Here is a 141,732-nt window from a genome sequence, read left to right on the forward strand (position 1 = left end):
CATACCTGTCTTCATTTACTTTACGTAAACGCACTACGTAACGTCACATTAACAGCGCACACTATCAGCTGTTACGTTCCACAACGAAGAAAACAACAGCAACAGCGCATCAAGAAGCAAAACAAAAGCAAAAAAAATCACACACCCACTTTTATAAAATCGTTTTGACATTGTCTCACGCCTTATTATTGCCGGCTCAAGTTTTGCGCATGTGCCAAATAAATAATCAAATAAAAGCGCACAAATCCCAATGCAACAAGGGAACACGAAAATACACTTTTGACAGCACTGCCATGGAGACCACTCCACCACAGTACACAAGCACACGAACACTCAGTCGTACAAATATGCACTAATGCCAGCACACTTGCCGGCACACTCATTTGTTTTGCCGGCATTTTTACTTTATTTACTTTGTGCTATTTTTTCGTTGCTTTTCACCGCTTCCGTTGTTATCCTTTCACTCTTACCGCAGTCGAATGCCGACGGAAGTGTTGCTGCTTAATTGTATGCCGGCTGATTTGCTGGTTGCGCTTTTGTGTCTGGCCGGCCAAGCCATTGTGGGCATTGCAGAAGCTGTTGGCTGGCTTTCTCTTGATTATTTTTGTCGAAATATATATCTACACGTACACACATACACTATAGTTATAAATATTGATTATGAATTGGTTGAACGGGGAGCAGACAGTTGAAATGTATTACATGTCCATTCCGGCACTCACAGCGGCGGAAGATGGCTTAGCCAAAATCACTTTTGTTATTTAAAATTGTAGACAAACGCACACTTTAACTTAAAATACTGAAATTTCTGCTTTAGAACTTTATTATCACTTTGCAATTGCATTTATAACACCAATTTGCTTGCTTAGCTAAAAATGTTCACCGAAACTATGAAATGTCAAATAAAACCGCGTGTTTAATGGCGTCGCCTTGAAACAACAGTTACATTTGTAATGACAGTTTCTTTTGCTTTGCTTTTCGTTTTTTTTTACGTTACTGAGCCACGTAAATTTAAACGTTAACAGATTTTCTAAACCTTTTGAAATGCATTTCCGTGTGTGTACATACATATACAATTTGTTGTTATTGCATGTTACAGTGGTGTACGTTTGCTGTCAACTATTGTAAGCAATGAATGAAATGACGTTAGATGAATATTAAATGAATATTAATTATGTATATAAATATATACTTATATATTTACTTGAATAGTGTCACAACTCAAAAAAGTCGATTTTTCAGGAGAGCGGTTTAAAGTTTTTAATTGTCTCTTATTTAGCAAATATAAAAAAATGTCATAAGTGTATTAAATAAACTAGTGGCATGTAATATATTTAATGAAATTCATGAGCATAAGTGGACTAAAAGAGTGTAATGAAGCTTTGCCGTAGGCATAAACGTGACAAATTTGGAATTATGTCGTTATTTGTGAAAAATATTGATCAATTTTGCTGTCATAAGTTAAATGTGTCGTTATTGCTGAATAGGCAACATGAAAAATTTAATTACTGTTTCCCCAATATCGTTCTAACAAAACATAAGTCGCTGTTTCTGAAAAGAATATGAAGAAATATGTGTTGTAACCCAAAACATGTCATTCTTTCTGAAAAAAAAAACCATGCTTAATTCAAGCACAACCGAAATGTGTCGTTGTTGTGTGTTTTTTGAGTTATGACACTATTCATGTAAATGAGCGATATGTTGTTGTTATATCAAATATTTTATTTATTTATTGGGGCATATTGAAGGTCTATCCTGATTTCATATACTTTTGGAATTAAAAAAATATAATGACGAAAATATGTCTACTAAATTTGATTAAGAAATCTCACATTAACCGCTGTATTAAGCAAACAAACTGCATTAATAATAAAAACTAATATATTTAATACAAAGACTTGATTGCTATGGAATACACATCCACAGACCGCTCTTAACTTGACCTTACGTAAGCCTGAATTTGACCGCAACTAGCAGCTTGACTTGCAAGTTTGACCCTTTGCATCTTGCCAAAATATAAACAAAACCCTAACATGTAAGCTAACTCCGGCCAAAGGTCATTAACTCCAGCCAAAATGTACACAAACCCCGCCCAAATGTCATTGACCCCAGTCAAAACGTAAACAAGCCCGGCCAAATGTCATTGACCCCAACCAAAATGTAAACAAACGCCGGCCAGAGGACAGTGACTCTTTCCAGAGTTTTTTTTTTACATTTTTTAGGGTCACGTGAATTTAGGGTTTTTTACAGTTTGAGAAGTCACATGAATTCCGGTGTGTTTCAGTTTTAAGGGGTCACGTAAGGTCGAGTTTTTTTACAGTTTGAAGGATCACATATAATTAGGTTTTATTTACATTTCAATAAGTTACCTCAGAACAAATTAATGGTCATAAGAGGTCTTGCCGATGTTCAAAGAGTGAGATGATTTCAATCACGGGTCGAGCAAGGGGTTAAGGTTCCAGAATTACTAAACTGAAATTCGAAGGCTGTCGTAATATGTTATAACGGTTTTAAGATGAAAATGAATGTGAATATAAAAAGGCTGACATTATCGAACTTGGTTGGGAAGTTATCAATGTATATAGTTATATATCAAAAATGTGCCTTACCTTGAATGTGGGAAGTAGGTGTGGTTGAAATCTTTTAACATTTAATTTTCATAACTGTCATAAAGGCAGTAGTCTGCTTTAGAAGCCGAAAAAAATCATTTTTTAGCAATTTTTTTTTTAAAGGAGAGAAAATGATTGCGGTAAACGGAATTTTAACACCATAGTGTACTATATTTAAGGCTTAAAAAACAATATTAATTATTAAAAAATATTGAAATTTTTTCAAAGTTGTAAGTATTATTCTTGAGCGCCTGGAGTCTGCACTTGTAAATCGGTGCCGGTGATGGATGTCGATGCATCTGAAACAGTCGAACCAATTTTTTTTTTAATTTTTATAAGTTTCTTTTCTTTATGAACTAAAAAAAAATACCGAAGAAGTTATAAAATTCCAAATTTTTGACTTTAAGTTGCAAAACAAGCAGTTTAAATAATACTTTTGTCCAACTTTTTTAGTTCAAATAGAATATAATTTAATACTGAAGCTAAATCACTTTGTTTTTTTTCGATCGGACATATATTCTTTTTGCTATCGCCGGCACCGTTTGCTAACATTTGTGAAAATGAAAACTCGAGAAAACGCGCTTTAAAGTTCTGCCTGAACATTCGCACCTGCTCGACGCTCGGCCACTAAAACTGCTCTAGCTTCAAAAATATGTCGAATTGGCTTCTGGAATTTTAAAGGCATATTCTTGGATAGTTTTGGAAGAGATTTAAAACAAAACAAAAAAATCGATTTTTTGAAGCCTGTAAAGCAGATTATACATGTTTGTGAGTACATCTGTAAATATTTCAATGTGTTTATGTATCATACGTAGATTTTAATTTATTTAGACGCAAAATGTCTAGCAACATATGAACATTTACCTGTCATTGCGCCAATCCATAAATGCCTTTAGCAACTCTATAGGAATATATGTACGTATGTATATATGTGAAGAGGTGCTATATATGCTTTCATGCTTATATTATAAAAACATACATTCCTATTTGCATAAAAATAGTTATACCCTTTATACTATTTAAACTTTTTGTTCTTTTCAATGCCCAGTTTACCACGTTAGTGTAAAGATGAATTTACTTATAAAGGGTGCCTCGTTATAATTAAATTTGAATAGCATTTGAAAAGTCAAACCTTTCTTTTTAGTTGGATTAAAATCCCTCAGACCTCAGACACCCTTTATATGCATATAAAAAGGTGTCAACGGTGTTGTTGCCCTACAACAATGCCACTTTGCATTTTAACTCTTTCATTTATTTTCGTTTACTTTATTTACTTTCCATAGACATTTAACATTCATTGTCAGTCTTCATTAAAATTGCAAAGCGTCCAACTGTTGACAACAACAACAGCAACACCAACATACCGACAACAATGACAGCAACTACGAGCCAGCGGCGTTGGTTACGACAAATGCCTGCAATGTTTACTCAACAATTGGCGCTCGGTGGGCGACGACGGGTTCTACACCGTTGCTGCAGATCGGCGAGTTGAAGTTGGAATGCAGAACTATTGCGCTTAAGGTGCAGCAAAATCTTAATTTTATTTTAAACTCATATATTCCAGGGGGTCTATGTAAAAAAAACTTTAGTAAACAAAGCAGACAAAGTTTTGAAAAACATTCGCAGGATGTTGTTAATGAAGTGTGTGAAATTGTTGTGCAGCGCAAATGTGTGATTTGCATGCAGAAACGACGGAGTAATTTCTTGGGTACAGCTTAAAGGCAGCAATTTGCAAGTCTAATGCGAACGTTTTCAAGGACTCTGAGGTTGAACTCAGAAGACGAGAGTTGCAAATACAGAAATTATATATTACTGGCTAAATATGCGGATAATTGTATTCAGTAAAGAACTGCGTAGTTATAGTCTAGTAATTATTGAAAGTAAACAATACACATGCCTTTTGTTTTATAATCCCCTTAAACGGCTGTGTAGCCAGCGCCTCGGTTTCGAACGCATTTGGAGTACTCTTCAACAGCCAACAACAACATTGGTTACTTTCGAAATTACCGAGTCCAAATATTTCGGGTAATTCCATAAGACTACTCTAGTCTTTGAGGCAAGCAAGTGTGGTTAGGTTCCCGGTACCGACTGTCATAGGAACGAGTCGTAGTCTGAAACAAAGAATATATTATAAACCTCAATCTTTATGAGACATATACATATGTATATGTAAGTATGTTTGTACAAATTATGTGACTAAAGTCCAGACAAAATTAATTAAAAGTTTGCCTTTCTCATATTCAAAGTTAACATTTGCCTGCCACAGTAGTTGCAACTCTAATAACACAGCACAATAACAAAAATGGCTTGCAATTATAAAATTTTAACTTAAAACCCATAAATAAACAAGTAAGGAAGGGCTAAGTTCGGGTGTAACCGAACATTTTATACTCTCGCAATTTATTTATTTAACTTTATTTATATTATATAATACACAATTTGACCCACTTATTCGTCATATATATTGTATAAAGTCCACTGAAAGTTGGAAACCATAATATTAGGTTAAAAGCACCGAGGTCCTCGTGTTCGATAAATGGGGCCTTGAAAACCTATGGTCCGATTTCGGCGATTTTTAGAATGGGGCTGCCACACTATTAACATAGTGTTTGTGCAAAGTTCTGCATCGATATCTTCACTAGTACTTACTTTATATGTATATTGTAAAGTAAACGATTCAGATTGTCTTCAAAGTTCTGGTATATAGGAAGTAGGCGTGGTTGTGAAGCGATTTGGCCTATTTTCACAACATATCATTGGGATGTAAGGAAACTATTATAAACCAAGTTTCATTGAAATCGGTCGAGTAGTTCCTGAGATATGGTTTTTGACCCATAAGTGGGCGACGCCACGCCCATTTTCCATTTTGTAAAAAAAATCTGAGTGCAGCTTTCATCTGCCATTTCTTATGTGAAATTTAGTGTTTCTGACGTTTTTCGTTAATGAGTTAACCCACTTTTAGTAATTTTCAACCTAACTTTTGTATGGACGGTGGGCGTGGTTATGATCCGATTTCTTTCATTTTTGGACTGTATTAGGAAGTGGCTAAAAAAAAAAACGACTGCAGAAAGTTTGGTTTATATAGCTTTATTGGTTTGCGAGATATGTACAAAAAACTTAGTAGGGGGCGGAGCCACGCCCACTTCCCCAAAAAACTTACATCCAAATATGCCCCTTCATAGTGCGATCCTTCATACCAAATTTTATTTCTATAGCTTTATTTATGGCTTAGTTATGGCACTTTATGTGTTTTCGGTTTTAGCCATTTTGTGGGCGTGGCAGTGGTCCGGTTTTGCTCATTTTCGAAAGCAACCTTCCTATGGTGCCAAGAAATAAGTGTGCCAAGTTTCATCAAGAATCTTAATTTTTACTCAAGTTACAGCTTGCACAGACGGACGGACGGACGGACGGAGTTTTGGGTGTTACAAACAACCGTTATGTGAACAAAACTATAATACTCTCTTTAGCAACATTTGTTGCGAGAGTATAAAAATGTATGAGAAAATAATAAAAAATATCAAAAAAATAGCGTAGGTCTGCAATAAGCAGGAGGTACTACATGCGGAAATTCAATTAAATGAGTCACTTCTTCATGCACATTGTTGTTCTCGTTTGCAATGAGAGCAGCGAGGATTTCCAAATGTTATTGACACTTCGCCAACAAAATAGTTGACATATCGCTAACTAACACACCCACACATACACACAGAAAAACAAGTTGCAAATGGCAAGGGACTGTGGAAAGGCCGCGCGGGTCCATGACAAACAAACGTCTCGCGATAAATGAATAAAATGCTGCAGGATAAACAGCCAAATAGATGGGCAGACAGACAGCTCATATAGTGTGTGTGTGTGTACGCGATGCATACAAAAGACGTGGCATATAAAAGGCTAAGAGGATGAAACTTGCCACAAACACTTCCTTGTTTGTAACAAATAGAGAAATTCATGTCAAAACATGTTTACATACTACATGCATTAGGGTGGTACTTTACTTTTCAAATGTAATTTTTTATTAAAAATTAAACTTTTTATGTATCCATGGTAATAAATAAAAAATATATGTAAATAATAGCAAGATTCGGCTAAGAAATTTAGTTTCAAGTCCATCCTTCTACCTATATTTGCCTATATTAACATCTTTTTAGTCTTTCGAAAGATGAAACTACATACTATGAATCCTTTACTACTGTCAACCATATCAATATATGTACATATGTACATATTTACAATCGTACATATGTATAACCGGGGGTAGCTACATTTGTATATACACTTTTGTATATCATGGCGTGCACTATCCAAATGCACAACGGAAAGCTTGCACACTCTCGACATGGCAATTGACAGCGATGTGACATATCGATTTCTCTTGAAATAGCCAATTTTATCAGTCATATAAAATGTAACTGATTTTCAAGCATCCGCACTCAATAGACACTTGTGATATTTCAGTCTGCTGCTCATTTAGCTATATGTGATATACATATTTACTCATATATGTATATAAAAGGTTGTGCTATATATTATATGTATATAAAAGGTTGTGCTTTTGGAAGCGTTGGTTATTTTTCTACAATACATATTTATATATAAGCACATGTGTATGTTAAATACTTCAAAACTGTTTCAATGCATACCTCGGTTATTTTGAAAGAATTAATTGGTGCATATCTGAAGCGACTTTTGACAACTCACTCTCCTCCATCGAGCGGACGTTCATAATAATTGGTATCATATAGGCCGGAAACTGACTGGTTGAATGCATGCATGTGGCACGTCATATACAATTCTCCTAACATAACCTAAAATTAAACAAAGCTCGAATATATTTTATATTATATTATTATATATCATCGATATTATTATCTCGCCTTTATTTGTACATTCTACTTACGTTTTCTTTTCATAATATACCTTTTAAGTATCTATTAAACTATAATATTTAAATAAAAACTAACAATTACTTAAGTTGCTGTCAAGAACCACCAACTGTTTCCGCCACTTCCGTTATTCATATGCGCACACGTTCCACTTCTATCCATATTTTCTTAATGTTAACCTGCTGTTAATGCTACGTAACGTAAGATAACCTCTAGCTTACGTCAAAAACAGCTGTTCCTCTCGTCAGCGAATGTCAAACGTAGCAACAATAAATTAACGCGAGCATATTTGCGAATTTAATATTTTTTAAAGTAGAAACTTATTCAGTAATAAAATACAACAAAATGGTTAAGAAAATACTTATGATTTGCTTAGGCAAGTGTTTATTTGTACAACAACTTCTTCAGTGTTAAAATAATAGTAGCATAATTTATTTCAGGTAATATTTGCCGGTCACCTATTGCCGAGGGTGTTATGATTGAGACAATCGAGCAAGCCGGTGCTTCCGCGGAATGGAAAGTGGATTCAGCAGCTATAGGTGGTTGGCATGTTGGCAATTCACCGGACCATCGTGCAATGAAAATAATGAAGAATCATAATATTGATTACAAGAATAAAGCTCGTCAAATTAAAAAAGATGATTTTCTACAATTCGACTACATTTTCGGTATGGATGACGAAAATATGGACGACCTAAACCGTTTGGCACCAGCGAATTCTAAGGCTAAATTATTATTATTGGGAGACTTCGGTTTGGAGAAAAGTGAACGCATTATTGAGGATCCATACTATGTGAGTAGAAACAGCAACAAAATGTACAAATGTATGTAATTTACTTGCGTTCAATTTCTAGCAACGAGGTGATGCTGGCTTTGAGAAGGCTTATCAGCAGTGTGTTGTTGCCTGTGCGGCGTTTTTGAAAGATGCTACTGCGGGAAAGGTTTAAGGTAAACAAAGCACCCTACCCAAAGTTACTTGTTAAATTAGTGAAATTAAAATATACTATATACTCAAGTTGTGAAACAAAAAATCAGCTGATATAAATAATATATTTAAAGAGCCACGAATACAAGCACAAATGTGAAATAAAATGCATAAATTTTATTTCAAACAAAAATATCAGCGAATATTGCTTTTCTGACAACTTTATATACTGTAAAGGCTGCAATGTGAAACAAAATTTTACAAGGTAAGGCAGCGTGCTTAGTAAAAAAAATATTCCAATTGCACTCTTCGCTTCAGTTTATTTCCATTTCATTCATAATTTTTTTAACATTTCATCATGCTTCATTAACTTAAAAAACAATTAGTACTAAATTTACTTTTTTCGAAAAAATTTAAATATATTTTGTGGCCAAATACCCACTGTATCAACGAAATTTTCTATTTTTATATGTCAAATTTAAGTAAAAAAAAAAACAAACAACGAAAAGCAAAAGTCGCAAAATTTCTTATGTAAGCATTTGTATTCCAATACAAATTAAATAACGTAAATATGCTAGTTAATGTTATATTAAACATTAAAAATTCGCAATCATAGTAGTTTCAATTCAAATTTTATTGAGTTCTACCAAATATGAAGCCTTTAAAGATACTATTCGTTTGCATTGGTAAGTGGAAAGTGAACAAATTTAGAGAATTAATAAACAAATAGATATATATATGTAGGCAATACGTGTCGCTCACCAATGGCGGAGAGCGTCATGAAGCACTGGGTTGAGGAGTATGATCTCAGCTGGAAGATAGATAGTGCTGGCTTGAGAACGTGGAACGTTGGACGTAAACCAGATGAACGCTGCATAAAAGTGCTAGAGGAGAATGGTTTAGCAACGGATCATGTAGGAAGAAAGGTACGGTTGCTTTCCATTACTTCTTATGGTTTTTTTTTTGGTATTTTGTTTTGTTTGATTTTCGTTGCACAGATTTCAATAATGGACTTTTACAATTATGACTACATACTTGCCATGGATGAGCATAATTTGCGCGAACTACAAACGCTCGCTAAAGATCCAAGTCAAGAGAGATGCGCCAAAATCGAGCTGCTCGGAAAGTACATTGAACGCACGGAAGACCAAATCATACGCGATCCATATTTTGTGAGTTCAAAAGCGTTAAATGAATTTTATTAAATATTCAACGCAATAATAATAAAAATAACAATGACATTTACAGTGCAACTCAATCGGTGGTTTCCGTTGCGCTTTTCTGCAAATAACCGAAAGCTGTCAAAATTTCATAGCGGAACACATGTATACGGATTAGCAGTATTGCGAATACTAAAAAAAATAATTGTAAAATTTACTTTAAGGTGTGTGAAAAATGAGATACTCATAAATTTCATGTAAAAAATTGTAAAATGCATGTGCTATAATTTATTCCAGTAAACAAAATGTGTATATATAAATATATTATGTTTATAACTATTTCACACAATTTCACCACGTATAACACGCTCCAAGAAGACATTCCAATCATACTGCAACTGTGCATACGCCGCCTCTTTCTCTGCATCACTCATCGCTGAATATTTTATCGAGTTCCATACCAAACTTTTCAATGTCTTCAAACCCGCATTGCTCGGCGCAAAACTCATAATCGCATAGTAGAAGTCATAGCTCAAACCTTTTGCATGCCAAAAGCCTGGATCATCATTTGAGATCACCATTGGTATATTATCGGACATAAAGTAACCACCAGGATGATTGCGTAAATCCCAAACTAAATTCAAAACCTGATTCGACAGCGGACTAACTTCCAGCGCAATATCACGCTCTTTAACAGCCTTACTGAGTAGCGGATGCTTCATGAGTGAGTAACCATGTCCGATGCGTGTGGTGTTGAGCAGTATGGCATCGACCAAATTCAAATCCACCGATGTGCCGAACCAATCTGTTGGTGAAATATTACGTTTAGTTATATAATTGAGCGTCTGTTTCATGTGCGCATGCTTACTTGTCTCGCCCGCATGAAAGAAATACTTCGCGCTTTGCGGTAGTTCCTGTAGCACAGACACAAATGTTTGCAAGGAATTACCCTGATCCTCCTGTCCTATCAGATCGAAACCAATAATGAAATTTGGATAACGTGCACTGTAAGCAGATTTGGATAACTTTTGATTAAAATGCTGTTCGCAGATAGTTTTATGCGCCACTCACTGGAAGTCTTTGAATGTTTGGAAGGCTTTGAATATTTTAACTTCGTCTGCACCGCGATGCGCCGAATAAATTATTTTCAAACCCAAGAAACCAGGATGTGATTGTTTAAATTCTTCTATTAATGACATAAGCAACTCGACTGCTTCATACTCATTTGCTACCGTGGCGCCGTCGACGCCATAGAGCTGGAATAGTAAAAGTTAAGAAACACCGTTAGTCAAGCTTTATGGAAATATTGATTTTAGCTATATCTGGGCTAGTAGTACAGCTCACCTCCTTAAATTTCATACGCAACTCTGCGTACATTATATTATCCTCGTACATTTCCTCCATCAACTGCCAGTGGAATGTACGAAAAACTGGCTCATACCCGATGGTATCACTCACAGTGTCGAATATCTTTTCGAAACGTCGCCACACCTTATTCTGTTCACTGTACTCAACTGTAAAATGAACAACAACATAAAGTTACAATAAAGTTTCAGCTTTTGAATGACTTACGTTCCGGCAGTCGTGAATACATGCTTAACTTGGACTGCAGAAATTTATCATAGCGCGCCTTGGACAATGTACGATCACGCTCCCCCATTACATCATAATAATTCGTACGACATTCGTGCTTCTTAGCATTCTCACGAAAACTGAGCACAATATTACCACTCGCCGTGTGACATTTCAGCAGACCGGGTGTGTAAGTGAGATTCTTCACCAGCCAATCGATGGAGACCGCCGGTGTGCGATGTACATGCAAAATGGCACCTTTCGGCATGGCCTGTATGAATTTGAATACGTTACTCTGTTCGATGAGCGGTTTGGCTTTGAAGAAGTGCAATGCTGGCGCATGTTCCTGCGGATTTTTCATGCCATGGGTGAGTTCCATCAATTTGTGACGCATGAATATCTGATGCACCTGTAACTCGTTTTCATCGAGTTGCAAATGACCACCGGTGAGTAGCAATTGCTCGGCTTCGATCATTTTTTCACGTTGCTGTGCGTATTCTGTTTAAAGGTTGGAAATATTTAATATTCAAACAACAGTGGCGCTCAAACTGTGAGCAGTTAATATTGATTGAATGAATTTCCGTTTTAATTTTTGGAAATTTAAAGGTATGAGTATTGTATGTATGTGTGCGTACTTACTTAATATGTTCGGCTCGTCGTACAGACGATCTGCTGGCATAGTCTTCTCATACAAAATACCACTCACTTCCGGCTGTGGCGCCATTATCTCTTGTGGTGGTGTGGCAACGCGTGCATCTAAATTTTAAATTTCTCTATAAGAAGTATTTTATATTGGAAATATTTGTATTTAAATTACCGCAAAGCTGAGGAATATGTAACAGTAGTGGTAAACAGAAGAGAACAGCTGGAATTTGTGTTCTCATTTTGGGTTTAGACTAAAGTTGGAGAGCTGTTGAAATTATATATAATAGAAAAGACGAAAAAAGATAAAATAAAAAAAAATAATTAATAATATATATATTTTAATAAAATATAAATTATAATCATATTGCAAAATTATACATCCTATAAATTGTATCAGATAATATATCTCTAAACAGCGTTAAGTCGAATAAATAACAACAACAACTAGAGACTAAACAAAATCCCAATGAAACGTGTAAATGTCAATAAAAAGAAGCTTACGAGCATAAACAATGTTCGATGACCTTTCTGTGTAAAAATCGCCAGAGATAATTACGCTCAAGGCTAAAACAATGAAACAGTTACAATTTTGCAATTCTGGAATTCATTTAAAAATTAAAAAAAAAAAAAACTTAAATGTAATTGCATTTGTATATAGAAATGTTCAGCTGTAATATCTAACCTTGACTAATAGCGAACTCATGTAAAATGTTAACCTTGTGTCCTAAACACTCACACTCAATTAAGAAACTGGTTAATGCACAATATTAAAACCTAAAAAATAGGTTATCAAAAATATTAATTGCCCATACTACAGGCGAGTAATCATTTGCATAAATATTTTTTTTATAAATTCGGAATTTTACCGCAATTGATTGAGTTTCGTTTGGGTGTCGTGCACTCATTAGATGCTCATAACGTCTAAACAACAAGTCAAGACACTCCTCGTCACTCGATACCAATAAATAGAAGCTTGTATTATTACCTTCTATATTTTTTAATGTAGTACGTGTGTTTGAAATGGTTAAGTTGGAAGTAATGAATTAATTTAACGTAAGCGTAAACATTTTTTTTTTTTGAAACAGGTCTGCAAAATCAATAAACATTTAAAATAGATAAGTGTGACAATAGATGTTGTTTTGCTATTAATAGAAGAAGAATTTTACGTCAAGCGATAATAACAATTCGTATGAATTATTATGAATTAAAATTTGTTTTTTTTATTATGTTTGGTGAAGCGCGTTGAAGCTATTTACAAATATATATAAATATATGTTTGTGCTTGAATGAATGACTTAAGAGACATTATTGATATGTTTTATTTATAATAACATAAACAACTTATTTACATATTCTCTTTTGTGTTATTTCCGTTTACAGCATACCATATGACATTACATCATATCGCGTATACGAATATCAAATAGTAGTTGTGATATCGCTGTATTTTTCTATACCCAAAATCATACAAAATCGGCTTTTAAATAAATGCAGATCACATCACATCTTCTTATGTGACATCACATCAAGTATTATACAGTCAAATCACTTAACATCACATCGCGTGAAGTGGTTGTCAATCGACGCACCTAGGCATTTGGGACAATAATATACTATTACTATTACTCTGCGATTAATTTTACATCGCATCATCGCTAAGAAACGTCAAGTTTAAGTATATCACATCGTTCATTACCGAGATCACAAGATATTTGCAAGAAAAGTGCGTTCTCTGACACCACTCCATTTATTAATAGCACCACTTAAATAAAAACGAATCACATTACATCACATCATGCCAATCTACATCACATCGCTTATATCATATTTACAATTCAATGATTTTACATCACATCGCATCATGATAAATCACATCACATCTTAACATGCACATCTATTATGTCAAATAATATCACAACGCATAATAGAATCACACCACATTGTAACAGATTTACAATTTGGACATTTTACATCACATCACAGCTTTGAGAGTCACGTCACCTCACATCATAATACTCAAATGTCATATAATATCAAACCAGATCGCAGCGCTAGGTAAGTTTTCACAACTTTCATTAACTCGAAACATAAAATATGACATCACATTATCTTATGAAATATATCACGTCATATTCAAATTATAGTATAAAAACAACAAATCACATCCTCTTAACTTTTATCACATATTTTCTTTTCAAGCACATCAAATTTATGTAATAACACTTTTACTCTGAAAATCGAACTTAATAAATTACGTCATATGATTATCCTAAAATCAACTGATTTAACATCATATTATTCTTAATGCTCTCTCTCTCTCTCTTGTCATTAATGAATGCTATAACTGTTCTTTTTTTTTCTCTAAAATAATGATTTGTTTTTGTCTTGCTAAGTATACATAGAAAGATGAGGTTTTAGTCTATTTTTTTTTTTGGAGATTTGCATATTATTTGGGGGTATTGTGCTTATTTTTTAGCAAAAGTTCAAGTACAAATGTTTGTGGCGAATAGAATAATACATGTATCTGCATATATTAACGACTAATTGGGTGCTTAAGAGAATCTTATTTATGTATTTACGCAATAAAATACCTACATTACTTGAGGTATTTTTTATTTTTTGAATTACAGTTGAACTTCCCTAACTCGAATCACCATCACAAAATCTTCGAATTTGAGAGACTTCGAGTTATGGAAGATAATTTATGTGAAATTTGACTTCTATTGCCAATTCAAGAGTTCGAATTATGGAGAGCTTTGAATTATAGAAGTTCGAATTATGGAAGTTCAACTGTATTTTATATTTTCATATGTTGAGTTAGTACTTGAGTAAGCTAAAAATCTGTATAAAAATTAAAAAAAAAAATAAAAAGTTAAATATTTTGCGTAATTTAAAAAAAAATCATAATAATGAAATTAAATATTTGTATAACAGCATATTGGTGGTGGTAGCAGAATTGTTGAATAATTTATTATATTAGCACGCGCTTTTATTCAATTTGTTTTACGGTTTAATTATTTTACAGCGTAAAATTACATTTAATGGCAACGAAATGAGGATTTACAAGATGAAAATTATTTTTTTATATGTATAAAGTAGTATACAAATAAATTATGCAATAATTAAAAAAAAATTGTGGATTCACAATAACTTTGGCAGACTTTTTGAGAAAAAATAAATAAAAAAAAACTTTTTGAAAAACAAAGTAAAAATATTTAACTTGTATTTTATGTAAAAATAAAATTAATAATATTTACAAATAACTCTATCTAATAACGTAAATGAAGAAAACTCAATTTACATTTTTTTTCAATTTCAATATTTGTACCTATTTAATTGATGCTATAACATTTTTTAAAGAAATATACAATTGAATAACATAGTATTTTTTTTAAAGAAATACAATATTTTAGCCAGATATTGCTAAAAAAATAAAAAAAAAATATTATTTTTTAAATTTATTTTATTTATTTATTTTTTTTAATTTATTTTTTATTTTTTAATTTTTTTTTATATATTTTTTAATTTTTTTTTATTTTATATTTATATTTTTATATTTATTATTTATTTTATATTTTTTAAGTTTCTTTATTAATTTATTTTATTTTTTAAATTTTATTTTTTAGTATTTCAGTTATGTAAAGCATTTTAAACTATTTTTAGAATCACATTAAGATCTACAATTTTTTTTTTAATTTTATATAAAAGTACTAAAAATATTAATATTTATTTTCAAAGAAAGAAAAATAACTATTATCACCCTTCGGTTCGGTCTCTCGAAATGTATAATCAAGAATAAATTTAGTCGTTTTCTACTTCTTTTCCCCAATTTCTATTTATATTCGATTTTAAACGAAGTCAATGTGAATTCATTCAATAACTTAGAAATTTTACTCAATCAAATACATGTCGCTGCTCTAATCTCGTCTACTACAATTAGAGTATACTTTTAATTCCGGTAAAAAAACAACAACGCTTACACACGTGTTTACAACTGTAATGTGTAATTCCGTGCACGCAATACTCCAATTATTTAATTTATTGTTTTTTTATTAGTTTTTCAAATTTTGTAATACAAATTACACAATTATCAAATAAAATGTAAATGCATTTAAATGCCAATGTTTAACACCCACTAAACGGCGGTTATTTTCGCTGTGTTTGTTGTTGTTGCAATTGCTCGACATTTTCAACGCAGCAACGCACGTTTTTTGTTATTTGTTGCATTTTAATATATAATTAATTTTATTTTTAGTTTTCTGCTTGTTGTTGGTTTTGTTTTTTTATTTTTTTTTTTTTTGTTTCAATTACCAAATAGTAAAAATATTTCTCACCTGTTGCACTACTTACATAAATTAATTAACTAATTACTGGCGGCTGTGCGCGTTGTGTCGCAACTTTCTACACAAAATATAGGTCTGCTGTCGGCGAGGGCCGTTTTTAAACTGAAAGGAAGCACCAGAGGTCTCATTGTTTCGTTTCAATTTAAATCGTTCAGTGGCATACAATACATTAGCAATATTTTGCGCGCTATTCCATAGAATCGATTTGTTGTATATATTTACAAAAACACAATATATATAACATTTGCTGGTGTTTTATTCTTGAATTGTGTTTTTTGCTTTTTCGTTCTGTTCGTAGATCCGCACACTGACAGTAAGACAGACGCACAGAGCCTGTTTACATTTACATATCAACATTGTCGAATTCATGTTCATTCATATGTTAATGTATTTGTATACCTGTGTGTGTGTGTGTGTGTCTCTCTCTGTGTGAACTTGTATAAATGTATGAATGTATAGATTTGTCAAAGCCTTGAGTGCAATATAAATCTTGTTTTTATCAAAACATGCTCCACGCAATAAAAGCTAACAGTAAAATTGTAATTTAAATTCGCTCAAAAAATGTTGACCTCATGTTGCCCTGAAGATTCACTGCGAACATGTGTATAATATAGATATTGGTATACATAATTAAGTTATACTCTATAGATATATGTATAAAAGTTACCGGCCGGCATTTCTGGTAAAGTGATAATTCCCGCTTTTACCAACAGATTTTCGTATCATCATTTCAAAATAGGGATATGAATAGAGTTTCTTCATTATAAATATAAGCTTCCCATATATATTTGGCGCAGGAACCGCTTAGGCGATAATAGGCAGCCATGTGACTTTCCACCTGGTCCTTCCAACGGAGTGGGAGACTTCCTCTGCTTCCACCGCCCAGTACTGCATCGAACACTTTCAAAGCTGGTGTGTTTTCGTCCATTCGAACAACAAGCGTAGCCGCTGTCTTTTTATTCGATGAACTATGTCTATGTCGTCGTATAACACGTATAGCTCATCGTTCCATCGTCTGCGGTATTCGCCGTTACCAATATTCAAAGGACCGTAAGTCTTCCGCAAAACCTTTCTCTCGAAAACCCCAAGTGTCGTCTCATCGGATGTTGTCATCGTCCACGCTTCTTCACCAGATATCAGGACGGGAATAATGAGCGACTTGTAGAGTTTGGTTTTGGTTCGTCGAGAGATGACTTTACTTTTCAATTGCCTACTCAGTCCAAAGTAGCACCTGTTGGCAGGAGTGATTCTGCGTTGGATTTCCCATATGTAATATATAGTATAAATACCGTTATAAACGGAGTATAGATTGTACAACGAATAATTTGTTGTAGTTACACAGAACTTAAATTTTAATATGCTGAGCTGTATTCCATAGTTTCAGTAAAATATACTACTTATTATATCCGAAATATTATTCTAAGATTTTTTTAAATCAACGGTATTAACAAAATCAATTTATGGGGTCCCAATGCATGTATGAACCTTTATGACCCATTTCGGCTCGGGATCCTTTTACTTCAAGCCAAGTATTTCCATCTAATCCATTGAGATAACTCGCTATCCGATGAGTAATCCGTATAAAGTCAATCAGAAAGACGGGGATCATTATATTCCATATGTGCTAGGGGAGAGAAAGAATCTATCCACGTAGATCAACTGCATTTCACATCAATCCACATTATACAAAGTTTCAGATTTTTCATCGCACATTTTTAACCGAATATCCACATAGTGGATGATTTCGTTCCCACTGGTTCGTTTCCAGCTCTGGTAACAAATATATGTATAGGTAAGTAAGAGTGTATGAAAAAATATGTATATAACTGCAATATTTAATTAATTCCAGAGAAATGACCAGCTGGTTTAAACAGCTAATTAAATCAACCAGAGGTTGTATTGCATAGTGTAGCTCTAATAGTTGACCCCTTAGGTACGAAAACTACACCGAATTTACTTAATATTAATGAATTTATTTTTTAAGAAATTCTTATGTTTTCGACTCTATTTAACATTCCACAATAAATTGTTGTATCATACAATCCCTTGTAACACATCGCTGATAAACTGATCCCACGCACGTTCCAAAGTCGCAAATGCATATTCCCTTTCACGTGCTGTCAACACTGAGAAACGAATCGAATTCCACACAAGACCCTTTAGCGTTTTCAAACCCATATGATTTGGCGCCAAACTCATAATGGCATAGTAGAAATCATAGCTCAGTCCCTTGGTGCCCCAAAAGCCGGGATCATCATTACAAATAACCATCGGCAGATCCTGCGAAATGTAAAAGCTACCCGGATGATTACGCAAATCGGCCACCAAATGCAGTATCTGATTCGAAAGTGGGCTCACTTCGATTGCCACATTGCGTTTCTTCACGGCATTCCACAATAGCGGGTGTTTCATTAGCGCAAAGCCGTGACCGATGCGTGTGGTGTTCAATAAGAGCGCATCCAGGAGATTGAAATCAGTGGAGGCGCCATACCAATCTAAATATTTGTTGGAATTAAAGTATGATGTAGAGTTGTAGGTAATGAAATGAGATGAACTCACTTGTTTCGCCTGCATGGAAGAAGAACTTCGCGCTTCTTGGCAGTTCCGCCAACTCTGCGACGAAATTATGCAATGGTTTACCACGATCCTCCTGTCCGACCAAATCGAAACCGATAACAAAATTGGGGTTGTCTTTGCTGAAATATATACGATTAGTAGATGAAATAAATATGATAAAGAATTCGTTTCAAAACTCACTGCAAACTTTTGAACATTTCGAAATTCTCAAATACACGCGTTCGTTCGACATTACGATGCGTTGAAAAGATCGCCTTTATACCCATAAAGTTGGGATGTGCACGACGAAAGTCCTCCACGATGGACAATACCTCACGAAGGGAACGCTCTGGTGAAAAGAGGCGTCCACTGTAGTCATACAGCTGTCACAGAAGAGAGAGAGCGAGAGTGAGAGGAATCACAATGAACTGTTCAGTATGCACATAAGTATTCACCTCCTTGAAATCCATGCGCACCTCCGCATACATTACATTGTCCTCGTACATCTCTTCCAGCATACGCCAGGTGTAGGCACGAAAAGCCGGCAAATAACGCAACACATCGTTTATCGTGCTAAACATATTCTGAAACTTATTCCAGACATGCTTAATTGTTGGATAATCAACTGCGAAATATTAATAGTTCAACTTTATTTCCACAACTATGCGTCGAATGACTAAAACTACAAGGAGACAAGTTCCCACTCACTTTCCGGCGTCGGTGTGTACAAGTTGATCAACTTCTCAAAGCTGCGATCATACGCGGCCGGATTAACTGAACGAACGCGTTCGTCACTCACACGCACATACTGTGTCACACAGCCGTGATCACGTGCCGTCCTACGGAAGCTCAATATACTGACGCCAAAAATGTTGGTACACCGCAGCATACCCGGCATGTAGGAAATATTGCGCACCATCCATTCGGACGAAACGCTTGCCGTGTTGTGCAAATGTAAGATGGCGCCTTTCGGCATGCGCTTGAGGAACTTCAGCACTTTGCTCTTCTCCACGAGCTTTTTGCCCTTGAAGAAATGCAAGCTCGCTGCATTGACATCCGAGTCGTAAAAACCCGCACCCAACTCGTCCATTTTATACCTCATGAATATGTCATTCGCTCGATCCTCCTTGTCATTGAGGTGTATGCGACCGCCGGTGATGAGCAAATCCTCGGCTTGTATGACAGCATTGCGTGCTTCCTCAAAAGCTAGGAAATATATTAAATTGTGAAAAGTTCAAACCGCTAATGAGGGTATATGGATGAAAATAGCTTTAACTTACATACGAAACCGGAATCTGCGTAACTCAATATTTGCAATATGCATGTCAGAACCAACAGGTACGTTGCTGTCATCGTTCAAATGTGTGATGGAGTATCTGAAAAAAAAAACATAAGATTCGATAATTAACGGATATCAACAAACTGGCCTTGGAAAATTAAATTGTATGAAAGCTTAACTGTACTTGAAGGGAGTTCGCCTTTTACCGAATATGATATCGTAATAATCGATAACCGCAATTTGCAAATTAATATGAAAAAAGTCTGTCTTCAAAATTTTAGATATTTTAATTTATTTTTAAGTTTATTTGGACTGTTCCATTACTTATCCATTTCCATTAATTTCAAAGCGAATCAACCCCTCTCCCTTGTACTCTTTACACTTTGCTTTTCAAATAAATCCACGGTTAGAGTGGTCTAAACTGTAGATTTTGGTGGATGATGTTTCACCTTCCCGACGTATTGTCTTCCGATGTTCGTTTCGTTCTAAATTGTTATTATTATTTTAACTATTTGAATTCCAGTTTCCGTTCTTCCATAAAAAATCGATATACTAAGGTTTGATTAAATTACTTGGCCCGTCACAGAATTCAATTACAACAGTCACATCCACAGTACTGAACATTCAATCTATATAATTGTTAAAAATTATATTACAAACAAGTAAGTAAGGGCTAAGTGTGAGTGTAACCGAACATTTCATACTCTCACAATTTATTAATTTAATTATATTAAGAGAACATACATAGAAAACAAAAATCATTATATAATATATAGTAATGGAAACTGCCCATTTTCCTAAATTTCGTTAGAATATTTGACAGATTTACCGATATTTTCAATAAAAAATTAGCCTCAAATTTCGAGTTCCTTATGTTCGATATCTGGAGCCTATATTGTAAAGTAAACGAATCAGTTGGACTTCAAGATTGTGGTAAATGGGAAGTGGGCGTGGTTGTTAACCGATTTTCCCAACTTCAAAGTGCAATATTTGGATGCCCAGGAAATGGGTTGAACCGAAATTTCGTTAAAATCGGTCTAGGAGTTTCATATCTCAGAAATATGTATATATTTGTATAGAAATTTACATAAGTGCAGTCCTTCTCTACCATCCTTACCATGAAATTTAAAGTTTCTGGTTTTCCTTACTTAATTACAAAATTTTTTGTAGTTTTCAACATAAACTTTGTATGGGAGGTAGGCGTGGTTATGCGTTATGGTTATGGGGCGGGACCATGCGAATTTCAACTCTACTCGTCATCCCTATAATTTTGATATATGTATATAACTCCATATCTAACTCTTATAGTTCTAAGGGATACAAACAATCCTTATAAACCATATTACTCTCTTTGCAACATGTTGCGAGAGTATAAAAAAGATAAATTACAAACAAATATTTATAAAAGCATATACCCGGGCAATAATTAACTGAATTATTATTACACTATGATATATACATTACCGATCGTTTTTCATATTTATGGCACTAGTTTAAAACCATTTCCGGATAGTTTATTGATTTCATAAGTTCAAATATACTCTGATATTTGTCAAAGTTTTACTAAAAACTTACTCGAAAGCATTTCCTCGTCTTAAGTTTTGTTGAATCATATTATTTCAATATTTTTAAGTTGTTGGCATAGAGACCACAAGATCACCAGACCAATTTTGCTAATGATGTACTATAGGCCTTCTATAAGGTTACACAAAATTTTTCTTCAGATGAGACACACTATAACTTTATTGGTTCTGTGCACAGATAATAGAATTTTGATTGAAGCTTGAAAACCTCCTACATTATAAAGCACAGTCTATTTTTTACTGTTCTCTAGCAGTACTTTTAATGGTTATAAGTAGCGATCGTAATTTTGATCACACTTTCACGAACTAGTTCACGAAATTTTTGTTTAAGAAGACATATTCAAAAGAATGAATTAACCAGCAACCTTGTAACCCAGTCCTCGAAAGTTTCTCGAAAGAATATTTTTCCCTGGAGATTCCTTAAACTTTAAATATTGTAATGATATTTTCCAGACAAATTATTTAAGATATAATCAAGGGAACATAATCGCGAAGAAAATTAAGGACATTTCATGAAACACTTGTACTCCCATCTCTGTTAATTTCCATTTCAAATCAAAGCATTATCGAAATGATCATAGATCACACATGAAGGATGTATTTTTTTTTATTTTTAATGAAATACAATAGGGTTTTCCAGATTTAATAAAATTGCTTAAAATTATAATATGAATTTAAACGTCACTTCCATCAATAATTGCATACAATTTTCGAGGTTATTTACACATTTAATATTTATTTATTTTTCATATATTATTAAAAATCCGCAATGTTAGAGCAGGAACTTTAGTATTTCTTTTTTATTTTATTTTATTTTATTTTATTTTAAAAATTAAGATATCTTGATGAAACTTGGCACACTTATTTCTTGGCACCATAGGAAGGTTGCTTTCGAAAATGAGCAAAATCGGACCACTTGCACGCCCACAAAATGGCGAAAACCGAAAACACATAAAGTGCCATAACTAAGCCATAAATAAAGCTATGGAAATAAAATTTGGTATGAAGGGGCATATTTGGATATAATTTTTTTGGGGAAGTGGGCGCGGCCCCGTCCCCTACTAAGTTTTTTGTACATATCTCGCAAACCAATTGAGCTATATAAACCAAACTTTCTGCAGTCGTTTTTTTTAACCACTTCCTAATACGGTCCAAAAATGAAATAAATCGGATAATAACCACGCCCACCTCCCATACAAAAGTTAGGTTGAAAATTACTAAAAGTGGGTTAACTCACTAACGAAAAACGTCAGAAACACTAAATTTCCCATAAGAAATGGCAGATGGAAGCTGCACTCAGATTTTTTTACAAAATGGAAAATGGGCGTGGCGTCGCCCACTTATGGGTCAAAAACCATATCTCAGGAACTACTCGACCGATTTCAATGAAACTTGGTTTGTAATAGTTTCCTTGCATCCCAATGATATGTTGTGAAAATAGGCCAAATCGTTTCACAACCACGCCTACTTCCTATATACCAGAGCTTTGAAGACGATCTGAATCGTTTACTTTACAATATATAAAGTAAGCACTAGTGAAAATATCGGTGCACTTCGCCGAAATCGGACCATAGCTTTTTAAGGCCCCATATATCGAACACGAGGACCTCGGTGCTTCTAACCTAATATTATGGTTTCCAACTTTCAATGGACTTTATACAATATATATGCCGAATATGTGGGTCAAATTGTGTTTTATATAATATAAATAAAGTTAAATAAATAAAATGCGAGAGTATAAAATGTTCGGTTACACCCGAACTTAGCCCTTCCTTACTTGTTTTGTTTTGTTTTTTTTTTTATTTTATATTATTTTCTTCGAAAAATATATTCACAAACACATGTAATTGTATATACCGCAAATTATTTCACTTATTTAATGACTAATCATCACTCATTCATACAATAGTTATTACTACACGTCCTTGTCACATTCATTTCAGTTTATTTAATAGCACAAAAAACGTAATTGTCGTTGAAGTAAACAATTATATATCTGATAACTACATTATTAATGATTTGTTATACTATTTTTTCTGCACAAATAATAATAGCTTTGTGGGAGTCACTGTTATGTAGATTAACACTTCGTAAGTCCTTCCAAGTCCTTAAAGTAAAATTTAACACATTCACATGTCTACAAATATCAAGCCAATTGTAAGTAAGCAATTGTGTGCTAACAGTAAACACGAACAGTTGTATAAATATGGTGTGAAAGCACACAAAAGTTGCCAAAACACTCATTAGCAGCGAAAATGCAACAGCACAAATTGACATGATTCTTTTGAAGCACGTTTCGAACACAGAGCCGCGATGACGTACTTATGTTTGAAATCAATTGAAAACGAAATTTTTTTTGAATTTTTTTTTTCTAACAAGCTTTAGTCCTTTGTAAAATTCAAGCACACACCTTTTAAGCCAGCTATGCGAAAGAGGCTTGTGGAGTATTTTCAAAATTTTTTAAATAAAATATTTTTTTTTTTTTAATTAAATAAATCGGAATTCACCAAAAACTACTTTTGCGAAAAAAATCTCCGCCTCTCAACGCGCACAACCGGCAACAACCGTGGATTTTTGGTGTCTATTATATCTGATGTCTAAAACTCCGTGCGAGCCAACATTGACTGAGTTATGTGGCTTGTGGCTGTTGCTCACCCACACTACTACTCCAAAGCAAATACTACACAAAGACACATATGAAAGCCAACTACTTTTTTGCGGCAAACACAAATTCACAGGTGACAGCTCGTCAATTAGTTTACTTAACAGTAACAGCTCGCAATGTTGTTGATGACGCCTCTGTTACTATTATAGTTGTTGTTAAGTATATGTATGTGATTACAACAACAACAGTAGTGACACACGCGCATACGCAGCACCGCAGCCAATGATTACCAAAAATTAGCCGCTTGGTATGGTCAACAGCGCAGGTATGTGAGATGACATGGCGTATGCTGGCAGCACAAGTGAAGAAAGAAAAAAGTAAAAAAAAACAATAATTAACAATAAATGCTGCTGCTCACGTTTTTACGAAAAGGCACACGATTTTGGCAGTTAAAAAAATATTTTTTATTTTTTTTTGTGTTTTAATTTTTTTTTTTTTTTTTTTTTTTTTTATTTACTTATTATTTTTGTTGTAAACCGATCATCGCGAAATTCTTAACTCTCCTCATAATCACTATATTAACACAAAATTTCTATGTCTGTGTGTGTGTTTGCAATAATTGTTCACCAACACCATTCGGCGCCAACACATCAGTAACACATCAAGCATGCGTACACTCACCTCTCTTGCTCAAGCTTTCTCACAATTTTAAATTATTAGAATTTTAAGTGTTTTTTGTTGTTATTGTTTTGTTTGCTACTTTTTTTTTGCTGTACCGTTGCCTTTTTTGCATGCCATTAAAAATAGCGTACAAATGTATTGTAATCATATATCAAAATTATTATTCACACACCCACAAGTATGCTTGCTTTATAAAATCATTCTTATTCAACACTTGTCCACGGTTTGTTGACTCCTCTCATGAGCATTTTGTGCTTGAAATTAGTAACAAATTCATTTGCCCAGCTAATGTGCGAATCTTTTAATTGGATTTTTCTTTCGTCTGTAGTTTGCTGAAGTTTGAAATTGTTGTTTTGTTTATTACATAGTTAACTTTTTGTTTTAAATAAGCATTAGATGTTGATTAAGTGTTTTGTACTTGAGGAAAATTGATTTAAAATGATTTATAATCACTTGGCAATTTTGGAAATTTTTTTGTATTTATTTTTTGAAGAACAATAATGAAGAACCAATTAGGTCTTAGTTATGCTGTGTGTGATATTGTTTCAAAGAAACCTCATTTCTGTAGCGATCTTTCAACTTTTAGCAACGATTTTTATAGTATGATTCATCTTTTGTATCAAATTAACTCAGTTTCGGTGATTTCTTGGCAGCGATCGTTCTAATGAAGTCTGAGAACAGGAGACGATCACTGGCGTCAGATCATGGCAAATTCTTGAAACAGCAATTTCTTTTTATTCTTCAAATAGTAGCTTATTTTTTTTCAGTATACATTTATTTACTGAATCTGCTCTTTAAAGCCTAACAATAAGTTATAAAAATCTTAAAACTAATTAAAACTAGACAAGCTCAACCAGGTGATAGAGTTGTTTTGGTGAAACGTTGCTCTTTAGTATGCAGGCATATCTCTTCTTTTTAGACGTGATTGATAACAGGATTGTACGAAAGCATTAGCCAATGGGTTTGAGTGATCACGGAGTTTAGATATATATTTCAATCTGCTGTCCTCTACTTCTTTCTTTACCATAGGGATACCAAGATCTTTATGGATATTATCATTGCGCATGTACCATGGTGAGCACGTGATTGTTCTAAGCATTTTCGATTGGAACCTTTGTATTATATCGATATTAGTTGCACAGGTCGTACCCCACAGTTGAATGCCGTACATCCAAATCGGCTTTATGACCACATTGTATAAAAGCACTTTGTTGTCTAGGCTAAGTTTAAAGTTTTTATTTATAAGCCAATTTAAATTTGCAGCTCTTATCTTCATGCTAGTTATTTTACTAGATATATGTTTTCTCCACGTAAGCCTTCTATCTAGGTGAATACCAAGATAGGTAACTTCATTCGCTTGGGACACCAAAATATTGTTCATTTTTACTGCCGGACACATTTTTGGTCTTAGAGAAAATGTAACGTGCTTACACTTTTGTTCATTCACATTTATACGACTTATTTAAATGGATTTTGTTTTTCGAACAATCCAACAACATAATTTATGTTTTTATATTCGTTTCGCAGAAAGTAGATGGAGGGTAGCTACAAAAGTAGACCGATAGGGGCAGCAAACGACGCACATTTTTCCCTCTCTTTTGAGATTTCTTTTGAGTAAAGTTTGCCATTTCATCGTGGAAAGATATACGATCCTACAACAAGTCGATGTTATTAAAATTTACTACCGAAATTCGGAGTCAGTCTTATTTATGGTCGGCTCATTTCTGGCTGAATGACTTCATCAATAAGCAAAATATGCGTCATTGGTCAGGCAGCAATCCACACATACTCTATGAGTCACCATTTCATTCCGAAAAAAATACGGTTTAGTAAGGTTTATGGGCCGTCGGCGTCGTTGTTCCGTACTTCTTCTGTGATGATCAAGACGTTACTGTGAATGGGAATCTCTACCGCTCAATGATAACCGAATATTTTTGGCCCGAATTATATGATAAGGACTTGGACAATAGGTGGTTCCACAAGCCACACAGCGAATGTCACAATCGATTTATTGAAAACCAAGTTTGGTGAGCGTGAATGGCCCAGTCAATTGGCGGCCTCGGTCGTGCGATTTTACGCCGTTAGACTATTTCCTGTGAGGCTACGTCAAGTCTATGGTCAATGCCAACAAGCCAGTGACAGTGGATGAACTTCATACGAATATCAAATGTTAAATTATAGCAGTATCGGCCGATTTATGCATGAAAATAATCGAAAATTGAGTTCAGCGTCTAGACTTCTGCAAGCATGCCCATGGTGGCCATACAAAAGTTAAACACAGGAATAAACAATTAAAAAAAAACTTTAGCGCTCTTGTTGAAAACCCCTTTATTTCCATTTCTTCACATTTTCTCTAAGAATTATTATTACCGTTTGTTAGCCTTACTTCTATGGTTTTAACTATAGAACTTAACTTACTTCTATGGTTTACTAATGTGTTTTAATAGTTTTCAAGAGTTCATATTTAGAGGATGAACCCCTAAAAATTGCCTAAGTCAAAATCCAAAGTGTAATATTTTGGTCTTTTTTTCAATCCAAATATATTTTTTTCAGTGTAACAAATAACTGTCCAATTACATTTTTTTTTGACGTCACAAACAGTTTTTGTTTACAAACAAAAAAGCCCTGGAAAAACTAAAAATAAAAACCCCTTTAAAACAGTGTTTTTATTTCGACATACATACATACGTTTGTACCAACGATCACAAAACATAATCAAAATAAAAAAAACAACGCACAAGCAATAAAAATAGTTAATACGAGCTACAAATTGCTCAGCTGAACTTGACTTCGCAATTACGAAATTGATAACGAATGATTGCCGAATATGTGGAAGAACGTGCCTTCCCACAGATTATGTGGCGGACAGTTTTTACTCCCACGCGATATCGTCGAATGCACACATTAGATGTACAGTGCGGTTCAGACGAATGTTACCTAAACATACATTATACTATAGGGCAGCGAATTGACTTTTTCAGTTATTCAAATAATTAAAACAATTTGAATGTTGAAAAAATTTAATTTGATTTTTCACTAATAATTTTCAAATGGGCTTAGTTTGGAATTTTATCTATGTAGATAGAGTGTCTAATTTTGGAATGGTTTCTCCTATTAGTCTAAAATCTCGGTTAACTTAGGTTGCAAATTAGGCCTTAGTGAAACCATATTACTGAAATTCGGTCTCAACCTTCAAGACAGAGTGTTCGACAGACTAGTCAATTAGGAGACAACCCAATTATTAGATACCTTAGTATTTTGACATGGTCCTCCGAAGGACTGTCAGTGTTAGCAAAATGGATCGACTTTCAACGACAGACCTCAACAAATCAGTAGGTGCCAACTACTGTTCTCCAGTATTTATGAGCACATCATCTCTACATATAGAGGGGTTATCTGTCCACCGTTTATTGCTACTATCATTCAGTGAAATTTCATTCATTCATTGCCTCCTTTACTGGGTGACGGTCAATGGGCTGTGATGCATGTTGAAAGTGCGCATGAAGCATAAGAGCCAACCGATCCGCATAGCTTTCGAAGACAGCTCAGCTGTTGCTCATGCTGATTAGTCTATGTTGTTGCAATTGTTGGTGTTGTTGTTGACACTGAACTGACACTTAATCGCTATGCTATGTATGAGTATTTGCATACTTTATAGGCAACAATTTGGACTACAACAATAGCAAAAACACTCCCACTGAGTGAGCAACATATGTGGGTGTCGAGGTGGATGATACTTTTACTCTTGAATTGCCAATCGCGGATTATCACTGTCACTGCTGGAGAGGGTGAATTTAAAGCTGGATTAGCGTGCATAAATATTCGCAATGTTGGGGAAATTTCGTAGACGCTTTGAATTATCCGCGTCAGTTGCATTTGTGAAACGGTTCGGAACGGTTCGAAAACGAAAATAAAAACGCTCGCATTACTTGTGTTCATACACTATTTTATATAGAGAAATAACTAAAATTTTTGGATTTACTTCGAAAAATAATTTAAAAAATTCTGATTCAAAAATAGATCGATTTTAAAAAGAAGAAAGTTACTTGAAATGCGTAAAATTGCATTGCTATGGCTCGTAATCGGGTTGTCCATGCTTTTAATCTTCGAATGTGCCGAAATATGTAAGAAGAAAAGTAAATTAACCAAACAATATATTAAATAGTAGAGAATTTAGAGTGTTCTAGAGTAAAAATTCATATTTTGTACACAAAGGTATGAAAAAGGGCCATACAAATTACATAAGCTCGTAAGCAGAAAAAAATCAACAGAAATCATATTCATACTCTCACACAAAGTTCTCTTACGTTCAACTAATAAAGTTCAAGAATTATATAATATAATCCCATAGTCCTCCCAGTGATATATACTTATATACCTATATATGAAATAAATGTGATTTACATCCGTCTGTGAATTAAGTTGAGTGAAAGTGAAATTTTTCGTCTGGAAAAGTGTACATATTTTATTACAAAAAATAATGCAGACACAATAATGACATCGCATGCGAAAAAAATAGTGTTGATTACAGCAAGCTTTGCCAATTGAGCTCAGCTTTTATTATAGAATAAATTGTGTGATAAATCCAGTGCTCCTATTGTACCTTGTATGTGCAAATGTCTGTGTCTGTGTTTATATAGGTCAAGTTCTGTGAGTGGATGATATTTTATTTCCAAAGGTCATTGAAATCTATTAAACATTTAATTCTATAATGAGTCTAGACCGCCGTAAACGGAAGACGGACATTTGTATCACAAATATTATAAAATTGCAAACACTTACAATTATAGAAATAATCCTTCAGTAAAAAAACTAAATATAAAGGTTATAATATAGTATTTCCTCCGATTCATTATTGGGCATAAAACGACATAAAATTACCTTCTTTATTCAACTTATCCAAAAGGCTTTGATCTAAGCGTTTTTGGCTTGATCTTATGAAGATCATCTATACGATTATATAGACAGGAATTTGTTAAGAAAGTTCAAGGTGCGCTGGAAGGATCTACCGGGATGCAAAACCGCAAAAGTTATGTGTAAAGAAGTAGATCAGAAATACATGAAGTGCTTATTGACGCTCGATAGAGGGAAATATAGGAACATGGTCGCGGCATACTCACTGTTCACTGTCTGGTGGTGGCGCACGCCAACAAGATGGCGCTGACAGAAAGCCTGGAATGCAGAAAATGTCAAGAGGAAGGTACCAGAGAAACAATGGAACATCACTTGTGTGCTTGACATACATCGTTAATGAAACTTTTGAAATTCGAATCCTAAAGGATGACTACTTCTCATTGACTACGTGACGGCACTCCATCTGGTATCGCAAACGTAAAATATGAAGAGCGTGATGTGCAAACTATGTCAGCTCCGGCTGCAACTGTTAACCTTGACTCATTACCGAATTATTATATAATTATAATTGGAACTTTTTCATTTTCCTAATTGGCGTAAACTCCTCTAATTCGTCTGGAAAATAAAATCTAAGGTTAAAAGAAAATCTAAGGTTAAGGCTATACCAGTGGAACCCATGAATAATTAGGCGATGTTAATGATTTTTTTTAAGTACTCGATCGTATGTTTTGAAGTTTTTTGGATATAATAAACTATATTTTAAAAAAATTTTACAAAAATATTGAAAAATAACGGAGTTATGTGCTGTCTTCGGAGGTGCCGAAATAAAACAAGTTCCCCAACTGCAGACTTGTTCCCGTCCGAATGAGTAGCTGAATCAAAAACATTAAAATTTTAAGTTAGTTCCTATACAACGGATTTTTGAAAAATATCAAAAATTAACAAATTACCGTAGTTCCGAAAAAAATCGGCTTTTTTAAGGTTAAAAAAAATGGTAGTTTTTTAATGCCAAATTGACAATTTTCAACCAATCTAAAAGATCGTAGGTCATTGTATAGTAAATATATTCAAGAATACTCTGTTTCAATTTCAGTCAATCGGTCAATTTCTCGTTGAGTTATGATGTCAGCAATATTGAAAAATATCGTTTCTCAAAAAAGAGCCCCTTAAATCTAGACTAAGGTATTCTATTTATCCCGGCAGTCTTACTAACGATCTTTGATTGAAGAAGTGAAAAGAGAAGGGAATGTAGTAAATAAAGAGAGAAATATATGAATATCAGTTTACTCTATAAATACAATGATCTTTATTAATATTTAACAATATTTAACTTAAAGCTTATGACACACTACGTAACAAAATTATCGACGCCGAACGATCGGCTGCAGTCGGTGGCAATATTTGGCTGACATCGGCGGAGGATAAAGCGAACAGCATATTAATGAATGCGAAACGAGCCGAGGTCAGTGCCCAAAAAATATTAAACATTAAAATAAGAAAAAACAATAATTTAAATTCAACAGCTGGCGGAAGGCGTTAAGACACCAGAGAAATTTCCACCCGCCATGCATTTCTTTCAAGGCAAACAGTATCTGCGACAAAGTGAGGTCTTTCGTATTATACAAAAACTGCCCAAGGGTGCGCTACTGCATGGTCACAATACGGGTATGGTCAGTTCACGCTGGATTATAAGCAATCTGACCACGCTCTATAATTTGTATACCTGTCGGGATGTGAATGGTCTACTGATGTTCACCTACGAGCAGAGCAAATGTCACAGTGAAGTGCAGAATGTTTGCTTAGAGCGGATTAATGCTGAGGATCGACGACTTTACGAGCGCCAGCTGGAGAAGCATATCAATATGTATACTGTACATCCGGAATGTAGGTTAATAAGAGTATATGGGTTATTCATAATTCGAATTACTTTAGTCAATGATTATAATTGTTAATCAATTTCACAGCCATGATTACTGATAAACGCAAGATATGGCAACGCTTCTACAATATTTTCAAAAGTGTGGAAAATTTTTACAGTTATCAACCTGCATTCTGTAATTATCACAAACGCTTGCTGGAGGAGTTATGTGAAGATAACATATTCTATGCTGAACTGAGATCACCACTAACGCCGGTAAGTTCCATATTTGAAAGAGCTTAGTACAAATATACATATGGACCTCGAATTAGAATAACTGAAGCTTGTTTATTATATTATTAATAGAAACCGTAATCTGTCCAGCATATAACTCTTATACTTTTAGCTTTACGGCGATAATAATCGTACAATGAACGCCCTAGAAGTGGCCAACGAACTGGAAGCTATCGTTGAGGGTTTCAAAGCTAGACATCCTGACTTCGTTGGTCTCAAGGTCATCTATACCAAGCCAAATCAAGGCACTGTGGATGAAATGGCTCAGCATATGATAACCTTTAAGCAATTACAGTTAGTAAATATTGATCGTACATTTTTATTTGGAAATATTAAAATATTATTTTCCATTTTCTTATTCTATATAATTAGTGATGCAAAGCCAAATTTCATTATTGGCTTTGATTTAGTTGGACAAGAAAATACCGGTGATCCGCTGCATAAATTTGTAAATGAGTTGACTGACATGCCACCCACTGCCAATTTTTTCTTTCATGCTGGCGAAACAAGTGAGTAGTAAAAGAAAGTCGTAATAGCAAAGAAATTTGTATCAACCCAATCATTGGACCTATTATACTCTAGGTGATAAGTTCGAAAATACGAAACCACAAAATCTAAAATCTTTATTAGTTGTCGTTTCCGATAGACAGTATCAAGCCTTTCAATTATGAATAGATTTTTCAAGGTTCTCTATTCTCTTTCTTGCTATTAGATTGGTTTGGCAAAACCGATTGGAATCTCATGGACGCACTGCTGCTCAACACAAAACGCATCGGTCACGGTTATGCACTGCCGAAACATCCGAATATTTGGTCCACTGTAAAGAAACGTAACATTGCCATCGAAGTTAGTCCGATTTCTAATCAAGTAATGGGTCTCGTATGGGATTTACGCAATCATCCCGCTACATTTCTTATAGCCGAAAACTTTCCGATTGTCATAACTGCCGATTATCCGGGTATTTGGAATTCGAAGGGATTGAGCTATGATTTCTATTATGCATTCATGGCGCTGGCGCCAGCTGAGGCGGATTTGCGGTTTCTCAAGCAACTCGCTTTGAATTCGATAAAGTATGACACATTACATTTGCTATAATTTATTTGTGATGAAATAAAGTTTATATATTTTATAGATACTCCATTTTAACATCGGAGGAACGTCGTAAAATAAATCGAGTGTTCCAGAAGAAATGGGAGGAGTTCATTTATAATGTGATCAATTTGAGATTCTAAAAGTAACGTGTTTATTAATTAAGTCATATTTATCAAATCAGTATTACTATTATGATTAATGCTTTACGATGTAATAAATTTCTAGCGATTTTATTAAAATACTAAGCACTGGGTATTGCTTTCAATGAGGCAACTTTGGTTACACAACGCCGGGCGCAAACCAGCCATGCAAGCACTTCGGCACCGGTCCATTCGTATGAAAGTCGCAACGGCCCAACTCAGTCCAGGTTTTGGCGCACAGCACCAGCAGTCCAACGCGGTTGTCATTGAGGCCACCCCAGACCATGGAGGCCAACACCACACCATCATCTTCGGCGGTGGCATCCGGCGCGGGTACGAAGACGGGTTCGCTGGGATAACAATTCGGTTCGCACCATTTCTGTACTGTTTTTGTCAGCACATCCACTTTTACGAGCTGTAAATAATTTGATTGTGAGTTAATAACTCGAAAATGTGAGCTCTCCGACAATATTACTCACTGTGCCGGGGTTCTCTGCATCAACGTCTGAGCTAATCGCGTAAAAGTAACGATATTTTTTGGCTGTAAGCAAACGAAGCAACAGATCAGTATATATTAATCGCAAGCACATTCCAAATTTACCTAAAAACTTATCGTAATGGATGCGTGGCGTCTCACAGCCCCAGTCGCACAGCAACTCGGGGCGCAACATTATGCTGCGATTTTGCAGCTGATACGCTTGCGCTGTGCTGTACTCCAAGGTGACCAAATTCTCCATGGTTTCACTGTCTACATTCGTCTTCGTTTCATCCGTTTCACCCGCAAATGTACTGTACTCGAGCATCTCTTCTTCTTGCAATTTATTAAGCGCCATATTTGTTATATTCTCATAATTCGACTCGGAATGTTTCATTTTGGTCGGTTGCAGATGCGTACTAATGCCGGACATTGTGAAGGATTTCACCACACGCCGCTGATTGGTGGGACGATCTTTGAACGTCACGGTGTCTGCGTTCTCAACTCCTAGAGGCAGCACAAAACGCAAGGGACGTCCACGAAAATGTGAGGCATAATTCGGATTCGATTGCATATTCATAATGGACTCCAAATACATGCAGTTGATCATTTCGGGATCCTTATAGCAACAAATGTCGATCACCACATGATTGTCCTCTTCATATTGATTGATTATGTGTAGATAGAAGAATGCCTCAGATTGGAAGGTGTAGCGTAATTTACCGGTCTCGCGATCTAGCAGATGGAACAGTGTGGGCTTGTCCTCGAACCATTTGAGGCAGGCGGCAAGCTGTTGATTGGATAAACTGGCTTTGACAAATTCTGTCAGCGAAACGGAGAGTGGCTGCTCAACAATTACGAAAAAACGCTCGGTAATGCCTATAACGGGAAAGTATTTAGTACGCATTTTAATCATATTTTCTATTGAGAGCCTACCGAATGTATGCATGTAGCCAGGGTGTAGTTTCCAACGACAAGAAACCGAACCCACAATGTAGGCATCTTCAAACATTTGCTCGCCATGTGGAAAACAAATAATATTGTAGACTGGTCCGGATTTGGTAGCGGCCGTACCGAGATTGTATACAGTTCCGTTGGGTAGTACGTGGGGATGTGACGTGTGGTTTACGATACCAACAAAGTCGGTCACACAGATGCGCCCCTCCGTGGCCAGGGTGCGTGGATTAATTCTGCCAATTATATATATAATGTGTAGGTGCACATACCATAATTTTTAATTAGTTGTTGTTGGTTTACCTGTGCATCATCGGAGTCTCAGCAAATGTGTAGTACTCATCCCCGAAAGGGTAAATTGATATCATTGAGTTGTCGGAACCGCTATCTGGTCGAAATATTGCGGAGACTCTATGGAAATAGAAAAATAATATTAAAAATGATTCTTCCTACAGTTTTTTTGTCGCGTTCGTGTTTCGAACTCAGCCCTAAAAAATTTAACTCACCTATCGAATATCGAATGACATGGATCCGGTACCGATGCCGTACCAAACTCTGTTACCACTATACGTTGCGCAGCGCGATTTTTATTCAATGTTTCAGTCTCCACAAAACGATTTTGATATGTCACACGTCCATTTTTTATAGCGAACCGATGCACCAAAGCCGAACAATCGAATAAATGCTGAAACATCATTTCACCCACCTTCCAGTTGCCGGGTCCATTCCGCAATAAACTACCATTCAACCATGTGGGAATATGTCCGCTGGTATGACCTTCAATGGGCTCGATGATTTCCTGTTCACACGAGCGCAGCCACACATCTGAAGCACAATTTGGATAACAGCGTCCGCCGCCATCGATGCGTACCGATTCAGGATCGTGTTGCTTTGGATTATATCTGATCTGTGGGCGGGAAAGGAGGCATTATTTTTTTATGGATAACGGTTTGTTGATGTAAATAATTAGATCTGGGATAATTGTGTTAACAGTGACCAAAATAAAATTCAAGAACTTTTTTAAAGTTTACTGAAAACCATCTACAGATATTGCTTAAGATTGTAGAATCCTCAATAACTAGGATAGCATAAATCTATATACCATAACTTAGATGAACAATACGCGAAGAATTGTGGGGTAGGATCCCTTACTTCGTGGTAAACAAGGTCGCCAAAGTTCTGTTTTATTCCTTCTTAGGATTGTAAAAATGAATTTATCCTCTTAGAACCAAGGACCAGCAAGAACTTCTTGCTTAAGTATAAAACTATGTTTTAATAGCTGACGGAACTCACGGGACCATATTCAGACAATTGAAACACAGAAATTGTGATACCGATTGTGTGAAAATTCCTACTTGTAGTTCTTCATTCGTCATCAAATCCTTTGTGTATATCACATATCTGTTGACGGGGTTAACTTAGATTCCACATTACATATACTTATCAACCTTGTAAACTTGTCAGTATTGAGGTTCTCTATGGAACTAATCTATGAACTTTCCCTTGTCGAAGCTCTTCCGAGAAAGACTAAATATTTATTTTTGATCTGCAGAACTAGCGACGCAAATATGGAAAGATGTATTTCACCAAATCATTTAAATAGTCAAAACCGTTGCTTTGATCCTGTTTGATATATAGACCCAAACACTATGTTCATGAAGGTCCTCAATGTGTTGTCTATTGATGGTGACAGAGAAGGAGGAAAACTACGATGTCAGTAAGAAAAGAGCAAGTGGCAAAGACCTTAACCTCACTTAATGTTTCGGATGAGCGTGATTTTGTGGACTCAAGTAAAATTACACATCTTTCTGCTAAGTATTTGAATCGTTCCATTCGTAGAATATAAGGAGCTTGAAATTCTTTAATAAATACAATATGAATTATCACTCCATCACCTTTGGCAAAAACCAGGCGTGTATACGCAGGCAAATATATTTCACAAGACAAACAATGGCAAACAAATACATTTGATATTCGTTGACTTCGGAGACAATTCAACACAAAATTTATCACAAAACATTGAACAAAACAAAACAAAGCACACAACTGTCTCCGAAAATGGCAAATAAAGCACTGCCAATGGGCTAAAGACTAACACACTAATCCACTATTGGTTTGTACAAGTAAATATAATCAATATCTCTTGAGCGCGTAAAATCATGGCAAAGCCGGATAACTTACGCTTGGCTAGTTGAGCAGTCAAGCGATTTAAGCCACGGCTAAGACAAATTGTATATATAAACATATGTTTTGTTGCTGAACCGTTAATTCTTTAAGCTCTTAAGGCAAAAAAAGCCAAAAGTGTGCGATAAGCAGCCTATATTAGTATCAGCTGGTATATATGAATACATGTGTATGTGTGTTTATATGTAAAATGAGCTTTCAAGTGCACATGTTTTGGTGGTGGAAAAAGCTTTTACAAGTTTTGCTTTCAAGGACAACACAACATAAACATTACTTGCCCGGCAAGGATGTAGTAGATATATACATATATAATGTATGAAGGTTTCTTTGTATTCTTGTGACTTTTACGAGTGTTTGTTGGAAAACATCACTGGCGCAAGTGTATTGATCGTCCTTGCTCTTGACAGTGCGCGAACTTGGCATTCACGAGAAAGCTGCGAGGTTTTTGTTTATGAGCAAGCAAGAGTAGTTTTGTTTGTATTTACATATATACATATATGCACATATATACAACTGCCAATTAGAGTGGTACTATACTGACAAAAATAGTTGTTGCTCAGCGAAGCAAATTATTTTTAGGACTATAAATATTTTGATTATATTATGAGTATATTTGACTTCCAATCATATGGTCTACTAATTAGTAGTATAGATAATCTTTTCATAATATTATTGGAAAATATTTAATGAAGGGTTTTAGTATCAACCATAATAATAATGATTATTAAGCACATTTAAATAAATGATTTGAAAACAAATTATAATTTAAGGGGGTCTTCTCATGTGACTGCCTGTCTTTCAAAGAATTTTTAGAATTTTGTTTCTATGACCAGTAAACAGATAGAGCTTTATATAAAAAATCGAATTTGTGAATTTGATTAATAATAGAGCGTTCCATGCGTTTACATGTGCTGAGTGCACTCAACAAATTTCAAGCCATTCGGTCAAGCCATTTTTGATATACGATGGAGGAAAATTTGAAAAACAAAGTTTTGAGAAAAACGCGTTCAAAGTTTTCAGCTGACAACTGAGCGTTTCGGACAGCTCAATCCAACGTTAATATAAACAACATATGAATGGAATGAAGACATCATCCCGTAACCGTTTGAATAAAAATATCGTGCTAAGGCGGAGAGGTTGATTTGGAAAAAGCGAAAAATATTACATTTCTAATTCAAAAAAGTTTAAAAGTATGTTGTATAATTAATTTAAAATTCCAAATTAAATGCCTGATATGAATCAAGCATACTTATACCATTTGACGTACTATGTGTATTACAAAGGGCAGGGCGTATGAGTAATATTCTGTATGCCAAAAGCGGGGACAACTATTTATTATTCAATAAAATGTTTTGATTGGTTTTTTATATATTTTCACTATTATTTTAAACGTTATTGAATAAATCATTAGAATTTTTAAATAAAATGTCCAAAAAAATGTCTTGCGGTGTACATCATAAGTCATGATTGGATCATTTAAAAACAATAAACCAAAAATATTTCGGTAATAATGGATAAATCTAGTTACTGAACGAAGAAAGATATTGAAATTTGAATTTTTAACATAATTTTAAACAAAAAAACTCACTTTCCCATATATTGATTCGAAAAAAATAGTTATAATAAAAATATAAAAAAACCTTAGTTCATTAACTAGTAATGTCATTCCAAAGATGTGTGCAAAATTTGGACAAAATCGCTTTATAAATTTTTGAGATATCGCGTTCACCGTCTTGAAAAAATTATTTTTGAGATAATCGCGTATAAAGTTCTACATTCGTACTGACGTGGCCCGATGGGCGGAACTTCCGAAGGAAAGTTTTGATAATTTTTGATTTAAGACAATATTTTTTTTTGGAAATTTTGAAAACCACCGAACCGATTAATGTTTATAATATATGTTAATCAAAGTTAAGCATATTTAAAATTTATTCCAGATTTGTTTATGTTAAACAGTGATTCATATCATTAAACAACAAAAGTCGAATCAGGCAACCCCCTTTGAAGCCTTTGACCCTACATAGTCTATATATCAGATTCTCCACAGCAATAACCTTAAGCTAAGATTCAGCTATATTTCTCTTAATTGAACGGGACTTTGAAACATTGAAATATATAATAGTATTATAGATTAGAGTTCCATTTACCGTAGAGGAGTCAGACATTTTTATCGGCCTTTGGTACCGATCTTAAACAAAAGTTTTCATTCTACAGACAGTTATGCACGTTTCGAAAAACACGTGCATATATGTATATGTAGGTTAAGTTGTTGTCTGCCAACGCACCTAGGCACGCTTATTAAGGGAGGGGTCTGGGTTTCAGCGCAAAAAAAAACACTTTTTTTGTGATTTTTTATCTCGATTAAGGCATTTTATTCAAACCTTCTATACATTATTGAGCATAGTTTTGACTATGTTCTGTAAATTTTTCATGCAAAAATATTAAACCATTAGCCCGTGACAGAGCTTCCCCTAGGATGTCTTTAAAAAAAAAACAATTTGCGGTGTTCACTGTAACTCGGCCGGAAATTATCCGAAAATGAAAAACCATAATAATTTAGTTAAATTTTAAACAAATCTTCCTCCCAACGTTCTCTGATTATTTGTTTTTTTTTTTATTTAAAAATTTTTGGCGGCCATCTAAAGTGTGAACCGTTATTTTCGACTAAAATTTCCGCCATTTTCAGGGTGGGAAACACACTTAATGTTAAAAAAAATGTACTAAACGTAGGGGGGAGGTATTTTATATGAAGAAAATGTGTACCAAGTTTGAAATGAATCGGTCGAGCAGTTTTCAAATGGCAGTGAACACGGACTTCAAAAAAGTAGTTTTGAGAAAAACGCGTTTAAAGCTGCACTGCAATCCCAACCGCCCGTAGCTGTTAGAGTTAGAGCGTTAAAGGCCCCGAGACTAATTAAACAATAACTTCAAGAATATTGCTTAGATCGGAAAAAAAAAAATTTTGTGGACATATTCTTAAAATGTTAAACAATAAGATAAAACAAAAAAAATCGATTTTTCGAAAGTGAAAACCCAGACCCCTCCCTTAAATTCTGGGAAATGCTTTGCTTTTACTATCGGCTACATATTACTAATAACGAACATTTTTTTTTTTAAACTGAACCTTAATAGAATTTCTGCTATGAATATTGATTTGAAGCCATACAAGTGCACAGAATTAGTATTTTCGCATAATTTCCATATCTTCTATAAGTGGCTTCTAGTTTTTTTAGAGTCAACGAGTAGTCCACACTTAAACATATGATGTTAAAATATAAAATTTCACATTAAAATATATTTACAGAATTTTAGCAAAGATCACTTTCTCAAATTAAGTTCTTCAAGCCACTATATTATAGTAATTATTTCACGCCCCTTCTCAAGTCCACACAATTGAAGATAACACTTTCTACAAATGAACAATAAATTCACTTTCAACTTCACCAAAACACATTTTATTTTCAATATGATCCACAGGAACTTCAAAACCAACGACATTTTGAAAATATTTAGAAAACAAAATTTTCGACAAAACTCATTTGCTTGGAAAAATTTCGGTCTCACGCGCTCTAAATTACTAAATTGTATGCAATATTCTATTCTGAAAAAATTCACAAAATTCAAAAAATATTGCGCAATTTGGCAATAAAAATTCAAAATTAAAACAAAACTGCAACAAACCGCAAAAAAGTCGCGTATAAAGGACTTTATAACGCCTTCGGCCATAATAGTAGTGCTGCACTATTGATTGACGTAAAGTAACAGCAACAACACAGCAAGGACAAACGTAGTACAGCTAACGCGACGGTCCGCAAGCAAAGCAAACAGTACGCCTTCAGGTAATTATGAATTATAAATGTTGGAAAAGCGCTCGCTCGCGTTTGCAAGTCAATTCCTAGACGAAGCGTTACGCTCGAAATAAAAGCGACAACTAATAGAATTGTAACTACTTTCCGACTCGAATGGTCATAAATAACAGACATTAAGTATCGGCAGTACACTTGCTGAGCAGAGAAGCCGGTCAGTGACGGAGTGCATATTTGTAGACTCGTATATGTGCGCATATAATACCTTAAGTACATACTACTAATACTACTAATACACACAAACATGCATACAAATGTAAATAAAGCTATAGGTATGTGTGTGTAATAGCAAGCGATAGTATTTGTATAGAGGCAGCATTTGCCGTGCGGCATAAACAAAAATGTACAGCTGCGACCGCAAACAACCGCAAGGTACCCCTGACGGCTTCAAACACCCACACACACACACACACACCAACAAAGCTAAAGTAGTATTATTCCACCGTTAGCTATTTATTTTGTAATTTATGAATGATGCAAATGGTCGTCGGGTCTGGTGAATGCCCGTATTATTTCCGAAATTTCACTCTAAAGCTCTTAATCAGCCATAATAGTGGCTACAATTTGTGTCAATCAAAGCATGTAGGAAGCACATTGACCGTGATTACTTGCTAAATGTATGCAAGTCAATTGTGACAAAAGGCACACTTCGCTTGATTGTGTGGTTTGTAGTCGGCCGCCCAAGGTCGTAATTTCTTTGAGCGGTGCGAAAAGTTTTCAGTGCTATGCTAACCGCTAATCCTTTATTAATACAGAGGAGCGCCTAAAAAAGATGCTACTATCTCAGTTTGATAGTTAAAGATTGAGTGGTAGTTTGTTGAATTCATAAATTAACAATAATATAGAGATATTTGTACATACATATGTAGTATATAGTAGGAAGGTAGCTCAGTGGTTTTAGTATGAAGGAAAAGGTTTCGAAAGCAGCTTAAAGGGTTTCTTTGTCAGTTGTATATATGTATGTATGTATAGACATACAAGTATAAATATATATAAGCTTAAAGGTATTAAAAATACGCCAGCCTCAAAATAATAGTAGTAGTGGCAATTTTTTGTTTTTTAAATCAAGTTAAAGTATTTAAGGGGCACACCTAGTGTAATGGCCTAAAAAAGGTGATTTTTGGGAATTTTTATTAAAAAAAATACTTTATCAATTATTCCAAAATTTTAAGAATATATTTATACATGTTTCAACAATATACAGTGAAAATTTTGAAAAAAAAAATTAAATATTTTTTAAGTTATAGTCGATCTCCAACGGCGCGAAAAAAAAGGTCCTTCACTGTCGCAGTGATTTCGGCCTTCTCCGTGGATGAAATCTAAAAAAAAAAAATCTCCTTAAACTAGATAATATTGTCTGTACAATGACCTACGATAAAAAAAATCAAAAATTAATTTTACACAAAATTTTGGTTGTTTTTGGCCTGCCAAAATTCGATTTTTTTATCAGATCAAAAATCGATAGGTCATTGTACGGAGAATTATATATAGAACATGTAAAAAAAAATCGATGGTGATCGGATCATTTGTTTTTGAGTAATCACTGCAGCAAATTCGGAAAATGCTGTTTCGAGAAAAACGCGTTTAAAGATAAAATGATCGTATTCACTGTTACCGAGCGGCTGCTCTTTAAATTGCTATAACTCAAAAACTATTTGAGATATCGATTTGAAATTTTAATATGTTATTTTTAAAGGTGTAATCTACCGAAGTATGAAACAAAAAAATTGATTTTTTTGAAATTTCACACTAGGTGTGTCCCTTAAGGGATTAGGGGTAGTCAAAGACATGAAAATATGACACTTTTCAGTGATTTTTCTTTTGCTATTAAATCATGTTATTTTACAAAAGTAATAATATGGCATTATTACACAATATGTGAACTTGTTATAGTTGTTTGTTTTGATCCAGTTCCAAAAAAGTTCCTTGCAGTGAAAATCATAAGTCCTTGGTGATTCATCTAAAATTAATCGGATAGGAAAAATTTGTTTTATAAATAGGTAATCCTGGGCCTGATCGAAGCTTTTTTGTTGTTTTTTTTCCAAAAATTAACAAAATGCCGACCTCGGGAATTTTTTTCTATATTTTCGGCAAATAATCAATAGTTAATTGATCTTAAAAATTGAAATTTTTGAAAAACAAAAAAGCTTCGATCATGCTCAGAATTATTATGTATTCTAAAAGCTGTATGAATTTCATTAAAATCTACTAAGCGGTTATCGAGTTACAGTTGTCACCAGTTCAAAAAACATAGTTTTGAGATAAAGGCATTTAAAGTTGCTCCCGAGCGTTTTGGAGCGCCCGAGTGATCTTTGTTATTTGTCGAATAACTCGAAAAGTTATTATCGGATCAACTTCAAATTTTCAGAGAATATTTATTTTAAGATATTACACTTAACGAAAGTGCACTAGCTCTAACACCTTAAGGGGTTACATGGGTTTCGTGGTTTCAAAAAATCAATTTTTGGTTTTTTGGCTTATTAATTTCTACAACATTTCAAGAATATTGTCCTAAATTTTCAAGTCGATCCGAATATTAGTTTCGGCGATACAGCCTTTGGAAGGTGTGTGCTCCAATTTAATTAAAAAATAATAATAAGAAAAAAATATATAAAAGTAAAATAATGGCGGCAAGTGAAGAAGGTTAGAAGATCGTCAAAGAGATTTTCAAGTCGATCCGAATAATAATTTCGGCGTTACAGTCTTTGGAAGGTGTGCGCTCCAAGTCAGGTATTATTGTTACTCAAAACTTTAAACGCGTTTTTCTCGGAGCCGTGTTTCAAAGTCGGTTGTCAAATTTTTGCGAAAACTACTCAACCGATCTTCATGAAATTTTGCACAGGTGTTCGAGATACAATTTACTCGTGCTTGAACGAAGGATTTTATTTTTTTCAATTACAACTATTTAAAAAAAACAAAATGTCAAGCGAATTTGATCAAAATTTTTATTTTTTTGTAACCTCTTTATGCAACCCTTAGAATATACTAAGATAACTCTAATATGTTGCCTACATTTAGGATGTTGCTCTATAAACCATAGTAAAAGATTCCTTGGGTGAGTGTATTATACAACGAATTATATTTAATGTAGACACCACATTAAATGTATAGATATTTATTAAGTTATTTACCAAAATAGTAACAATTATTGTACATTTTGAGAAATAAACTTGAAAAGCGCCAAATGTATGCTTCATTGTTGGAAATTATTCAAAGTATTTATTTTTCACAACTTTTATATGCAAAATTATAATTGAATAGTACACACATGGTACTTGGAAAACTAAAAAAAAATTATTATGAATATTTCACTTAATTATTTTCAAAATTTCAAAGCAAACTAACATTTTTCCACATGTGCACATATGCGCAGCAATTACAAAGCGTAAATATTGCAAAGCAAAGAAATGCTATACCTTCAATTAGCTGACGACCAAAGTGACGGCGTAGCTAGTAGTGTCTTACCTTTATGACCTTGACACTATTCTAAAGTTCTTAAGTCTTAATGTGTTTCTAAGTGAGCACAGGCTTTGCTGTGATTGTAATTTGATATTTTATATGCATATATACATGCAAATGTATATAGTATGTTAAAAATTCTAACTATTCGTCATTTTGTATAATTTTTTCCACCAACTTACCTATTCCACGTGCTGCAACCGCTGTGGTTTTCTCAACAAACCGCGCCGTCAAGTCAACAACCGCTAAGCAGTGCAATCAACTATTGGCAATTAACAGAAAAATGAGGTAAGTGGAAATAGTTAAATTTTTAGTTAAACAAAATAAATCGTTATTTTTCTATTAATAACTCCATTCAAATGAAGTGAAAATAGTTACTCATACGCCACAGCGCACGGCAATGCGTAAGTGATACATAACTGCAGGTGTAACTACGTTGTTGTTGTTATAATTTACGCATGCTTAATTCATTTATTTTAAGTTCATTATCTGCTAACCAAATTGAACTATACAAACAACAACACATACGCGTATACATGCCGAACACAGCGCACTAGGTCAATAACTCGTGTGACTACAGAAGTTATGTATGTATGTATACTTACGTACATTTTTACAATGCAGATATGATTTATGTAGAGCAAAAGCTTGTCAATTGATTTGAATTGATCACAATTTGTGATAGATCAGTCTTAAATCCTGTTATAAATTGATAAATTTGCACTTTTTAGGGAGGTTCGAAAATTAGTAATATTAAAATTAAATAAATATATAAAATTGATAACTTATAAGTAAATAACTGATTATAATTATAAAAGAAAGTTGTAAAAAATTTTTTTATACTTATATATTTTTTAATAAAAATATTTATTTATATATTTATAAAGTATGAAAATTTTTAAGGGAAATAAATGAGTCCAACTTAATTTAAAAAAAATAATTGCCCCAACCTTCAGCTAATCTAATCGCTCGTGCTGTTATCGGACCAGGCTAATATGTGTATATATAAATAGTTTTCTTTTATTATTATGAATAGAAAAAATATGAGTTAACATGTTGTCTGATAAATCAAAGAGCAGCCGATTGCAATGTCACACGTGCAGCATGTCATGTGCGTGAATATGTATGCAAGGTTTTGCATGTTGCAATATTGATTGCACGTGCAGCTCGCGTTACTAAATAATTTACTAAAAATAAATATGAGGACAGTGGAATATTATGAACAATTATGTATTCGTATCGATGTACAATTTATATAATCGTTTTCATAGAGCAAAATAATTGAAAAAGAATAAGAAGAAAAAATAAATAAAAGAAAAATAATGGCGGCTAGGGTAGAAGCTTAGGAAAAAAAAGAAAAAAAATGTATTTCATTAAGGATTTGCTTAATAAAAATATATATTTAAAGTCCTAAAAATATCTTCACAAATCCAATTTTATTTAATGTCTATATCAAATTAAATAAATAGTATATTTTTTAATAATTTTTAAGCGCTCCTTTTCTAACTTAAAACCTTAAAAATACGCGTTTAATTCAACTTTTTAAAATATTACATACTCACCACTCACAATTTTCCCCTGAATATGGTGAAATTCTTCTTTGTTGTGTTTTGACAGCTTAACCTCTCCACCAATTACAAACGTTCTACAATTTTCGTAAACAAATACCTGAGAGCGTAAAATTTACGATATTTAATTGTATACGTGCTCTCTGCGCTGTCAGCTGCAACGTCAGCTGTGCACTTTCGACATTCAACTTCATAAATAAAAACAAAACGAAAAAGTCCGATTTGAAGATGTGAAATTGTGATAAATCGGCACATTAAAACAATACACAAAAATAAAAACAAAAGGGCACAACAAACAAAAATCAATACAAAAGAAATAATAACAAAACGTAGCAGTCGGAGTGGAGCTGTGTAAATTATAACAACGCTGCGGGAGACATTCGAGTATGCTCGGACAGCGCAATTCCGATACACTGATTTAAAACCAAACTCATTATACATTTTTGTTGTGTTATTGTGTTTATTGTTGCAATTTGTGTTATTGTTTATAATTAAAAAGCACCCTCTGAACACATTGCTATATTCGTTTAGCCACACCAGCTGCTACAATTATCCATCTTATTATCGCTGTCTCAGCCAGGAAAACTATTTTAATTTCGGTAACTTGGACACTGAAAGCTGTGCACATCGTCAAAGTAACTGTTCTACGTTTAAAATAATGTTAATAATCAACTATTTAATGCTTACAAAAATTTAGATAACGACTCCAACGATCTATCTGGCAGTAATAATTTGAATTACAATAATTTATTACAATTTCCTACAACGTCCTGGCGCTCGTTAGAAGCAAATATTGACACAGCACCTACAAGTAGTTGTTATAGCTCTACACCGTTTGCTAACACAATGAACGGTAATAGAGTTAATAGTGAGGGTGGCATCGACGCTACCACATCCACCACTAACTCGGTGCACTCTATTAATAATTCCGCATCGCGTACTTGCCGCGTACGCTCAAGGCTGGGTGAATTGAATCCATTATTCCATAAAAGAAATAAAACCGAAGATGAAAAATCATTTCCACCACATCTAATTAAACAGGCACGCAAAACAGGCGCATTACAGCTGAGCGGCAGAGGCTTAACGTCAGGTTAGTAGCAGAACAGTGCATAAAAACAACACTATTTCTTCGTATTGTCGTGTAACACTTTTAGCCTGCTTGAAAATCAATAACTCATCCTTAACTACAATACTGTATGCGTCACGTTGTTTCAAAGACAGAATTGAATTAATTCCCTCGTCAGTTGATAGTTATTTTTACATTCATGCAGTATTCACTTAAGTGTTGAGACAATTGCCTCCAGCTGTTTGTTGTGCGTATTTCCTGGTAGTTCGTTATAAAGGAAGTGTCGGTTTAATATTAAGTGTTTGGTATTACGACAAATTATCGTTTATTGTAGTGTAAAAATAGTGAACAAGTGAGTTCAAAAAAAAACATTTAAACAAACTTAATTTACAACATCACGTTATTTCGCAGTTTACCGTTAAAAGTGAGTGTTAAAAGTGCTACACATATAACTATATTATGATATATAGTTTTAAAAACAAGGAAAAATAAATTGACAGCTTCTAAATCAAGCATTGTGGGAATATAGTTCACTTTTTAATCATAACTTCTACAACACCTATCATAAAACCAGGCAGTGCAAATAGATCACTATTACTATACTAACATATTTAATTAATTAATTTAATGTTTATGCTAAATATATTATATTTAGAACTAATATTTACATTTATTTAAATTTTAAATATAAATATAAATTTTAGTAATAAAAAATCAAAAACTATAATAAAATAACAAACAATCTTAACCTATCTCAATCAGTCAAACATCTATAACAATTTTATAAATTATATAATATACATCAATTGTTTACGGTGTCTTCATTTTCCGTCCCACATTTATCACCTAGCGTACTTGGAGCTGCATCGAAACCACACCCAACACATCCAAAACCATAAAATGCATATTTCCTGCCTCAGCCACACCAATGACCTTTTAATATGTAGTCATGTGCATAAACCTATCCACAATGGCAAAACTAACCGTTAGGGAGTTGTGTTTATCGCTTTTTATGTCAACTGTCTGTCTAGCACGCTAATGTCAGTAACTAACCAAATCGGGCAACCAAGTGCATTTATGTGTATGTGTCTTTACGAAATTATTTATGAACGCATTTCCACTGATTGAACTTGACAGTGAATTTCTAAAGTTTTTTTTATTTTTTATTTTTATTTTTTTACACATAAGTACGCCATACTTTAATAGTATTTGTTTGCATTTAACAATTTTATTCTCTCCAATAAGCAGCTATATTATTATGTAATTTTGTGCAACATAGTTTTCATTTTATTCTACTTATTATTTAATTGCTGTCAAGTATCGTATTACATCACCTAAAGCTGCAACGTAATTTAGCTAACCCAATTATGGCTAAACCAAATTTCATGCTCGGTTAACCATCACGAGCGTTTCGTTCAACACAGTACAACTGAAATTGAATTTCATTGCATAAAATTAACATTAATGCAAAAGTTAGAGTGCATCAACGTAGTTGAATACTGTCGCTCAGCGTTAAAGGTTGCAGCTTCAGATAAGAAAATACTAAATATAAAAGAATAACTTTTTGTTAGAGAAAAAACATTCAAAATTGCGTCCTTAAAGCAAACACGCAAAAAGCTCACATCCTTCTGCATGTGTGGTCCGGCGCATAGGCGTTTATTCTATCACATACGGGAATATCAAATGGCCTCCTCGACCAGTGAGCAGGAGACTGAGGATGAAATCGAACCGAAAAGCCAACGGCAACCGTTGGCAATTGAACGTAAATTACAAATGTTTTAAAAATTCTCAAACTGAATTCTAAAAAAAAAACTGTATATTCTGTGTTATACGACAATGCATGCATAAATTTATAAAAAACTATAGTTATATGCAAATCTGCAGTGATTTTTTTGTGTATTTGTCTAATATCAAGTTTAACTTTTTAGTGCCCGATAAAATTTACCAAATAAACCAGTCAGACAAAGATTTACCAACTTCATTGGAGGAGCTCACCGTGCGAGAGGAAGATGCTTGGTGGAATCAAATGCCTTTAACGAATTTGGATTTAAGTTCAAATGCTTTAACGCATTTGTCGCCAAAAATTGAAAATCTCGAAACTTTGACTACATTGACGGTGAGTAAGGCCTCTTTGAGGCATCTTATGTGAGAACATGATAAATTAATATTACATTTTACCTTGTTTTATCGCCTTATTTCCTCTCCACAGCTGCACGACAATTTACTAACCAGCCTACCCAGGTCCATATGCAGGTTAGAGAAATTAGTGCGTGTCAATCTGAGTCGCAACAAGTTGCGAGAGTTGCCTGTTGATTTCTATTCGTTACCTGAACTGCGTTACTTGAATATATCCTACAATGAATTTGAGGAATTACACCCCGCTGTCAGCGATTTACACATGCTGGAATATTTGGTATGTAAACTAAATTTTATTTTCATGTTTTTTAGCAGCTAGTTTCATGTAAGTTCGATTTCATGTTATTTCATAATTAATTTTCATAAAAGATTTACACACTGCTTTTAAGGGATAACCTCTCAAAGCAAGTATTAGCTTATAACATTGATATTTAAAAATAAAATTTAAAATTTCCATACTGAAGGACATAAAAAATTACAAAAAAAAATGGTTAGAAAACGAAAAAAATGTACTAAAAATGTTGGAAGAATATGAAATTAACAAAGTATTATTGATTTTTCAAATATTATTATTTTCCATATAAAAAGCTTAAATTAATTCAATTGTTAATCATAACAGCGGCTTCAGACACACATTCTAATTAAACTAACAGATTCAATAACTACTAACTCCGACAAAATATATAATGGAGACAGTTTTGTAAATTATTAAAAACCTCTTAAAAATTTAACATTTTGAAATCAGTTAAAAAGAGAGAGAGAGAGGGATATTATAGTTTAAGGGGTTAGACGGGTTTCAGAGGCTAAAATTAAGGGTATTTTTACAATTTTATTAATATAAATTTTTATATGTACAATCATATATTTCATTTAAACAATTCAGCGTTTCGAAGACAAATGTTCAAACAGTATTGTGTGAAATTTTTGACAAAAAATTCCTAAAACTCAACCGTTTGCACCACATCTCCAATGACGTGTCCAAAAATAAGGTCATGGGGTGGACATCATAACTCACGATTGGTTCATCTAAAAACAATAAACCAAAAATATTTCGATATTATTATATATGGGTACATCTAGGTAATGAACGAAGGAAAAAAGAAAATATTGATATTTGAATTTTTGACAGAATTTAAACCAAAAATCTCACTTTTGTGGTAATATTTTCGGCATATATTGACTCCAAAAAAAGTTATACTAACAATATAAAAAATCCTCCGTTCATTAACTAGATAATGTTATTCCGAAGATGTGTTCAAAAAAGAAAAAAACATTTCATAACCTTTTGAGATATCGCATCCTCCGACTTGAAAAAAATTAGTTTAGAGATAAATCCGTTTAAAGGTTTACATTCGTTCTGACGTGGTCTGATGGTCGGAACTTCCAAAGGGTATTCCTCTTAGAATATTACTCGGATTGCTTGATATTTTTGAATACTATTTTAAAAATATTGCACTATTTAATAAGACAATAAATTTTTTGTTCAAATTTCGAAATATTGAATCCCACCTAACCCCTTAAAGCAATACAACTATGTATAAATGTAGTATTAGAAGAAAGAATCAGTAGCAATATTAAATTGATAAAATATTTAATTTAATAATTGAAAAACATATTACAAAATTATTTAATAAACATTAGAAAAAAATAATAAACACAAATTAACAAAAGCAAATATTATATAAATAATACTAATTTGAGAGCTTAAAATTACTAGCAGTAAATTAACATAGCTAAATTATTATAGCAATTAATTTATTAATATTTAAAATTTAAAATATTTTTATATAGACAAGTTTTTATTTTTTTTTTACCTAATCTAAAATTTAATTATCGATAATATTTTTTTTAATTAAAGTATTAGTAAAATCTCACATAAGAGCTTTTATTAAAATGCAATATTTATACATAGTCGGTTTAATAATAAACATATTTTAACACTATTAGTAACTATTAATGTATTGTGGCTTCTGGTTTATGGTATAAAATTATTATCTTACTAAAAGGATGCTTCACATAATTCACTTACGGGGCTACCCAATGGTATTGGCTTTCTGGTGCGCGTATCTGAGCTTTTACTCTCACATAACCACATAAAAGAACTGCCCTCCGATCTGGTGAATATGCGTTGTAAGTTGATGAAATAACCAAATTAAATTAATTATACCTTTAAAATACAAATATAATACTTGTATATATACTATTGCAATTTAATGAAATATATTTTTTGTATTACAATTAAAGCTTTACAGAAATTGGATTTGAATCATAATGACTTGATAGCCTTGCCCGAGGATATGGGCAGTCTGCGCAAATTGGTATGTTTATATCTGCAGCATAATGACATCACACAATTGCCCGATTTCGAAGGCTGTCAGAATTTGCAGGATTTATACATTGCCAATAACTTAGTTGGGGTAAGCTCTTAAATTTTTGTCAATAAAATTATGAATTTAGCCTAAATGTATGCTACAAACTATTAATTAAGTGTTTTTGAGAAAATATTATTTCTTTCTACTTGCATAAATATTCATATTTCAATTTTTCACCTACTGTTCTTTTTTTTGTAGAAATTACCCGAGAGTTTTTGCTCAAACTTGCCACATTTGAAAATTCTCGATTTGCGCGATAACAAAATTACGAAAATTCCGGACGAAATTTCGCTACTGAAAAATCTTATTCGGCTCGATCTTACCAATAATTCCATAAGCAATCTGCCCCTATCGTTGGGCTCCTTAGCGCATTTGGTTAGTCTGCAAATCGACGGTAATCCCATCAAGTCCATACGTCGTGATATACTACAGTGCGGTACAAATCGGATACTACGTACATTGCGTGAACGTGCGCGTGCTTCTAACGAAAATCAACAACAACCACAACTTAAACAAGGCGATACCGTTTCCCTCAACTCTGCATCAACGTCGTCCGGCACATTTGTACAAAATAATTCCGATAAAATGGGTGCGGATGGTTTGAATAGTCCACGTCGTCCGGCTGGTGGTTGTGATGAAGACACAACATTTCCCGATAAGTGAGTGTTTTAATTAGTGTTGTGTTGTTGTTGTTGTTTGGTTTTGGTTTTATTCTATAGTGTATATGTGTATATGTAACAATTTGTGTGTGCGTGTGTGATTGAGTGTGGCCAACCCCTCCTTCTCCAATATAGACATAACTCCAATACATATATGAATGTGAATATGGATCAGCCGAGCGGAACAACAGCAGCAGCAGCACAAACCCAATCGATGCATTCAATGCAACAATTTGCATTTAATTATAATTGCTATGAATATATGAAAATGGATGTGTCCAAATTTGTAAATCCATATTTTCCTTATAATAACTGCTACGGTACATTAACATCAACCTATGATCCGCACTATCCAATCTATCAACAACCAATACCATATCAAAATAACAATGGCCATGGCGGCTGCAGTATTTATTCGCAGAATATTTTCTAATTGCCACACGAGTGATTAGTAATCGAAACGTGCTTGAAATTTCAGATACAAAATGAGAAACACACACACCCTAAATGTCACCATGCAGTACTTGTCCACAGTGCCAGACGAAGTGTTCCAAACAGCGGCGGAAGAGCATGTCAGCTGCGTGGATTTCTCCAAGAATCGTTTGGAAAAATTGCCAGATTCGTAAGTGTGACAAGTAGTTGTAGAAAGTATTTATTTTTTCAATATTTTGTGGTTAATAAGTAACATAAAATTTTGACATGATTATTGCAGTAATATGACTACCATTTAGCGAAAATAAAACAAATTATACCAGTTTTTTACCATTTTTTCAGAATTATTTATATTTATGTGTCTATTATTAAATAATGAGATATAACGGCTTTTATGCAAATAATTTATTTTTATACCAGTTTTTAATGCTCCATAATACACATAATTTTTAATAACAATTTAGCCATTTATATATTATTTTCTTTTTGCTTATATTCATGAATTATTATTTAAATAATTTCATAATGTTCTTAGACCACTTTTTATTTGAAGAAAATATCATTCAAAGTAGTTTTTCGATTCGCTTAATGTTTTAATTCTCTCACTACCCTTTATTATGGATGGTTAGTTAAATAATTGAAGAAATTAAAAACATAGTGTACCAGTTTTCAAACATGGTACATAATATTCTGGTATAATAATAATTTTTTTTATTTCTTCCATTTATTTAACTAAAGACACATATTTAAATCGCTGAATTTTATTTCTCTTTTATATTTTTTACTTGAAAAAAATATTCATACTTTCTATTATACCAGTTTTACTGTTTTTATTATATTAGCAAATAAATACGTTTTCTTTATTAAAATATTAAATATTTTCATCGTCATTTATTGTTTTTTAATTTATTTTTTACTTAAATTTTTATACTAACGAAAATAATTATACCATTTTATACCAATTTGTATGTCAAATTATTCTGATGAACTAATTGAATATTAAATGCTTGGCATACTCTAGTACGTAGTGTAAATATATTTGGTTGGACTGAAATTGGTTACTAACTTTTACACAATTCTTGAGAACGAACCCTCTTCCAAAATATCCACCTTAAATGCCATCCAATACATATCAAAGACGAATTTTTCCTATTCCCTTTGTCGACTCTTCCTTTAATTACTATCGATTTGCAACGTCAAAAATATTATTATTACGAATTACAGCAATTAATATATCTCTCACCACCCTTATTTCGCCTCCAGACTTCATCTTCTTAAGGGCAGTGCCAGTGAGTTGGTGTTTTCCAACAACCAATTAACCAAAGTGCCAACATTTTTGTCGCAATTCACACGTCTTACATTACTCAATTTGTCATGCAATCAACTGACCGATCTGCCGAAAGAGATGGGTGTGCTGAACACCTTACGAGAATTGAATATTTGCAATAATCGGTAAGTTGGTGTCTATATACGCACCCTAATCAATATATGTACAGTTTCTTATATGATTTCCACTTCATCTCAGCTACTGTTTATCATATTTAAATATTATCCATTATATTATAATTCTTTTCCAGCTTGGACCACATACCGACCTGCCTTTATCACATGCAAAATCTGGAAATTCTATTGGCCAGCGACAATCGTATCAAGCATATCGATGCGACACCAGAGGGATTAGGCGCCTTAAAGCGACTAACTATTTTAGATTTGCGCAACAACAACATTGAGCAAGTGCCACCCGTACTTGGCAATCTAACACATATTGCGTAAGTCCAGCTGAGATCCAAACTACCACATAACCTCTGCTAATATTTGTAATCATACAATCCACAGCACATTGGAACTGATCGGGAATCCGTTCCGACAGCCACGCCATCAAATACTTGCCAAGGGCACAGATGCCATCATGTCGTACTTGCGTGATCGTATACCAGCTTAGGGCTAAGCCAGCGAGCTGGATTCTTTTCTTTTAGTGTACATTATATTTGATTATTTGGAAACGAAATGGAATGTGTTTGTTGATGGTGCGAAAAAATTTTCAAATTACCGCTTATTTTATAACAAAAATGCCTAAGCTACTAAGCTGTTAACTCATGCGAGCTTTTTGGTAGCACGTAGCTTAAATAGCGGTTGGGTTGATTTAGTTTTGGAATTTTATCTGTGAGAACAAGATACGCAATATTTTCATACTATATTTATATATATATATATGATGTACGCTTAACTAAAAAAGGAAAAATATATTTTTAACGATATTGCAAATTTGTTGCCATCTCTTTAGCCAGAGTTATGGAAGCAGCTGCATTTTTTATGCTTTAATATTTTACTAACTACATTACACTAGTCATTATGTACAACATACAAACGTAAATTCATATATAAATTTATACAGATTTTTTATTTATTTAAAAGAAAATTCTAAAATTAGAGACACCAACCAACATGCAATAAACGAATTTCAAAATCGCTATAAATCAAAATAATAGATTAAAATGAGAGAGAGAATATTTACTTTATAAAGCGCTCTTAAAAAACTTGTTGTAAACTCTGTAGTACCGTACACTGATAACAATAGAAAATCTTAATAAAAAGCTTTTAAAAAATGTTTAATTTAAATGAAAAAACTACGAATGTCTTTATATTGACTTATGCCATTTTTATGTTTATCTATTTTGCATTAGAATATGAAAAAAGTACAAGTGTTCTTCTGTGTTGCATATATTCAATTACAAATCTACTGTTGTTCCACGACTTCGGCACGCAAGCGTTTGGCTAAAGTCTTACGTAACTGCAAAGCTGAGTTCTGTGACTCACCGACTGCTTCTTCTGCAGACGCTTTATCCAGCAGCTCCGTAGTTTTGCCACCATTCTCCAGCAACCTTTGTGCCACTTGTGCCGATGATGGACGTCCGGTTGGCATGGGCTCTGAGGCACTTCTACGTGCCACCGTTTCCAGCAGCTGTTTGGCGCGTGTCTTCTTTTTGATCTCAACAATTTTATCACGTTGCTGACGTAAATATTCCTGACGCGACACAACATCTTCGGGGTTGACCTATGTAAGGTGTAAAATAGTGTTTATAAGTCTATGTGAAAAGTGTTTTAAAAGAGTTATGCACCTTTTGGTTATCGAAGAACAAATTGAGACGTTCAAACTTATCACTCACGCTGGCTTCAGCACTCTCCGGCTCAGGCGTGACAGCCGCCTCGGGACTTCCAAGTTCTTTCTCAACAGATTTTGCTATTAAATCCTCGACCTCGTCATACTTCTCGCTGTAATTTCCAATATTGGTGTTGACAAAATGAAATTGAGTTTAAATAGTCTTCCTTTCAAATAACATACCAATGTGAACTGCTGCTTTCAGTGGGACTAGCATTGTCAACCGCCTCGCTTTCCTGCAGCAGCGCCAATTGATTTTTCTCTATCAGATCCAAAGCTTGCAGCTGCAACTCTACATTGCGTTGGGTCATCATGCGTATGAACATCTTTATATCATTGGCCGCCCATATCTAAATGTACGTGATGCTTAAAAGTCGGACCTGAAAGGATTTGCATTTATATACCCACCTGCTGAAAGAGTCCCTGGTGAAAGTGCAAATGATTGTCCGGGTTTCGACCTTCCATGCAGGCAGTCTCAAATTGTTCCGGCGTAATTTGCATTTCCTCCATGAAACTGCCCAACATGTAGTCCACCAGATTCTTATACTCATTGTGAATCACCACAATATCCGGACTATCCTCACTGATTTGCATATTGGGATCGAAGACTGCAGGCAGAGAAGTTTCATTAAATGAAAAATGTTTCATTAAATTCTTCAATTAACAGTGTGTAGTGCTATTCACCTAACGATTTTTCCTCTATGAAAGTCTGTAGTGGCGCATTCCAAACGGGTCCATGCAAGAAGCACACCAACGAATCCAAGACCCATGAATCCTCGGTAGACATTTTGACAATGTGAAAAATTTACTTGTTATTGGTTCGACGATTGAAATCGAGTGACTGTGATTTCTCACTGTAGCACCTTTGGGAACCTCAATGGCACTACTAACATTTGTTTTGACCATAAATGGTTGCCTTGACGACCAAATTCTGATGTGTGGTATACATTTTCATTTGTTTAAATGTGTGTCGTAGTGAAATGGGCAGCATGGTATAATTCTTTTTAAGTCGTATCATATTTCAAGTTCTCAGACACAAAATTAACACTTTCCTGTTACCGGTATATTTATATACATACTCACCTATGAGGAAGTGGTTGGCGTATTGCGAATGTGTGTTTTGGCCAAAATTTTGCGCATACCATTCTCACCCCAAATTATATGGTTTTCAAAGGAAATGACTTTGGACTATTCTAGAAATATTCAAAAAAGAATATACATACTTCGACTAATTTCTTAACCAGAAAGCTTCATTTTAATGACGCATCGACATTTTTCTATGAAATTTTTTTCGATTCGTGTCGGGTGGGCGCTTTTCTAATTGACGGAATATCTACAAATCCAGAATAAATTACTAATTTACCTCAATACTTATTGGATCCATACCATTCCCTATTAGTTTAGACTTTGTAATCGAAATGAATGAATTTACACACATATACCCGATGAACGACTGCAACCACTTTGTTGCTATTATTTGGCTGTCTGAGTTTACTTTTATGGATTGAGTTCAAAAACACTGGCTAGTTGACCATATAGAACAACTTCAACCGTTACAACAGGTCTAGTTGTCGTCGAGTTCGAGGTCATCTAACGGAAGGCCCAGGAATCGTGCTGTTTCGATGGGGTCGGACCAAAGGGAAAGGGGTGTTAGATGAGTTGGGTTCGTTGGGTATGCAAAGAGGTGATTAGTGTCATGCGGAACTCACTGCTTGCACGACATTGATTCTGTAGGTCGGAGTTCAGTCTGGATAAGTAGGAGATCTCTGGTTTCATGTGGCAACTCGAACTGTTTGTCTGTTATGGGTGGTGATTTGACTCCAAGGACAACATTCACTGGGAGGGAGGCAAGAAAGAGATCCAGTCTCCAGTGTCTGCATTCAAGGGATGAAAGTCTTATAGTTATTAATTGGAATTCAATTAAGTAAATCCTAGTCCACTTCTAGTAAGCATAATAATCGCCATTGTTACGTTCCTATGCCGTAGATGACTATAGTTAAACGAAGGCACTTTACTGTCAACGATACAAAGTTTACTATATCCAACTGCATGCTATAGGCTGTAAAAATCGTTATGACAGGTCAGACAAAGAAAGGGCTTTCATTTTAGGAAAGACTACACTTTAGATCTCCGCTGCAGAGTTTTTTGAAATATAAAACACTTTTGTTTTTTGTTTAAAAACTATTAAAAACTATTATTTAATTTATTACTTTTTCTTCTTTCCACTTTATAAATTTACTTTTATATATATATATTTATTTATTTATTTATATATGGAGACGTAAATAAAACTTTAAAATACAAAGTTCTTCTCTTGCTTCTGATGTGTTGATTTTTTTTTTCTATTATCTTTGCTTTCGCAAATTTCGTTTTTATTATAATTTCGTTATTTGAAACGCTGCTGCTGGCTGCTAATAAACAATGTGGAAAAAGTATTAGCTGAGAAAAAAAAATTAACGAAGAACAAAAAAATATTTTTTTTTTTCATATTTTTTTACAAAACTTTCGCTTGCAATTGGAACTTGCTAAGTGTGAAAGTGTAACAGAAGAACTAATTGTTGAACTGAAGAGAGGATGAAACAAAATTAGAATTCTATGTTGCTGGAGCTTTAACAAGAAGTGTGTTTATGAAATGCTGGAAAGGAGTTTGATTTTGCTGCAACGACGACACAGACACATACATATATACATACAAGTGCATATAGGCATGTGTGCATATAATATACACATAATTAAATAAATTTAACTGCATAATTAATCATAATAGCGTTAATGATAATTGTTATATTATAGTAGTCCATATAATTATAGTAAGTATAAACTATAAAAAACTATATATTCATCCATTCATCCATATTTATGTTTAAGTGTAACTAACATACCACATTTCGTCTATGTTTTTTTGTTTTTTTCTTCATATTTTTGTTTCTTTTCATTTCATTTTTTGTTTCTTTGATGCACTGCAACAACAACTTTGCACAGATATCTCGGCGATATATATATATATACTTTTAATTTTGTTGTTTTCCCTTTGAATTGCAAAGCAAAAATGTATGCCGTTTCTGTGAAAATGTACATTTGTATGTGTGTGTGGGTGTGTAAGAGTTTTTGAGAGTGCATTAAGCGTTATTACGCGTATTTTATTTATATGCGGTTGCTTGTTAAGCGTTGAGCGCTCATGTGGAAGGAAACAAGTGGCAGGACACTACTTAAAGCGTAGAGTCAAAGCGAGGTGTGTGTGGATGCGACAGGGGTTTCTAACAAATATTTTTGTATGTACAAGTACAAAAACAAATATATAAAAAAAATAAAAATATAAAAATAAAATTAAATTTAAAAAAATAATACAAATAAAAATAAAAAAAAATTAAAAAAATAAAAATTAAAAAAAAATAAAAATTAAAAAAAATAAAAATTAAAAAAAAAATAAAAATTAAAAAAAAAATAAAAATTAAAAAATAATACAAATAAAAATAAAAAAAAATATAAAGAAAATTAAAAAAAATACAAATAAAAATAAAAAAAATTTAAAAAAAAATTAAAAAATAATACAAATAAAAATAAAAAAAAAATATAAAAAAAAAATTAAAAAATAATACAAATAAAAATAAAAAAAAATAAAAACAAAATTTAAAAAATAAAAATAAAAAAATAAAATAAATTAAAAATAAATAAATAACTAAAAAAAAATTAAAAAAGAAAAATAATAATAGTAAATAACTAAAAAAATAGCAAATAAATACAAAAGAAAAATAAAAAAAATTAAAAAACAATAAATAAATAAAGTTAAAAACAAATAAAATTAAAAAAATTATATAAATAAACAAAATATATATATATTATATTATTAAAAAATAATAAAAAAATAGTAAAAAAAATAATAATAAAAAATAATTTAAGAATGTATAATAAAATAAAATAAAAATAATAAACATTCAAAAAAAGTTAACAATAAAAAATATTAAAATTAAAATATAGTTCAAAAAATTAATTTAAAAAATATTAAAAAAAAAAATATTAAAAAGAAAAACATTTTTAAGTAAAAAAAGTGAAGAAAATATTTTATAAAATTAAAACGATAATTATAACATAATTAAAATATAAAATATAACAACAAAGTAGAAAGTAAAATTTAAATAAACTAAAACTGAGAAAAAATTTTCACTGCAGCGTGGGGTTTGCAAAATTTGAACATACAACATCCAGACATTAGAACTGGGAAAGTAGTGAACAAAAGCGACAGACAAACCATATAATTGAGTGAAATAATAAATGTATGTATGTATTATACAAATTAAGCAATTTGAAGTGTGCTCGCTTTGGAAACAATTTTTCGTTATACTAAAGCCTGCAAAGTCTACAGAATAGCCATGTGCATATATTGTACGTAAACTATAAAGATGTATGTAACTAGGTATGTATGTGTGTGTGTTTATGCCTATGGAGCCGGGTTTACGTTATTATCATTGTTCTTGTGTGTGTGTGTGTGTTTATTTTTGTGTTTTTGTATATGAATATATACGTTTATTAATGATATATTGTACATATCATTTATTATTTTGTTCTTTACTTTCTTTTTTTTTCACTTAACTAATATAATACATAATATATATTTATGTATGGATCTAAACGTAATCAATTGTGTATACTAAAGTATATGTATTTGTTTATATTACAATAAAAACTAATGAAAACATACATACAATTCGAATTTATTTTAGGTTTTTCAATTTTTGTATTAAGATTTTTTGTGTGTTTTGTGAAAGTGCAAATTTAAATTCAATTTTGTTTTTTTTTTTTTTTGTTAAATTATCTGGTCAGAAGTTGAATTCGGTTGGAAGTGTTTGAAACAAAGTTTTTTTTTTTTTTTTTGGAAAAAAAAATTGCACCACAAATTTGAGTGGAAAGGTGGTACAAAGGAAATGAGTTGAAATTTAGTGGTTTTAGAAAGCTCTGTGTGTCATAAAAATAACTTAAAAAAATATTAAATAAGAAATTAAAATTAAAATTCAATAAATTGAGAAAATAAATAATTTATAAAAAATATTTTATTAGTAACACCTCTACAACCCTCTATAAATAATTATTATCAAGAACGAGTTATGGAACTTAACTTATTATTTTACAATCAGCGTATAGTGGACACATATTCACAATGCAGCAAGTTTTGTAATTAGGAACCGTATAGAATTATATTTTTTAGAAAAAAAATTTAAAAATATTATTTTTTAGATAAAAAAAATTGGAAATTATATTTTTAGATAAAAAAAAACAAATTGGAAATCATTTTTCAGATAAAAAAAAATTGGAAATTATTAGTGTTAGATAAAAAAATATTATTTTTTAGTTAAAAAAATTTTAAAATAAATTATTTACACTATATACGCTGCGAATGGTATTCAATGACTTTTATAATTGATTTTTAATAAAAAGAAAACAGAAAATTATAATAATTAATTTAAAAAAATTATTATAAAATAAATGCAATGTACCAAAAACAAATGGAAATACACACAATCATTGGTTTTAACAATATGAGTGTATATTACATGGTTTTTGAGTATAAAAAATAAAAAATAAAAATTTTTTTTAATAAAATATTTTAAGAAAAAATTTATATAAAGCATATATAGTGCAATTACAAGCTTTTCTATAAAACATGTTATGACAGCGCATAAATTTAACGTTAGCTCTTATTTTACATATGCAAAAATATTTTTATATAATTTATTACAAAATCGTTGCTTTCAAAAATTGATTTTAGTTGAAAAATACTAGGTTAGTCTCGTTATGTTTTAATATATACTAAAACTTGGTTCAATGTGAATAAGTGATTGGACTTTTGCGTCTGATTGTGTGTGAATGTTCGGTTAGATTTGTTGTTGTACGAAGCAATTATCGCGACAGCTTAACCTGAATAATTTAGGAAAACTGTAAACTATTTTTAATAATTTTTAATAAATGATGGTCACTCTGCGGAGCACTACGCTTCTTTAAAAGTTTTGAAGTTGAAAAAGCAATAAAATTATATTACAAAAATTATAAAGTTTATATAAAATTAAAAAATGTTCCTTTTTAATTTACAACTCATTTCCTTTTCCGCCTTCAATTTCATCAATTTATTTGTATTCACACGACAACGCGCACTGCAATGTGATATCGCAAGTAACTGTTGTTAAGCGCGTTCAACTTCAAAATAAGCGCAACTGAAAATATGAAAAATTAAACTCTGCCGGCAGCTTAACAACTGCACTTTTGACCGCACACTGCAGGCTTTTTTGCATCGTTTTAATATATAGTAGAAATGTTGTTACCATTAATTTAAGTATACTTATTATTATCCTTCAAATTAATTTAGCGGTCCCCATTAAATTAGATTTAACATTGCGACGACGACAATGACGATGACGACTATTACATTGTGTTAATTTCGTTAAAGTAAATGTATGAAGCATGTGGTTCAACTTTCATCATCCTTCACACTGCACTTGCTTTCTGGCAATTTGTAATCTTTGATGTGTTTTATGTTTTTTTTTTCTCTCATTTTTTTTTTGCTTTTAAATTTTGTTTGACTTCCAACATATGTACTCTCATCAACTCAGCTCTTCCATTTAAATATATATATATATATATTTATTATATTATGTATGAATGTATTTATAGTTCGACAAAATTTATTTAATTAGTATTTTGCGAATTTAATTTCATTTTATTTTATTTATTATTTATTCTCTAGTAGATTACGCGTTATATACTTGTATGTAGTATGTATTTATGTATCTATGTATAATTATGTATGTACGTTTCTTTCATTTTATTTTATATTAATTTTGTCTGCCGTCCCATCCATCTGCAGTGTCCGTATAAACAATACAATCAACACTTAAACACGTTTCTTTCCTTCGGAGTTTCTTATGTTCGCATTAATTCTGCTTCTTCTTATTTAGTTTGTTGGCTATACTAGTTGTTGCGGTTGTTGCTGTTGTTGTTGTTGTGGTTGTTCTGTCACATTCATCCAACTGGCTGTTGTTGTTATTATTATTTTATTAACGCTAATTATCTGCTCTATGTTTATTGTATTTCTGTTACATCTATTGTTGTAATTGTTGTTGTTGTTGTTGCAGCTGTTGGCATGTACTTTTGCGTACGGCACTGGTTACTACTGCAAGCGTTGCTGTTGCTGTTGCTGTTTTCTTTATATGGCTATTGCTTTTACAAATTGTTGCAGTTGTTGTTGTAATGTGTTGAAGACATTGTTGCGAATGTTTTAATAATTGATTCTGCAGCTGCCGCTGCCGCTGCTGCTGCTGCCGCCGCTGCTGCGGCCGCTGCATTAGTAGCGTAATTTTGCTATGCCATACGTGGCTTCTTTTGATGCGGCGACTCCTCTTCATCCTCCTCCTCGTAGTCATCATCATCGCCCGAATCGCTCTCATAGTCGACGAGACCCTGCAAGTCAACAACGATATATTCAGTGAGGTTATGTTAATCATTTGAATTGCAAAATTTTACTGTTATTTTTTGCAGTTATGCTTAACTCACCTTCTTCAAAATACTCTCCCCAGTCACAATGGACGAAATAGCTGCATCTTTGCCATTGCCCAAGGTTTCGACACTGTCGTTGTGCTTGCCAACATTGAGCGCCAGCGTGTCCGCAGCATTTGCAGCCGCTGCCAAATTCGCCGCAGTTACCACCCCACCTCCGCCGCCACCACCCATATTGGGCGTTACGCCAGTCACTGTGGCTGCGACGGCGGCTGCGGCAGCCGCTCTCACCGCGGCTACAGCATCACTCGATGCAATCGATGTTAGCAGTTGTGAGGCTGCTGCTGCAGCGGCGACCGCCGACTCGGACAGCGCACTCGAAGTGGATGGTGTCGCTGCTATCGATGTTGCTGATAAGGACTGCGATTGCAGCGCAGCTACCGCCGATGCTGATGGGGGCACTGATGCGGCAGTGGCGGATGACGTGGCGGAAGCGCCGAATGTTAATTCTTGATGCTGTGGTACAATGGAAACCAAATGCTGACGCAATTCAACAATATCGGGATCCTCGTGTGTATGCTCTGGATGCTGTTGATGTGGATGCTGCTGTTGATGTTGGTGTTGGTTTTGCGCCTCCAAATGTGCGGCACTAGCTGCCGATGTGCTGGCCACACCAGCCGCGGCGGCTGCAGCTGCTGCCACTAGGGTGCTATTTAAATTTAGCTGCTGTTGTTGTTGGAAATTATGCAATGCCGTTTGCTGTTGATGATGGAGCGCAATATTGGCGGCCACAGCAGCTGCACCTAAATGCGCCTGTGTGGCAGCAGCGGCGGCAGACTGTGCATGATCAAGGCTACTACTATTGGACGCATTCGAAACCACATCGCTGAGACTCACGCCGCTCACGCCAACAGCCGGTGTTAGTGTCGTTGCAGTGGTCGTTGTGGAGCTCAAACTATTTACGCTGCTACTGCTGCCGAGCAATGCACCTTGTGGTGGCGACTTTTGTTGTATCGATGATTGTTGTGACGGAGATTGTGAAGGGCCATTCTTTTCTGTGACGGCTGCATGTGCAAAATGGAAGATGTGAACTCATAAATATTATAATAAAATGAAAACATTTAATAATACATACATTTCATCACGCTGTTGTAAGTATCATATTCATCGGCGAAATCTTCCTCCTCATTGAACCACATCTCTTCTTCGTCATCCATCTGTCGCGGATCACGGCGGAAGCGACCACGTATAATTGGTAAGCTACTGTAGGAAGATATGTGTATAAAAATTTTTATTGTTAGTATTTTTGTTTGTATTGCTGTAAATTTATATGTTAAATATGACCACTTACGTATCCAGCGACATCTTGTCGCGATCCTTTATTCGGTCTTGATACTGATCGTAGCGATTCTTGAGATATTTAAATGTTTGTACATATTCGATTTCATCAAATATTTTACTGAAATTCTCCACGAAGTAGACGCAAAGTGTTTTGATATCCTCAAGTTTTACAAACTCAAACAATTCCAGTATAGCCGATTCGAGTAAATTATATCTGCCATTATTTCTAATGAATGCGTCAACAACTGGTGCAAATAAGTTACCTTTAACTATATGCCTGTGAAAAGGAAAAAAAAAAATTTTATTTTTATTTTTAATTATGAAAACTATCACAAAAGAAAACAAGTAAGGAAAGGCTAAGTTCGGGTGCAACCGAACATTCAAAACTCTCGCAATTTATAGATGTATTTTATTAAGATAACACACAATTTGACCCATATATTCGGCATGAAGTCCAATAGAATAACGAAAATCATCATATATAGTATATGAGGGCTGAGATAATTTCTGAACTGATTTCAGACAATGTGTACCAATGTACACTATATCCAACACTATATTCCGACTTAATTTGGCTAAGATATTTCACATATTAACCGATTTATGAGGTATTATTAAACCCATTTTTTTGTTTTTGAAAAACTTATAATTAGGTATATGGGAGCTAGTGGAATTTATGACCCGAATTTAAACATTTTTGACACAGAGACACACTATTCGAAGAAAAATATTCACTCTGTATTAAATTAAAATATCTCAGATATTTACCGATATTTTGGGTTAAAAATTACCCTTAGGCACTAAGTCTTTCTTGTACGATATCCGGGGTCTTGAAAAGCTATAGTCCGACTTTCGACAATTTTTCCACAAGTGATGCGACAGCTCAAATACAGTATTAGTGTAAAGTTTGATTTTGCTATCACAATGTATAACTATAAAGTGAAGGAATTCAAAATTGAGTTATATGGAAAGTAGGCGTGGTCACCATCAGTGTCATCAGGCTGTCTAGAAAGTATTATGTACCGAATTTCATTGAAATTGGTCGGGTAGTTCCTGAGATATGGTTTTTGACCCATAACCACGCCCATTTTCCATATTTAAAAAAAATCTGAGTGCAGCTTCCTTCTGGTATTTCTCGTGTAAAATTTAGTGTTTCTAATGTTTTTCGTTAGTGAGTTAACGCACTTTTAGTAATTTTCAACATAAACTTTGCATGGGAGGTGGGCATGGTTATTATCCGAATTCAACTATTTTCATGGTGTATGGTGGGGTGAATATGTGTACCAAGATTCATTAAGATATCTTAATTTTTACTCAAGTAAAAAGGGACAGACAGACGGACGGACAGACATCCGAATTTCAAATCCACTCGTCAATCTGATCATTTATATGTATATAACCCCTTATCTGACTCTTTTATTTCTGGGTGACACAAACAACCGTTATGTGAATAAAACTATTATACTCTCCTTGATTCGAGAGTATAAAATTATACTCAACGGAAGGAGAAAATTAAATTCAAGAAATCAGTGAAAGATTTCTTAGTTTCTAAGAGATTAAGTGAGGTTACGTTAATCGAGAGCCACTTGTCTCCAATTTGAAAAAATGCCAAATAATATGAAATTATAAACAGTACCAGGCACATCAGGGATGTATAATTTTTCAACTTATAGTCTAGTATTCTTTACCCACTTACCTATTATAAAACTCGTCTTTAAGTGCAATAATTTTCCTTAAAAGTCTAAGTGCGCCAAGTACGAGGAACGTATGTGTGCTTTTCATAAGCACAAGTATTCTCTTTAGGAGATCTTTTTGTATGATAAAGTTTTTAATATGATAAGTATGATGTTCCACACAGAATGACAATATATCCAAGACAATGCCAAGCAATTGTGCGGTTTGGTAGTCTTCACTATCTGGACGATCACCGATTGTGTTAATAAGTAGGGGAGCTAGACAATGAATAGAGATAAAAAACACGTTATTTTGGTACCATTTCGTTATGGAGCGTGCTTGCGGCACTTACCAATCAGCGTTTGTATGCTATGTTTGTAGAAAAAGTTCAGAAAATCGGCCTTCTCCGTTAGCATACTTTCGGGTTCCAATAAAATCTTTATGATGCCCATTAATTGCACTGCGACACCAAGTTCGGGCTCGGAATCGCTCAACATTTGTTCAATGGCAATATTCAATAACATACGATCCTGCAAACATACGAATAGTTATACAAAATTCATAGAGAGAAGAATGCTTATACTTACACCTTCTGTGCGATTGACCTGCTGTAGTGTGTAGTTGCGCACCACCAACGGTGAGAACTCCACAATCGCAGTGAGTATATCGATTGAAGCGGACTTTGTCTTTTGATCGTTCATCACCAGTGTTATCTCCAACGCTTGCAATATACCCAAACAGGTGAGTGTCTTATAGAAAGAGTCTTTGCCCTGTGGCTGCAAGTTCTGTGCATAATTGCAAAATTCCTTTAAGAATAGCACAATATCGCGACGCTTGGCATCGCTGGTACTTGGATCTGTTAGAATTGTAAACATATCAACCAGAAAGCGTTCATCCTCTTGTATGAGTGTGACAATTTCCACTTTGTTGAAAAATATGAAACTGGATAGCGTGTTTAGCATGTTGTCTTCGACAAATACCGATGGTGTAGGCAATATAATGTCTTGTATGTACTGTACACGGAACGTTTGGTGGATTTTAGCGAGCAGATCTTGATTTTTAATCGGTACTGCTTCGCGGAACTTGGCCCATTGTTTTAAATACTGACGATGCTTCTTTGGTTGAGTGGAACTTGGATCATACTCTAGGCAGCCAACCACATCGAAAATAGTATCTTCGGCGAACATAATCTCGAACAATGCATTCTTGTTCAATAGGAATATATTCTTGAAAATCTCGAAGAGATGATGTAAACCCTCGGTATTGTCGAGATCTTCGCATACATGGAATAGATTTAGTAATTTTTTTATATAATTTTCGGATTCCAAAGCCATGGAGAGTTTCTCCTTGCGCAACGGTGTGGTCAAACAATTCTGTATGGTTTCGGAGATCTCTTCCAGACGTGCCAATTCACATGGCGGCAATTCAATGGGTGGTGCTGTATCGGACATATCTTCGAAACGTTCATCTTCGGATTCCTCAACAATGTCCTGCGTTATCTCAACTGATGGATCTTTACCTTGAACCTGTAAATGGAGGGGGAATATGAGTACAACAAAGTTACACACAAATATAATTAAAAAATATATATTTTTTTTTAATTAGAAGAATGGCATATAAACAGTTAATCCTCTGTAAATGTAAATGTTTTGCATATTATTTCAGTTACCTGACAAATTTTCTCCCATATTTCATCACAACCGGCCTTCTCCTGAAAGCTCAATGCCAAATCGAAATTATCGCCTTCTGACCAAACGATCAGTGTGTCCTGTTGTTTTTGGTAGGCGGTGTCGGGTTGAATTTTACTTTCCAAAAGTAAAGAACCATCCGATTCGGCACGCACCAGCAATGAAATACCTTTAAAAACAGAATTTGAAGTATATATTATGCAACTATCAAGTCAAGGCAACGCCAAAAATACCTTTAAGCCGGTCGACATAATTCGAAGATACATGCCCGGTGCCGCGATCATCCCATTGCCGCTCCGCATTCAAAGCGTACAATTTAACACGTCGGCGGGTATCTGTGGTCATATTTTCCTCCAAATTGTATGCTCTCAATCGTTTAATTTTAACTCGTAGCTTTCTTTTGAAAATATTATTACCCACAAATTCCAGAGTACGATCAGCAGCTAACTCGTACTTTTCAGTCTGTAACATAAAAATCTAGAGTTAACAATACCATTAGGCTAATTGTTGTTGCTATTACACTCTTAGTACTCTTAGTACAATACGTACACTTTGAAAGCTTGCGTTAGTTGTTGCTCTCTCACGCTAATCAACTACCTGATTTTATGTGCGTGCGTGTGTGTGTGTGTGTATGTTTATTGTAGACAATAGACAATTAATTAATACACAGCTTATTCCTGCAGCTTATTATGCTGAAAAAAACTGAAAGAAGTACGCAAATTAATTTACTAAAAAGTCGGGTATTTAATTTAGTTTATTTTCAACTTACGGAAGATTACTTAATGGGTCTTTGAATTTAGAATTCAAATTTCACAAATCTTTTTGAAGTCATTGTTTTTCAACAATTTTCTAGAGTACGGATATACATATGGAAGTAGTGTTCGCGCTGCGAAAATAATCTATAAATGAAAATTAAGAAAAATTTACAATCAGTTAAATATATGTTATGCTTCATTTATAATTATTTTAAATTTTAATACCATAATGTCATAATACGCATAAATGCTACATACATTATTTAGAATAAAATTAAAGATTGCAATAAACATATAGGTTAGGTTAAGTTAGGTTATTCTGGTAGGCTAAAAAGCCACACATAGATCATTTTTGGTCCTTTGCCATGCCATATAATATAATAATATAAACATATATATATTATATTAATATTACACAATTTTGTGAAATATTATGATTAATTATAATCATATAAATATTTATAAATACGCATAAACACAAGGCGTACATATATTCAAAGAAATAAGAACGCGAAGTGTTGCCGACTAAATGTGCCGTTCCGGTTGTATGTATATACTTGGTTATAATCGGAACTGAAAGCTTTATGTTATGCTTATCAGCATCGGCGATCTTCCAAATTCACTGCCGTTTTTGAGATATTTGCATTTACCAATTATATTCTAAATAATTTTGAAGTAAATGATTAATTATGAGGAAGAGCGACCCATATTATGCTTGTCACGTGTTAAAATCCATATTAGAAGGGTGAGTCAAGTGTGGAGAATAACTTCGAACAGAACAAAAACACGAATTTTTTCATTCAATTCATTAACACCTTCCTTGCCTCCCTCCCAGTTAATGACGCCCTTGGAATCAAACCACCACCCTTAGCAGACGGAGAGTTCGAGTTGCCACGTGAAACCAGAGTGACTGTTGCGCAACTTCGTTCTGGATATTGTAGCAGGTTAAACTCCTACTTATCCAGACTGAACCCCGACATACAGAATATATGTCCTGCGTGCAATGAGTCCCCGCATAACACTAATCAACTCTTTGCATGCCCAACGAACCCAACTACGGTTATTTGCAACACCTAATTTCAATCGAGGTAGATATGAAGGTTATAAGATGAAAATATTTGCAATGTACATGGATTGAATCAGCGATTTGTCACTATCACAAACGAGAGTTACTCAAAAAAAAAAATTAGACATCACTCAAGACACATCCGATTCACCAACGGTCATTCATGCATACTACTTTTTGTATTTTGAGGTTAGGGGTAGTCAGGATTTTCAAAAAATCATTTTTTTTTGCATTTTCGCTAAGTGTAATATCTTAAAAATATGATAGTCACCGCTAGGACCTTTTTTTGGAACTGGGTCAACACAAACAGCTATAACTTTGGAAACTATAAATTTTATGTTTCAATTGTTTTTGTGTCTTCAGGTTAACACATTGTGTAATAATGCTATATTATTACTTTTGTAAAATAACATGATAAATAGCAAATAAAATTACTGAAAATTCTAATTTTACGTGTCTCTGGCTACCACTAACCCCTTATTAGAATTAGAGTGCAATTTCCATGGCAAATAAACACAAATGCATACATATTTCAAATTCATAAATTGTACAATTTTATCTTAGCCACTCATATAGGGCTTACGTAATCTTTGCAAAAATTAAAAAAAAAAATTTCGACTCGCACGTTGTTTACTACGTCGAAAGACCAGTTTTCTGTTGTATTTTTAAAAATACAATTTTCTTTTCTTACTTTTTCCACTACGCTCATTATCAACGGCATGTTGTTTTTGTCAAAATTTTTGTTACAAATTCAAAATTAACTTTACCATTGGTGACGCTTTCGACGTACATACATACATACGTAAAAAGGTCAAAACACTCATAATGTGGCGGCGCTAAACGCTGAATAATACTAAGCTCCACAATATACTATGTACATTGTTGTTGTATTACGCAGAGTATCGCCATAGCATATATTCACCTGCATCCAAGTATATATACATATATACCATATATAATGGATGAATGAATGAATTTGTGAAAGCAAATAAACAGCGTCATTCGTTTCTTCGCTGCGGCGCTGTGCTTGCGGCAAAAAGTTTAAATTGTAAATACTTGCATTTTTGTTGTCAATATGTTTTTTGTTGATCTGCATTTCAATTTCAATACATTCAAGTTTTTGTTTGTTATTTATTGTTGTTTTTGTTTTATATCTTACGTTTTATTCCCATTGGTAAAATATGTTTCTGCGTATGTATGTATGTATGTATGTATGCCTGTGTATCATTGTAGATGTAAACCAAATGTGTAAAGACAAACACCTTGGCAAATTATCGAACCAAACGTAGCGGAATAGTGTGTAGCCCAAGAATAGTTGAAAGCAAAATATACATACAAACTTGTAGTGAGATCGGGAAAAAGTATGTAGGTATACACACGAAAACGAAACTTTCTGTTTACAAACAAAAAAATCACAATAAAACTGCAAAAATGGCATGAGTAATGCTCATCTACATGTAAACTTACAACAAATACGCGTTTATCTTTGGAATTGCACATGTATGTTTGTATGCATGTATCACAAACAATGGCCAACAAGCTAGCTGCCGCCATCTAGCGAACGCAAAAAAGTTTTCGCAAACCCCCTAAAGGTAAGTATTTACTCTACCGCCAAACGTAACCAGCGGACGTAGAAACTTACACGAACTTGTAGTGCTTGAGACTTTGAAATTCCAGCGCTTTTACATATACAAATGCATGTACATGCAAGTACATAGGGATTCGTACCACCCTAATGAAAGTGGGTAACTTGAATGGTCTTATGAATGCCTGAAAATTTCGCGTTGCACTGTGGTAGGGAGTGCCAACACAGTGGGATGAACCAAAAAAAAAAAACATATAAAGAAGAAAGATGTTGTGCGCGAGAACCTCAGCCACATGTTGCATATAACTATGGCCAAAATTATGGACAGTAAGTGTCTACGTGATGTAGAGCACAATTGTAACTAAGTTATGCATAAAGGCCCATAAGGGAAAACATACTCTAAGAAACTTAAAATTTGCATTAGAGTGCTATTGACCTCTGCTCATTTAGGACGCCATCAACTATTAAACTTTAAACAAAAATCCTTGGAAGCAGTATACTTAGACAATTCATTAAAACAAAACATTTACAAAAAAAATTTCATTACAAACTTTGAAAATATTTTAAAATATCTTGAATATCAGAGATCTTGTAATCATTTAGCAAAAAAAAAAACAATTATTTTTGATATTCCGGATTTTGTTGCTGTTCCAACTAGTGCGTGCTTCTCTACTTTTTACTTTTCTAAGGTTGTGTAAAGACAGAAAACTTTCGACCCGTTCAACCTGTGGTCAAGGTCACCTGACCCCTAATAATGTAATAATAATTACAAGCATCATTACAACAACAGCTAGCATAGCTGGCCTAGAAAAGTAAAAAAATTAGCTATAGAATACATGGAATATAAATTATAAAACATATATTTTGATACTTCTAAGAAATTTAAATCAAGTTTTTAAAGTTGTACAGTATTTTTGAAAACTCAATATTCAAGAATTTGTAAAACCTAAAGGAAAGTATAAAGCAAAATAGCGAAATGTGTGCAATAGATATGTACATATATAGCTAAAAATATGCACATAATGAACGTGATACAGCTCCACATGTCTCTATACATACTCGAACAGACGTAAAATGTATGCGCCAACGAAGTTAGTTCGGCAACGAACGTACGAACAAAATAACCAACAAAACAAAAACAAACAAATATTTTACTAAACAAAATATTGTGGGTTGTAGTTATCTATATACACATATACATATTTGGTATATATGAATGTACTATTTATGTACGATGTGAACATCAGTCACACAACTTTCATAACAGACCTTGCGACGGTCATCACTGATGATGGCGTCTTGACTTATCAGCTGTATATTCCTTGGAAACGTTTGATTGTGCAAGTCCAGAATAATACAATACATACTTATGTTCGTCTTTTTACTTTCAATCTCACAAATATCGCCATGAGCAAAGGAACAATTCGAAATTTAGTTGATGTCTTTTCGCATAAAGCATAAATTTGTATTTGGCAAAAACACAATAAGTTAAACTTTAAAGTAAACCTGTTTAAAAACAATGCCGGCAATTCGCTCACTGTTTAAACGTAAATGTATTGATATTCAGAAGCGTGTAATCATAATCGCATATCTGCTTCATTCGTATGAGCGTAAAAGCTGCTGGCTGGCATAACAAACTCGCAATTTTGGTGCTCTCCATCAATTAAGGCACAGCGATTAGATACTGGAAACTCTTTGAAATCAGTTTGTGATAATGATGAATTTGTTTAAATATTAATCATTGTAATTTACGCATTAGTTGTTAAGTGTACATTTGTTTTTAATCTTGCTGACGTCTTTATATGTTCTACAATACTGGTTAAGAGTAAAATATATATACTTATTATATATACTTACTCATATTCCAAATTTAAATATGCAAATAAAAAAACAACGACATAACGTTCTACCTAGACCAACGAGTCACCGTTCTCACGACAGTCGGTTCTACGTAACCGGAACGGACCCGGATTCTTATCTGGCCAAGGACTGTCAAATCGGCAGCATTCCTCAGAATTATTTGGGGAATGTTTTAAGCCGTTACAACAACAACAACAACACCAACGAGTCAAAGTAATCGGAACACAACTGACTGCATTCCCGGCAGGATTTTTTAAAAAACATTTCGGGAATGTTTTCTGCTGTTGGAACAGCAGGACCACTTGGTCTATACAGTAATATCCACTTATAAACTGACTGAGACAATAAATGGCAGTGGTAATCAAAAGTGACCTTATTGATAATCAGACTTAAAGATATTATACACATACACAAACACAGTTGTTTATATTTATACCAGAGGAAGAGGAGTTACTAGATATTCGCCTTACTTCTCATAATGATGAAGGTTTGCTTTTTGCAGTGGCTTAACACATTTCCCAATTAAATGTTTTACCGAATAACGATACCGGTTACGAAGATTGTCGTGGAAACGGTAGTTTGTGGCAATCGGAATTCAAACTTGCAACTTCTCGTAAACATTTGGAACAAAGCAATATTTTCCTCTTAATTCGGATATTGTCTCTAACAAGATATAACCACAAACCGCTAATGATACACCAATCATGCTCCCAACTCACTCGGTTAAGGTGGTTAATTGTACTTCAACTTTTTGCTTCCTTTTAACTCGAACAAAAATCATTAACTTATCACTTTTACACTCAATCCCTTTGCATATTTTATATATAAAAATTTTGAGTTGCAAGGCATTTGCAAAAAAAAAATTGCATTAAAATCTTTATATAAACTTTATACGAAAATCCAGCGAGAATAATTAACAAAATAATGGATACACACACGCTATATGCATCAACTCACCACGAAAGTAAGCAAGCGGCACAAGAAAATTCACCATTGAGCACGAATAGCTGCATCAACACAATAGAGACTTTTGGGTGAAAAAAATTAAAAACGATGATGAAAATAAAGGAAAACACGAGAAACGACCAATAATCTGGCAAAAATACTCATTCATTTAAACAGCAATTAAATCATTCATACATTTTGTTAAATTAAACAAAATATTCAACGATCCAAGAAACTTGATCATAGAAACAAATTTGAAAAGAACCAAAACAAATTGTGTATTTACAATTCGCCCTTCGAGTACAGAAAACATTAATGAATTAAGCGCAACAAACAAGTACATGTGCGCCTCTTGTCGACAAGGGGGGCGAAAGACGACAATGTTGGTTGATAGATGACATCGTCCGACGAGTTGTTACGGCTGCAGTTGTGACGCGCTAACGTGTTGTACACACACGAGAGTATACGAAAGAAACACCTCAAAACAAAAAAAAATATGGATTGAGGTGGGCGTTTTGCGGCAAATAATGCTGAAGTAGCGGGCGGTTCTATTCCGCATACAATTTCACACATATCCAAACACTTCGCACTTCATGCCGTGACTCCATATTAACACAATTACCTCCACCTCATCTCATTATTACGTATAATACCAAATTTCAAAAGATATATATAAACATCTACGATTTGTCAGATTCTATATACACGACACGACTAATGAAAAATTTATATCTTAATAGTATTTTCGTACTCGCAGCTACCGCAAATGATGAACTGAAATCGGCAAAATCCTAAAGATCTCCACCGCGATGTCTTTATGTTCTTTGCTATATATGCAATAGCTTCACGTTTTTCGCGCTGGCCACACTATTTCACTTTTTCATTCCTTTCTGATTCAATTCAGTTTATATATATATTTTAATCGTAATTAATGCTCGCCTGATTTCAATTATATTTGTATTCGTCTGTTTAGCACTTCAACTTGCGTTTACGCATATTTCTTATTGTTTCACACGCGTATACAATTTGGAAAAATCAGTAGCGACTATTTCTTTATTTTCCCAGCCCTCACAATTTACAAAATCACATAAAAATTCGCAGCTTTTACACTCGAGCCGTCGTCGTCTCATCGGTCGCTAAATTTTTGACTTGCTTCGATTCCAACTGTTCCGATCGAACGAATATACTGCTTTTGTGTGTGTGTGTGTGTGTGTCCCGATATTCGTCATTCGAAAATGGCGGCGCCAAGCACAGGGTCGCAAAGTTGCAATCAAATCATTACGAGTAATATCAAACAGTGAAATTTTGTTTATACAATACGCATTTACATACAATATTATAATTATTGTGCAGTTTCAAAACTAACTTCACTTCATGCCGTAAATTTAATATGTAAAAAAAATATACCACTAATTTCACGCATATCAAAGTTCTTCGAACGGCCGCAAGGCGTCGCTACCGTCAGTAACATATTTAAAAACCATAAGATTTGCCAATTAGACTTTCAATGCAATTTAATAAGTGATTAATTATCCATCATTATTTATATTCCCATATTTTGTTTTAAAATCAATTATATCAATTACAATTTCCGAATTTCAGATTATTTATTAAAGTCCGCCAGGTGGCCGGCGTCGTGTGCAATATTTCCTTTTCGTCAATATTTACGAATATTCGTGTGTATACGAGAAAAGAATGACAATGCGTGAGGAACACAATAAACGGGAAGAAACAACGCGTTTCGCTAAACTAGACAGATAAAATTTCGTTTGTATGTGATACTTACAAATGGTTTTCACAAACTGCACACAATTTCATTCACTTTAGCTCTTAATAAAATTTTAAGCTAGTTACAGTACACACATAAATAACGTTTTTTTTAACTATTTATTTTGATTATGCAACTTTAAACAATTTATAGAACCGATGTGACTGAAATACTGACAACCCAAGTTCATCGTTTGGATGCGAATGAAAAGGAGTAAAATAAACGTCAAAATAACTTTTGACAGCCGGAATAATAAGTGGCGAATTAATATATAGAATAAATAAATCAAATTTTATAAATTCGCCTGGGAAAATTATACTTTTAATTGGTCAAATTCGTTTACTAAATTTGTTTGAACAACACAAAAGTATATTGACCAATGTCTTCGTCTGCAGAATGCACAAAGCAAATTTATACGTACCAAAGTCTAGTTCAGCGCTACAGTGGCCATACAGCACCAGATCTTCAGCTCACCGTGTATGAATATGGCAAAGATTCTATTGAGCTAGAGCTGACCAATTTACAATATGCTTCAAAGAGATATCAAAAGATCAAACACATATGTATGATTATTATAATATATATTATCTATGTGATAATGGTTTCCAAAGACTTCACACCTCTAAAGGGACACATATTATGCGACCTCACTTTTCTCTTGTGGTTATTATATCGGATACTCAACTTGTTGTCATTAATTCAAACTGGTACTTGTTTCATTTTTTATTCTAACTTTTAATCGTTAATGTAATGTATTTCACAGAAAAAGTTATAATGTGCTTGGATCTTGCACTTCAATGCCATACGGTGCGATTTTTAAGACGAACTTCGAATTTATTCATTCCTGCAAGCAATATTTATGATATAGTAATAAATGAAGTTATCGAAGATGTAAGTGAAACAAATGAAAGTTTACACGAAGGAATAATTTTGTCTGTTTGTAGCTGGATGTACATTATATACTAATTATTCGAACTAAGGGGAGTCTTTTCCAAAAGAAGCCCATAATTACACTTTTTAATGTGAGTTTATATACATACATAATTTTATTTCTATTAACATTGTATTTTTTTGCATATAGACTTTACATCCGTCATTCGAGTGCTTGCAGATGACATACAGATGTCTCAATAGAATCTTTAGCAAAACAAATGGAATTACATAGACAAAAGCTATAGCAGTTTCATTCCTATGGAAGCTGTCTTCACTTCTGCTAATAGTGCATCTATCTGAAAATGAACAAGAATAAATTATGTATATTTATTGAACATATTTTGCCTTGCCTTTGGTGTTAAATCCTCATTTTCGCTGAAAACCGGTGGTATTCTTTTTGGATCAGGCTTTTTCATTTCAATATCCGCAATATTCATTTCTACATTCACCTAAAATTTATATAATAATTTCTATCAATATTAACTTCTCATTCGTTATATACAAGTTAATTACAAGATTCTGAAGTTCCGCCTTGCATGTATTCTTCATGAGTGTGCGGTATAGTTTCATATTATTGCGATAAGCAATGGTTTCTTCCTGCAAAGGTCGCAGATGAAATATTTGTTGCAATCGTTCGTCTGAAACTAAAATAATTTAATTTTATTTATTTTAATATTAAAACTTGAACTAATTTACCCATTTAAGTAGCGGTTAATTTCTATTATTCCTAGATTCGAATAAAACAATTAATTTTGACATTTTCTTTTTTTATTAATATTCGTTGCTCTCCAGGTATGGCAAAGCAAAATTAAAGAAGTTCGACAACCAAGAACATTATACACTATGCACACTTTGGTATACCACTTAAATTAAGTGAATTTCATATAAAAAGACATATGTAATATTCCATTTTATACTCAATTATCATATGCCAAGAACCTCATAAAGGAATATTTAGAAGTTTTATTTAACTTGATAAAAAAAAAATTCAATAAAATGAACTAACAAAACCATTAAAATGTGAATGTGAATGGGTAATATTTTTCTGCCGAGAAACTCAGTAATTACTTATGACGCTAATTAACACTACAGTTCTTTATATTCGCTTTTAAAAATTATTAATTTTTAATACAAATTAAATTGCATTCTACATAATAAAATTATATTACATTAATTCGAAATTCTTAGATTATTTATTAAAAATTGGACCAGGTGGCAATATAATCTCTCGTTAGTTTCTGCTTGTTCTTCTCGTATAAAACGGACGAATGGTTCCTCGTGCCTGTCGTTCGTTCGTGACGGAACGATACCGAAAACGATATCGCTGCAGCAGAAAATTGCTAAAAATTGCTAGAAAATCGCAACGGTAAATCATAAAACTATTGAAAAACTATAATTAAAGTGGTAGAGTGTTACTTGATCATAATTTCAGTGCGGTAAATAAAAGATATAGTTATAAAAATGCGTTTGAAAAGTTTGCCTTTCACGAGAAAAAATTTTCATTACACACTTGGCTTATGTGAAATACGTGTGCATGAATGTGTATAGGGAGCAATGAGTGAGGCGATGTGAGTGCGGCTCCGCTGGCTATTCGTTTTATACTTTGTGACCATTTTTCCTTCAACTTGTGCTTTGTGTTTTGCTTCCGAGAAGTCTCGAAAAATGTGAATCGTTCGCTCGGTAGGTGCCTATGGCTCGTCCGTTCGGCTGGTTGATCATTGTTCGGTCGTCGTGTAAAATGTAAATTGAAGTCTTTAATATTTCAAATGTTTTAATTTTTGTTAGATAATTTTTATGAAGAATTACAGCTCTAGATAGGGTAGTATATAATTTGCTTAATATAGTTGTCTATTGTAATAAATTTAAATGCTTAGGAAAATCAAGTGTCATCTTTGAAAAAGTCCATGCATCATTTCTATAAATTTTGTTTGGTTATTTCGCAGTTTAAAATATTGATATGATATTGTATCTAACAAAATATTAAGCTTGCGTCTAGATATCACACTAAAAGAACTAAAATACGAAGTTTTTTTTTATAAAGTCATACATAAGAATTAGAATTTCAACAGAAAGTGCAAAATATTTAAATCGAGAATTTTATATATAAAAATCGTCAAAGTGCGATGTAAACGCCCCTGCTTTGATATTTAAAGAACGTAAGTAATTTTTCCATCTTGGATTGAATTCAGCTTCGAGGAATTTCTTTTTTGCGAAAACGAATATTCGCCATTTAGAGGATAGTCGGAAAAACGGAAAATTTGAAAAGTGGAAGACGCAAGATAGAATAGTCTGCAAAGTAAAATGAGAAAGTGACGAAATGGCGATGATTACATCGTTGCCACTTTATAAAATATATATTTGTTAGGAATTAGTAGGAAGTATTTCGTCTGCTTTAAAAGTAACCAATTGAAAATGCAAACTACGAAAATAATATTTTATTTGATTTTCCATTATGAGCAAATAATTATAGAAATATTTGCAATTTAAAAATAAGTGTATATAGTTTAAATTCTTATATTTTATGTTTGTGTTCTACACAGGGTTGTATTTGCAAAAGATACCTTTTTCGCTTTTTTGCAACCCTGATGGCAACGCTGTAAACACGTTTAGGGCTAGAATAAAAGGAACAAACATAACGAATAGAATAAGCCGACCTGAAGTCGCTCTACTCTGCTTTTCTTTCTTTTCATTGCACAGCTCTGCAATAGCACATAAAGTACGTATTTCACATAAGTGTAGTGTTAAAATTTACATCAAGAAAATATATATGCATATACATAATTTAAGTGTATCGCTTTTATATTACTAGAAAATCTTTAATACATAGTTCTAAGTGGAACAATTGCATCTAAAACGAATCGTAAAAAGTGTTTAAATATATAACAGAACAAAGTGAAATATTAATATTCACGCTTATACGCATAGTGTAGTGAACATCTGAAAAAAAACGGTGGAAAATGAATAATGATGATAAAAGTAATGACTTAAGTGTGTGTTCTGCTGCTATAACAACTACAACGTCGGCACCAACGTCAGTGTCTAATATAAAAAATACAACAACACCCGCATCGGCATCAGCAGTTACAGTGGCTTCAACCATTAAAGCTCAAAAAACTACTGCAATCAAATTGAAGCAGTCAGCAAATCTGCAATCAATAAAGAAAGCAGCTAACGTTAACAACAACAACAACAAAAGCAATAACAATAGTCTAAAATTAGCAGCGGTAGCAGCAGCCGCAAGCAACATCTCCTTAAAGAAGTTATCAAGGAATGCAACACATCAAGGTGGAGGAAGCAAAAAAGTCTTGACCGCCAACAACACCAACACTGACAGTTGTAGCGAAAGCATAACTGCAGTTGTCACCGAAGCAGGCAGCAAAAAAACTAACAACAATAATAACAGTAAAATTAATAAAACCAAATCAATTATAAGCAACAATAATAATTTTTCTGCTTCCGCAGTTCCCGCAGCCGGCGCTGTTAATGGTAATAGCAGTACCAACAGCAATATAAACAACAACAGTAAAATGTCTAAAATTGCAGCCGCCAAAGTTGCCGCCTCCAGTGCCAATACCAATGCGACCGCCATTGCGGCCGATTGTGTCAGCGGTACAACAACTGATCCAGCGTCAACAATCACAAGTACGGGTGTTGGTACTGATTGCGGCCCTGCATCTAATAATAACACCGTCACCTCTACTCCGTCATCTATTCCTGCAATAGTTTCGAACGCACCTGCCAATACAACTACGTCCTTTAATCCAGCCGGTGGCAGTAGCAACGGTAAAGCTTTGGGAACCACAAATAAAAAATCCGCAAACAATGCTTCAAACGTTGCTGTTTCCACAACTGCATCGGCAAAGGCAAAAATTTACCAACTAAAAACAAATCCCCTATCATTACTAGTGAACTCATCGCAGAATACCACAGCGCCCACAAAAAATAATGGTAGCAATGGCGGCAATGGAAGTACCAGCAATAACAATACTGGAACATCTTCGCGTGTTGGAGCAGTAGCTGCTATTAAGCAAAAACTGAAAGCATCAGCCGCTGATGCTGCTGCAGCTGTTGGTATACCCACCGTCATAGCTGGAAATTCTCGTTCCGCCTCATCATCAACATCGTCCAATTTATCGCTGGCCTCATCTGACACTCGTCATAAGCGACCCAGCGAAAATTCGGATACAGATACGGAACTATCCCGCCAACCACCAGATCTATCCGAATCTGACGAAGAGTCAGTTTCAGAATCGGTAAGTTATTAGCCATGTTTACTCTTTCATTTTCATTAAACTCATGTTCATATTATTTCTACACATTTTAGCGAACAAATACATTATTTTTTTTTAGAGACAAAGACTAAATAATAATTGAAATGTAGTCAATTGAATATGTATACGTACGGTATAAAAACATTGTATTCTAATAATTTAGGCTTTAAAACACAAATCGTTTAAATTTGTTACATACAACTTCAAGTAGAATATTATCACATATACGATAAGCAATATGGTTTACCTCTGCAGTTCTCATACATATACATAGATACAAGTGATTTGACTTATATGTATGTATCCTCTACTGTTTATTTTCAAAGATCTCCATTTTGTCCCTTAACCTAGCTTCTATAAATCGATTTTCGCTTCGTTTACTTTCAACATCATTATCATCATATTACTCATCTTTGGCAGAGCGTGTGTGTGCCTGTTATTGGGTGCATATTGCAGTACCTGAAAAATAAAATACAAAAGTACATGGATATGTGCCTAAGTGTGCCCACAACGCAAGTAAGGTCAGTGTTATGCTGAGCTAATGAAAACTACATGAACATATATTTGCAATATGACATTAAATGCAATTCATTTTGTCGTCAAAATTGTAACTCATTTTACAATAGAATACTGCAATTGATCAGTTACTTTGTTTAGTATTGATAATAAAACAAAATTGTCACTACAAAATAGAAATATTTTTAAAGGACACACCCAGCGTGTATCAATAACACTTTCACTTCTTCAAAATATCATCAAATATGTTTTGTTTTTAATGAGTAAATTATTACTCTGGTCCGATGAAGTAGTTGAGTAAACTTATTACACGTTTAATAATTGCAATTACAATTTTTTTTAAATATAAACAATTTTAGTAATATTCAAATATTTGAAACAGCAAAATTCTCTCAAAAAATCCATTGCGATTGAGGTCAATGATTGGTACAAAAACGCCACAACGCTCGCTGCTGTTGTCAGAATAATAATAATTTCGTGTTGTATGTATGTATATTTGTGTGTACTTACAAACTCGTACAACCAAAATGACTGACTGTATGATCTCTAAGTTTAATATTTGTACAAATATGTATAGTTTTCGTGCGCGTACATACATAGAATTGTACATACTTATGTGTTTGTGCATACTATGTTGGCTCCGCTACAACAAAAACAGTGTTGTGTCTAGTCGCCCTTATTGTGGTTATTGATCATAGTTGTTCTCTTCAGCCATTGCTGTTGTTGCTATTATCGTCACATTGCCATTATCAACTTTAATAATTATGAATTTTGTTGGTTGGTTTTTCTTTCCACTTCGCAGCGACATTCCCGCCGTGTATTTTATTATATTTCAGCTATCGTCATCATTATTGTCGTTAGATCGGAATTGAAAATACATACATATGTACATACTTTGTATGTATGTACGCTCATAATGTCGCATGCAAAAATGTAGGTAATTCCGTCGTCGCAGTTTCTGTTGTCATTGTTTTTAAGTCGTCGTCGTCGTCGTCGTTGTCTCCTCTACTATAGATTACAATACATATTATAATTCATAAATTAAGTGAATTTACCTACCTACATACAATTGTATGTACTGCATAAAATGTATACATTTATATACATATATTTGCGTTGTGCTGTTTGCTGCTTTTGTAGCATTGCTATTGTTTCCTTCGCTTTTTCATTATTGTTACAAACCAAAAACACGTTGCTTAAATTCATGCTTCCACATTTTTGCCCCTGCTGGCAAAGTGTAAATACCGATTGCACGAACAAAAAGACAAAAGTTCTTTGTACATTGTTGATTAGCGCTGATTTTTTTGGATCGGTTGGACTTTTTAGTCAAATAGTCGGTTGGTCAGTCTATCGGTCGTCAGTACGTGTGTAAGATTTATTATTTGTTTAATATACAGTTTTGGTATATTGTTGGATCAGCTATACACTTCTCTACTATTAGTTATCATGTTTGCAGGCATGAAATATAAGAAAGATTGTAGATAAATATTTTTAACTTATCATTGTATTGAAATATATATACAGTTAAACTTCCATAACTCGAATCGTCATAATCCACAAAAAAAAAATTCGAGTTAGAGAGTCTTCGAGTTATGGAAGGTAATTTGTATGTGGCTTCCATTGCCAATTCAAGAATTTAAGTTATGGAGAACTTCGACTTACAGACGTTCGAGTTGTGGAAGTTCAACTGTATATTTCTCAACCAATTGTTTTATTCGCAGTCTCTCTCTTCTATGTGAAAATGCATATTTCAACAAAATTAATTTATGTTTTCCTCAACTAATCGTTGGGAATTTTGGAATTTTGATTTCTTCAAATTGATATTTTGTTTTAACATCAACTGATTCAGATTTTATTTAAAAGTGGATACATAGTTCATATTTTTGTGAAGACTCAGTGCTCCAAAATTCGAACATATTGGTTTTCCAAAATGCCGGCATTATCAATAGATCAAAAGCAAAATCGGAGGGTAGTAATATCAATGCTGACACCATTTTGTATATTTTTTTGTTGTTAGTTTTCAAATGTGTACATATGTATGTATATAATATGATAAAAGTGACCAATGGCTTTCTTGTTAATTATTAAAAGTATAGCAATCGATGAGCAGCTATATATAAAGACAGATATCCATATGGGTGCATTGTTTGTACAATTGTGATATCCATTTTATTTATTCATATGCGCCGTGTTTTTTTTTTAATATCACTTCATAACTTCTTTTATATACAATTATGTATTTATATTTTTTTATTTTATTTATAGCCATATACATTTGTATGTATGTATGTTGAATCAAAACATTCGAATTGCTTACTAATTTACAAATACTGAACTGAACTTGTTGAAATATCAAATAAGCAAAGATGTAAATTAGTAAACAGAAAGTTGGGTAAATGCACTTTCATATGTACAACATTGACGTTATAGTGAAATTTCTTTGGAAATTGATTTTTTCTTTTGTTTGAAGGTTAAATACCAGAAAAACGTGCAAACCGCAGACAACTGCTTTACCTAGTATGTGCTCAACAATATATCTATATGCATATATGTATAAGTACATGTACATATGGGGTCATGAGTAGCAATTCAAATATATCATAATTCCAATTTACATACATCCATACATCTGTACATACTTTGTATTGTAGATTTAACAAAATGTTTGAACTTTGCTCACATATACAAATGCACGCACAAAGTTTGAAGTTCCGGCAAAGATTTTTCCCAGCAGCTGAGTAGTATTGAGCTTCGCCTTAATTTGTTGTTGATGATTCATACAATTCTTTAAATTCTCCAACAACCCAACTGACAATGGCTAACAAACAACAAGCTGTCAGCCATCAGCCGTCACAGACAGACCAACGAACCCCCAAATAAACCAATTTCCGAAAGAAAACGAATGAATGGCCATTCGAGTTTTATTTCATTTAATCTTTTTTGTTTGTTTTATTTACTTCGTTTTTGGGCTTGGTATTGGTACAACACAAGGCAGCGAACAGCAAAGTGTGTAAAATACAATTCTACAAATGTAAAATGAAAGCATAATGTCAAATATGCGAAGCATGCGGTGGTAGAGGTAGAAGAGTAGAAACAAGAATTAATATCGAAATCAGGCAAAAGAATGATAAGTATAGTAGGTGAAGCACGCATATATGTATGTGTTATTAAAAGAGAAATTGGCAAAGAAACAAATGCGCAAAGCATAAACCAATAATCGCTGCACAACTCATTCCATTCCATTTCCAATCCATTCCGGTCCATAGTGAAGTAAATGTGTCGGCTTTGCATCTTTAGTTTGACGTCGTTATTGTTGGCAGCGACGTCGGCGTCGATGTTGTTGTTGTCTGTAAACGTCAGCGTCGTCATTATTATCATCGGCGTTGGTAGTGTATTTGGGCTGGTCACGTTGCTTCGAATTGAATTCTTCGTGCACATATTTTTTTTCAGTGTACTTTTCGCTGTGTCTGTATGTAACTGCTAATTGCATTCGTAAAAATTCTGTGCGACTCTTTGATCAAACAAAGGCAATGTACGAAGTCTTTAAAATGGTGGACCGCACAAAACGGGAACGGATGCAGTACTGGCGATGTGAATGTTTTATGGTTTTTTTTTTTAAGTAAAGCTAATAAATTAAAACGAATTTAACAAATATACATTAGATAGGCTCTACTGCTGATAGGTTACGTTTTGTAGGAGTTATGAGAAATTATTTTTGTGAGTTGGTAATTTATAATTATGAATTAAGAAAATATATCGTTACTATGTAATTTATCTATAGATCCAAATCTTTTTAGTTTAACTAAATAAGTCAAATGCGGTATCCAGTATAAATGGAAATTTGCATACACAAATCGAAATGTTGTTTATTTTAGTCATCCGTCTTCCGTATTTTCAATCTCACCACTCTAAATTGTTATAAAAACGCCCCCTATACCTACCATTTCACTATTTCGACAATTTCATCAAAAGAAATTTTAATTTTTTTCATATTCCATGCACTTCCATACTCATTTTCATGTATATGTACATGTGAATGTATATCATCATCATCTACATTTCCAATTCTAACCTGCTTGTGCGCAGTGGTATGCGGTAGTAATGTACCGCAACATCTCTTTCTTCAATCGATCTGCATAATTTATCCCCGTTTGTTTCGTTTGATTTTTTTTTTGTTTGATTTCTTACTTTCATTCTTCTTTTGTAGATCCTTTTGGCATGCTTGTGTCTAAGGCCAGATCTTCTGGTAAGTTTCGCGTTTTTCTTTGCATTTCTTTTAACATAAAACAAACTCTGCCACCAAAAGTTGTACAACTTTCTGTTCAGACAATGGTTGGGCTGAGACCATTGCTCTTCTTAACGCATAACCAAAGCTTAATATCCTAATCAATTGCCTTGGCACATTAACCGGTTTTTCTTAGTAAATATTTACCAACTAAAGTTTTTATTAACATCTCCATACCAGACACATGTAAATATGTATATTGAGAACGCCAGCCTAATTACCACTTGCGGTGGAATGTAATGGCTTTTTAACAGTGGACATCGGCAGGAATAACTTCTAGAAGATTTTCATGTTGGTGGCCAAAGACACAAGAATGCGCGCGTCCACTGCTTATGTTCTACTACATGCAATAACTTCTGCATTAATCAACGTTATGTTTTTTGCTTTAATTTTTTTTTTGTATTTTGTAATTTCCGAGCGCTTGTTTTACATTACTTATTAAACGTAACTCTTATTTTTTTGCGAAACTATAATGTGCAATGTGTTTTTACTATTACTTTTTTAAGGACGACATCCCAGAATCTGATGCAGATAGTTGTGGTCATGAAGAGGATAACGAATCTGAGGAAGACAACGAGGATGAAGATGATGATGAGGAAGAGGGTGAAGAGGATGAAGAAGAAGACGAGGATCCGCCAAATGAAGTGAGTGGCAATTTCTCGGTTGGCTCCGAAGAGGAAGAGGAGGATGAAGACGAAGAAATTCAGGATCCGAATGAAGCGACTGGCGATTTTTTGCTGGAGGGTAGTAATTGCGCACACTATGAAGGTAAGTCGAAGAGAAATTGTGGCTGTTATACATTATACTTATATATTTTTCGCATTCAACTATTTTAGGTGAGAAGCCACCAGTGTTACGTCATGCTACCCACGCCATCGATGAGACTAAACAGGCTTTGACAAAAATGCGTAGCGGCAATACACCACGAGAAAAAACGTTAGTTTAATTTGTTCAATCATAAAAATAGATTGCATATTGTTAAACATATTTCTTTTGTAGAATTTTCTCTCAAACCCTCATTGCCGCCTGCACCGACAACGACGTTCCGACTGTACGCCGATTGCTAAGCAAAAATACTGTGAGCATCAGCGAATCAACTGACGACGGCGAGTCCTTACTGTCGATGGCCTGCTCAGCTGGCTATTACGAGCTGGCGCAGGTGCTACTCGCCATGCAGGCAGCTCAAGTGGAGGACAAGGGCCAAAAGGATTGTACACCTTTAATGGAGGCAGCTTCTGCTGGTCATGTAGAAATCGTCAAACTACTGATTAGTCACAATGCTGATGTTAATGCCCATTGTGCCACTGGAAATACACCTTTAATGTTCGCTTGTGCCGGCGGTCATGTGGAAGTAGTAAAGGAGCTACTAAAGCATGGTGCGAATGTAGAGGAACAGAACGAGAATGGACATACACCGCTAATGGAAGCAGCATCAGCTGGTCATGTCGAAGTGGCTAAGGTAAGAGTAGAAATCAAAGCGTTAACACATAGATGTAGATTGTAAACATGCATGCGGAGTGCAAATGATGATAATCCGAGATTTGAGACAAGTTATCAACGCCTTACCACTGACTATTTTCCTTTTGAGATTGAGTTACTAATCAAAAATGGTGAATTGTGTCCGTTGTTAAGGCAGTCAATGAATTATTTTGATCTTATTTGATGTTGAGAGAAATACCATTTGTGTTAGTTCATTCAGTAAGTCAAAACTAAACAAAACGTCATATTACTTATAGGTACTTTTGGATCATGGTGCTGGTATTAATACACACTCGAACGAATTCAAAGAGAGCGCACTAACACTGGCTTGCTATAAGGGTCATCTTAATATGGTGCGTTTTCTATTACAAGCCGGCGCCGATCAAGAACACAAGACCGACGAAATGCACACCGCTCTTATGGAAGCATCAATGGATGGTCATGTCGAAGTAGCGCGTCTGCTTTTGGATTCGGGAGCCCAAGTGAATATGCCAACCGACTCGTTTGAGTCGCCACTTACTTTAGCTGCTTGTGGTGGCCATGTCGAACTCGCCACTTTACTAATCGAACGTGGCGCTAATATTGAAGAGGTAAACGACGAAGGCTATACACCACTAATGGAGGCTGCTCGTGAAGGTCACGAAGATATGGTTGCACTGCTCCTAAGCAAAGGCGCAGAGATCAATGCAACCACAGAGGAGACGCAAGAGACCGCACTTACCCTCGCTTGTTGTGGAGGCTTCAGTGAGGTTGTCGAATTTTTGATTAAAGAAGGCGCCAACATTGAACTGGGTGCCTCCACACCGTTAATGGAGGCTGCGCAAGAGGGTCACACAGATTTGGTACGCTACCTCCTGCAGAATAAGGCTAATGTCCATGCCGTCACACAGACCGGCGACACGGCACTAACACATGCCTGCGAAAATGGACACACAGACGCCGCAGAGGTACTACTAAGCTATGGCGCCGAATTGGAACACGAATCCGAAGGCGGGCGTACACCACTGATGAAGGCCAGTCGTGCCGGTCACCTATGTACAGTGAAATACCTTATACAAAAAGGCGCCGATGTTAACAAGCCGAGCAGCAGCAACGACCACACACCACTTTCGTTAGCATGTGCTGGCGGGCATCAGGCCGTAGTCGAGTTATTGCTGAAGAGTGGCGCTGATCCCTTTCATAAGTTAAAAGACAACAGCACCATGTTGATTGAGGCCGCTAAAGGGGGTCACACGCGCTGTGTGGAATTACTTTTCAAATACCCGTTGTTCGTGCAAAACCATCAGAACGAACTGCAATCGGCAGCAGCAGCTGCAGCCGCCGCGGCAAATGCTGCCACTGCTGCCGGTCCAGTGAATATCAATAACACTTTACGCTTCGTAAATCCGCAACAACACAAACAATTGCAACAACAGTTGCAGCAGTTGAGTGCACCGCCTGGTTTGCAGGTGTCCGAAGCGATGCGTGTTTCGAACCAACAACAGCAATTCCATCAGCAACAATTCAGCGCCAATACAATGACCACTACCAACGGCACGAACAACAGCAATGTTGTCACAGCTGTCGCCTACACCGAAGAACATTTGCCATTGACTTCGGCCGCCGACGCGAATAGTGAGGAGTTCGCTGCCATCGACATCAACTCGTTAAGCGCACAGCAGCAGGAGGCTTTAATTGCCAAGTCGCGCCTGTTCCACTTGCAAACTGGTTTCGAACAGGGCCTAACTTTGGGTCGTGAGCAACTCTCACAACCACAACAGCAGCAGCAGCAGCAACAACAACAACAACAGCAACCACCTCTACCCGGTCACAATAACAATGCACAGCGTAAACATTTCGAATTGGATATGACGCACATAAATGCTTTGACACCACCACAAAAAGCACCACCCGCGCCACCAGTGGGTGGTGTTGTCACACAACAACAAACGCACCAACAACCACAATTCCAATTGCAACCACAGTTGCAGCAGCATTCAATGCAGCCCACAATGAAGTCGAAGAGTAGCAATGCATCGCGGAAGAATCGTCAGGCGCCAGCGCCTTTCGAGCTTAATCTACCGACGAACAATTTGGCTAATATCGCACTTGAACAGCAGCAACATCAACAGCAGTTGGAGCAAATGCAACAGCAGGAACAACAACAACCGGACGAGGTGCGCTCACAACCACTTGGTGATGACGGCAGTGGTGGTGGATCTATGGTAGCTGTTACAGGTGAAGTCGATGGACAACAACAACAAAATCGTTGCTTTATGCGTCGTTGCTTCTTCAAACCCGAATTCCACAAGGTAATAACGGAAATTGAATAAAATGCAATACAAGTGAAATTAACAATATATTTGTACGCTCCTTATAGCTTGGTGTTGACAACAAGTCGGTTGTAACGGCAAATGCATTACCACCTGTTAATTACATGGACTTGACTGGAGTTGAGGGCGTTGAGGCCATTGCTAGTAATGCCGTTTCCGGTAAGTCAACTCATATACTCTCCGCCTTCATTGAAATTTATATATTTGTGTATTTATTACATTTCACTCATCATGCCAATCAATGCAGGTGTTACTTCTCTGGGCGATAATGAAATGACTTCGATTTTCCTAACTGGCAATGCAGGTAATGGCGGCCAATCACAACAGATGCTTAATATGCCATCGGATAATATGATGATTGAGCTATTGGATGCAAGCGCTGTTGCCGATCACCACCAACACCAACAACAACAACAGCAGCAGCAGCAGCAGGATCCAACTAAAACTATGCTGAACACACAGCAATACAAAAATAGTGGTCTAGCTGTTGCCGCTTTGGAGGCTATGTCAGCAGTAAATAGTCTACAAAATAATCGCAATTTTAACAATAAAAATAACAACAACAACAATACCAATAATAATTTGAATCAAAAGAGCACCCAAATCACAACACCATCGGAAGTGTCACAGAGCACAGCAATTAGTGACCGACCCAAAGCCAAACCGGTATCGAAAAAGGATAACAAATTCCGTAAAACTGTATTTCCCCAATCGCCTGTACTGCAACAAAATCAGATGGTATCGATTTACAATAAATTGGTAAGCATTATACATCGTAATAAAACGCTAAAACATAATTTAAAACAATTGAGGTTAGGTTTACAAATAAAAGCGTTTACAATCTTATTTATTTATTTTATAAATTAAAGTGAAGAGTTACTCAATCGGTGCTTAACGTTTAACACTTTTATCAATTCACAGCCGTTACTTCTAACTAATGAAATCAAACCGAGTCTGCAGACAAAGCAGGTTATCATGACGCAAATGGCATTTGCAGCACAACAGCAACAACAACAGCAGCAACAATTGCATCAACAACAGCAACAACTTTCAGGCGGATTAGATTTGGCTAGTGGCGATAACTCGATGGCATTGAATAACTCGCCGGCGTCTCCCTTGGCCTCTCCTTCCAATGCAGCAGTGGCAGCAGCCTCGTTTATGCAAGAACAACTACACCTTCCAGCTATCGGCGACGATGAACACCACCAACATCAACAGCAACAACAGCAGCAGCAGCAGCATGAGGTTACCTCCACTATATTGCAAGCTTTCCAAGCAATGCAATCACGTAATGTGGGCGATGACGCTGCGTCAGCCGCCTTGGCAACCGTCTGCGGCATGAGCGTCGCTGAACAGCAAGAGTATTTGAAGGAGCGTTACCAGTTGTGCGATATGCCACGTTTCTTCGATGACCAACCCAAGTCACCAACCGAAACACCACCACCACCACTGCCAGATAACAAGCAGCAGCAGCAGCAACATCAGGAACTCTACAGCGAAGATGGTATTGCTATCTTGGAGGAAGAAGTGGAATTGGATGTTGAGCCGGATGGCGAGAGCGTTGCCGAAATGAAAAATCTGGCAACATTGGTCACAGCCGCAGCAGCTGCCGCACCCAATATGCTACTCGAGCATGTTGGCATATCTGGTGGTGATGCAAGCAATTGTGATGAAAATGCATTGCACATGGATGAATATGGTGAAGCTGAAGAGGATGAAGACGCAACTGTTGAAGCCGATCAGCACGCTGCAGCGCATGATATGTTGGATAATCAGGCATACGATGAAGGCGGCGAAGCTGATGGCGAAGAAGAGGGCGATGGTGATGTCGACGGTGATGATATTGAAGAAGTGCTCGAAGATGACGAAGAAGATGGTGAAGATGAAGAGCTAGATGGAGATGTAGATGGCAACTGTGAAGAGGATATTGATTTGAGGGCTATGCGATTGCACGATGATGAGGGTATAGAGATAAGGAAGCATGCCATTGGTGGCGAAGAAGACGATGAAGATGAGGAGGAGGATGAAGAAGACGATGAGGATGAGGAGGATGACGATGATATGGCATTGAGCAATGCGAAACGTGCTAAGAGTGCACACCGCCAACCGCAAGCGCTTGAGAATTTGATACTTTCGAATGTCACCTACAAAAGCGACGAATTGTCTCAGGCACTTTGTGATTTCCGTCAAGACTTTCCAACCGATTTGGTACACCAAGTCTTTCCGCCAATGGCTAATTTCAAAACCGCATCGGGTAGCACAGCGTTCAGCACTTTGCAGCAATGCACAGCAGCCGCAGCCGCCGCCGCAGCAGCAGATGTTGCAAATGCCGCCGCTGCAGCTGCTGATATTGCCAATGCTGTTAAGATGGTCGGTCATGGTAAGTTTGGTGAAAATCGTTGTAAATTTTTGTGCATTTGCTAACTGTATATTATTTTTCTGGTTGTGTGTAGACGTCGATAGTGCCACAGCTGCTGGCGTCATTACTGCTACTGGCATGTATCCAGCTTTGGAGAGCTTTGACCAATTCCCTGGCGATATTCCCGGCGATATGGATGATATATTGCAAATATTCCAAAATGATCCTTCGTTACAGGTAAGTCGAAAGAATATCCGCAGTATTTTGTAAAATATCTCACATTGAAATCATTGTTATTGAATTTCAATTAGATATAGTAAAATATTAGTTATTAATATTGAGTATTTTGCGGTTAGGATTTTGAGGAAACTTACATTTTTTTTGAAATTATTAGTTACTAATTTCATCATTTTATAATTTGTTTATGACTCCTCTCAATTTTTTATGATTTTTTGGTTGTTTGGTTATTTATATAATTTCTATTATATTCCACCTCATCCCACCCATTACGCTTGATACCCTTTCCCCTGGGAATAACAAAATTATTAAATTTATTATGATTTTTCTTTTGGAGAGAGAGATAATCCCTTTTTTGGTTCACAATCACGTTGCTGTTGCTGTTGTTGTTCTAGTAGTATATTGTATATGTCATTGTTGTTATTTAGGAGCTGCATAATTGTGCCGAACTGGGCGACCTGAATTCAATATGCAAGAATCGCTTTAGCAGCAACTGGATGCCGACGCCGAAGTGGACCAGCCAGGATCACTTGATGGCGACGCATCAGCAAGCGCTGCTCTCGGCCGAAGACCAACAGCAGCAGCAACAACGTCAGGCAACTAATCAAATGCTTCTCGAATATCAGCAAGAGCTTCAAATGGGGGAGCAAATGCAGGTATGATGCCCCGTTTTATACATCATTCACTCACTCCAACCATAAACCTACACACATACACCTGCATGCACAGGCGAACCTATAAAAATGGTCATGCGCAACTTACAACCCCCTTCAAACACCAAAAGCAACAACAAAAATTATATAAATATTCGAATTGGCATAATCTAACTTATTGAGACCGATCTTTAAACCCTAAATTGACTAATAATATTTCACAAATGCAATAATAACAATTATAAACCTTTTATTCGCATACATCGCAGCATCATCAACACCACCAGACTTTCTCGTTTTTGCCGCTTCCGTCGGATGATGCCGCCGTAGCTGCCGCAGCTGCGCAACATCAACAAATGCAACAGACACTGCCACATCAAGGTGATTTTCTGCTACAACAGCCGCATCAACAATTACAACAACACCAGCAACTCATACTGCAAGAGGATGAGGAAGAATTGAAGCAGCGCCAGTTGCATATGATCCAGCAATTGCAGCAGGACCGATCGAGTGATCGATTGCGCAAAGCATTGGCGGCCTGTGCGGCCAATCAGCTACAGCAGCAACAGCAACAGCAGCCGCAACAGAAACAACAGCAACAACAACAACTCCAACAGCAGCAAACCGCAGCAAATTACGTCTTCAATGTGGAAGGTAGTGACAAATCGGCACAATCGTTGCAGTTGCTCTTCCAGCTGCCACCATCTGTGCAGCAGCAGCAGCAGCAGCAGCAACAGCAGCATCAACACCAGCAGCAGCAGGATGTGCACGATGCGGCGCAACAGTTGCAGCATTTGCAGTTGCAAGAATTGCCAGATAATCAAAAGCAACAACTAATGCATGAGTTCTCGCAGCAGGCGGAAAGCCTCATGCAGCAACAACAACAGCAGCAGCAACAGCAACCTACAACGCTCGATCAGGTGGCGCAAAGTAATCTTCTGTTGCAGCAACATGCTTTGCATCAGCAAGTTCTCAAACAGAAACAACACCATCTGCAACAACAGCAGTTATTATTGCAGCAACAACAACAACAGTTGCAGCAACGGCAACAGCAACAACAACAGCAGCAGCAGCAGCAACAACAGGTAATGAGCGAAAAATGAAATGAAATAAGCAACAAAAAATACATATAATGACGGAACTGAATATCCTACCGAAGCTCGTCTCCAAATGAGAAAGTTTTATATACTGCTCACACAACAATAACAACTATATATTCATTTGTAAATATGTTTTTCATTTGCCCCACAGGTACAAGTTGCTACACAAACGCAACCCCCCGTTGTTGCACCCTTCAGCAATGCTGCGCCGGTTGCTCCACGCGGATGTGCACAATTCCATGCGACTATCTCACCACTAACGACTGATGTTGGACTTGGCGTTTGCACATTGTCAACGCAACAACAAGAAATGGCGGCAGCTGTCGCAGCAGCAGCAGCACAACAACTGCCCGCACCACCAATAATGACATCAACGAAACTCTCGGGCGGCATTGCAAAGAAAGCGATCGACAAGCAGTCACGTAAGGAGCGTAATCGTTATGCAGCGTTGCGTCAAACACCCGCAGGCAGTCAAGGTGAGTGTATGCGAAAACATATGAAATGGTTCGAAAATAATTGAATTTTAGGTATAAAATGGTTTAGTATTAGCGTTAGAATTCGAGATATATGTGGTAACAGAGCCTCGCCTGGCTTATTAAATAATATACTTAGAATCAGAGCAAAAACTCCACCCAGTATTTGTTGTCTTCAACCTGAACGAAGTAGAATTTAATTCTTTTGTGGTTTTTTGTGATCAAAATTTTTTCGAAGTTCGTATGTGAATTAGTCTTTGTTTAGCAATTTATTGAAGAAAACCTATTCGATTGTCAATTTTTAATTTATCATCCCTTTAGCCAATACCACGAATCAACAACAATACCAACAAACCGTTGCAACTACTACACCAGACAAGACTATTGATGTCGATTCAGAGACAGACTCAAATCATGATACCGCACTGACTTTGGCTTGTGCCGGTGGCCATGAAGAACTCGTACAACTATTACTGAATCGTAATGCAAATATCGAGCATCGCGACAAGAAGGGCTTTACACCGTTAATACTGGCCGCTACAGCCGGTCATGAAAAAGTCGTCGAGATACTGCTTAAGCATGGCGCCGAATTGGAGGCACAATCGGAGCGCACCAAGGATACACCACTTTCGTTGGCCTGTTCGGGTGGTCGCTACGAAGTAGTTGAACTACTGCTGAAACACAATGCCAACAAGGAGCATCGTAATGTATCCGATTACACGCCACTTAGTTTGGCCGCCAGCGGTGGCTATGTGAACATCATAAAGTTGCTATTGAATCATGGCGCAGAGATAAATTCACGCACCGGCAGCAAATTGGGTATTTCACCGTTGATGTTGGCCGCTATGAATGGTCATACTGCCGCTGTTAAACTGCTCTTGGATCAAGGCTCTGATATAAATGCGCAAATCGAGACTAATCGCAACACAGCATTAACGCTCGCCTGTTTCCAAGGTCGCCACGAAGTGGTGAGTTTACTATTGGATCGCAAGGCGAACGTTGAGCATCGCGCCAAAACCGGACTTACACCACTAATGGAGGCTGCTTCGGGCGGTTATATTGATGTGGGACGTGTACTATTGGATAAGGGTGCCGATGTGAACGCAGCACCTGTACCGACATCACGTGACACCGCACTCACTATTGCAGCTGATAAGGGTCACTTGAAGTTTGTAGAGTTGCTGTTGTCACGTGGCGCCGCCGTCGAGGTGAAAAACAAAAAGGGCAATTCACCTCTGTGGCTTGCAGCACATGGTGGCCATTTGAGTGTCGTCGAGATATTATATAACCATCATGCTGACATCGATTCGCAAGACAACCGTCGTGTCTCATGTCTAATGGCTGCTTTCCGTAAGGGGCACACCAAGGCTGTAAAATGGATGGTACAATTCGTGACACAGTTCCCCTCCGATCAGGAGATGAGTCGCTTCATCACCACCATCAGCGATAAAGAATTGTCTGAGAAATGCTTTGATTGCATGAAATTCATACGCTCCGCCAAGGAGGCACAGGCCGTAAAAGCCAATCAAAATGCTTCCATACTACTCAAAGAATTGGATAATGAGCGTACACGTGAAGAGAGTCGAAAAGCCGCTGCAGCGCGCCGTCGTGAACGTAAGAAGAAGAAGAAGTTAGAGAAGAAAGAGGAAAAACGTCGCCAATTGGAGGGCGCCATCGGTAGTCTAATGTCCGTCGTAAATGACGGCGATGAGAAGGACTCCGATCAAGATGATGACAGTGATCGTGAGGAGAATGCGCTCGAAGACGATGAGGATAATCAAAATGCGCAGAACTACCGCGAAGAGGGCGACTCCGGCATCGATCAAGGCTCATGCTCGAGCACCGAGATAAAAACCGTAAATGTTGGTGGTAGCAACAACGCTCAGCAACGTGAAGCCGATAAAAATGGCAAGAGCAAAAATAACAAGAAGAAGAAGAATGCATCACAGCGTAATAATAGCAAGGACAATAGCGCACAGCAACAAAGCAATGCTACGGCAGCAGCTGCCTCAGCTGAAGACATACCAGCTCAATTAAACAGAAATGTGGGCAAACAGTCTGCTTCTGCCAGAAAACAACCAGAGCAAGAGTCAATGCCGGCAAAAAGCAATGGCGCCGTTACAAAAAAGTCCGGCGCACAAGCAGCCGATGCAACCACAGGTACACATACTAGCGCAGCAAAGTCAACCAGCTCCACTGGAGCCACCAAAAAAGTCGAAAGTCAGCAGCTCGCTGCTCGAAAGGATGATGGAAGCAAGAAACGCGACAGCAACAAACAACGTGAAAAGGAGAACCTTGCACCGAAGGAGAGCCAACTAGCCAGTGCCACTGCGCGTCAATCACAGCGTGAACAAAATGCACAGTACCACAGCAGCCATACATCTTTGGAGAAGTCTAGAGGAGACAATTACGTCGCGCATGCAGCAAGTGGTGGTAGCACTGCCAGCACTGCTGCGAGCAGCAACAGCAACGCAAACACGCGAAAGTCACTAATTTTCTCAGCTTCACGTAGCATGACCGCTGGTCATGCTGTTGGCGGAGATGACATCAAAGCTGTCAAGCATGAAGATCACTTAGCCACCGGCAGTGTCACGCAGCACAAGTCTACACCACCCAAGCGTGGCGAGGATGGCTGGAAGGAGGTGGTGCGTAAAAGCTCCACCCAACAAAGCAGCACAACTTCATCCACGTCTAGCGCTTCGACCAGTGCTTCGGCCACGTCGGCTAGCATCGCCACCGCCGCTGCAAGTGGTAACGCCAGTGGCGCAAATGGAGGTGCCACAGCAATCGTTCCTACAACTGCCACCGAAATGACATGTAAGAAGGTGCAAGTACCTGTGAATGCGATTTCGCGTGTCATTGGCCGTGCCGGCAGCAACATCAACGCAATACGCGCAACCACCGGCGCTCACATCGAAGTAGAGAAACAGGGCAAAAATCAGTCAGAACGCAGCATTACCATTAAAGGACAAACCGACGCCACGAAACAGGCACACATGCTTATATTGGCACTCATCAAGGATCCCGAAGTCGACATACAGCAGATGTTGCCGCGCATCAACACCAGCATAAAGGCTGCATCGTTGCCCATCAGTGTAGGCACTTGGGACAACAAGGCAACAGCATCGGCCGGACAGTCGTCTGCTGCTTCCACAGCTTCCTCCACACCGTCATCGGCATCGGTGTCTACAACACACACAACCAATGCCGTCGGTAATGCTGGTTCGCTGTCCGCCAACAGCAACGGTTCTGGAGTTGGTGGTAATAGCGTCGCCGTTTCTAAGGGCACCGCAGCTGGCAGTTCAAAGACTGGTAAACCGCAGCCTAGTGGCAGCAGTGCCAAGTCCAACTCTGTGCGCCCGCATGCTATCAAAATCCTACTACCGCAACCGGGTAATCGTGGCAACCAGTCACAGTCCACAGTCCTTTCGTCACAGAAATTGAAATCTCAAGATGCAGCTAACAAGTCTACGGGTTCCTCTCATAACAATAACGGTAGCAGTGTTATGCATGCACAGAAGAGTAACATCTCCGGCAAGCCACAACATTCGAGTAATGGCGAGAGAGTCAGCAATACCATTGTCAATACACAGACATTTGCTGCTAAATTGGGCGGAAGTACTGCGTCTGCGCACACTTCTCATAACTCGCCATCGAAGAAAGTCGGCGACGGCCTTAGCACTGGACGTATTGGGGCAACTGCACCTTATGGTCGCGGTAAGCCTGTACCCAGTAGTGCTGCTGCAGTACCTCAGCTTGGCGGTAGCAACAATCAAAACAACAACAGCGTCAATAACGCGCTGTCTGGTCCCATTGGAGTTTTTAATCCAGCCGAAGTGGCTGCTGTCAATGCTGCGGCTGCTGCAGCTGCCGCCGCCGCTGCCTCAGCTTCTACAGTATCAAGCGCACATTCTGCAACAACAACATCAACAGCAACACTCACCTCAGGCTCAACAACTGCAACAACTACATCGAGCACAGCTGCAGCATTTGCCGCTGCTCCTGGCACACGTGCTGTCACACCAATCGGGCCGCCGAATAAGCGTAACCAGGGCTCGCCAGTAACTGCGACTACGGCTTTATCGGCCCAACAGCAACAGCAAGTCTCACAAATGCAGCAGGCCCAATTACAACAGAATGCCGGATCTCCGGGTTCGGTTGCCGCGGCACAACCACCACTGGGTACTGCTACCGATCTTCAGCAGCAACAACAACTTGTCATTAATTGTGCTGAACCGACAGCCACTGGCAATCCCAACGGACTTAACAATGCAACAACAGCTGGCAGCTTCGGCTCACAGCTCGCTTCAAAAATCAGCAATGAATACACACTATTCTTCAATTATCCATCGCAGTGGGGCGATAATGTGCAAATGTACAATTCACCATCGTCATTCGTTAGTGATTCGCTACCCAAAGCAGATGCATCGAAGGCGCCAGGTTATAATCGCAATATTCTTAATTCGCCCGTAGGTGGAAGCTCTAAGGCATCATCGAACCACTCTGCCTCACCACCCAGCAGCAATATGATGTCTGCACCGATCGGTCAAGCACCAGTGGGCAGTGTTGGCAACAATATGCCACAAACGAATAACACCATTATTGCTACCAGTATGCCTGGTGGTGGCACTTCTACCGCAAGCTCTTCACCCGGCATGAATACAGTGTCTTCGGTGGCAACCAGTAGTGACAACACCACGATTACAACAACCAATATTGGCGAACGGGTCGATATGGGTGTCAGTTTGGCCGGTGGTAATGGCACTGCCGCGACCGCAGCTAAAGAAATGCAGCTATCTACCACAAACAGTGGAGCAAACGGCAGCGAGACGCACATGTCTCCAGGTGTTATTAAGCCACCGGCACCGATTGGCCAGCCACCGACAGTAAACACCTCAATGAGCTCAAATAGCAATACTTCATCGAATATACCCGCCAGTGGTTTGGCTATACAACGTCCACCACCAAACAACAACCAGCAACAGCGGGCCGGTGTAGTGAACGCTTCGAATACGCCACCTTCCTCGAATGTCGGCACACTCGAGGGTAGTGCTGTTAGTACACAACCACCCACAATGAATTTCGGTCCCATCGGCCCCAACCACTCGACACGTAACAACAACAATGGACCACCCGGTGCCATTGGCGAACCGCCATTGAATCGTTTCTTCGAACCGATGAACGTCGGTGGCAATGCAGGCATGCCGCATCACGTGAAAATGCCACCACCTTACGGCATGCAAATGCATGGAAATATGGGTGGCGCCGGAGGCAATGCCAATCACCCACTATCACGACTTAATATGCGCAACTCGACATACGGTGCACCCGGTGGCGGTGCCGGCAATATGGGCTCGATGCCACCAGCGCCAATTGGACAACCACCACAACAACAACCGTTATTGGGTGGTGGTATATTTCACCAACAACATCAACCACCACCACCACCACCGACAAATCCGAATTTCCCAACAGGCAAATCAATGGCACCCGGTGCTAATTTAGCGCCCGGTGCACGTGCACAATCACAACCACAAAATGGTCCACAGGCGCCGAATGCTGGCGCACAGCGTTGGTATGGCGGTTATATGGATGTGTTGAATTTGGAAAATGGTGGTCTGGGTGGGGCTGGCAATAATTCACCGGCAGCTATGTCGCCCAATCAAGCCGCCGCAGTTAGTGGCAATCTACTACAACATGTCGCACAGCAGCAACAGCAAGAGGATATGCGCAAAATGCCACGCCCAATCGGCACTGAACGTGCCTCCTGGAAATGCAGCAACTACCCAATGAATATGAGCGGCGGCGGTGGCATGCCGGGCCCTGGCATGGACGATGGTATGGGCGGTTCTGGTATGCCCGCAGGCGTTCCTGGTCTTATGCACGGCCCTTGGATGATGGACAAGCCACAACAAGCGGCACCGCCACAGCAAGCGCAACAACATTCGAACTGGATGAAGCAACAATATCGCTTTTATGGTGGCGCTGCTGCTGGTACTGCTTTGGGTGGCATGGGTGGACCGACAGGTGGCCCAGGCGACTATCACCATCAAGATCAATTTCACGTAAGTATGCCGTGTGTGTGCGGTCGTATTATAAACGTGAATAACATATTTCATGTTTTATGTTTTCTCATCCCTTTGATCCACAGATGCCTCTAGATTATCACAACTCGATGGCACCACACAGCATGCAGCAGAATACCGCGATGAACCTAATGCCACCCTACGGTTATGGTCCGTATATGGGTCAAGGCGCAGACATGGCACACGTGATGTCGGACAAGTTGGAAATGTGGGACCACGACAAGCAGGTGAGCCATGAGAATTAGTTAGTTAGTTAATAAGCAATGTAAATTAAAAACAGTTTTGAATAAATGAGGGAACTTCGTTTCGTCGATTCAAAGTCTTGCCAAGTTATTTATATTATTATTCTGTATCGCTTACAGATGTGGCAAAATTGGTCCAATTGATGCTTTAGTGCACAACTAAAGCAACAACAATCCTCACACTACCATCACCAACAACTACAACAGCAACAACAACAGCAGCAGCAGCAGCAAAAGCAAAAGCAGGAAGGTGTGAAATTATCCACAAAGAATTTGAAATGAATATTGGGCGGTGGAGTGCGGTTACAAGAAGAAGGAGGGAGCGGGCGTAATATAAGCGGCAGTTCATATACTACAAAAATGTCTACTATTACAACATATACACACATAAATACACACACATATATACACGCACTCAAAAATACCCTTATATATATACATACATACTTAGCTACCCTACGCGTATATACGTATATATCTTTGGATTAAGCTGAAAAGAAGTGAATGAATATAAATATAAAAATTATAAATGAGAAAAACAATTACAAAACATAATGATTATTATAACAACAACAACAACAAAAAAGAAAGAAAATGGAAAATGAAAATGAAAATGAAAAAAAAACTGAAACCAACAATTAAGGAGAAGGAATTTAATTATATCTAACAACAAGAATAAGCCGATACACTACACCATACGATTGATTGAATTATTTTCTTTTATCGCTCATTTGTGCTCCTGTACACGCGAGCCTATGAAAGTGAAGCATATACGAAAACAAACGAAACTTGAACAACAACAACAACAACAACAACAAACAAAACATAAAAACAAGGCGAGCCGAAGTAAACAACGCGCTCAATTTGTACGAAAAACTTCAACATTTATTCATAATTACTGTGTACCGGTATATAACGGGGCTGGTTGTTTGTTGTACTTGTAGTGCTCCTGCTACCTACACGCCTCCATGCCCCCGTATTAATTAATATACACTCATACATACTACATACATACATATATTGTCTCTTTATGTTGCACGTAAATTGGCCAGCGCCACGAACTGTTGATGGCATTGATTTACAATCGGTTTGCACTTGTAAAATTTTCATTTAAATAATTTTTTTTTATTAGTTTTTAGTTACTTTTGCCTATATATACCTACTACATACATTATAAAACTATTATCTATTATATGAACTATATATTTGTATGCATGAAATGATGAAATTCTTATAGAAAATAACAAACAAGTAAGCAGAAAAAGTGAAAATTACAAAAAAAAACAACAACAACAATGTCTCATCTTGGGGTTTTTGGCAAGGCAAGTTGGTGTCTCTGCGCGGTTTTATGGGTTATGTTTTCAGTTTTCCTCTAACTTTTGCTTGGCATGATGTGTTGGGCGCTCGATTTATTGGAGTTCGGTCGTCTGAGCTGTGTGTTGATTATTGCGTGTGCAAGTTTTTTGTTTTTGTTACAGCAGATTGGAATGGTTTTATATTTTTATATGGCTCTAGTTTATACTTTATTTGTTATGCAGCATTTAATTGCTTTTTTTATTCTTAAATAAGTTGAATTCGACATTTTTTTAATTTTAATATTAATTTGGTTCAAAAAATACTGTTTTTCAGCAGTTTTTATGTGAGTAAGGGAATCAAAATAGTTTTGGCGCAACAAAAAAGGAAGAACTGCCTGCTGTGAGCAGTTTTGAACTCTTGAATGTTTCCTATTTTACTTATTGTTTTTGTGCACCAATGTGTTCTTCTTGATTTTAACACTTGCAAGTGCATACTAAACACTTTTGTATAAGCCGTTCATATTCACACATACATATATACAAAAGTAAGCTTTTAAGCCAAAAGCCAGACGAATGTATTGTTAGCGAAATTGTGTAGCTAGTGTATGACTTTTCCTAACTATCGACATGTTTAACAACAACAATATGATATGCAGATATCATGCTTTACAGCCAAACACATTTAATCAAATCCATTACTTACATACATACATACATACAACATATTAACCTATCTATACTTATTCAGCAAGTACTTGCATACTACTATTGAAATTCTATAGAGGATTAGACGCATAACATACATACATACATACATACATACTTGCATGCATGGCATACAAACAATGTTACGACAGCAACGCCCGAATTGCTGCTTATTTACGAGTGCGTCAGAGTTAAATTTAAAGCTAAAACAGAAAAAAATAGTTGCAAATGAAACACAATAATATAGAGAAAAAATGAATGAGCATAGTTGCAAAAATTAATATTTGGCAAAAATATTTAATTAGAATTAAAGAAGAAAAAAAAACAATTAGGTCAAAAATTTTAAGAAAAACACAAACTTGCACAGACGCAAGAGCGCAAGTTATGTAATATGTAGCTACATTTTTGTTTCACCACTTTTTTTAACGCTTTCAAGAATACCAAAAAAAATTAAGAAAAAAAATTAAAATTTTTTGTGCAATTTTTCGCGCTTCTCACACACACATATATACATACAGATATACTAACTTGTAACAAGCAAGCAAAATTTATGTAGTTATCTAATAATTACAAAAAAAAAAGCAAATACACTATAAATCAACAGATTTCGCCTTGCTTATTACATTAAATGGCAAAGCAGCATGCATAAATTAACTATAAAATATATATACACTTACATGCATACATATGTACAACTCCACATATTGTATGTTGTATATGTAAATGGTTCATTATATGATAATTATTATACAAAACTGCTAGGAATGTGTAAAGTGGAAAGAAAAAAAAAACAAAAAAAACGGCTTCAAAGCACCGTATGAAATGCATACATTTATTAATGTTTAAATTACAACAACAACTGCTGACGAAAAACCAATTCTCATACTTAAAACTCATAGAAGAAATAAATAAGAAAGCAAATATACAGCAAGCAACAGTTCATATTAAATAAAAAAAAAATAATAATTAAATGAAATAAAAACTGCGCATGTGTGACACACGCACACAGAGCACATGAAATGCAATGCATACAATTACAATTTGTTGCAGCGTATCCATGCAATGTGACACGCTAATGTTGTTGTTGTCGCCCGACAATTTCATGGACATAATGATTATTGCAACTGCTGTTTACGCGCTAAGCATATTCAAATTATTACTATATACACAAAGATAATAAAAAAACAACAAAAATTAAAAAAAAAAAAACAAAAAATATATACTAAAATATTAAATAAAAATATAATGATGATTAACGTTGAATACGATTATTATTATTATTATCGCTATACTTGTAATGATTACTATGAATTATTATTATAATTACTAAATATTACACATAAATATATTATAATTACAATTATTGATTATATTAGCGATGCTACTGACGACGGTACTAATGGTACATGAAAGCAAGCAGAAAGCAAAAATTAAATAATAAACACAAAAACAAACAAAGAAAAAAACAAAAACAAATATTAAGTAATGAATCCCCTATATATAAATGGTATAATGACGAAAGTGGAAAACAAAACAAAATTAAAGCAAATAAAAAATATGTTTAAACTAAACACAGTTTAAAATATGAAATATGCAACAATTGAACAGTTAGTTACCACACAAACGGAACAGCAAACGCAGCAGCGAAAAACTTAAGCTAGCAACAACAAGAATTATATTACACACACATACATACATGCATACACAGACCGAAAACAAGCAGAAAATAGGAATTATGTTCAGTATAAGACGATAATAAAGTTGATTATACTGATGAACATACATTAAAAAAATAAAAACAACAAGAAATAAATAAAATTAAAGTAAACCAATGAAGCTTGTTTCAATTCAGTGGAATGCACTAGAAAGAAAGTCTAATGAGCGCTACATTAAGAGTAGAAGACACATTTTGTTTATCTTTGCTTCAAGCTTTATTAAATATTTCTGTTTCTTAAATACGCTTGCCAACCGCAACGTTTATTCATTTATGTCCATTTTGAATTTTGCATAATCCTGTGTCATAGACGCTTGTTGTTGTAAACTTCATTTGCATAAGCGTTTCATCATTTCCGGATAACGCTGTCATACGAACGGTTCAATATTGATTTCGACCGCCGAGCAGGGTGTGGTCAATTCAAAAGCTTGCAACACAGTTGGATGCAGCACGCCAATGCGACCGATGGTAACACCGTTTAGCAAAATGCTAGCGCAACGTCCCGGAAAATAGGCGGGATCTAAGTGAAATAAAATATTAAAAAAATATTTAAAACAACCTTTCACTCAACTTACCATCAGTGGCTTGCAGATAGTAGCCCTGTTTTTGATTTCCCGTCTTCCATGGCACATCCAACAGTTGCATCACGCGATCCAGCAGTCCATGCACTACCTCAAAACCGGCGGTTTTGTTGCAGTTCACTGCACACAGGCGACGCTCATTGCGCGCACCAACTTCGGTGTCATCATCAGCGACCACCACATCGCTGATCTCAAAGAGTTTCAGTGGTAGCGGCATTTTACGATTAGCCACGACAGTTTTCAGTAAGCCTGGCAGTAAGGTGGTGCGCACAACTTGGAATTCCAATGTTTTCGGGTTGGCAATATGCACGGCCGCTATGCTGTCGATGGATTTATTTAGTTTACGTGCGATGTCGTCACGTGAGCAGAGCGTAAAAGTAAGCGCTTCTGTGAAACCTGCCTGTGCTACTTGTTCACGCAGTTGCTCGGTTAGCTTGTTGAGTGGAAATTGTTTTGCGATGTGCATGAATGCCGGTAAGGATTTTTTAATATTATTATAGCCATAAGCAATGGCCACATCTTCGTAAATATCACAAGCGTGCAGCACATCGTGTCGTGTGGGTGGCACTTGCACGGTGATGTTGGTGCCACCTTCCTCCACATGCGACTCGAGGTACATGCGCGTTAGCATGTCAGCAATTTTGGTTGGCTCTTCTTTGATACCAATGTAGGCGTTGGCATTTTCTGCTGATATCACTGTTTTACGCACTTCCAATTGAGGATAGGTAACCACAGTACCATCAGGTTGTTCAACGTCACATGGTTCGACGGTGAATTTCTCAGCACAATGCACCGAAAACATGCACACTAAAGTGTCCAGCACAATTTTCGCTTTGGTTAGATCCGTTGCGGTGCATTCGATGAAGACGTTGCGTGTTTGCAAAGTGATCTTTGAATGATCGCCATTGATGATTGGTGGCAATGATAATACTACACCGTTAGCGTCATAAATAATAGGATACACAGGAGAATCGCGTATGATTGGTAAGTATTGTTTCAGTTGGGCATGATTGGTATAAAACTCCATCAATTCATGTCCATTCATTTTCTTCGTTTGGTTCAATGGTATAAATTCGATATTCTCCGGTGTGCGAGCTTCGTAAGTAAATGGACCTTGTACGGTGTCCAAGTCATGAGTACCGATTGCGACTAGAGCACGTTTGCGACAAAGATTCTGATGCAATTTATCTTGAAGCTCAATGAAACTGTCATAAGCATCTTTGTTGAAAGTGATGTTCCTTAAAACTGCAGCCACAGCGAATGGACGAATTTGTGCCGTTTCCGGTAGAATTTTAAGAACTTGTCGTTTTGTTGGCTCAACCTTAATAAACTTTGGAGGCTTTATTCTTGAAAAAGTAACATAATTAGCATATATTTGTGCAGTTATGACATTATACACTTACTTGCCCAGGAATACGAGCAGAGAGGTGACCAACCCTTCAATACACAACAAATCATAACGATTTGCCGGAATGTCTATTCTGTAAATAATCTCTTCAGAGGCATCGGCAATTGCAGCGACTTCACCTTGTTCCTTGGTTAGCATTTGCTTCTCTGTTGTCTAACAAGAAATCGGTACATTATTTATTTGGGTAAATGAAGAACAAAACAGATTTTCTACTTACCACTTCATCCAGTTCGAGACCGAAAGCAAAGCACAACTGCTGGAACTCATCGTCAGCTGTGAGTGTGAAGAACAACTACTTTAAGCCATTTATAAAGTTGAAGATTGCAGTATATAACTTACTATATTTCTGACCAAGTTGCTCGAAAAGCAAATCTCGTTTCACTCCTATGGTCGGCATTTTCCAAGCACTTCACAAATCTTATCCAAATAGGAACACAAATGTCCACGCATGCGGCGGCTGAAAACAAATTGGTTTTGACAATTTTGGCAACTCAATAGAGCGCATTGATTGAACATACCACGTTTGCGCAGAGTTGCATCGCTTTTAATTGAAATATGAAGGAGTTTTTATTTTAATTTATCTATAATGACAACAATTTTATGATAATGTTAAACAAATATAACAAAAGTATAAAGATTTGAATTGTTTCTATATAAATTTTGTAAAATAATATATAAAATTTCTACCAAGAATGGTAGCCACTCTTTTTGCTCGTTGGGTACATCCAAATTAATAGAGCTGTGACTTTTTAAATGTCAATTGAGAATTCGCAAACGTTAGAATATTCTAGCATCCGTTTTGGCGAATAATTTTATTTTGGATTAAATAAATTGAAAATAAATGTTTAAAGCTAAGAAATAATATACTTTGTTGTTGTGTTAAATAGAATTGAATGTGTGCAACGTTATGAATATAAAAGTGTGTAGTGTTTGTGCGAAAATATGATGAACGGGCAAGATTGCAAGATGATGCTTCCGATCTAAAGGTAAGAACCGGATATATGAGAAAATACTACTACTAACCTAATCGCTTTAATTTTAGCTGAAAAGATAAGCGGAAATCCAAGTGAAGGTAAGTGACAGAATTTTAGTAGTGATGATTGCATTGGAAGCCGGAATAAATGAAATTTAACAAATTTTAACTAATCATACGTTTGCGCATAAAAACAAAATCATTAATGTTTTCACACGTCGGCTCAGACCAAATTAACAACAACTCATTAAACTACTTGATTAATTACATACCATCGTCACCTTGTGAAAAGGGAAAAGTGTGAATTTTTGCACATGCATTTTGTTTGAACTCTTGCGATCACTTCCGATGAAGGCGTATCAGTACGGGTAATTATAGATATGTATATGTACATACACACACAAGAAGGCGAGTATTGTTTATATTCGAATCAGAGCGTGTGAATTTTTCTTTTTGTAAAATGATTGTACGGAAAATGGGTTCAGAAGACGGTTATGTAAAAGGGAATCTGAAATATCTTACAACGTCGATAGATACTCTGTAGTCGAGTGTTTTGAAGAAATTTCGAAAAACAGTTTTTTAAATGGTATTCAACCCTCGGCAGGTAATTTAAATTCGCAAAGTACTGCTTTATTATCAGCCGGTCAAACAGTTTGACCATTTGAAATGTTATTGTTTGTTTTTGTTATTATCCTTGATTAACTTTAACTTTAAGTGTTTTTAAATCCTTTTGTGAATGTAGCTTGGCGTCAACCGAAGACAATGAAGTTGCTTTATATAAAAAATATTAGTAATTCCGCCCGCAATATTGCTGCAATGTACGCTAATGAATTTAGACATATGTAAATACCTCTATTGATTAATTTATTCACCCACTTTATGACAATTGAAATTATGTTTTGTGTAATTAATGTAATTTACATATACTCGTATTTTAACGTTGCACATGCATTTAATAGTCAAGCCGAAGAAAGTGTTTATGAGTATGCACCTTTAAAACCCGAGCGGTATAAATCTCTACCTCGTTTGGTACTCGAATCCCAAAGGAGTGCACCGCGCAGTCAGTTGGCCATCAATAATATGAATATAGAACACGAGCGCTCTAAATGCGTTTGTATGTACTATGTAGTGTGTACAGGCACATATGAGGACTCAATTCGTGTTAGAATTCCTAGAAATACGTGAGCATTGTAATTATTTATGCGTTTAGAACTCGTGTCTGACTTCACGCCCTTAGTCGCGTTCTCATTTTACCCCTTTCCATCAAACGCAAATGCACAAGCACACATGCAGCCGCGTGTAAACTCAAAGGATACAAATGCATGCCGCTATGAGCGATGAACTCTATAAATAGCAGCAATACAAATAAGAAATAAATAATAAAATTGTCTACGAATTGATAGCAACAACAAGGAGAAAAAGAAGATGAGATATGCAGTGTTTATGGAGTTGTCGAGTATCCCCATTTAATTGCTGGTCGCTCGTTGCTGCTGCGCTTCACATATTGCTTGACCACACCCCTAATCAGTGATTTGGAGCATAGTGCGCCATAATCAATCTTTCGGGAGGACGAAACGCGCTGCCGGTGAGTTATGGTGTAGAAATAAAGATTTTTAAAGGACATGCAAGGATATCTAGTGCAGTCATTTACACAGTCGTGCACACTTACATATATTAACATATATGAGCACGCATGCTGCGCTCTGGCATTCGATAGCGCTTCACCGCTCATACATACAGATATACATTTATATATGTGTGTATGTTAATGAATATTTGTAGGCGTTATCGTGGATTATTCCTTTGGGATTTCGAGCTGCCTACCGAAAATCGTTTGAGCTAATAATTATGCATCTATACTCGAGAAAATGTGAAAAATGATTTGTATTGATTGCCCAGTGAATTCTTGTGTTCAATTTTAATTTTATTTTTTTAATTACATGTGTATTATTTGGAGACTTGACTTCTTCGAAATTAAAACTTTCACTTCTTAATATACATATGCACATATATGATATATGTACATTAATACCTATTAGCGCGAGTGAGACAAAATATATTATATGTATGTATTTGAACTCCCGCAAGTTTATGTTTTCGTCAATTTTCTGCAAACAATTAGATTACTTAACGCTTCATTAAGCCTGTGGCCACACGCGTGCGCACCTGAACTACCGCTAACTTTTTTAGTTTATTTTTAGTTTATTTTTTTAGTTTCATTCGTCTCAAAAAATTGACACTTTCGTGTTAGCTACCTAAATGTGACGCTCAATGAAATGTCTAATAGGAAAATTATGGTAAAAATAAGGATAAGAATTTAATCATTATTTTTATGATTTAAAGAAAATAAATGCTTACAAATAAACAAAATATAATTGATCCGGGGATTCGACGATCTTGTGTTTACTCGAAAGAACGTGTCTAAAATAAGATGCATGCTTGTGTAGAAAATCGATTTTCATGAGATATGGGCATTACTTGTGTCGACTTAAATATGGATGGTCCTAACGATATCTTGTCCACTCCGATTGTTTCACATTGGAATCTGAAGAGTAACCTATAGAGGTGAAATTTCAGCTCTCTATATCCAGACTGGTAGTTCGTTACTAGGTAGAACGTTAATCTCTTAATTCAACAAAACTAAAATACAAAAAAACGACGAAGGAATTAACATAGCTGGTCTAAATACCCCTAATTTTACTAAAATTTAGGAATAGTAGTTCTTAGTTCATTTGTCATCAGCAAGTTCTCAAAGTAATTGTTGGTCTTTTGAGAGTTGTGCTCCGTTGGTTGGCTGATATGGTCCTCCAAAGATAAGTTTTAATCTCCATTGGAAGAATTTACGTCATTTGCAGTTCTTCTAGTGGTGATGATACTTGGCAACTCGGTTTCTATTTCATGGTCCTTCAATTCTGTGTGACCACCAATCCCAATAATGTTCACTCAGTTCCCTTCAAGAATTTATTAATTGTCTCTTTGCAAACTTGGATATAAAATGTCATAATTGATTGTCCTTTCAGATACAGTTGAAGTTTTTTTGACGACTTATTCAATTCTCACAATGAAAGAGTCACTGTGTCTGAAATTGAGTTCGAAGTGAAAATTTTATGGACCTTGAAATTGTCTCCTTGTATATTTAGTTATATATTTGATTTTCAAGGACATTTTATAGCGATATATTTATAATATTTTCCCCGTATCAATATTTAAAAAATTGCAAACTCTTTGTTTCTCCTTAATGTTTATGACATGCTCTTTTCCTATAGGGTCTCTTTTGTCATTCAATCCGTTGCGGCAAGCCAATGCACATATTGCAAAATATTTGGTGTTATTCATATATGTGTGTATGTTTATTAGTAGCTACACACCCTCGTTTACGGTTATTAAGGAACTAAAAAATAACACAACATTACAAAAACAATAAGCTGCGTATCTATCCCGTATAAAGAAATTTGTCTAGAGTCTTTACTTCCGACTTTTTGCACTTTCTTTTTTGGCACTCTCTACTGTCTATACATATGTATATATTTTTTTGTGCAAACCTTATTTATTTCGTTTATTTAAATTTCTTTAGTGGCTTTTGGTCACAAACAAAACACTGGCAGCTGCTGTTCCAACACCAGCCGCCAGCCGTCAGCTTCTCCAGGTTTGGCACACGAAACCGTATAAAAGCGCCTTGGCGTAATGTGTGGCAATTTTGTTGCAGTTGCGAGCCGTTTATGCAATTGCTTTGAAAAAATCGCAATTTTTTAGTAAATTTGTAATTTTAAGTAGAAGTTTGGTGGTTAATACTATTAATTGCTGACAGCTGCTGTTTTCAAAAATCTGTACACTTTCATAACAAGGTGGTCTAAATTTTTTTATTCTCATTTTTTTAGTAGTTTAGCAAAAGTGTTTTATAAAGATTTGGGAGCATGTGTAATTTTTTTACACTATTTCATATTAATAGACTCTTTTTATTTAAGAAGTTTTTTTTAAGAACCCAGAGCATTTATGCTTCTACTTTCTATACATTCTTAATTACCAGAAATCATTAGTAATCAGTAAGTTCCTCCCTGGGCACTGAATTAATTTGAATTTTTCAAAAACCGATTTCGATCGAAATTACGCATCTCACTGGAAATTTAAAAATAAGTTATTATTCAAGAAACTATGAGGGCAGAGTCTTAAATAATTTAATGGAGTGAAAAGTTCAGTCCGACTTTGAGAGGAGCTCGTTAATATGTTTATAATTTTTTTGTTTCCAGTGTGGAACATTTCTGTTTGCAATCCTTTTCTGCCATTTGAATATATGTAAGCCGTAACCCTATTTCAATCTACAGAAGCTTTCTTCTGAAAAGAAAAATGCATGTCCAAACTCATCTCGATAAGTGTTAGTTAGAAGACAGTGTTAGACTTTAAAGAAGTATTTAAGAATCATTTCGATTCGAGGCTGAGATTTACATTTGTCAGAACTTAATGGCTAGGTTTATTATAGATATTCTGACAATTGTCCACGGAATCATAGAAGTAGTTACATAACAGAAAGAAAACCCATAGCTAGAGACCTCTCCTTATTGTAAAGTGATTTTCAAATTGTTTATTCCAGTGAAAGTACATTCGATGCCATTATGTATGGAACTCGATTTCTTTTGCATGGCCACCACGGGCACGCTTGAAGAAGTCTAGACGCTGAACCCAATTCTCAACGGTTTTCAAGCATAATTCGGCGAAACTGCTGTAATTTCACGATCGATATTCGTACGAAGTTCATCAATAGAATAGACCATATAGTTGACGTAGCTCCACAGGAAACGGCGTCGCACGACCAATGCGGCCAATTGACTGGGCCATTTCGAGATATAACACGTTCACCAAACTTAGTTTTCAATAAATCGCTTGTGACATTCGCTGTGTGGCTTGTGACGCCGTCCTATTGAACCTACCTATTGACCAAGTCCATATCATCCAATGCGAGCCAAAAATATTCGGTTATCATTGAACGGTAGCGATTCCCATTCACTGTAACGGTCATCATCACGGAAGAAGTACGGCCCGTCGCCGCCGACTCATAAACCGCACCAAACCGTAATTTTTTCGGGATGTATGATAACTCATGAGTCCCTGACCAATAACGCATATTTTTCTTATTGATGAAGCCATTCGTCCAGAAATGAGCTTCATCGCTGAAGATGATTTTTTGATGAACTCAGTCCAATTCACGAACATACGACGATTCTAGTGATGAAACGGCTTCAGTTCTTGCGTCAATTTGATCTTGTAAGGATATAGGCCAAGATCCAAGACCAAGATGTAATTCGACCCCTTGTTGGATCTTTCCATGATGAAATGGCAAACCTTACTGAAGAGAAATGGGTCGTTTGCTGTCCCCATCGATATACCCCTTTAGTTGGTACAAAGGTAAATTTCATGTTTAACTTTTTAACGAAAATTCAGACACTTATTACCCAGCTACTTCTGGTGTGGTCTGGAATAACAATATCATCTTCCTTAACCTCAATGTCGAGTAAAAATTGTAAAAAGTAGATGGCTCAGCAATATTGTCACTCAACCACTTATCTCTTTAGAAGAATGAATCGTATATGTGTATGTAATGCATTGCAACTGAAGTGTTGACTTGTGAAATGTCGACTGTGAGGTCTTTATAAATTTAATTTAATTTTTTAAATGACAGCGTCATCGAGAAGATTTAATTTTCTTATCGGATTACGCATGTTTTCGTAGGCTGCTACTGGCAACAACAAACAAGCCAATAAGCACTTGCTGCCGGCGCATCAGCAACATTTGTCAACGCAATGCAGCGATGACAAATTATTCCAAAACAAAAAATGAAAAAATAAAAGAAAAGAAAAGGCAAAAAACAAATCAACAATGCGATAAAATTTACCTTTCGTTCAAATTCATTACAGAATTTCCAAGGATTGCTGTTTTCGTAGGATTCCTGTGTCAACATGTGGATGTGTGTTTATGTATGTATAGTTAAAAAAAATCAAAAATAAACATATCAATTACGATGCTGCACAGTTCACACACACACACGTACACTGAGCTGAGAGTTATATTGAATATTGAAATTTCGCATTAACATACACTTGCATGTGGTTGTTGTTGTTGTTTATCGATTTGATTTTTTGTTGACAAGACTGCTGTAGCGCTACCTAAGGATTGATTTTCCACGCAAATGATACTTGCTTGTGTCTCTGTTTGTTTGTATGTGTGTGTGTGCCAGTGAAAGTGTGCAGAGGTGAGAAAAATGCACCTTCTCGGAAAATTCGGAGCATAAGCAAGTGCTTCAGATCGTAAAGGATCTGCGCAGTGTCCTGGCGTCTGTCTCTTGCTACTTCAGTGTTTGATTAAGTGGCTTGGACTCCACTTTCGTTATTGGCATGTATTTAATTTCACTACTTCAGCACCGTAGGCACTCGTACTGACGAAGATAGTTTGTCCCTCAGGAGAATTTCGCCACCCTGTTGCGTTGCTATGCCGAACTTGTTGACACATTCCGAGATTTATGAGAATTTTATGCGTCCCGCACATATCATTGATCAAGTTTTGTATGTCTGTATAGTTATGTTTGCTCGATTCTCGGCAAACAGTTGTACAACAACTAAATAATTCCCAAGCAATTTACCACTTGTGGCAGAATTTTAATGTGGTATTTATTGTTTTTGCTTTTGATTTTTGCATTTTGCTGCACTTCTGATTGTACCTGTCACCATTGGTCCACTTTGAGTGCCCACCTTTGCCCGACTTGCTTTGACTCTAGCACTCCCTACCCTTCTTCGTCTTCTTTCTCTTCTTCTTTTTTGTGTACGCAAATTATTTTGGCACTTCCCAGCCGTCTCGCCTGATATTTCAATGTTGTTGTTTTTGTTTTCGTGGCGATTTTGGGCATATTGCGGCTGGCAAGCACTTTACTCACCGACTCGTTCACCGTTTGCGGATTGTTGATCCTTATGGCAAATTCGTGCGATGTGCACGCGCATCATTCCGCTGCTTTGTTGTTGTTTTTATACTCTCGCAACAAAAGTTGCTAAGAGAGTATTATAGTTTTGTTCACATAACGGTTGTTTGTTAGTCATAAAACTAAACGAGTTAGATATAGGGTTATATATATCAAAATGATCAGGGTGACGAGACGAGTCAAAATCCGGATGTCGGTCTGTCCGTCCGTCCGTGCAACGGATAACTTGAGTAAAAATTGAGATATCTTAATGAAACTTGGAACACATGTTCCTTGGGACCGTGAGAGGGTTGCTTTCGAAAATGGAAAAAAAAATCGGACCACTGTCACGCCCACAAAATGGCGAAAACCGAAAACACGTAAAGTGTCATAACTAAACCATAAATAAAGTTATAAAGGTAAAATTTGGAATTTTTTTTTTGGGCATATTTGGATGATATTTTTTTGGGGAAGTGGGCGTGGCACCGCCCGCAAATCGGTTATTTGTATATATCTCGCAAACGGTTGAAAATTACTGAAAGTGGGTTATCTAACTAACGAAAAACGTCAGAAATACTAAATTTTACAGAAGAAATTGCAGAAGAATGCTGCGCTTAGCTTTTTTTTACAAAATGGAAAATGGGCGGGGCATCGCCCACTTATGGATCAAAAACCATATCTCAGGAACTACTCGACCGATTCGAATGAAATTCGGTATATAATATTTTCTTGGCACCCTGATGACACGTGTGGAAAATGGATGAAATCGGTTCATAACCACGACAACTTCCCATGTAACTCAATTTTGAACTTCATCTTATTCCTTCACTTTATAATATATACATAAGGAACCACTGAAGATATCGAAATAAAACTTTACACAAATACTGTATATGATCTGTGGCATCACTTGTGAAAAAATTGTCGAAATCGGACTATAACTTTTCAAATCCCCGAATACCGAATACGAAAAATTCAGTGCCCATGGTAATTTTTCAGCGAAATTTCGGTAAATCTCTCAGGTATTTTAATTTAATTTAGATGAAATATTTTTCTTCTAATAGTGTAACTTTCCCTACCTCTCATATACCTAATTATAGAATTTTCAAATTGGGGTGTGTTATCTTAATAAAAATATATCAATAAATTGCGAGAGTATGAAATGTTGGGTTGCACCCGAACTTAGCCTTTCCTTACTTGTTTGTTCTCTTTTTTTTTCAATTCCACAATTTGGTAATTCACCAAACAACACGGCCGAGCACACGAAGCGTGTCATCCATCCAACGTACAGCTGGCTTCAGTGAGTTTCGCAGTCCTCCACTGTCCGTCCAAGCGATGCAAATCCATTCATTCACCAACTTTTCACCGACTTCACGCCAATGCGAATATATACTTACATACATATATACAAAAGTGTGTCCGTCCATTGGCCAGTCTGTCCGGCATTTCGCCGCAATCAAAGTGATATGAAAATTGCCCTCCGGCTAAGCTGTGAGTTGAGTTGCTTTGCAGCAATTTATTTGAGTGTGTTTAGGTTATGTGCGATTTAATTTGCCCTCTTGTTGTTGTTTTTGTTACTTTTTTTGGCAAAGCAAAGGTTAAATGCGCGCATTACAGCGCACTCGCTGTTGTTGATAGCGGCATTTGCCCCCATTGGTACGTGCAACATGGTGCAATGCCGTTGTGCGCTCGTCCATCAGATCGGTTTGCCGCTAAATGTTGTTGTTGTCCCTAATAAGGCCTTTAATTCGATTTACCCTCTACTTTTTCGAATTTTCTCTATTATTACTATTGAGTTTCGTTTTGGTTTTAGTTCATATTCTTGTTGTTGCGCAAAATACATTGTTGTTGTGTACATATGTAAGTGTGTCTGTGTGCGACCTCGCGCTTATTTTAACCTAATTAAATGTAATTTGGTATTTCCTTTTCAACCAAAAAGTTTGCACAGCGAAATATTTCACCGACTTGGCGTCTGCAATGTTGCGAGCAGGTCGATTAAACTGTAAAAAATGCTGGCAAATGCGTAGGATCAGAACGAATGCGATAAGTGTTTATTTGTTTAGTATAATACATATTTATACGTTTTCGAAAATGTTCTTGAAACTACGAAGGGGGCTACGATGTTGTAACGATTCGAATACCGATAAAGAGTTAATTCTCATATCATTCGCTGAAACAATTTGATACGAGTACACAACATTTCCCTAGAACATTCAATGATAAGTCACTTATAAAGTCATAGAAGACTGGCCTTCCTCAATCTTTGAACGAAAAGTGAAAATAGAGAGCCTGAAGCCGATTTCAACGCTAGGGTGGGTAAAGAAGGTGTCTTTGGCACAACAGTCGGAAAATTCAGCCTCCATGACGAAACATCACCAAACGGTCTGAGGCTGATCGACTTCGCCGGGGCCCGAAATATGGTCATCTGTAGCACTAGATTCCAGCATAAGAAAATCCATCAAGCTACTTGGCTGTCCCCGGATCGAATCACTCGCAACCAGATCGATCATGTTGTGATAGATGGACGACATGTCTCCAGTGTTTTTGATGTGCGTACGCTTCGTGGTCCCAACATCGACTCGGACCACTATCTTGTAGCAGCTAAGATACGCACCCGCCTCTGTGTAGAAAAGCGCACACGTCAACAAACACAAGGAAGGTTCGACATCAGAAGCTGCAATCACAACCGACAGCCGAACGATTTTCTACTCGACTTGCACTCCTGCTCTCTGAGAGCACTCATCAGCATCTCGGTATAAGGGAGCTGTGGGACGGCATATCAAACTCCCTACGTACAGCTGCAACCGAAACCATTGGCTTTCGGAAAAGCCAAAAAAACAGCTGGTATGATGAGGATTGTCGTCTCGCAGTGGAGAGAAAACAGACTGCCTACCTCGCAATGTTGCGATCGACCGCAACACGAGCGGGATGGGAAAGATACCGAGAGCTGAAGAGGGAAGCGAGACGCATTTGCAGAAAAAGAAAGAAAGAGGCAGAAATGCGTGAGTATGAAGAGCTTGACAAGCTGGCCGACAGGGGTAATGCTCGAAAATTTTACGAAAAGATCCGGCGACTAACTGAAGGTTTCAAGACCGGAGCACACTCCTGTAGGACCCCCAGCGGTGATCTAGTGGTTGATGACCAGAGTATACTGTGTTTGTGGAGGGAACACTTCTCCAGCCTGCTGAATGGCAGTGAAAGTACAACACCAGGAGATGGCGAACCCGATTCCCCAATCGACGACGATGGAACAGATGTTCCATTGCCCGACCGTGAAGAAATTAGAATAGCAATTACCCGCTTGAAGAACAACAAGGCGGCGGGGGCCGATGGATTGCCGGCCGAGCTATTCAAATACGGCGGCGAAGAGCTGATAAGGTGCATGCATCAGCTTCTTTGCGAAATATGGTCGGAAGAAAGCATGCCCGACGATTGGAATCTCAGTGTACTCTGCCCAATCCACAAAAAGGGAGACCCCACAATCTGCGCCAACTATCGTGGGATAAGCCTCCTTAACATCGCTTATAAGGTTCTATCGAGCGTACTGTGTGAAAGACTAAAGCCCACCGTCAACAAACTGATTGGACCTTATCAGTGTGGCTTTAGACCTGGAAAATCAACAACTGACCAGATATTCACCATGCGCCAAATCTTGGAGAAGACCCGTGAAAAAAGGATCGACACACACCATCTATTTGTCGACTTTAAAGCTGCTTTCGACAGCACGAAAAGGAGCTGCCTTTATGCCGCGATGTCTGAATTTGGTATCCCCGCAAAACTAATACGGCTGTGTAAGTTGACGTTGAGCAACACCAAAAGCTCCGTCAGGATCGGGAAGGACCTCTCCGAGCCGTTCGATACCAAACGAGGTTTCAGACAAGGTGACTCGCTATCGTGCGACTTCTTTAACTTGATGCTGGAGAAAATTATAAGAGCTGCAGAGCTAAATAGAGATGGTACAATCTTCTACAAGAGTGTACAGCTCCTGGCGTTCGCCGATGATATTGATATCATCGGAAACAACACCCGCGCCGTTAGTTCTGCTTTTTCCCGCCTGGATAAGGAAGCGAAGCGAATGGGTCTGGTGGTGAACGAGGACAAGACGAAATATCTCCTGTCATCAAACAAACAGTCAGCGCATTCGCGTCTTGGCTCCCACGTCACTGTTGACAGTCATAACTTTGAAGTTGTAGATAATTTCGTATACCTAGGAACCAACATTAACACCGATAATAATGTCAGCCTTGAAATCCAACGCAGAATCACTCTTGCCAACAGGTGCTACTATGGACTGAGTAGGCAATTGAAAAGTAAAGTCCTCTCTCGACGAACAAAAACTAAACTCTACAAGTCCCTCATCATTCCCGTCCTACTTTATGGTGCAGAAGCGTGGACGGTGTCAACATCCGATGAGACGGCACTAGGAGTTTTCGAGAGAAAGGTTTTGCGGAAGATTTACGGTCCCTTAAACATTGGCAACGGCGAATACCGCAGAAGATGGAATGATGAGCTGTATGTGTTGTTCGACGACATAGACATAGTCCAGCGAATAAAAAAACAGCGGCTACGCTGGCTGGGTCATGTTGTTCGAATGGATGAAAGTGCCCCAGCTCTGAAAGTTTTCGATGCAGTACCCGCTGGTGGAAGCCGAGGAAGAGGGAGACCTCCACTCCGGTGGAAGGACCAGGTGGAGAAGGACCTGTCTTCACTTGGTATTACCAATTGGCGCCAAACCGCCAAAAGGAGAGATGCGTGGCGCACTGTTGTGGACTCGGCTATAACCGCGTAAGCGGTTTCTACGCCAGTTAAGAAGAAGAAGAAGAAGCTTACAAAACGCTCAGAGAAGTGTTTTCAGTTTTTGAAAAAAATTTAACATAATCAAAGATGACGCTTGGTCTAAACTTATCACTAGACTTATACAAGTTTTATCCAAGAGAATAATATAAAGAAAACCGATTCTACATTAATTTTGGGAGTAGCTAAATAAGGTTAACCTGCTCGGTTGCGAGATTCTTTTGGTCAAGAGTGGAACGCAAGAGGTCTGTGGAACTACATGCATTTAAAGAGGTTCACCTTGCCGCAATAGTGGGAGTACTCACCGGACACTGCGGAATAGACAACATGCATGCGAAGAGGCTAGGAATCCTGCCAACCGCATACTGCCATAGCTGTATAGAGGAAGTCGAGGTGAAAACACCAAGTCATTACCTCATCCACTGTCCAGCATTCGCAAGACTGAGATTGGCCATACTTTAGGCAAACCATTCGAATTAGACATTAGCCGCTTCATAAAATTTGTGATAGGCTCAAAACGTTTCGGCGATACATAAGGCTCTTCTTTGTGATCCATACTTAGGAATCTTCTGGTATCACAACGGACTGTCACATTTTGCTGTTCAAGTTGTATCCTCGCCAAACCTCTCAGCCATTTCAAACTAAGTTAGGGAGAAGCTTGGGTCTGGTGGTGAACGAGGACAAGACGAAATATCTCCTGTCATCAAACAAACAGTCAGCGCACTCGCATCTTGGCTCCCACGTCACTGTTGAAAGTCATAACTTTGAAGTTGTTGATAATTTCGTATACCTAGGCACCAGCATCAACACCGATAATAATGTCAGCCTTGAAATCCAACGCAGAATCACTCTTGCCAACATGTGCTACTATGGACTGAGTAGGGAATTGAAAAGTAAAGTCTTCTCTCGACGAACAAAAACTAAACTCTACAAGTCTCTCATCATTCCCGTCCTGCTTTATGGTGCAGAAGCGTGGACGGTGCCAACATCCGATGAGACGGCACTAGGAGTTTTCGACAGAAAGGTTTTGCGGAAGATTTATGGTCTCTTAAACATTGGCAACGGCGAATACCGCAGAAGATGGAATGATGAGGTGTATGTGTTACTCAACGACATAGACATACTCCAGCAAATAAAAAGACAGCGGTCTCTTAAACATTGGCAACGGCGAATACCGCAGAAGATGGAATGATGAGGTGTATGTGTTACTCAACGACATAGACATACTCCAGCAAATAAAAAGACAGCGGCTACGCTGGCTAGGTCATGTTGTTCGAATGGACGAAAGTGCCCCAGCTCTGAAAGTTTTCGGTGCAGTACCCGCTGGTGGAAGCCGAGGAAGAGGGAGGCCTCTACTCCGATGGAAAGACAAGGTGGAGAATGACCTGTCTTCACTTGGTATTACCAATTAGCGCTAAACTGCCAAAAGGAGAGGTGCGTGGCGCGCTGTTGTGGACTCGGCTATAACCGCGTAAGCGGAGAAGCTACTTGTTACAGAATTATATTGCATATTTTTTCTTCTGATAAGTGTGGCGTTCCCGGATATTGGGGTTTCTTTGTTTCGATGATGTTGTGAACTTTATTTCGTAGGTGAAGATAGCGAAATCTCAACCTTGGCTTTTAAATAATATTTGCAGTAGACTGCGTCAGCCGACTGATTTGCTAAATTCCATGCAGGCCATATGAGCACCGCAGACAATGACTTGGCCAAAAGTGGCTGTTACAGACGAAGGCATCCAAAAAGTAGACAAAATATATTCGTTGACAATACAATGAGGTAGATCGAAGTAAGTGTTACCTTAATGATATCAAAGAAAGTCGTTGAATAGATCGTTCATGATTATTTAATTTATGAAAATGTCGTGGAGCTCACCATCAAAGGTTTAAGCGTCTCTCAAGTCAATGAAAATGATGGCAAAATTTATTAAAATTTTGGATGTATCGTATTCTCCGCATAAGGCTCCAAGTAATATTTTTCTCAGGTCCCAACAGAATGGTTCATCGAATATGTAACTTTTTTTTACGGCGAAATGAAAATCGTACCGTATTCGAAAGTTGGAGGATCGGAAGCGATAGGCGGGTTATCATACCAACGCGTCAGCATATGCTATTTTACCTATCTACATATACATCCAGATTTATTGATTAATACAGCATATTGGTTAAAATACTATTTCCACTCTCACACATATCCAAAATCTACATAAATTATCCTTACATTCTTACAATATGGCATTTTCTCAAATATGAATGTACATATGTATCGCTCCGTAACAAATCGTTTATAGTGGAATCGGAAGTAAGTCTCATATACATGCCAGACAAATTATTATTACTATTTTGATAGGCACTTAAAATGTAAATAAAAAGTAATGACTTTTGATTGTAACCAACCAACCACGGCAATGCCTAAGACAATGCTAGCAACCACATCCTTCTTAATCCGAAACACCAAACGCTGGGAGAACAATAGCCAGCACTTGGAAACTGTTGCGCGTCATAATGACAATGGATGAGTTGGCTAAAACCAAAGGCTGGGAAGAAAGCGAAAGGAGGTGCATAGTAAAAAAGATCAATAAGGAGATGCTGCAATCGCTTGAGAAAAATCTGTAGATCCTTGTTGTAGTGAGGCAGCAGCAGCAGCAGCAGCAGCAGCCACTGAAGTAGGCAGTGTCGTTAGGACATAGGCGGATCTGCGAGAGACAAACGTATTCATGTGTGTATGTCTTCTACTCACACGCAATCGGCGGTAACAGGTGGCGCGGAAGCTGAGATCAATCGCAGGCAACCAATACATATATGTATGAAGATCGAACTGCTTGCGCGGCTTACTCGAGCGTTGTGTAGGCAGTGGCTGGGCGTACAAACAAGAGAAAAAAATTCAAAAATAAAAAAATAATAATAACGAGCCAACAATACAAATAACAAGTGTACAATTTTAATATGATTTTTCATCTTCACTCTTTTACACATATGAAACGAATCGCGTTGGTAGTCACAGCAATCGCTGCCGGTGATCGGTCCAAAACGTGGAAGGATCACCGCACTTCCGATTGCACAGCGGGAAAAGTGTGAGAACATTTTGCTATTCGCGCGGCAGCAATTATAAATTGTGAAAGAGGAAGAAATGTAGCAAAAGTAAGCAGTCACCAACAACAACAGCAACAGCAATAACTAAAACTAATTACTCACAACGTGCCAGCCTCAAAGGCGTACAAAGGAAATGAGAACAGTTAGATGGCAGAATGAAAAATGAGCGCTGGTGACGCATGCGCAGAGCAGCAAGGGTTGAATTGGTTGAATTGGTGGGCAAAAAGGGTTTTTTATTATGCACAGCAAAAGGATACAATCGTACAATAGGAGCGTAATAAATGCATTAATGCTGTAGATGCCTGTTTCCGCTTTGTTTTGGTGTAGCAGAAAAAAATATTAATAATTTTTGTATAACACTTGAATTACAAGGACGGAAGCACACGTGGTCAAGATTCACTTTTTGTGCGTGTACTATCACTTGTTGTGGATTTTGTAAAGATTTATTTTGTTATAAAATGAAATTGAGCGTGTAATCTGGCTAAATTTCTTTCAAGCCAAATCGCTTTATAAGCAGTCTTGAACTTTACAAATATTTTGTATTTTCTGTTGTTTGTGTACAACAAATAACTGTTGCAAATATTTGAAGTACACACCTTAACAACCACAAAACACTTTGGGTACTTTACTGCGCATGCGCGCCCTCAAGCGTCTCACACACGCTCGCTGTTTGAACATTTTCAAGTTTCCCTACTTTCGTACGCGTTTAATTCGGTTTCTTCCATTATTTTCATTGTGCTTTTGTTTTGATTTCTTCAAAAATCCTTAACAATGTATAAATTTCGCTGAATGGAAAGTGTTTCTGTGAATTTGTAAGGATCGTGCCACTTGAGTACTGAAGGTCTGCGCTATAGAAATTGTATGTATGGTGCCACAATAAAAGTAATACTTACAATTAACAAGTTCCTCTTACAATTTAGCACCCATTCAATTTTCATTAAATACTTGTGAATTGCTTGCTTTGTTGGTGTTTTGTGGGTTTTATGGTTGCTTCCGTTTATGTGTTGGTTTGATGAACTGTTAAACTGTAATAAATGAGTCGGATACAATTCACAGGTTGATTCATAAAAAATGTAGAATGAGTGTTAATAAACTGTAGATAAATTTTTAACAATTTATATACTTATAAGATATACCTACATATATAATATATACCTAGTGTATACTAGTAGAAGAAGCTCAATCGAACGTTCCTCTCACTTTTTTCTGGTTACTTGTTGTTCCAATTTACTGATCTCACCAAAGCTCACACGAATTTGAAAGGTCAAGTTTTTCTAAATTTTTTCTATATTTGATCTTTAAAAAATTATAGCACCGACAATTTTTTAAGGCTGGGATATTAGTGTATATTAGATCACATTAAGTTTGTTTAGTTTAGATACATTTTGTAAACATCAATTCAGTACAATTCTAATCATGAATATCGAAATTAAAGAAACAAAAAACCAAATCTCAAAGACGTCTGAAGTGAAAAATGGGTGACACTGATTTTGTCAGACTTATTTCAAAATTTTATTTGAGTAATTAAGGATGGGATCATGTGTAGAAGTTCACGCAAGTGAGGAAAGTTTTTGATTGTCACTCACTTGGGAGTGGCCAGAAACGATTCTTCTCCACATGGTTCAAGCAGCTCACTACTTCCGGTTTTAGACCAAGTATCCTCTGGGTAGCCAACAGACATCCGTTTGAAGGCGAGCTAAAGTGAGAAGGCGAAGCCCGCTTATGCGGTTGTGCGTAGGGTTTGGGACCCACCACATAAAAACATCCCCCAATGAAAAATCTACGAAAGCCTCGGATGAGACACCCCCCTTTTGATGACGACCCCTGCAAACGTTTTAAGGATAATGATATAAGGGCATGCACCTGGAATGTCCGGACCCTTAATTGGGAAGGTGCCTCTGCCCAGCTGGTTGATGTCCTCATACGACTTAAGGCTGACATCACCGCCATCCAAGAAGTGCGATGGACGGGACAAGGACGGAAGAAGGTGGGTCCTTGTGACATCTACTACAGCGGCCATATAAAGGAGCGCAAATTTGGTGTTGGATTTGTGGTGGGAGAGAGACTCCGTCGCAGAGTCCTGGCATTCACCCCGGTGGATGAACGTCTAGCCACAATCCGCATCAAAGCGAGGTTCTTCAACATATCGCTGATTTGCGCCCACGCCCCAACGGAAGAGAAGGACGATGTGACCAAAGATGCTTTCTATGAGCGCCTAGAACGCACCTATGAGCGCTGCCCCCGCCACGATGTAAAAGTCGTGCTTGGTGATTTTAACGCCAGGGTGGGTAAAGAAGGTGTCTTTGGCACAACAGTCGGAAAATTCAGCCTCCATGACGAAACATCGCCAAACGGCCTGAGGCTGATCGACTTCGCTGGGGCCCGAAATATGGTCGTCTGTAGTACCAGATTCCAGCATAAGAAAATACATCAAGCTACTTGGCTGTCTCCTGATCGAAACACGCGGAACCAAATCGATCACGTTGTGATAGACGGAAGACATGTCTCCTGTGTTTTAGACGTGCGTACGCTCCGAGGACCAAATATAGACTCGGACCATTATCTGGTCGCAGCGAAGATACGCACCCGCCTCTGTGCAGCAAAGAATGCCCGTCAACAAGCACAAGGAAGGTTCGACGTCGAAAAGCTGCAATCGCAACAGACAGCCACGAAATACTCTACTCGACTTGCACTCCTGCTCTCTGAGAGCACTCATCAGCATCTCGGTATAAGGGAACTGTGGAACGGCATCTCAAACTCACTGCGTACCGCTGCAGCCGAAACAATTGGTTTTCGGCAACGACAAAAAACAAGCTGGTACGATGAGGAGTGCCGTCTCGCAGCGGAGAGAAAACAGACAGACAAAAAAAGAAAGAGGCCGAAATGCGTGAGTACGAAGAGCTTGAGAAGCTGGCAGACAGAGGGAATGCTCGAAAATTTTATGAAAAAATGAAGCGACTTAACGAAGGTTTCAAGACCGGAGCATCCTCATGTAGAGACCAAGGTGGTAATCTGGTAACTGATGTCCAGGGCATACTGGGATTATGGAGGGAACACTTCTCCGACCTGCTGAATGGCAGTGAGAGTACAACACCAGGAGATGGCGAACCCGATCCCCCAATCGATGACGATGGAACAGATGTTCCATTACCCGACCATGAAGAAATTCGAATAGCAATTACCCGCTTGAAGAACAACAAAGCAGCGGGGGCCGATAGATTACCGGCAGAACTATTCAAATACGGCGGCGAAGAACTGATAAGGTGCATGCATCAGCTTCTTTGCAGAATATGGTCGGAAGAAAGCATGCCTGACGATTGGAATCTCAGTGTGCTCTGCCCAATCCTTAGAAAGGGAGATCCCACAATCTGCGCCAATTACCGTGGGATCAGCCTCCTAAATATCGCATACAAGGTTCTATCGAGCGTATTGTGTGAAAGACTAAAGCCCACCGTCAACAAACTGATTGGACCTTATCAGTGTGGCTTTAGACCTGGAAAATCGACAACTGACCAGATATTCACCATGCGCCAAATCTTGGAAAAGACCCGAGAAAAGAGGATCGACACACACCACCTTTTTGTCGATTTTAAAGCTGCTTTCGACAGCACGAAAAGGAGTTGCCTTTACGCCGCGATGTCTGAATTTGGTATCCCCGCAAAACTAATACGGCTGTGTAAATTGACGTTGAGCAACACCAAAAGCTCCGTCATGATTGGGAAGGACCTCTCCGAGCCGTTCGATACCAAACGAGGTTTCAGACAAGGTGACTCACTATCGTGCGACTTCTTTAACCTGATGCTGGAAAAAATTATAAGAGCTGCAGAGCTAAACCGAGAAGGTACAATCTTCTACAAGAGTGTACAGCTCCTGGCGTACGCCGATGATATTGATATCATCGGAAGCAACAACCGCGCCGTTTGTTCTGCTTTTTCCCGCATGGATAAGGAGGCGAAGCGAATGGGTCTGGAGGTGAATGAGGACAAGACGAAATATCTCCTGTCATCAAACAAACAGTCGGCGCATTCGCGTCTTGGCTCCCACGTCACTGTTGACAGTCATAACTTCGAGGTCGTAGATAATTTCGTATACCTGGGAACCAGCATCAACAACACGAACAATGTCAGCCTCGAAATCCAGCGCAGAATAACTCTTGCCAACAGGTGCTACTATGGACTGAGTAGGCAATTGAAAAGTAAAGTCCTCTCTCGACGAACCAAAATCAAGCTCTACAAGTCGCGTATCATTCCCGTCCTGCTTTACGGTGCAGAAGCTTGGACGATGTCAACATCAGATGAGACGACACTAGGAGTTTTCGAGAGGAAAATTTTGCGCAAGATTTATGGTCCTCAGAACATTGGCAACGGCGAATACCGCAGACGATGGAACGATGAGCTGTACGAGTTATACGACGACATTGACATAGTTCAGCGAATAAAAAGACAGCGGCTACGCTGGCTAGGTCATGTTGTCCGAATGGACGAAAACACTCCAGCCCTGAAAGTATTCGATGCAGTACCCGCCGGAGGAAGCCGAGGAAGGGGAAGGCCTCCACTCCGTTGGAGGGACCAGGTGGAGAGCGACCTGGTTACACTTGGGATCTCCAACTGGCGCCGAACTGCGAAGGAGAGAGACAGGTGGCGCACTATCGTCGATTCGGCTATAACCGGCTAAACGGTTGCAACGCCAATCACATACATACATACAATTAATGGATTAATGGACACTTTTGTATCCCTAAAGTTTTTCAGTTTGACATCAAAGTTAAACTAAGGAGCAGTAAGCCCTCGGCAATTATACACACATTCTTTAAAAAAACTTCCGCACACCAAAGAGGATAGGCGGTTGACTGAGAGTATTTAAAAAATATTCGTTGTCATATGTTTCGACATCTCCCCATTTATTTTATGAACAAATTCGATTTGCAATTCTTGTAGAAACTTGTAATAGTAGTCATTCGTTTTGTCGTCCTGAAGCCTAACGTTTTCTTCAAGAGTTGATTTGTCGATCGTTAACAAATAAAAGTTCTTCGAAGGCTCTCGGAAAACTAATCATTCGTTTCTTAACTTTTCGATTTGTGAATATCCGCGTAGTTTAATGGATCTTATTATACTAAATACTGTCAACACATTCATAAAGTTTCTATAGTCTCAATCCGTACTAAAAGTACGTCCAGTAAAATCCATTTCTAAAGAAATTTCCTAAATCAGAACTATTTTCGACGACGAAAACCATACTACATTATATGCAGCCCATAGTAAAGGGGGTTTCAATAAGAGCGCTACAAAAACGGTTTGGGATATCAATGACATTCTTTATTCCTGTAAATGTACATTCGATGCTATTATGTACGGAACTCGATTTCTCGGAAATCGAGTCTAGACGCTCGACTCAATTTTCGACGGTTTTTAAGCATAAATCGACCTCGTACTCCTGCAATTTCTCATTCGTAGGAAGTTCATAAATCTTCGCTGGCTTGTTGGCATAGACCATAGACTTGACGTAGCCCCACAGCAATTAGTCTAACGGGGTTAATTCGCACGACCGAGGCGGCCAATTGATTGGACAATTTCTTGAGATAACACGTTCACCAAACTTGGTTTTCAATAAATCGATTGTGACATTCACTGTGTAGCGCCGCCCTGTTGGAACCACATATTGTCCAATTCCATGTCATCCATTTCGAGCTAAAAATATTCGGTTATCATTGAGAGGTAGCGATTTCCATTAATAGTAACGTGCCGGTCTTGATCACCACATATTTTTTGAATATATCATATTTTGCTTATTGACGAAGCCATTCAGCCAGAAATAAGCCGACCATAAATTGAACGTAGCGCTCTTAAAGTTGAGGCCACTGACTCCGAATTTAGGTAGTAAATTTTAATAATTTCGACTCGTTGTTGGATCGTATATCTTTCCATTATGAAATGGCAAACCATACAGAAGAGAAATGTCAAAAGATTAGGGAAAAAATGGCTTAATTTGGTGTCCCTCTCGGTCTACTTTTGTAGCGTTCCTGTAGAAAAAACCTTTATATATTAATAGTGGTGATGAAAACCTCAATCTGACATTAAGGAGATATTCAAAGGCTCTTTTACCATCAAAAGACCAGGAAAGTGCATTCCTGGAACAAAGAGAAGCCTATTTGGAGACTATTTTTGAACATTTTAATGTAATTTCTATCATACGCGGATACATTTCAGGACTGTTTTCCGCATATGGGTTGTTGTTTTTGTATGTATATAATATTATTGTTAAATCAGTCTAGAAGCATTTAAGTCGTTCTTGTATAAACTAGATTACTTCACTTCATACTTTATTAACTGATCGTAACACATGATCGTATTTTCCTAATAAAATTGAATACTGCTTCAAAATCGTTGAGTTAGATATGGATCAACTGCATTAATATACTTGTGAATTAAACCAAATACAAACTCTTTCCAAAGAAACCGTACCATTGAAATATTACTGTACTTAAATACATTATAATCCATAGAAGTCAAAACATTACCCAGTACTAGAAAAAAACTAAAATATATTGATTTTATACAAAGAACTCGGCAAACTCGGCACAACTAATTGCGTATAATTTTTCACCAAACACCAATATTCCAACACATCACCCAAGCATCTCAAATCAATCAGCTAAGCATAAAATGAGTCTGGAAGATCACTTTGTTATCGTGAGATCCTCTCGTTTGATCGTTACACTTGTTAACATCGCCAATTACAACACTGCGCACAGCCATACATACATAAATACATTCGTAGATACGGCGTGTGTGTAATCCGAAGTCACCTAACCTTGTTTTCACAATGAGGCGCCAACTGGATTACCTGCCTGCCGCTACGGTACACCTTTGACAACACCGATCGTAACGGCGATAAGGATCAAGCAAGGAGTTGCGCCTTTATCTTTATTGTTGTTTTTGATGTTGGCAAAACAAGTGTTGCAAACGTCGGTGAATAGGCGAAAACTACATATATATATGATACATATATCGCTCTAGAGTCGCCAGCTTGTTCGTGAAATGTGAGCAAATCAAAGAGCACCGATCAGCATCGACAGAGAGACAGACAGACAGAGTCCGGCGTGTGTGCACTCGTAGGAGTTAATATTATGTACATAAACAATGACACAGTAGGCGCTACATTGACATTGGACATTATGTTCGCCGGTGAACATTGGTGATCGTTAGTGAGTTCGTCAATGGGCGTGTTCAGCTGATCTTGTTCTTCGTTAGATTTGATACTAAGCTGTTGCTGTGGTTGCTGCTTAAGTCGGGTGGCGCTAACTGTTGCGAATATTATGCTAATAGGATTATAGAAAGTGTTAGCTATGCTGCTCTAAGTCCACTATCAAGATTTTAGGGGTATTTAAATTTATTTTTTAATGTTTATGTAAAAATATTATATATGATTTCGTTATGAATAATTAAAGCCATTGGCCACCCTCATGAATATGAGAACTGGTCACGTACAGCTAATTCGATAAAGTTTAAAGATTTACTGGTGCCAGACGTGATTTCTTATTATTCCTCTTCTGCGCCTTCTGACGCTTAACATATGTATGTCTCACCTGAGAACTGCCACTTTTACCTCATCTGACCTCTGACGTCAACTCCATCACTCAGTGTTCGGATCACTTTTGTGTGCTTAAGCTTCATACCACAATAACTCTCCTTGCCACCAAGAAACGATCTGATTTTTTCCTTACTGGTGTCATTTACTTGCTTCAACTTATTTTCTAGAGACCGTGGCTTCATTCAGCGAATGGCCATTTAAGGGAGCGTACTCTAAAGACTGGCTTTTAACGGGTAGGAGGCAGCCATCCACATTAATATGTCACTTATGCCTGGTTGCCATCCCACCATATTCAGGCATCGGAATGTCTCGACCCTCAGTTTAGGATTCAATCAAACCTAAGTCTTTGTCAACAACTCAGGATCAATGGTCCACAGGTAGTGTAATAAGGCGATAAAACAGCAAGTTATTTAGCATTACCCAATGACGCCGCCGGCCCATAAACCGCACCAAACCGTAATTTTTTCGGGTGACTCATGGAGTACATATGGATTACTCCTGACCAATAACGTATATTTTATACTTATTGACAAAGCCGGAAATGAGCCTCATCGCTGAAAATAATTTTTCGATGAAAATTCGGATCATTTTTAAGTTATTGCTCAGCCCAATTCACGAACATACGACGATACTGGTGGTCAAGCGGCTTTAGTTCTTGTATCAAGGAGCCAATCTATTGTCGCTAAATTCGCCACAACGACTTCACAGAGATGTCAAACATTTGAGAATGACGTGTGAGAGACTGATTTGGGTCTTCCTCAATTGATTCTCTATCTCGATACTACGGGCACTTCTTTGTCTCACTGGCACGGGAACATTTTGTACTGTACCTGTGGTTTTGAAACCTTTTCCCCTAGACGCTCAATTGTTGATCTGACAGGACGATTATGTCGACCATAAATTGGACATAGCGATCTTAAAGTTAATTTCGACTCTTTGTTGGATCGTATATCTTTCCATGATGAAATGGCAAACCTTACTGAAGAGAAATTTCGAAAGAGCGGGAAACAATATGGAATCGTTTGCTGTCCGTATCGGTCTACTTTTGTAGCGTCCCTATTGAAAATCCTTTATATGGGTTGTCTCACCTTGCTTCGTACATAGTATCATATACGTCGTCTTAAGGCATTGAAATAATGATTTTTCAGGGAAATGTTTTTTTCTCAGATGATATGTAGTCCTTGTAGGTTATAAATCTGAGATCGTTCTCATTACATTAAATGTGATTACCATGAGATTCGTTCAAGTTCATTCTGGTTAATAGAGGACTCCGAGGACTATTATGGCGAATTAACCATTTAATAGAGAGACAAGTATAACTTTGAGTAAAAATATGAATTTATAATTGTAATAAATTTGTTTTATCATTTTTCCTTTTATTTCCTTTTTTCTCCTTTTTATTAGATACAATTCAATTTAAAGCATTTTATTTGCTTTCTTTCACACACACACCCACACATACACCTACACACAAGTGTACAAATGGTATTTAATCTCTTTGCTGCGTCAATTATTCTATTTTTCTCCCACGACGATAAACGTTTGCGCTATTTGTATGCGAATGAATTGAAATAAAATTGCAAAATCAATATGTACAAAATGTGTCAATATTGACATTTTTAAAATGCATGGAACGCTCGGCAGTCAGCATTCTGCTTCACCACTCAGCACTCATCATTCAACATTCAACTCTCTCTGAGGCAGACAAATAAAGTCCAATCGAACAATCATTTGCAAGGGGCCCATCGTTCGCTGCCAGCAGAAGGCCGTAGTAGCGGCCCACCCACTACGCTTCGCAACACAAACGACCAATGGTCAGCACCGTTTCGTAGTCGCACTGCCGTTCCACTTGATGGGGCAGCAATGTTGAATTTTTAATTTGACTTTAATGAAATTTAAACTTATCAATTGTGGCATTGCTGCTTGCTCAAGGGAGAAAATATATATTTCATCAAAAAAATTGAACTGCAATTCATTGCAAACTTTCCAATATTGCAGCGAGCAGCACGCAATCGACTGCTTTCGTTTTCATTGGCAGGAAAATAAGTACGAAATTGAAGTCTCTTCTGTGATAAAAAAAATGAAAAGTGTTAAGTGGTTTTAAAATAAATAATATTAACAAAATTTTTATTAACCTCCATAGTGAAAAAACGATATGTTGAGCCGAACGCCCGCCCAGTGGTTAAACACTTTGGACATCACTTTCACAGCCCAGAGCGACTTGTTAATGGCTGACCATCGTTGGGTGTCGTTTCGTTTAGCCAGACATTCGTTTTTTAGCTTCTTCTTCCTATTTGTTTCAAAAGACTTAAATGAATTGAAGTCCTTGTCGGCCACAGCTTCGCTCATTGAACACCTTAACGCTGCTTATTGAACTCTCGTAATTATTACATACCTGCTCGAAATTGGCTTCAACACAGAGGTCGCAAAGTTCCGTATTGCACAGAAGGTTGTTGGCAAATTGGCAAGTGGCATTTTTGTCAAGTAATTGACAGTCACGCAAGTGCTTGGGAGATGCCGCAAAGAAATGTGACACATACATACATTCGTATGAAATTTCGTGCGCGTGTGCGAAGAGAAATGTAGGGGGAACTGCAGTGTGGAGCATTGTAAGTTGGGAAAATATGAAAAAATCCACTTTTTGGTCAGTACAATATATTAAAATTTCATAAAATTCTGTCATACACTTGTTATAGAGCTCTTTAATTTTTTCAGCGAATTTTCTTTATGACTTCCTGAAAAGATATCTATTTGATTTTCGCGAATATTAAAAAGATCTTCGCTATAGCGACCTCTATAAATCTTTTTGAGATGTTAAGAGACTCTAAAATTGTATTTACTTCTTCGATGTTAGTATTTTATACCCAGTTGGATTGAGGCGACTATTTTTGGGCATTATAGTAACTGTTTGATTTCTGTCTGCAAGATATTCAGAATGCTACCAATTTCAAGTGAATTCGTAAATGTGTTATGTTAAAGAAAGAACTTAAAGGGTGCAATTCTCATTCATTAAGAACAATTACCCATCGGTTCGGATTTTTTAATAGTGCATATCATATACTGAACCATTAAGTTTCACGCTTTCGTATATCAGCAGAAGTGGGTACCATTAAGCTAGCACACGACTTTCTGCTCTGAAGTTTAGCCTCCATTAGATACTTCATCCTACAGGGACTTCACTTAAAGGCCGCCATTCTGATATTGATTGCAACGACTATAAGCTAGTGATTAGGATACAGCGGGGCTGGTAAGTTCTCGATTTTTATTATTATGATACTGGGAACGGATCGGAGCTCGCTGTATTCGTGGACTTAAGGGGATATATATGTAGAAGTCAGTCAAAAAATCGATTTTTTTTTATTCTTTTATCTTAAAGTATATGTTCTTAAGAATGTTATCTCACAATTTTATAGGCATTTAAGCAGTAGAAGCGAAGTTATAGCGTTTTGCAATTCGCTCCTCTGTACTAGACATAAGTGTGCTTGAAACTTTAAACGCGATTATTTGGAAATCATATTTTTTCGAAAACGGCATTCGTCGTCGTCGGTGGCTTGGATTACCGAAAGATAATACATTTCATTAGATGTAAAAAGTAGCTTTTATGGAAAAATCTTCGCTGTTTTTTTCTCATTTCAATGAATCGTTCACCAGGACACCACATGACTCCATACTAACGAAATTTGTTGGGTTTCAGTTGAGCCGATGGGCTGGAAACGTAGTCACGGCAAGCCTCTTTGAAAAAACGCGTGAGTCGATTTTTCAGCGGTCCTAAGTTGCTGTTTCGTAATGGTAGGATTTCTAATAATAGGATTGTTCAGTAAAGTATCGTTTTGCTGGATGCTTTTTCTCCAAAGGTTTGGTGGTCTCGGCACTTCCTTTTGACTGTCCTCTTTTTGCTTTACAAGACTAAGCTTGAAACAACTTGGATCGTATGGTTTCAGGCATCCAGCCGAATTAGTTCAAATGGAAATCAATCGCCTTAACAGATTTGTGATGGGTTCAAGACGCTTTAGCGATACTTCTCGACCATATTTAAGAGCTGTTCTATCATAAAGGACTAGCGTTAATACCTAACTTAACCTAATTCTCAACGAATAGCCTTTATAGGCGGTTTTAGCCGAAATGATCGAGATCCATCGAATCATTTCTCTATGACGTCATCCGATCTGTAAATATTAACAAAGCGATATAACTTCGCGTGAATATAACTGTCTTATCTACTTCTGGCACTCGTGTTATATATATATATTTTGATATTATAATCGATTTCACTTCCGCGTTCGTATATTTAGCATATACAAATTAACTTTCAGAAAGTTTTGCGCGCATCTCACTGACCTTCTGAGCGTTTTACGCATTTTTATCACCGACTTCATCGAATTTCGTGGGGACAAAGAGGACGCAGGTGTAAAACTTAAAAAAATAAACGCGTTCAAAGCGGCATTGGAGACAATTTTACGCGCTCATAAATTGCATTTAAATGCACTCTCACACACTCAAATACAGACAGATATGCATATAAGTGTGTTTGCGCATGCGTCCTGTAGAGGGTGCATGCGATCGCTGCTCAAGAATCAACCCTGTCTAGGCAGCACTCGCACACTTGTCACCAATACAAACAGCGCTAAAATTGCACTTGTTGCAACGGTGCACTAAATTCGTTTGCGGCACAACAACGGTTGACGTCGAGTTGGTGTTTGTGATGTTGTTTATCTGTATGTGTTTGTATTGGCATTTCGGTGTGTGCAATGTGCAATAAATATGCCAGCAGGTTGCATGCTAAAGCGCTGTTGTTGTTGTTGCTTTTGTTGCACTTGCAGCGCACGGTGGCAATATCGTGGTGGCGTGTTTGTTGTGTGACATTTTTATCTAATTGACAAAACCTTTGCTTGCCTTTCGGTAGATGCGCCTTCAGATATTCGGCTGTACGAATGTTCGGTGTTTCTGTTTTGTGTTTTGTTTTGCTTGTAATTTCGGTTGTCACAATGTGTGGCATTCGAATCGATCGCACGAGAAAATGTGTCGCGGTGCATCGCAAATTTGTCGAAATGTCTTTTGGGGCGTGCTACGGCAATAAAATGCACCCTTTGTTGACCTTTTGTGGTGTTCGGCTCGGTTCGTTTAAATTATGAGCGTATTTGATGGGCAGCAGGTTACTTACTACCATCACTCCTTCGAGCAATTCAATTTATTACTATTGTTCTCTTTTGTGGGGAGGTTTCTACGCGTGTTTTGTTTTGAAAATTGCGGGTGTAGACAATTTGGGAGCCGCGGGTTGGGGTGTCAACGCCTTGTGAATTTTTATTTTGCGGCAAATATTAAAGTCCAATATTGTCCTCTTGTGTCATTATATGTATTTGTTTTGGTTTTCGTAGAGATTTTCAACGAAAGATTGCAGAAAATTTTAAATTCGTTGTGATACAGAAATGTTTCGACTTGATTGATATGCGATCTTCGGCTAATTTTCAAAGGGAAAAATAAAGTATATTTTGCTTTAAATTTGCCATAGGTAAACCATTTATAGAAAACAGTAGTTTATTACCGAAATACATTTTTTTAAGGTCTACAAAACAGGCTTCTGTGGTGACGATATCGGCTTACCAATTCGGCATAGTATAGCAATGTAACCGTTTGTCCTCTAGTAGTCGCTGTATTTTGTGAATACCAGAAAATAGTATCAGTCCTCGCTTTTCGAACTGTTCCTCGTTCTTTGCCGTTCCGCAGGAAAGTCTTTCGGATGTCATTTAAACAAAGTCCAACCCTAATGATCTAAAGATTGTTGTCTGGAGTAGGAAAATGCGGCGATCGGCGATCTGTCAATACAAGATCGTGGACTTTTGTCACGTTACACTTCGTGGAAGTAGTTTTCGGAACACTTAAGTGAGGCCTATCAAAAACTCCAGGTAGTCCCAAATGGAAATCGTTAAATCATATTTGATGCTCGACATCGAAGGAAAACAGTTACCGTCAAACAATTATGATTATATTGAACGATTTAACCACCGAAAACAAGAATTTAAATACCAATATTATTTACCACCAATATTGATTTTTTCTATTTGTCTAAAATTTACGCACGAGTCCGATTGGGTCAGTTTAAAGAGAAGTGTAATGAGTTTATCAATATATATATAGGGAAAGATAAACGATAGCTATATGAATCTAATCATTTCTGACAGAATGGCTTTGTCGATAAGCAAAATATGTGTTAGGCAACAATTCACATGTACTCCATGGGTCACCATTGCATCCTGAAAAAAAAAAAAAATACGGTTTGGTACGGTTTATGGGCCTGTGGCTTCATTGGACCGTACTTCTTCCGTGATAGTCAAGGCTGGCACGTTACTGTGAATGGGAATTGCTACCGCTCAATAATAACCGAATATTGTTGAACCGAATTGGATAATATGGACTTGGTCAATAGGTAGGTCCAATAGGGCGGCGTCACAAGCCACACAGCGATTGTCACAATCGATTTATTGAAAACCAAGTTGGGTGATAGCGTTATCTCACGAAGTGGCCCAGTCAATTGGTCACCTCTGTCGTGCGATTTGACGCCGTTAGACTATTTCCAGTAGGGCTACGTCAAGTCTATGGTCTATGCCAATAAGCCTGCGCCGATTGAGGATCTTTGTACGAATATCGAACGTGAAATTGCAGCAGTATCGGCGGATTTATGCATGAAAACCGTCGAAAATTGGCTTCAGCGTCTGGACTTCTGCAAGCGTACTCGTGGCCAAGCAAGAGAAAACGAGTTCCATACTTAATGGCATCAAATGTACATTTTTGCATAATTTAAAAAAAACCTTTGTAGCGCTCTAATTGAAACCCCCTTTATATATAATTTTCTTATGTGCAACCGTCGTAAACTCATAAGACTTGGGTATTTGGCCGGAAGAAATATCCTGAGGTTAGTTTTTGGTTTCTGGATAAAATAATGAAGAATTTTTCGAATAGTTGAATCAACATCAGATTTATATATACCTCAATGAAAATTAGATATACCCTTACATAGAGTATGTACAATTACAGCTATCTTTTTGAAATATCGTAATTACATTTCAAAAACTCAATGAGATAATTGTAGGGTCTCACGGCTTAGTCCCAGGAGCGGCAACGACATATTGCAAATAACAACCGGAACGAAATAAATGCTCATTTCACAGTACGGAAACGCAAATAAGAGGGCGCTTCCTCAAATTGCATACACTCACAGAAAGAGCAAGAGGAAAACTGTAATAAGCTTTGAACTATCTCAATGCAAAATCCATGAAATCAGCAAATTGCTTGGCTGTAAAGCCTATTGAAACAATGCACATCGAGGATGCAAAGGATAAGCAGCGAGAAATGCATAAACACAACAAGATGAGCCGGGCTTAGTGGCCACTAAGAAGTAAATGCCTCGACACGCACACACACACAGAAAAAAAGACAGCGCGTGCCCATTCATAACAGACCGGGATGCTTTGAAATTTGTCAGCACTTGGCGCTATGAGGATCGGCTTATCACTCGTATATATACAAGATGTGGTATCTATTTATGATTGCTTATCGGCATTATTGCTCGTTGACATTGGCTTTGTTCAATGCCGCAAAATTTGCCAATGCCACAACAACTACATCATTAACTATTTGACCTAACTAAGCGCGCGCACGCACACACACACAGATCCACTCGAGAATACACAGGCTGTGGGCACTACCAAATTCGATACGCTCATTTTCGAATATCGCAATGCACGCATCTTGTTTACAACTTGGCAAATTTGCCTTCTGCCAATATGGTGGCGCTCATTTCAACTTAGTGTTTTTGTTGTTGTTGTTGTAAAGGTTGCTTGTGTTGCAAGACGTTTGAACGTTGCCGCACGTGCGACGCAGTCATCATGCCTTGCAACCACACACACTCACATCTTTAGTTTGCTATGTGTGGCTGCTGCGCCGGCGCATCTAATAAAGGCGCCACCTACTTACCGTTTACAATTAAATGTAACCGTTTCATTTGGCGTTTTGGCAAGGAGTTTAGTATTTCATATTATATTTTATACTTTCGACGGTCTAGTTGGTGTCTTTTCGGACTGGAGCTGTCCGTTTCATTTAATTAAATTGTGTGAGAAGGCCGCGCCGACGCGTGATTCAACAGAATTTCTCTTTATATAATTTAGTAATTAGCGAAAGCGATGACTTTGTAAAAACGAAGGGCTGTAATATACGAGTTAGTATTTCAGCAGTCAATGTCGGTGGTCTTAGTTAGCTCGAATTCGTATTAAGTGGGCGTGTACAATCGACTGTTGGTTGCACTTGCGGTTGATGATGGTAAACTAAATCAATGCAGTTAGGGATTAAATATTTTTCAAAGAATTGTAAATAATTTTGCCATTTTGGATTATTTTACTTTAATTTTTTTGGTGTTGTTTTCCTATTGCTATTGTGGAAAAGTTTCCTAGGCAGTACTCCTTTCTTCGACATTTGGAAATAAATTGAGGTCCTTTCTAATTACAAAGAACTGACTGTCGTGAGAATGGTTTCAGTACATCTCTTTAAAAAATCTTCTCCTACGAACTTCTCTAAATTTTGTTTTTTTTCGGATAAAATGTTTAATATTATTGTGATTCGTAATACTTCCTATAGATAAAACCTGGAACTTTGTATAAAGAAGACCGGTAGAAACAGACAAATTTCATTTTTAACTGAAAATTCTGAACTAAAGGTGGGAAATAGTTCTTCTTACAAAATGTATTATTCAATTTAAAAGAGGTTGAATAATTGCTTGCTTGTTATTATGTTTGTGATATTTGATTGTTATGAGAGTATTTTTTTACTCAAACGATTTAAGTGTGTGATGTATAGGTGGCGAGAATTGGTTACCAATATCGTTCAACTCCATAGACATCATAAAGGATTTCTTAGACGTGTGTATTGGTCTTGTTGACAGCTGTTTCTTGATTGGCTTTCTACGGAACAACGTTTATTACTGACATTTCCACCAATTGCTGGACAAAGTGGTCTCAAATTGGGCTTCTCGGCAGGAATTTATTCGGGCCAGTCGCGGTAGTCACTTGCCCAAAATCATTTTTAAAATATAATGGCATATACAGTATACTCTCGAAAAGTAAATTCTCAGAAAGTAAATAATCGCGGAAAAGTTAATCACCTTTAAGATTACACATGGGTGGTGCATGTTTAATTTACTTTTCAGAGAGTGTGATAAAAAATTCGAAACGAAGCAAGCAGCGTTTTTTACGATGTTGCAAAAACACTTACTCTCTTGTTTATCGCGTCTTTTTAGTAAATAAACTCTCCTACTTGATCCACTGGTTTAAAAATGAAAACGATGCAAATAAATGAATGAATTTTTTAAGTTTAAGTTCTTTCACCAAAAACTAGTTATGGATCTGAAGTTAAAAATTTCAAGACTTTTCTTAATTTGTAAAATTTAGTTTCTGATTGCAAGGGTACCCCGAAAAAATTAGTAATTACTTCGATAAAATCTTCGCCGGTCCTCATCTCTAATTTGTCGTGATCCTAAAAAGTTCTAGACTCATAGATTTCTACGATACAATTCTCAGTTTGCAATTACGTATGTACATATGTATATGAAAATATTTATTATCATATACATACATACATATATTTCATGTGCACTTGGTTAAAGATTTTTTCTTCAATTACTTATTACCCTTAATATGAACATATGCTGAAATATTTTCTTTTATTACAAAAAAATATATATTTATGTGGATATATGTGTATTTGAACATACATAAAAGAAAAACTTAAATTCATATAAAATATATACCATACAAATATAGATAAATATATACATATATATGTATGTGTATATGTCTTTAGCGCACAGACCAATCAGCAAGGCGCACAAATCCAAATCTTTTCCACCACAGCGTCAGAGCGCAATGCAGTGCCTCATTGGCCGTGGGAAGTTATGTGAGAGCACGTGCTGTTGATTTTCGCTTAAGTTGTTTTGTTGCCACATTAAGTGTTGTTACTATAATTTGTACGTAGTGGTTGGTGTAATTTCAAATTCCAATACATAGACATACACCATGGATATGCACACCAGCAGCTTCTACAGCAACAGCTGACACAAACGAAACCTTATAAACGCAGCCCAATCCAAAGGCTCCACAAAGGTCTCAGCAAACACGTCGACATACATATACACATTAACTGCTGGAACTGGCTGTGCGCCACCACCGAATGTGAGAGAGAATGCTCAATAAGATTTACCTGTCGCCTACCTGCCGACCGAACTGTGGTGAATTGCTTGCATGGCTAAGGAGTCGCTATAAATACCGCCGCCAGGAGACTGTTGAAGGCATACGCTTGCAGGACGTGAACGTGTAGACATTTACTCACTAGTAAACTGTAGATTTAAATTTGTGATTTTCTTGCGAATTCGAAATACATTCGACTAAAAATACAAGACAACATGTCGTCCAGTGAAATATATCGTTATTATTATAAAACCTCCGAGGATTTGCAGGCATTCAAATCGAATGCGAACGAGATGTTCTTCAATCCGATGGCGGCGTATAATCCGCCACCACTGGTGAGCGCAAATCAGCAGCATCATCATCAACTTCACCAGGAACAGCAGCAACAACAATACCATTGTGCGCCCAACAACAATTTCTTGCCAAGCAACGGCTTCATCACTTTCGAGCAGGCTTCCTCTGATGGTTGGATTACTTCATCGCCAGCGAGTCATCGCTCGGAAAGCCCTGAATATGTGGATCTTAATATGATTTATGCTAATGGCGCGCATAGCGGCGCTCATCCATTGCACGCGACTGTAACACAATACGGTTTACATTTGGAATCGTCACCACCAGCACAAAATTTACTAACTGGCTTGACCAACACAACGCCAACAACTACCAATGCCACAAAAACAATCGCCTCCAAAGCGCAAAACAGCGGTGCCACAACCAAAGCGAAGCGTTCCTATACACGCCGCACACCAAAAGCCACACCAGCGCCAACAACTTCACCTGCATTGCCGCCAATCACCAGCGATGCCATCGTTTCCATTGCGACCAATGCAGCCGCCGCGATTAGCGCCAATCCGCTTACTGTCACCAATACGCCATATACGCACGATTTTCAAAATTTCGATTTTGACCAAGCGGCAGCATTGTTTGATGGCGACAGTGTTGACGACGAAGATATGGACGATCAATTGATGCTCTTCGGTGCTGACGACGACTTTGAAGCCGCAGATGGTTCCTTCGAGCTCGCCGAACAATCCGCCACCATGCAAGCGAATGGTGATTCCAGCGCGTCCGCACAACCCGGCGCTAAGAAGCGACGTGGCAAGCAAATCTCGCCCGTGGTCAAGCGTAAGCGTCGTTTGGCGGCCAATGCGCGTGAACGCCGTCGCATGCAAAATCTCAATCAGGCTTTCGATCGGCTGCGTCAATATCTGCCATGTCTAGGAAACGACCGACAACTCTCCAAACATGAAACGCTACAGATGGCGCAGACTTACATTTCGGCGTTGGGCGATTTATTGCGCTAAGTTGCAAGAGCAGTGCTGGTTCAAGGCGTGGCCGTTGCAGTATTTTTTGTTGTTGTTGTGAGATATAAATGACTGAGTTAGACAATACAAATGTAAATATGTAGTTGAAGTTTCCCTAGTTGTAAGCTGTGTATTTGTTGCTGTATATTTATTTAGCATTAGATTTGTTTAAAGAATATTAAATTAAGAAAACCAAATATTGTATATAAGAAACCGGAAGACAAAAAATAATATGCCTAAGTTTAGTTAAAGAAATAAAATAATAGAAATAATTAACAAATCAAATGATTGAATTTTATTTTTATCACCATATATTTTGAAAAGAAACTCCAAGAAAAGAAGAAGTGGAGTTAAGTACTTTGATCTATGATTCTCCAAAGTGAAACTTACAGTGCTTTATTATCAGTGTCCTTTCGTAATTTCCTGAAAATCTTCTAAACCTTTGAGGACAAGCAGTTTGAGAATGCCAGACACCTCGAGACAGTGATCCATGAGTTCGATTCGATGTATCGAAGGTTTATAGTAGGGCGTCTCAGGTCTTCAATGCCATGTATACGTTCCAATCAACGTTCCAAGAAAA

The 141,732-nt window shown here is 36.5% G+C and overlaps 14 protein-coding genes across 38 annotated transcripts; 7 read left to right on the plus strand and 7 right to left on the minus strand.

The window, feature by feature from the left end:
* Positions 1 to 7,703: 7,703 nt before the first annotated feature.
* LOC105218111 (low molecular weight phosphotyrosine protein phosphatase 1-like) lies at positions 7,704 to 8,959 on the plus strand. Its single transcript, XM_011193484.3, has 3 exons — positions 7,704 to 7,868; positions 7,933 to 8,285; positions 8,347 to 8,959. The coding sequence occupies exons 1-3, from the start codon at positions 7,838 to 7,840 to the stop codon at positions 8,437 to 8,439; spliced, it is 477 nt and encodes a 158-aa protein (XP_011191786.1). The 5' UTR covers positions 7,704 to 7,837; the 3' UTR covers positions 8,440 to 8,959.
* A 2-nt stretch (positions 8,960 to 8,961) lies between these two features.
* On the plus strand, positions 8,962 to 11,068 carry LOC105218105 (uncharacterized). The gene is made up of 4 exons (XM_011193472.3): positions 8,962 to 9,103; positions 9,162 to 9,343; positions 9,416 to 9,589; positions 9,666 to 11,068. The coding sequence occupies exons 1-4, from the start codon at positions 9,070 to 9,072 to the stop codon at positions 9,753 to 9,755; spliced, it is 480 nt and encodes a 159-aa protein (XP_011191774.1). The 5' UTR covers positions 8,962 to 9,069; the 3' UTR covers positions 9,756 to 11,068.
* Positions 9,851 to 16,289, minus strand: LOC105218106 (adenosine deaminase 2). Of its 2 annotated transcripts, none has more exons than XM_011193473.3 (8): positions 16,145 to 16,289; positions 11,967 to 12,059; positions 11,789 to 11,905; positions 11,150 to 11,647; positions 10,922 to 11,091; positions 10,649 to 10,833; positions 10,446 to 10,582; positions 9,851 to 10,382 (listed from the first exon to the last, which is right to left on the minus strand). In XM_011193473.3, the coding sequence occupies exons 2-8, from the start codon at positions 12,031 to 12,033 to the stop codon at positions 9,919 to 9,921; spliced, it is 1,638 nt and encodes a 545-aa protein (XP_011191775.1). In that variant the 5' UTR covers positions 12,034 to 12,059; positions 16,145 to 16,289; the 3' UTR covers positions 9,851 to 9,918. The 2 variants fall into 2 exon arrangements, with proteins under 2 accessions (XP_011191775.1, XP_011191776.1); XM_011193474.3 differs by having other exon boundaries at positions 16,129 to 16,259.
* A 1,800-nt stretch (positions 16,290 to 18,089) lies between these two features.
* On the minus strand, positions 18,090 to 24,119 carry LOC105218107 (adenosine deaminase 2). 6 transcript variants are annotated; one of them, XM_054233499.1, is made up of 7 exons: positions 23,966 to 24,119; positions 19,974 to 20,069; positions 19,402 to 19,899; positions 19,149 to 19,318; positions 18,895 to 19,076; positions 18,697 to 18,833; positions 18,090 to 18,632 (listed from the first exon to the last, which is right to left on the minus strand). In XM_054233499.1, the coding sequence occupies exons 2-7, from the start codon at positions 20,044 to 20,046 to the stop codon at positions 18,172 to 18,174; spliced, it is 1,521 nt and encodes a 506-aa protein (XP_054089474.1). In that variant the 5' UTR covers positions 20,047 to 20,069; positions 23,966 to 24,119; the 3' UTR covers positions 18,090 to 18,171. The 6 variants fall into 6 exon arrangements, with proteins under 6 accessions (XP_054089474.1, XP_054089469.1, XP_054089484.1 ...); XM_054233494.1 differs by lacking the exon at positions 23,966 to 24,119 and adding an exon at positions 20,353 to 20,502; XM_054233509.1 differs by lacking the exon at positions 23,966 to 24,119 and adding an exon at positions 20,422 to 20,475.
* Positions 24,120 to 28,445: 4,326 nt separating this feature from the next.
* Positions 28,446 to 33,180, plus strand: LOC105218108 (adenosine deaminase 2). The gene is made up of 8 exons (XM_011193477.3): positions 28,446 to 28,965; positions 31,033 to 31,157; positions 31,219 to 31,579; positions 31,660 to 31,829; positions 31,960 to 32,141; positions 32,220 to 32,356; positions 32,560 to 32,917; positions 32,980 to 33,180. Exons 1-8 carry the CDS (start codon positions 28,893 to 28,895, stop codon positions 33,077 to 33,079), a joined length of 1,506 nt encoding a protein of 501 aa, XP_011191779.2. The 5' UTR covers positions 28,446 to 28,892; the 3' UTR covers positions 33,080 to 33,180.
* On the minus strand, positions 33,067 to 40,514 carry LOC105218109 (carotenoid isomerooxygenase). Of its 4 annotated transcripts, XM_054230153.1 has the most exons (8): positions 36,522 to 36,599; positions 36,404 to 36,474; positions 35,015 to 35,415; positions 34,812 to 34,919; positions 34,491 to 34,744; positions 33,681 to 34,433; positions 33,559 to 33,620; positions 33,067 to 33,494 (listed from the first exon to the last, which is right to left on the minus strand). In XM_054230153.1, the coding sequence occupies exons 1-8, from the start codon at positions 36,526 to 36,528 to the stop codon at positions 33,219 to 33,221; spliced, it is 1,932 nt and encodes a 643-aa protein (XP_054086128.1). In that variant the 5' UTR covers positions 36,529 to 36,599; the 3' UTR covers positions 33,067 to 33,218. The 4 variants fall into 4 exon arrangements, with proteins under 4 accessions (XP_054086128.1, XP_011191781.2, XP_011191780.2 ...); XM_011193479.3 differs by lacking the exons at positions 36,404 to 36,474; positions 36,522 to 36,599 and adding an exon at positions 40,374 to 40,514; XM_011193478.3 differs by having other exon boundaries at positions 36,404 to 36,598.
* Positions 40,388 to 54,647, plus strand: LOC105218110 (leucine-rich repeat-containing protein 40). 3 transcript variants are annotated; one of them, XM_011193480.3, is made up of 13 exons: positions 40,388 to 40,531; positions 44,253 to 44,305; positions 46,117 to 46,220; positions 46,283 to 46,675; positions 48,580 to 48,767; positions 48,861 to 49,064; positions 50,794 to 50,917; positions 51,032 to 51,204; positions 51,358 to 51,818; positions 52,297 to 52,440; positions 53,514 to 53,702; positions 53,828 to 54,019; positions 54,087 to 54,647. In XM_011193480.3, exons 2-13 carry the CDS (start codon positions 44,301 to 44,303, stop codon positions 54,190 to 54,192), a joined length of 2,283 nt encoding a protein of 760 aa, XP_011191782.2. In that variant the 5' UTR covers positions 40,388 to 40,531; positions 44,253 to 44,300; the 3' UTR covers positions 54,193 to 54,647. The 3 variants fall into 3 exon arrangements, with proteins under 3 accessions (XP_011191782.2, XP_011191783.2, XP_011191784.2); XM_011193481.3 differs by lacking the exons at positions 53,514 to 53,702; positions 53,828 to 54,019; positions 54,087 to 54,647 and having other exon boundaries at positions 51,954 to 52,329; XM_011193482.3 differs by lacking the exons at positions 40,388 to 40,531; positions 44,253 to 44,305; positions 46,117 to 46,220; positions 46,283 to 46,675 and adding an exon at positions 48,171 to 48,413.
* Positions 54,648 to 54,886: 239 nt separating this feature from the next.
* LOC105218104 (cilia- and flagella-associated protein 36) lies at positions 54,887 to 58,815 on the minus strand. Its single transcript, XM_011193471.3, has 5 exons — positions 56,095 to 58,815; positions 55,819 to 56,018; positions 55,594 to 55,760; positions 55,370 to 55,523; positions 54,887 to 55,305 (listed from the first exon to the last, which is right to left on the minus strand). Exons 1-5 carry the CDS (start codon positions 56,195 to 56,197, stop codon positions 54,988 to 54,990), a joined length of 942 nt encoding a protein of 313 aa, XP_011191773.2. The 5' UTR covers positions 56,198 to 58,815; the 3' UTR covers positions 54,887 to 54,987.
* A 641-nt stretch (positions 58,816 to 59,456) lies between these two features.
* On the minus strand, positions 59,457 to 75,738 carry LOC105218102 (serine/threonine-protein phosphatase 4 regulatory subunit 3). 5 transcript variants are annotated; one of them, XM_011193469.3, is made up of 12 exons: positions 75,596 to 75,738; positions 68,368 to 68,497; positions 68,148 to 68,300; positions 67,832 to 68,075; positions 67,580 to 67,767; positions 66,498 to 67,436; positions 66,263 to 66,440; positions 65,933 to 66,188; positions 64,247 to 64,513; positions 64,031 to 64,158; positions 62,953 to 63,959; positions 59,457 to 62,859 (listed from the first exon to the last, which is right to left on the minus strand). In XM_011193469.3, exons 4-12 carry the CDS (start codon positions 68,067 to 68,069, stop codon positions 62,761 to 62,763), a joined length of 3,300 nt encoding a protein of 1,099 aa, XP_011191771.1. In that variant the 5' UTR covers positions 68,070 to 68,075; positions 68,148 to 68,300; positions 68,368 to 68,497; positions 75,596 to 75,738; the 3' UTR covers positions 59,457 to 62,760. The 5 variants fall into 5 exon arrangements, with proteins under 5 accessions (XP_011191771.1, XP_054081134.1, XP_011191772.1 ...); XM_054225159.1 differs by lacking the exon at positions 75,596 to 75,738 and adding an exon at positions 74,571 to 75,002; XM_011193470.3 differs by lacking the exon at positions 75,596 to 75,738 and adding an exon at positions 74,561 to 75,002 and having other exon boundaries at positions 67,832 to 68,060.
* Positions 75,739 to 75,766: 28 nt separating this feature from the next.
* On the plus strand, positions 75,767 to 76,849 carry LOC105218101 (uncharacterized). The gene is made up of 4 exons (XM_011193466.3): positions 75,767 to 76,284; positions 76,341 to 76,468; positions 76,522 to 76,599; positions 76,659 to 76,849. Exons 1-4 carry the CDS (start codon positions 75,957 to 75,959, stop codon positions 76,740 to 76,742), a joined length of 618 nt encoding a protein of 205 aa, XP_011191768.1. The 5' UTR covers positions 75,767 to 75,956; the 3' UTR covers positions 76,743 to 76,849.
* LOC114804687 (uncharacterized) lies at positions 76,489 to 77,366 on the minus strand. 3 transcript variants are annotated; one of them, XM_029043983.2, is made up of 4 exons: positions 77,207 to 77,366; positions 77,024 to 77,148; positions 76,861 to 76,959; positions 76,489 to 76,806 (listed from the first exon to the last, which is right to left on the minus strand). In XM_029043983.2, exons 1-4 carry the CDS (start codon positions 77,208 to 77,210, stop codon positions 76,750 to 76,752), a joined length of 285 nt encoding a protein of 94 aa, XP_028899816.1. In that variant the 5' UTR covers positions 77,211 to 77,366; the 3' UTR covers positions 76,489 to 76,749. The 3 variants fall into 3 exon arrangements, with proteins under 3 accessions (XP_028899816.1, XP_054081135.1, XP_028899815.1); XM_054225160.1 differs by having other exon boundaries at positions 76,489 to 76,802; positions 77,024 to 77,154; XM_029043982.2 differs by having other exon boundaries at positions 77,024 to 77,154; positions 77,207 to 77,365.
* Positions 77,367 to 77,771: 405 nt separating this feature from the next.
* LOC105218100 (ankyrin repeat and KH domain-containing protein mask) lies at positions 77,772 to 101,332 on the plus strand. 8 transcript variants are annotated; one of them, XM_054225158.1, is made up of 19 exons: positions 77,788 to 77,946; positions 79,320 to 79,912; positions 79,973 to 79,996; positions 80,054 to 80,763; positions 85,505 to 85,543; positions 86,089 to 86,350; positions 86,419 to 86,518; positions 86,582 to 87,041; positions 87,319 to 89,352; positions 89,421 to 89,532; positions 89,621 to 90,132; positions 90,295 to 91,753; positions 91,827 to 91,969; positions 92,398 to 92,625; positions 92,892 to 93,707; positions 93,874 to 94,198; positions 94,517 to 100,260; positions 100,347 to 100,508; positions 100,644 to 101,332. In XM_054225158.1, the coding sequence occupies exons 2-19, from the start codon at positions 79,468 to 79,470 to the stop codon at positions 100,665 to 100,667; spliced, it is 13,599 nt and encodes a 4,532-aa protein (XP_054081133.1). In that variant the 5' UTR covers positions 77,788 to 77,946; positions 79,320 to 79,467; the 3' UTR covers positions 100,668 to 101,332. The 8 variants fall into 8 exon arrangements, with proteins under 8 accessions (XP_011191763.2, XP_011191764.2, XP_054081133.1 ...); XM_011193463.3 differs by having other exon boundaries at positions 79,973 to 80,763; XM_011193461.3 differs by having other exon boundaries at positions 77,772 to 77,876; positions 79,320 to 80,763.
* Positions 101,333 to 104,430: 3,098 nt separating this feature from the next.
* On the minus strand, positions 104,431 to 106,683 carry LOC105218099 (phenylalanine--tRNA ligase beta subunit). The gene is made up of 5 exons (XM_011193458.3): positions 106,566 to 106,683; positions 106,444 to 106,499; positions 106,222 to 106,379; positions 104,813 to 106,164; positions 104,431 to 104,757 (listed from the first exon to the last, which is right to left on the minus strand). The coding sequence occupies exons 1-5, from the start codon at positions 106,621 to 106,623 to the stop codon at positions 104,606 to 104,608; spliced, it is 1,776 nt and encodes a 591-aa protein (XP_011191760.2). The 5' UTR covers positions 106,624 to 106,683; the 3' UTR covers positions 104,431 to 104,605.
* Positions 106,684 to 139,433: 32,750 nt separating this feature from the next.
* Positions 139,434 to 141,509, plus strand: LOC105218098 (protein atonal). The gene has a single exon (XM_011193457.3). The coding sequence runs from the start codon at positions 140,064 to 140,066 to the stop codon at positions 141,150 to 141,152; it is 1,089 nt and encodes a 362-aa protein (XP_011191759.2). The 5' UTR covers positions 139,434 to 140,063; the 3' UTR covers positions 141,153 to 141,509.
* The last annotated feature ends 223 nt before the right edge of the window (positions 141,510 to 141,732 follow it).

This window comes from Zeugodacus cucurbitae, chromosome 2 (assembly GCF_028554725.1).
Source record: "Zeugodacus cucurbitae isolate PBARC_wt_2022May chromosome 2, idZeuCucr1.2, whole genome shotgun sequence".
Taxonomy (NCBI): domain Eukaryota; kingdom Metazoa; phylum Arthropoda; class Insecta; order Diptera; family Tephritidae; genus Zeugodacus; species Zeugodacus cucurbitae.

Excerpts from the sequence above, each read along its gene's own strand:
- LOC105218107 (XM_054233499.1), bottom strand. The coding sequence starts at position 20,046 with ATGACAGCAACGTACCTGTTGGTTCTGACATGCATATTGCAAATATTG. Across the intron at positions 19,319-19,401 it reads GTACACACCGACGCCGGAAA|TTGATTATCCAACAATTAAG; the intron begins GTGAGTGGGAAC and ends AATATTTCGCAG. Across the intron at positions 18,834-18,894 it reads GAAATGTTCAAAAGTTTGCA|CAAAGACAACCCCAATTTTG; the intron begins GTGAGTTTTGAA and ends TATATATTTCAG.
- LOC105218108 (XM_011193477.3), top strand. The coding sequence starts at position 28,893 with ATGCGTAAAATTGCATTGCTATGGCTCGTAATCGGGTTGTCCATGCTT. Across the intron at positions 28,966-31,032 it reads CTTCGAATGTGCCGAAATAT|CTTATGACACACTACGTAAC; the intron begins GTAAGAAGAAAA and ends TTTAACTTAAAG. Across the intron at positions 31,580-31,659 it reads GTATACTGTACATCCGGAAT|CCATGATTACTGATAAACGC; the intron begins GTAGGTTAATAA and ends TCAATTTCACAG.
- LOC105218106 (XM_011193473.3), bottom strand. The coding sequence starts at position 12,033 with ATGAGAACACAAATTCCAGCTGTTCTCTTCTGTTTACCACTACTGTTA. Across the intron at positions 11,648-11,788 it reads CGACGAGCCGAACATATTAA|AATACGCACAGCAACGTGAA; the intron begins GTAAGTACGCAC and ends ACCTTTAAACAG. Across the intron at positions 11,092-11,149 it reads GTATTCACGACTGCCGGAAC|TTGAGTACAGTGAACAGAAT; the intron begins GTAAGTCATTCA and ends TTCATTTTACAG.
- LOC105218100 (XM_011193461.3), top strand. The coding sequence starts at position 79,468 with ATGAATAATGATGATAAAAGTAATGACTTAAGTGTGTGTTCTGCTGCT. Across the intron at positions 87,042-87,318 it reads GTCATGTCGAAGTGGCTAAG|GTACTTTTGGATCATGGTGC; the intron begins GTAAGAGTAGAA and ends TATTACTTATAG. Across the intron at positions 94,199-94,516 it reads AACACCCGCAGGCAGTCAAG|CCAATACCACGAATCAACAA; the intron begins GTGAGTGTATGC and ends TCATCCCTTTAG.
- LOC105218104 (XM_011193471.3), bottom strand. The coding sequence starts at position 56,197 with ATGTCTACCGAGGATTCATGGGTCTTGGATTCGTTGGTGTGCTTCTTG. Across the intron at positions 56,019-56,094 it reads CATAGAGGAAAAATCGTTAG|TCTTCGATCCCAATATGCAA; the intron begins GTGAATAGCACT and ends CTCTGCCTGCAG. Across the intron at positions 55,306-55,369 it reads TGTTCTTCGATAACCAAAAG|GTCAACCCCGAAGATGTTGT; the intron begins GTGCATAACTCT and ends CACCTTACATAG.
- LOC105218102 (XM_011193469.3), bottom strand. The coding sequence starts at position 68,069 with ATGTTACAGACTGAAAAGTACGAGTTAGCTGCTGATCGTACTCTGGAA. Across the intron at positions 66,189-66,262 it reads TAGCATACAAACGCTGATTG|CTCCCCTACTTATTAACACA; the intron begins GTAAGTGCCGCA and ends TTCATTGTCTAG. Across the intron at positions 64,159-64,246 it reads GACAAGATGTCGCTGGATAC|TAGCTTACCAATTATACGTG; the intron begins GTAAGTGGTCAT and ends ATCTTCCTACAG.
- LOC105218109 (XM_054230142.1), bottom strand. The coding sequence starts at position 36,341 with ATGGAACGATTCAAATACTTAGCAGAAAGATGTGTAATTTTACTTGAG. Across the intron at positions 35,416-36,257 it reads CATCCGAAACATTAAGTGAG|ATCAGATATAATCCAAAGCA; the intron begins GTTAAGGTCTTT and ends TCCCGCCCACAG. Across the intron at positions 33,495-33,558 it reads ATGCAGAGAACCCCGGCACA|CTCGTAAAAGTGGATGTGCT; the intron begins GTGAGTAATATT and ends AATTATTTACAG.
- LOC105218105 (XM_011193472.3), top strand. The coding sequence starts at position 9,070 with ATGAAGCCTTTAAAGATACTATTCGTTTGCATTG. Across the intron at positions 9,344-9,415 it reads CGGATCATGTAGGAAGAAAG|ATTTCAATAATGGACTTTTA; the intron begins GTACGGTTGCTT and ends TTCGTTGCACAG. Across the intron at positions 9,590-9,665 it reads TCATACGCGATCCATATTTT|TGCAACTCAATCGGTGGTTT; the intron begins GTGAGTTCAAAA and ends TGACATTTACAG.
- LOC105218101 (XM_011193466.3), top strand. The coding sequence starts at position 75,957 with ATGTCTTCGTCTGCAGAATGCACAAAGCAAATTTATACGTACCAAAGT. Across the intron at positions 76,469-76,521 it reads TAAATGAAGTTATCGAAGAT|CTGGATGTACATTATATACT; the intron begins GTAAGTGAAACA and ends GTCTGTTTGTAG. Across the intron at positions 76,600-76,658 it reads CCATAATTACACTTTTTAAT|ACTTTACATCCGTCATTCGA; the intron begins GTGAGTTTATAT and ends TTTTGCATATAG.
- LOC105218110 (XM_011193480.3), top strand. Across the intron at positions 51,819-52,296 it reads GACACAACATTTCCCGATAA|ATACAAAATGAGAAACACAC; the intron begins GTGAGTGTTTTA and ends TTGAAATTTCAG. Across the intron at positions 54,020-54,086 it reads GGCAATCTAACACATATTGC|CACATTGGAACTGATCGGGA; the intron begins GTAAGTCCAGCT and ends TACAATCCACAG.
- LOC105218111 (XM_011193484.3), top strand. The coding sequence starts at position 7,838 with ATGGTTAAGAAAATACTTATGATTTGCTTAG. Across the intron at positions 7,869-7,932 it reads AATACTTATGATTTGCTTAG|GTAATATTTGCCGGTCACCT; the intron begins GCAAGTGTTTAT and ends AATTTATTTCAG. Across the intron at positions 8,286-8,346 it reads TTATTGAGGATCCATACTAT|CAACGAGGTGATGCTGGCTT; the intron begins GTGAGTAGAAAC and ends TTCAATTTCTAG.
- LOC105218099 (XM_011193458.3), bottom strand. The coding sequence starts at position 106,623 with ATGCCGACCATAGGAGTGAAACGAGATTTGCTTTTCGAGCAACTTGGT. Across the intron at positions 106,165-106,221 it reads CTGCTCGTATTCCTGGGCAA|AATAAAGCCTCCAAAGTTTA; the intron begins GTAAGTGTATAA and ends TACTTTTTCAAG. Across the intron at positions 104,758-104,812 it reads CTATCTGCAAGCCACTGATG|ATCCCGCCTATTTTCCGGGA; the intron begins GTAAGTTGAGTG and ends TATTTCACTTAG.
- LOC114804687 (XM_029043982.2), bottom strand. Across the intron at positions 76,960-77,023 it reads AGGCGGAACTTCAGAATCTT|GTGAATGTAGAAATGAATAT; the intron begins GTAATTAACTTG and ends TATAAATTTTAG. Across the intron at positions 76,807-76,860 it reads ATGAGGATTTAACACCAAAG|ATAGATGCACTATTAGCAGA; the intron begins GCAAGGCAAAAT and ends GTTCATTTTCAG.
- LOC105218098 (XM_011193457.3), top strand. The coding sequence starts at position 140,064 with ATGTCGTCCAGTGAAATATATCGTTATTATTATAAAACCTCCGAGGAT.